The following is a 144,179-nucleotide window of genomic DNA, read 5'->3' on the forward strand; positions in this document are numbered from 1 at the left end:
ACATTTAAAACTACTGATGTGTATTATTATACTACAGTGCTGTTGAATTCTCCAATATAGTTGGTAAGAAGCCGATCATTTTCTATATACATAGAGAAATTGAAAATCGAGCGCCAGTCTCCTAGGTACTGGCTCGTCTTTGCCGAATTTCTAACACTCAGCATGTGCAGTTGTATCCACATGTACAGTACAGATGCAGTAAATATAGTAGATAATAGGTTAAATAAATGCTACAGTATTCCTTTATCTGTATCCTAAAATGAACTAGAAGGACAAAATTGGAGTGTTATGAGCTGTTTTTTTTTTAGTGCTAATCTCTATTTTGGTGTACTTGTAGATACAAAATGACAGCAACATTTGGATTGTAGGACTAGTTATAGTAATCTAAAAGGGACACTTTTTCAAAACATTGCAAACTTTCTCTCTTTCTCACAAAAAGAGAGAAATGATTTTTTTATGCATGTATATCTTGTGTTATTACAGTACATATCCCAAAGCTTCATGCTGACAAATATGTAGATGTTTTTCTCTGTCACTGTCTTCCCGTAGATATGACAACATATCTACTGGCCGCGTTTCCTTGGGTGTATGATTTGCCAATTCGATAATCTCCTTATTTCTAATCCTTGATTCTGGGGATCAGAAAAATGGAAAAGAAACCAGATCTCAGGGTTTTGCATAAGCCTTCTTAAGCATATGTCTGACTCAGGTTACCATTAATAGTCGTCATCAGAAGACATTTTTTTCGATGTGAGGTGTAAAAAGGCAAATAGCTTCTTTGAGTATTGAGAAAATACACGATTTGGTCCATTTAGGATGTTTTTACACTCTTGCCCTAAATACTTGAGTGTGTACCAAGTATGATTCGGGGGGAGTTTTGAGAAGAGGTTCATGATCATTGATTTGCTTTTTCCAGGTTTACAAAGTGGAAGTCAAGGTTCATTCATTTACTGTTTTTTTAAAAAATTCTTTTTGTTTGGTACCAAGCCTCAAACACGTGCAAACAAAGAGCTGTTGGATTTTTTTAGCCATGCAGGCCAGCACAAGACGTGCATTTTTCACAATCCTGTCACTACAAGCAGTCACTTGACAAAGGTGAGCTAATTATAGTGCTCCAGTGCTATGAAAGTCTGGTTTTAGCCAATATATTAATAAGGCATTCTGTCTCTTCCGCTCGTCATGATGACCCTTTCAACCGGAGGTCATGTGACGAGTAAGTCTGGTGCAGCTCTGAGAGCAGATAACTTCCACACCTGATGCAGACAGCACCATTTTGGTGGAAGTGAGCCCACTGTATCCATGAGGACCTGGAATCATTCTCTACACTCGAAAATAGCTTTCACACTTGGTCCTGAGTCTTGGAAAAAAAAATGCAATCATGAAAACAAGCCAAGGGAAAAATGTCCAGAAGCTTGCATGCCCCATGTTCCAGAGTCCAATTTCAATAAGCTGCTACCTCTTTGTACAATCCAGGAGCAGAGCTAACCAAAGCAATTTAAATCATAGCCAACTAAAAGCCTTGTAAAGCCTGAAAGGACCGTCTTTTCTAAATGATTGGCTGTCTAAAGCTAAACGATTGTGCCGAGAGAGAAGGGCGGATCTGATGGAGAATTTACAGTAGAGGCAGGAGCTGCGTCATCGTGTTCAGGCACTGAGAAACCCATTCCCCATTTCAATCTCAATAGAGTCTCTCTCGGGCACCGTTGGTGTCAATGGAGAGAGCATGCCCTTCCCAGGCCTGTAAATAAGTCTCTCTTTAGCGCTCCCTTTTCTTTCAGTCTCGCTTAGTCTTTATTTATCTCCCTGTCTCTTTCTCTTTTCACTGTCTACCCTTCAGTCTGTCCTAGCTGCTTGTACATTAGCCATTAAATTTTGGCTGCTGTCCCAAGCCATGATTTGACATTTTCTCACACCAAGTCCTCCTTCTTCTTCTTTTTCTTCTCTCTCTCTCTCTCTCTCTCTCTTTCACTCACTCCCCTTAGTGCCTGCCTTCTCTCTGTCTCTCTCTCTCTCTATCTCTACCCAGCCCCCTCCCAGTTAGGACTGTACAATGATAGCATATTGTGATTACAAACATACATACATACACCATAATCACAATATTCCTCATAATGTCACAGGAAAAGAACAAACATGTGTATGTAAATATTTCAGGAACTATTGCCCATATCCCAATACCAACAGCTCCTGGAACCCATGTTCAGTCCTGTCCTGAGGTTTGCATGTTCACCCCAAATTCGGTCCGATTCCTCCAGGTTCTCCAGTTTCCTCCCAACTCCAAAGAAAACTTTTGCTGGTAGGTGGACCTGAAATTGCATCTTGGTGTGAGTATGTGTGGGCATTAGATACTATATATGGGCATGTAATACATCTTTTTAGTGATTCGAATAACTGTATACTGAATTTCCACCATGGGGGACCAATAAAGGTACATCTTATCTCATCAGATCTTATCTTAACTTATCTGTCTTCGGATTGAAAGCTGAAGTGGGCGTGGCCTAAAGTGGAAGATTGTTTTGTTTTGTATTGTTTTTTGAATTAAATATGAACTCTGCCACTATGACTCCAGAAACAAAACCCAAGTGGTCTGACAGTTCTTCAATCTCAGCTACATCACTCGAAAACATAACTGGTTTTAACTAGATATGTGCTTTTTTTTTTAATCCTGCTCATAAGTTATTATTTGTGTTTGAACATATCTATAATATTTATAACAAATTTAGCTGGTTCCATTTCACAAAATATGAACAAACTCCTAGCCCAATTTAAACCACCACAACCCTAAGCACGCTACCAAGCATGTTAAAGTCCCCAAGAAATCAAAATTGAAGTTTTGTGGCTTTTAGTATGAAAATGTTAGCCTCAAGGTTATCTAGTGTGCTCCAAATCAATGATAAACTTCGCATTTAGAAGATATACGCGTTCAAAATTTACAGTCTCTCTCTAACACCGATATGGATCAACAATTTTGATGACATCATTCTGCACCTCAGCTTCTCATCAGATTTTCTGTCCAGTCAAATGCTCTCTAGAATCTGAACTGTCCCGCCCCCAACATTACAAAAATCACCTTGCCGAAGTTGCCATTGTTGAGTCAGAGAGTCATAAATGTGTCCTTAGCTGTTCGATCTAGAGGTTGACCGACTGATCGGACTTATTTGTTGGCACCAATACCGATTGTTGGAACTATCGGTTATCAGCAATAATCAACACCTATAGCTTTTACCGGTTGCGTCCGTTGTGGGAGCGGTTGAGAAGGGTCCGCTGTCATTATACAGTACGAGAGCGGCCTCTAGAGGCGAAATAAAAACTATCGATGACCAAGTTTGTCGTGTTATTTGAAGTGTTTTTTTTTTTTTTTAAATTCATTTTGGATGTCTCTATTTTTATTTGTTATTTGGCGTGTTAGTTTTTGGTTCAGTTTGGATGTATATATTTTATTTACTTTAAGATTTATTAATAGGTGATATATATTAATATTTTTTTATATTTTTATAAAATGTATTTATTTCATTTAAAAAAAGTACAGTACATTTTCATGCTACATTTCTTGCTACAATTTTTGTAATAAAGTTCAGCAATATTGTACTTTGAGTGTTATGTTTTCATTCAGGATCGGTTTAAAAAACTATCGGCAGATTAATCGGTTATCGGCAGGTAGGTACTGTCCAACTCGGTTATCGGTATCGGTAAAATCCACTATCGGACAACCTGTAGTTCGAACGCGCGCGTTTTATTCCATTTCCCAACTGTAACTTGGTTAAGAAGGAAATGTCTTGAGTTTAATCACGTTAAATTTTTTTCAATTTCGATTTTTTGTCAAGTAAATTTTTGTCAAGTTTCGATTTTTTGTCAATTTTTTGTCAAGTTTAGCCTGGGCTGTGAGGTAAGCTAAACACTATTAGCTTTTTTAAAAGGGGGGGAGCCATTCAATATGTCCCGCCCTGACTTTACGTCAACACACTGAATAATGCTGCATATTACAAGGCAGTTCACAGGGACTTTTACGAACATGGCCAGGAGCTTCATATCTGACCGCTCACTTGATTTGAGGTAAAAACCTGGCAAGCTTTCTAAAAACAACAACAATGATGCACCTCCTATTCGTATCCATATTTGTATCCATTTAGGACACATTATCTGCGAATGAACGAATGAATGAGTAGAAACTTTTTTGGTCAATAATATAACTTCAACACCCACCGAACTTTTATCTGAAGCCTTTGTGACAGAACAAAACTGTGGCGCATTAGAGGACTCAGCTGAGGTCTGCCATATGCAGTTTGCAAAAACCAATATAGAGATACAGATTAACAATCAATATATCATGCAACTGTTCATCTGTGTTTTTCTCTCTCTTTTCCCTGGATGCTTTTTTTGGCGGCTCATCTGTGCTTTATGAGGCTCATGCCCTGCTCTCTGGCAGAATATTCTCTCCCTCCGTCTTTTTCTTTGGCATCTGGTTACTGTGCCCACATGATGCCCGTGTGATGTCCGTTCAGTGGCACTGGGCCCTCTCCACATGCATAATGGATGGGCTACATAAGCTCTCTTCACACTTGCCTTCTCCCTGCCAAGAGTTGGGCTGGCGAAACGCAAACAGGCAAGCAATGTGTTCAGAAAGCCAATCATAAACCACACACACACACACACACACACACACTGTCATTGCTCCCATGTATCTTTTTAACAAGCTATGCCCTGGCTGTCGTCTGTCCTGCAGCTTATTCATGCTGTCATATACAGTAAGAAGAACTTAAAGGAGCAATATGTAATTTTTAGAGCATGCAGTTCTGTTTTATGAGGTGGTGGAGGACCTGAAATGTAAATCAGAGCTTGATATGAAGAAACTAGGGAGTTCCATTACATTGAAATTTTGAAAATTCAGTGATTACTACAGGTCTAGGAACACCTTTAAACTTTATAAATGGCACCTTTAAAGCTGCAGGCTATGGTTTTTTTTGTTGTTGTTGTTGATTTGGGGTTTGTTTGCTTTTTGGCTGCAGGGCTTGTGTGATGAGACAAAAAAATTATACGTTTAAAAAGAACCTGTAAAAGGCAGCATGACCACCCACAAAGAGAGAGAGAGGGAGAGAGAGAGTTTTTTTTTTTTTTTTTCTTGAGCAGAGGCGAAGAAGGAAAATGCAGAAAAACTGTGTGTGAAGTGTGTGAGTGCCAGATAGAAGGAAAACGGGAAAGACAAAGAGAGAGGGAAGGAAAGGGACGCAAAGCTCATTAACATTCAGCATGTGCCACTACCCGGGCCACCTGATTGCTATTCTATATTTGATTAAAAAAGTGAAACTTTTTGTACTTTCAACACACATTTACATTCATCTTTCCCCTTCCTCCTGGTCATAAAGGACATGCAGGAAGTCTAATAAACCCTGGTGTTTTTCATTTTTCATCAGGACTCTGAGTGTGCCTCATCAGTTAAGTGTGTGTGTTTGTGTGTGTGTGTGTGTGTGTGGGAAGGCACTCGCGTTTCATAATGCCCTTACTACTGACGAATGTCACAGGTCGCCTCTGCTGAAAGAGGCTCTCGCTTTTCAGTCTTATCTGCCCGGGTGAGTGTGTGTGTGAGCGTGTAATGATATGCTTGTGGAGATGGCAGCGAAAGAAGGTTGGCTGTGTTCACGCTGATGATGAGAGATTGGTGGAAGGTCAGGGTGCTAGTTTATAAATTATCAACACAGGCTTAGATGGGGAAAGCAAACGAGAGAGAAAGAGAGAGAGAGAGAGAATCTTTTGGTGGAATCTTTTTTTAATGAATGTCTTTTGTGTGACCCTCAAACAGCCAATAAAGCTTCATTTCGGATTCAGATCACAGCGGTGTTTCCAGTATCTTACAGTATACTCTCTCTTTTTTTTTTCCCTCAGGATGGGGTGTGTGTGTGGTCCCAGTGGGCTGCAGGCTCTCGTAGTGCTCCTGTATCTCTCCACTGGATGTGGTAAGTTAAAGATGTGTCTCGCTTCATGCTGCATTTGAGGAAAAGTCCTGAACTTGTGTAAATTCACATATAAAGATGCTCACTAATATGAATCTCAAATGATTGATTGAGTGATTGATTGATTGATAGAATTTGAAGCTATATATGCCTGCGTTGTCAAGTTATTTATTTAAATTGCAACCACAAATTTCATGAACTCGGTTGTTTCATATCATTGCCTAGAACAAAAGCAATATAAAGACATTCTATACGATTGTGTGCTTCTAACATTGTGGAAGAACCATATATGGGAGTTGGGCAGTTGTCCACAAACTTTTGGCCTTATATATTGTACCTCAGAAGTGCTCGGAATGAAGTCTCTTTTGACCTCAAAGGGATCGATCTAAAGCAAATACTTGTGTATATACAGGGTAACTCATTAAAAGTGTTAAGTGTTCGTTTGCGTCTCGTTCATGCACATTTATTTGATGGTATTTGCTGAACTTCAAGGAACTCGGAGTTCACCCATCACCCATCATTTTCTCCCTAATTTGTTCTCCCCTATCACATGACCACTACCTAACTAATACGGTAAGGGCTAATGCTATCACATTCTTCTTCCGAGGCACGTTAAGCCAAACCCACCATCTTTTCGAACTGCTGCTCATGCGACGTCAGGGGGCGGCGTAAAACCCTAGGAGGACAGCGCTATCCGACTACTCCCGCATGCATGAGCTCCCAGACTCGGCTAGCGTTCCCGTGATTGACGGGGAGAGAGCGTATCCCATCCACGCTTTACTGTTGCGCCACTCCGGCGCCCCCTGAGCAGGCTTTCTGAGTCGAGAGGGCGTTTTTTTATTCTTTTCCCCTGAACTGTCCGTTCCGACCTCTAGAATGCAGCAACGGAATGACCTACTAGTGCCACCTGATTGGCTTGGCTTGCTCACGTCGGTGGTCTCGAATCGTTTTGCATTTCACGTATTGAGGTCACTGAAACGTCGGTAATGAGATGAAACCACTTTAGCTGAGGCTCTGCAATGCCTGAGCTGCGTTACTGGAAGATTTAGCCCACGTCCCGATTGGGAGACCATTTAGTCATCGTTTTTTGTTTTGTTTTTTCTCGCAGCTCACCGTAAACTTTGCCTTTTACAGAGTTTTGCGGTGAATAAATGTTATTCGCAGGTAGCTGATCAACGTATGGACCTGACCATGAAGAATTAGCCTTTAGCAGTTATCGTGTGAATCTGACCGGACGTTTTAGTTTGGTTTTGTCTATGAAATGATTTTACAGACATGATAAATGAGGCCCATAGTTAGTGATTAAAGGATCGTCGGCGCATTTCAACAGCTTCCTGTTGAAGTGTCGTAAATCGCTGTACAATCCGTGTGTGCTTCGAATAACCTGTAAGCAGTCCAGTATTGTACTTACATGCGTGAGGAGTCGTATAGATGAGCCGAATCTTTCTGCTCCTCGTTTCTGAGAGATGAAGCACGCTGGACTGTAGTTAGACATCGGTGCTGGTGGATCATGCTGTGGGTTTTAGTCCACTTTCCCTTTCAGCCTCACTCAGCCAGGCATTTTATTAAATGCCCCATAGCAGTTGGTAGACTTCACAGGGGGGCTGATGGGAAAGTGAGTTCCCTGCCAGGCCACTTTTATTCTCCTGTATGTCCAGACCAGCAGAGTATAGAACATTAGGATATAGCTCACAGATGGACTAGGCGAGAGGTTTATTGTTCAGGGTTTTTCAACTGCTGTGAGGTGGCTCAGGAAATAAATGTGTGTGTGTGTGTGTGTAGATGAAGCAAACCACCGTGCGAGCTTTCTGAAACGCTGCTCAACCATTCGCGATTCAGCCACGTAAAACTGTTGCTCTTTGTGTTGTTGTTTTTTTTTTTGTGCTCTTAAAACGTCCTGCGATTGACGTCGGCACGCAAACGTCTCTGTATATCCGTTAAAGTATTGGCACCCTCGACCGTGTCGGGGCCTCTTGTCGATATTCAAACACACTCGCTGTGTATCGTGCGCAACGATTTACCCCGTAGTGACGATTTTAACGCCAATTGAGACTCGTGCGTTTTATATATCCGTGAGCTGTACGGAAACTCTTCCTGTCTGGATGAGTCGCGTTATACAAAACCCACACACACACACACACACACACACAGAGCCAGGATAGGTTTGGATTTGTTACCAAGTCATGGCTGCTTTTTGATGGAAAAGCACTATAAGATTGTGTGTGTGTGTGTGTGTGTGTGTGTGTGTGTGCATGCTCATGAAGTCTGCGGAAATCAGAACACTAGGGGAAATAAACTCGTTGCGTATTTCCTTTGTGCTCAGCAGTCATAATCTGACACATCTGTTCACACACATGCACAAACACACATAAACACACACACAGACACACACACACCTTTGAAGTAGGTTTGAAAAGCACTTCAGTCTCACCACTGGCTGAAACAGTAGAAGTGGCATTTTAATTATTCACACAGGGATTGATGGCTGGGTGCTGTCTACATGTTTTCCTACCATATGTCTCCCTATCTGCGTTTCTGTCTCCCTCTCTCTCTCTCTGTGTATTACTGTCTCTCTCTTACTGTCACTCGCTGTCTCTGTCTTCCTCTCTCTCTCTCTCTCTCTCTCTGTGTATTACTATCTCTCTATCTTACTGTCACTCGCTGTCTCTGTCTTCCTGTCTCCCTCTCTCTCTCTCTCTCTGTGTGTATTACTGTCTCTCTATCTTACTGTCACTCGCTGTCTCTGTCTTCCTGTCTCCCTCTCTCTCTCTCTCTCTGTGTGTGTATTACTGTCTCTCTATCTTACTGTCACTCGCTGTCTCTGTCTTTCTGTCTCTCTCTCTCTCTCTCTCTCTCTGTGTATTACTGTCTCTCTATGTTACTGTCACTCGCTGTCTCTGTCTTTCTGTCTCTCTCTCTCTCTCTCTCTCTCTCTGTGTATTACTGTCTCTCTATGTTACTGTCACTCGCTGTCTCTGTCTTTCTGTCTCTCTCTCTCTCTCTCTCTCTCTCTCTGTGTATTACTGTCTCTCTATGTTACTGTCACTCGCTGTCTCTGTCTTTCTGTCTCTCTCTCTCTCTCTCTCTCTCTGTGTATTACTGTCTCTATGTTACTGTCACTCGCTGTCTCTGTCTTTCTGTCTCTCTCTCTCTCTCTCTCTCTCTCTGTATTACTGTCTCTCTATCTTACTGTCACTCGCTGTCTCTGTCTTTCTGTCTCCCTCTCTCTCTCTCTGTATTACTGTCTCTCTCTTACTGTCACTCCCTGTCTCTGTCTTTCTGTCTCCCTCTCTCTCTCTCTCTGTATTACTGTCTCTATCTTACTGTCACTCCCTATCTCTGTCTTTCTGTCTGTCTCTCTCTCTCTCTCCCTCTCCCTCTCCCTCTCTGTATTACTGTCTCTCTCTTACTGTCACTCCCTGTCTCTGTCTTTCTGTCTCCCTCTCTCTCTCTGTGTTTTACAGTCTCTCTCTTACTGTCACTCCCTGTCTCTGTCTTTCTGTCTCCCTCTCTCTCTCTGTGTATTACTGTCTCTCTCTTACTGTCACTCGCTGTCTCTGTCTTTCTGTCTCCCTCTCTCTCTCTGTGTATTACTGTCTCTCTCTTACTGTCACTCGCTGTCTCTGTCTTTCCCTCTCTCCTCCCTCTATAAGAGCCATATTGAGCAGTTTGACCAATTTCTCTCTCCCACTTACCAAGCAGCTGTTGCCATGGTTTTGCCTGGTGATGGCTGAGGTCTGTGTATGGGTGCAGATGTACAGCTATGTGTGTGTGTGTGTGTGTGTGTGTGTGTGTGTGTGTGTGTGTGTATGTGTGTGTCAGAGAGAGTGAGAGACATAGAAATATTAAAGGATATGGGTAGGTATGAGGACAAGCTGTGCATTCAGTGGCCTGGGAATATTAATGCATAACCCCGCTGTGTGAGTGAGACAACTTGGGGGAAAGAAAAGAAGAAGACGCGGGGTAGACACTCGAAACGCTCTGTTTGTGACTGTTCTAGTGAAATGATGGAACTGACAGTACATGATGTGAGAAATGAGTGATGTATACGAGATGTGAGAACAGCATGGGCTCTCACCTGCGTGTGTGTTACACTCCATCCGGAGGAAAAAATGAGTGGATTTTTGAACAATAGCAAGGCTTGGGGGGAGGGGGAGGGGGGAGGTGGATTGTGGGAAGTGTATGGGGGGGGGGCGTATCTGCGCACTGAAAGCCGTTCTATCTAAATGCAGATTTGAGACAGATTTTTTTTTTTTCATCTTTACATGGTTAACATATCCGCTGTTCAAACACTCTGAAATATTTTCTGTCCCCTCATTTTGCTTGAGCCTGCTTGTTTTAAATATCAGCAGTTTAGTTTGCTCTCACAGTCACAATTGGATTCACGGCACAGGTGGATGTCGACACGCAGCCGGCTGAGTCTACTTGCAGTTCCTTATCCTGGATGATTAAAGTTTGCCTGAGAGAGAGAAAGTGAGAGAGAGAGAGCGAGAGAGAGAGAGAGGAACAGTCTTTCGTCTAAATGTGACTTTTGTAACTTTTAAGAAAGGTGCTGTTGTTGTTTTTGCTTCTTCGTATTCCGAGCTGGCAACTTCAGTCCAAATATTTACACAGGGAAAGTTATACCTATTCAGAGTTGTGGTACATGTCTGCTTAAGTAGATTTCTTTGGACTCTTTATTCAGATGATTCAAATCATATGTCGTACGTGCCTCGGGTGTTATCACTGTTTCCAGGACCGATAAAATATCAAACTTTCTGGCCGTCTAACATGAGACTAGGCTAGTTTGGTGTCGCCAGCCAAGAGGAGGCACAACTAAGTCATCATTGTATGGGTTTAGCTGCTACAGTGCCATGCAAACTACATTAGCCGTCCTTATGCTCTGCTCATATCATGTACACGTAACTTGGAACTCATATAGACATTTAGTGTACGTTTACACGACAACGATGTACTAAAAACGTTTGCGTTTTTGAAATGTTTCGCCTTACAGACGACAACGTTGTCAAAACGATCCCCGTTCACACGGATCTACGAAAACGACTAGAAACGCTGTATTATACACGCCGGGTCAGTAGCTGGCGATGTCAGTTTGTAAAGAAACACTACACGCCTGTGCACATAAGCGTTCACGTCAACGTGTCCGCCTTATCGATCCGGGTAAGACTGCTCTATGAACAAATAGAAGTAAACGGAGGGGCCGCAGTTTTTCTGGATAAAAAGCAAAATAACGTTTATATTTCTCAAACGATTTCAATGGTTTATGATGTATGTGGAGTACAAAAAAAAGTTCTGTCTCCAGTTACTTAGAATCTCGATAGTTAGACTAGGAAAATGATTCATTGTCGTAAGGAATTGTGAAAACTCACGCTTGTCAAACATAGATTCTGCGTATTTTTCTTGGTTAAGAAACGCTGAGACGTCCCTAATGTCATATAACGGAATGTACATGAAATGTGCATAAAGGTTTTTTTCATTGTGGAAATGGATTTTTCTGTCTTCAACCTCATCTTTGAGCTTTTCTTGTGCTCCAAGTCAGAATTCTGTTAATAAAGCTCGTTCACTCTTAAATACTGAATAAAAAATCCTAATAGTGCATCTTTAAGTACAAATAATTGACCATCGCTGCATCAAAATGGAACCCAGTAGGCAAATACAAATAAAGCAGTGAGACACTGGCAGTCGATCTGCTTTCTATATATTATTAGCAGTGAAAGGATACAGATACACTCCAAAACAGACAATTACAAAGATAATTATAAGATTTTGAATAACCTTCGTGGGCGTAGATGTGGGTTAATAATTTGCCGTTTGTAACGGATGCGTCTCCGCTGGTCGTAGTGGTGATGGAGTAAATCTACACTTTGTGGGAGAAGCGTCAATAAACTCTCGCACGTTGTTTTGAAGTACTCGCGCGCATGCCTAAAGACACGGAAGAACACGTAATACGCATGACGTCATCGTTTTCACAAATTCTCGTTTTTGAATGTTTACACGGAGACGATAACGGCATCGTTTTCAAAAGCTTGCATTTTCAGGTATATCTTGTGTATACCCATTTTCCCCCTCACGCTAACTGACTGTAAACTAGCGTTTGGAAGATTTGAGAGCTGTCAGCCAATAAGAATATTTTCCTGTAAACCCTGTCTGATCGGTCTCGCCTTCTTGATCTTGTCTTCTTTTATTGGCATTAAGTTACGTAGTGAAAAACCGTTCCAAGTGGAGAATGATTCAGAAATCATAAAGATAAACTCTTTGGGGCTACATCCCCCGATCCCCAGGCCAGGTTACACCCCTGGTATAGAAGTATCTGAGACAGAATTTTTCCATTGACCTTTAGACACAAGCACAATTTTTTTTTCGAATTTCAACTTCATTAATTTAACAACATGTCGTCCATCTTCATTATTCAACAGCCTGTAAAATAGCACTTGATCCAGAACGTCATATTATTTTACATTTTATCTTTTCATATCGTGTGCCACCAGTTAATTCATTATGCACACAGTGTAATGAAGCCACGAGATATTAAATCGAGGTCATGAAATCATAATGTGTACATGGATGAAAGCTATTTAATCACACTTTTTTTTAATTTGCTAGTTTGAGTTGTCAAATGAATAATATACTGCCAACGTTGGCATTATTTTATCTGGTGTGCTCTCACGTGACCATGAGTTTGAAGGATAAGCTGAATGAGTACTCGTCTGCTACACTTACAATTTACTTTCATTTCATTCATGACTTTATATGGAAAAAAAAAAAAGAATTATTATTACTTTCCCAGGCAGTGTCTCTGATTAAGATGCTTCTCCTCCAATGGCTGATGTGTGGGAAAAAAATCGTTTGATTGACTATAAATGATGCAACGCTATTAATGAATTACTAGTGTCATATTTATGTATATAATACCATCCTTAACTAGAATCATTCCTCACTTCAGAGTTCTACCTTTTCAGATTTGCTTATTTTAAATTCTGACTCAATGATGACACCATGTTTCACAGCATGGTGGAGTTCGTGAAGTTCAGTTACAGTACTGGTCAATTCTACGATTAAGTGCCGTGTATATGGATATAAAAAGTCTACACACCCCAAGAACAGAACATCCCTCCAAAATTTAAGAAAAGGACAAGACAAAAACTTACCAGGGAGGCTGCCAAGAGACCTACAGCACCATTAAAGGAGCTGTAGGAATATCTGACTGATCACTCTCATGTTGCTTGTGACAACAACCGCTCGTATTCTTCACATTCGCCTGGGCTGTGAAGTAGGGTGGCTAGACCCCAAACCATGTGGCAAAATATGTTACGGTGTGATGAGATCAATTCGAAAAAGGAACAATAATTCTATAATTCCAAAAGGTGTGTTGGTGCAGAAAAAGCACCAGCAAAAGAACACCATACCCACGGTGAAGCATGGTGGTGGCAGCAGTATGCTTTAGGGCTGCTTTTCTTCAGTTCTTCAGACAGAACTGGAGTTTTTAACAAGGTGGAGGGAATCTTGAATAGCTACATACAACATACCAGTCAATTTTAGTGCAAAACCTTCAGGAGGTTGCTAGTACGCTGAAGATGAAAAGGAATTTGACCTTTCAGCAGGACAACCCAAGGCATACATCCAAATCAACAAAGGAATGGCTTAACCAAAAGAAGATCAATGGCCTAGCCAGAGCCTGGACCTGAATTTAGCTAAAAATCTTTGGGGTGACCTGGAGCAGACTGTGCACGGGAGATGCCAGCACAATTCGATGGCTCTGGAATATTTTTGAAAGAAAGAGTGGGAAAATATTCCCAAGTCAAGATGTGCCACTCTGATAGACTCATACCCCAAAAAGACTGAGTGGTGTAATAAAATGAAAAGTGTTAACAAAGTATGAACAAAGTATTAGTTTAGGGGTGTGCACACTTATGCAACTTGGTTATTTTAAGGGGTTTTTTTAATTATTATTCTAAAAGTTTCTGATTGTTTTTCATTTTATTTGTATATTTTTCAATTGCACATTTAAAGTTGAGAAAAGATCTGACACCATGTATCTAAGTGTCATTCTTTTACTTCACAAAAACCTGCCATTTTAACAAGGGTGTGTCGGCTTTGAATATCCTTTGTAATTTTACTCATTCAATCTTTTTATTAGGTCTTTACCAACATCTCTGAGAGAAATGTTGACCGTCCCGAACACTTTTGACCCCTTTCTACTGTTTCTACTCATTTCTCTGTATTCAAAACACACACTAGCTAAATTGCTAGCCTCTATGATAAGGTAGTCTCGGTTTGATGTCCTTGTTTCCTAGTTGCCTAGCAACAGTGTTCTTATGACTACTGTATACTCACTTCTCACTTCAGCGATTGTTGCCTTGCTATTTTAAAAGCACAAATTCACAGATACCCCATCGTCAGTTATTGTAAGATAGCCAGCTCTGGTTACGCTGAGAGCTCTAATTATGGCCTAAGCATCTTACAGAAAGAAGTAAACAAAAGTCACATGGTTCCGAATCTCTTTATTAAGCTTTATCACACACAAACACACAGTCCACAGAAAAACTCTGATTAATGTGACCGTGAACAAAGTGTTGACCTTTCCACTGACTCCTTTCTCTCTCACCATGATCAGGCCATCGGTCTCCTGTCGAGTGTGTATAATGTTGTTGACATCAATCAGTAACCCCACTTTCATTACCACACACAACACACACACACACACACTGTTATTTAGTTAATTATAATATCTCTCAAAAGCAGTGACAGGAACGAACACATCACTAGAAGCACAGTCATCATTCTCGGTTGCCAATACATCCTTACTGTAGATAGACACTGGTACAGACCTTGGAAATCTACATTTTTCTGTTTACCTCATTAAGCATTTTCGCTAACGACTTCCTTAGGTCAATGCCACTGCCACTTTAGCGGGCATGAAAACTGCTCATACGGCCTTGCATGTCTATGGGACTCCACCGTACCCTGATTAAACCAGCTGTAACTCTCTTTATGTTCCACCGATTTTCAGTAAATTTTCTTTCTTATGGACGTCTTACATTTCTGTCTATCACTGGTGACATAAATATACATGCTAATTACCTTATTACATGACAATCTAACCAACTGCTGAGTATAATTTCTGAAAACTTGCCCAAGTCGAATTCAAGATATAAATACACATGTGTAGCAAGCACTAGCACCGATTTGAATTCAAATTTTTGAGTTGAACTGAAAAAATGACACGCAAGATATTAACATTGCACTAACAATGTTTATTGAAGAAGAAAAATCTAGAACGGACAGTTCTAGTGTTTCAAATAATCCAGTCGTAGTCAGTAATGTGGGAGATCGAGACGCTTAAGCTGCGTAAGCTGAAACTGAACAGTGGTAAACTGAAGGTCTTTACTAGCGGGTTAATTAACTCGCCCCAAACACATTTACATTTACATTTACGGCATTTGGCATACGCCCTTATGCAGAGCGACTTACATTTCATCTCATTTATACAACTGAGCAATGGAGGGCTAAGGGCCTTGCCCAAGGGCCCAATAGTGGTAGTTTGGCAGTGCTGGGGCTTGAAATCCTGACCTTCTGATCAGTAACCGAGAGAGTTTAACCACTGAGCCACCACTGCCTAACACATCCTCTCTCTCTCTCTCTCTCTCTCTATATATATATATATATATAGAGAGAGAGAGAGAGAGAAAGAGAGAGAGAGAATGCGTTATATCAGAGGCACAAAATGGTCTTAAAAGGACAATAATATCATTTATCGCGATTATTTCTCGAACAAGACATCGTCCAACAAAAGTAGATAATGTGACAGGCCTAGTCTTGAGCAAGAGTTTTGCTGCTGTTGATAACATCACGCTAGCTAAAGCCAACAGGTCTGACAATTGAAGCTAACTTAGTTACTTTATGATGACCATAACCTACCTGATGAACTAATTCAGAGTTAGAAATTTTGAGTTCAAAAGCTACGTCTGTCAATATTTATATGTGGAAAGTTACGCGTATTTTGAATTCAGTTGCGTAGGTGCACGAGTCGATTTTCTGGGTGCGCTGTTAACATTATGCAAATCATTTGCATGCAGTACAGCACACCTAAGAAGCTGCCTCAGTTCTCGAGACTGGGTTTTCCGATAGCGTCCACTATAGACCACTGCCTTTGCTTTTCAGCCCTATGAAAATCAAGGGATAGAAAATACGGACTAAAGAAGAACGAATAACAAATACGAACAGCGTTTCACAATGAGGACGTCCCTCGCATCACCGTATCAATTTTCTTCTCATTTATAGAAAATCCACTCAACTTTTTCCTCATTGCTCATTCCGCTCGCTTCACAAGTCATTTGAAAATGAATAAGTTCCATCCACTTTGTCGTGGCGTGTTGCGATGCTGCCAGTGGGAACACCAGGTAATAAGTATGATTATTCTAAAACACTTTCTTCAGAACAACCAGAATGCTTCTGTATATTATGATTGTAAAAACAGCTTATATAAGGAGCAAGTGAATGGATCTCTATGGAGCTTATGCTTGACTCATGCATGCAAGTGGTACAAATATCCTCAGCGTAGAAAGAAAATGGCGTGAGTGCATGTGACGGATCCGAGTCACTCGTCTTATGGAGCTGGTATGGATTAAAATGTTGGTGGAAACATATCACTGTGACATAGGCATCAAATAGGGGTTCAGTGGAAAGTACAAATGATCACAGTCTATTTTATTTGTTGAAGTAATGTTTATTCTCTTCTGAGGTAAGGTGAGTAATCATCAGTACCAAATATGGCGACCGCGACAAAAAAATCCCGTCTGAGAAATCTACTTGTTATTTAATATACGTTTATACGCAAATCTGACCGGTCAGAAAGTGTCGATTCGTTTTCCATAACAATGGAGATCAAATTTGAACAGTAGTTCAAATAACAGATTTATTGTAATGTGCTTCTTCGAATACTGTAATGTTATTGCTTCTATAAAAACATCTCCTACACAGGGTCTTAAGCCGAATAACAAGCTAATTAAAATACATGTTGTTATTTATTTTAGATGGAATGAAAAGTTTTATGACTATATTTTTCTGAAATATTGATTTATTTTACTCAAGCAAAAAATGTGGACACCTTGCCCCAGATTTAATTATTCTGTGGTGTTAAAGGATGCAAAGTGTTTGAGTGAGTGAGTGTGTGTGTGTGTTTAATTATTTCAAATGCATATTTCAATTTATTAAAAAAAAAACATTTCAGTCTATAATGTCTGTGTTCTGCCTTTCTATCTATACCTATTGCTCTCTCTTGCTCTCTCTCTCTCTCTCTCTCTCTCTCTCTCTCTCTCTCTCTCTCTCCATCCTTGTATTTAGTGTTGCATGTTTAATAATACTTTTTTCACTCTGTCTGTGTCACTCTGTCTTTTTCCTAAATTCTTGATCAACTTTCAAACACCTTCGCGCTACTCACATGTTAAATAGTCTAATTTTAGGTCTTCTTTTTCCTTTCATGGCAGGTCTGATTGAAGCAGAAACTCTCGTTACTGTGCGCAAAGTAACGCACCTCGCAGTGCAAGAGCCTCTCGCAGGCTCCGCCCTCCTTCCCTGCGTCCACACCCTGCCACTCGGCTCCTCCCACCAAGGTGGGACTCCGCATGTGCGATGGAGCCGTCTTCAGGGTGACACAGAGACCACTGTGCTCACACTCGAGAACAGGGAAGTTCGCGTACAGCGGGCGTATGAAGGACGGGTCAGTCTGCCCGGGTACCACTCGAACAGTCTAAATGTCTCGCTGGCTCTCTCCCAGCTCCGCACCAACGACTCTGGGACCTTTGTCTGCCACGTGACTCTTGGGGATACTTACGAGCAGGACACCGTCACACTGGAGGTTACAGGTGAGAGTAAAAAAAACAACAAAACAGTGAATGGAGTGTCTGAGTCCAGTAACAAGACCCATTTTATTTGTTATTGAAGTGTGCCAGTTACCTAAAAGTAATACAAACTCATACAAAAAGTTTTGCCAGTTTATTAGGTATAGCCTCTAATTAAATGTGGTATACAGCAGGTATACCAGCATGTCTAGCCTCAGCTCTTTGTTTGTTTGAGCATTGCATTGGGTAAATGGGTGGATTTAATGACTTTGAGCTTAGTTCTAGCATCTCCCAAACAGCTGTTAACAAATCAACAGCTTGTAGATCGGGGAGGTCAGTGCACAATACATGGAAAAAAATCATGAAAGCAGACACACAGGCAAATCACATCCCAATTCAAGCTTAGAAAGCATCACTTATTGGACTCTGGGTCTTGAATTGGCTACAACAGACAGTGTCGGATGCTGCTATCAACAAAGAACAGGAAAGAGACTCTCCAGTGGAGCAGTGGAATGAGTGTAAAAATGCTGGCTGGTTGATGAATCCATGTTCCTCCTGCATCACGATGATGGAAGGATGCGGAGCCAGACGGAATGACATGGCATAACCAAGCTCATGTTTTCATGGTTATGTGGTTATGACTGATCATTCAGACTATTAAAATGGAAGAAACACCCATGAAGGACAGGAAAGGAGGGGAAAAATGAGACAGACTTCCTGAGACCCTGACTGTTTGTCACAGGAAAGGTCCACCCCTAACCCAAGGATCATGATCAATGAAATGACCCTTTCCTGAATTTCTAAAGAAGGAGGAGGAGGAGCTCTGGTCAGCGTGATACAGCATAGGGAATGTGAACGCAGACCTGCATTGCAAAACCAGGGAAATTCGCTGTTCAAAGCCCTTTAAATCTTATCATTAATAATACTGTGATTAGCAGTGAGTGGTAGTACATTACTAAAATCTACTCCATTCAACCATGCACCAAAGCTCAGAGGGGGCCTTTTGTTGCCCCGTCCCAGCTTTTTTGAGACGTGTTGCGACCAACAAATTCAAAATTACCTTATTGTTTTCTTAAAATGGTACATTTCCTCAGTTTAAACATTTGATATGTTTTCTATGTTCTATTATGAATAACATAATTTCTTTAAATAAAACTGGGCGTTCACTCACCTGATTGTCATCCCACTGATTGAAAACACCCGACTCTAATTTCACCTTGAAATGAACTGCTAATCCTACAGGTTCACATACTTCTGCCACTCACAGATAGGAAATATTGGATCAATAAATAAACGACCAAGTATAATATTTTTATCTCATTTGTTTAATTGGGTTCTCTTTGTCTACTTTTAGGACTTGTGTGAAAACCTGATGATGTTTTAGGTCATATTCATACAGATATCTAGAAATTTCTAAAGGAGTCACATCCTTTCAAGTACCACTGTTGTACAATCCAATATTATACCGATTATTATAAACAACACTGTCAATTCAGTGAACCTATTACAATGTGATTAAATTTGACTTCTTACTCCAGCCATCCTTACTAAGAACTTTGACCGATTTTAACTAGCTATCTGCCAGGAGCTCACTGAGTGGGCCATCAATTACGAAACTCCAGAGAAACGGGAGTCGATAAGCGACCCCAAAGGTCTGTCTTTAATTTAGGATTCTGAAGTGTGCCAGGGAGATGCTGCCTCATTAATGAATCCTCAAAGCTGTGGTGAATTAATGACTTACTAATCATGTTCGATTTTATTCCGTCGATATAATATAATATTTTACCCCCTCAGGGCGAAGTTCAGTGTAGCTTCATTCTCATTTTACATCCAAGTCTGTCATTAACTGGTTAATCACCCATGACTCGTTAATTAGAATATTCCCATTGATTACCTATAATTCTGCAAAGTTCATTATATATGACAGGATACAATATTCCGTAGTAATCTTCTGTGTTTGATCAAATTAGGCTAAGATTTTATTCATTTTCTGACTGTGTGTGTGTGTGTGTGTATGATTGATCTGTTTAGGGGTCGTGTTTCATTACCGCACACTGGCCGAACCCTACTCTCTATCGTTTGTGGACGCTGAGCGTGCGTGTGAGCAGAACTCTGCTCAGGTAGCGTCTGCAGAACAACTCTGGGCCGCTTTCCACTCAGGCATGGACGAGTGCTCGGCCGGGTGGCTCAGCGATCAGACCGTCAGGTTAGTCACGTTTACACCTGCTTTAAGCATCATCCGTATTAAATTCAACTTTTTAACAACGTGCCCAACTTGTTATGACTTCACGCATACGAACGTTCACGGCTTCTAGCTTCAGCGTGCCAGCTTATTTGACTCGACTTGTAATAGAAGTAAATTAGGCCAAGATTTAATTCGTGCATGTGCATGGAAAAGTTCATCCAAATGTCTTGCCTCCTGAGATTCAAAGGGGAAGAAACCAATAACCTTTAACCCTTTTATTCACTGCTTAGCCAAAGGCATCTCTTTTGAGACTGTATCATCGCAGCACATTTGAATTGAGGCTCTCAGGGTATCGTTCAGTCTTAAAGCGTATTGTTCAGTAACTATTCTAAATTATTTATACATAAACATACAAGAGTGAGGAATGCAAACCTGGACCTGGACTTTATTCTCTGAGGAAGAAAAAAATCTGGAAATATACTCCCACTTTTATTTTAGAAAAGCTGTACGATCACTGATATGAGGAATTAACGCATACCTGTTAGCCAATAAGAAACAAGTATTTTCTAAGGGTGTAATATAAATAAATACGATATAAACAATACACCCAAGCGCCCTTTCCGTCTCTGACGATCCTCTTCATGGCAGGTGTGCACTGATTTCTGCGTCATCGCCTGATCGTGTGCATGACGTTTGCAAATTAGAGCTACTATTATTTGTGCTCAAGCCATTTTGAACTGTTCATTAGCAACCTCAAGAATATGACATGTGGCCTGTACGCACCGCCGCTCTCCTCTCCGGAGCCCAGGCAGCCGTACAGGATCCTCTGTTAATGGATCAAAGCAATTATTCAGTAATGACACCGATGTTGGCGCTGCATCGTTTGCATAATAATACCGGGGAAAGCATCCTGGGGAATGCTGGGAGGATTTCACGCTTAGCTCAGCTCTTCACAGGTACCCGATTCAGAAACCAGAGCTGGGCTGCTACGGACACAGCGAAAACGTGCGAGGGGTGAGGAATTATGGGAAGCGAGACGCCTCCGAGCTGTTTGACGTGTACTGCTTCGCCAGCGTCATGCAAGGTGAAATGACAGACACGGGAAGCTGTATGATGATGTTTAATCCTCTTATTATATAGATGTTTATTGTGCTAGAAGTAGTCGGGATTCTGCGACTAAATTTATTTGAGCCTTCAGGAAGATTCCGGGAGTGTATGGCATATCAAATACAGAAGGTGGATCTTTATGGTCTTTCTACAATGCAAGCTACAAAATGTCATTTTAGTAGTGTAATAAAAACATAAAAAGGTAAAAATCACACTATTCTGCTTTGCACAGTGAGGATGTGTCAGTAAGCATTTGCGATTCCTCTCCAGGTGAAGTGTTCCTGCTCTCGGCTCCAGGGAATCTCACTCTGGCCGACGCCGTGGCTCAGTGCGCTGTTCTGGGCGCTCGGCTGGCCACAGTGGGTCAGCTCCATCTGGCATGGCGCTCCGGCCTGGAGCACTGTGAACCCGGGTGGCTTGCAGATGGCAGTGTGAGGTACTTGGTGATTAAACCCCGTCCTGAGTGTAGGAGCAGCGACCCAGGGGTCCACACTGACTCATCCACAGAGCTCACCAATGGGACTGCTACGTTCCATGCATACTGCTACAAAGGTATGTTCTCTGTTATATACTGGGGAGTCCACTGTCAAAAACTGGCTCTCACTCTCAGCATGCGGACACAACATTGTACTACCTTGATACTATATATTAAGTTTATATAAGTCCCAAAAGAAGTTTTGCAGACACAGGATGGTTAAGTGGGAAAGAGCATGCAGACAGTATGAGCACTATGTAAGCATTACACCTAGATGAATCTAATTATATTTCGTGTCCCGTATCACTTCCCATCATTGCAAGCTGGCTTTTTCACCAAGTAAGTTTTATAGCCTAAGCAAGGTGTCGTGTAGAGAGGCTGAGACGGATGCAGTTGCAGGTCATTTGGTTTCAATGAAAACCAGTTCAACAAATCCAAAACGTTAGGCAGAATCAAAGTCACACAACAGGCCAGGCGATCGGCAAACAGGCTTAACTGGGAAAGACAAGATACGTGAAGAGCAGTACGCCAAAAGTATAGTATGTCCAAGTTCTCAGTATTCATAAAACAGTAGGCGAGAAATACCCTGATGGCCTACTGCTTCCGCCGAGATTCTACAGTAGGGAACCAGTGGATATAATTGGACACTTCGCTATCCCATAATGCAGCAGGACTGGCGCGGAAGAGCTGTCCGAATAAAAAATGGCGGAAGGCAGTGCATCGGCTCTTTTTAAGTTGTAGGTCACGTGACAATACCAAAAATGGCGGCTGTAGTACGTCCGGATTGTATTCATACTACACACATAGACTGATCAGTACGTACTGTATCAATGACCAGACAGTAGGTACTGAATCGAATATAGTAGGTACCGTCATAGTATGTGATTTCGGATGCAGCCGATGTCTATTTTAAAGCATCCATGTGTGTATGTGATGGAGAACAGGTGTGCTCATTCAAAAGTCTGGTAGTTGTAAACCTTGCAGGGTGTGTGAGTTCTGGGGAGTGTAGATCGGGATCGACCATGATTGTAACCCGTGGTGTATGTAGGGAAGTGAAGTTCACTGACTGGGTTGACCTGACACAAGTAACCTAGGGTTGCAAATTAAAAACTGTATATGTGTAACATGAGGTGTGAGGCAGGACACGAGTGTGTAACATCAACTGCTTTATTTATGGCAAACCAAGAATTATAGTCAAAGTCCATAATAGGGGTCTAAACACAAGCAGTCAGAGTAATCACAGGCATAATCATAATTTAACACAAGTGAAAGTCAAAACTAGGGAACACTAAACATGAAACAGGAAAATAAAGCCTGGAGTTAACCACAACAGGGTATAAAGACTCAAACTAATCAGCACTAAACACAGTACAGGTGAACACAGTTGGGCAACAAACTAATGGTAATAGAATATGATTTTTTGACAATAATGAACTGTTTCTTATGTGAGCTTTGTTTCAATTTGAGCTTTAAATATGAAATATCGTGGGTGGGTAGAAACAAAAATAACTTCAGAAAATCACAGCTTTACATTGTTCTTCATGTAAAAACTGTCAAAACAGTATAGCTGTCGGAAAAATTCTGGTATGAACTATTATTATGTCTGAATATTCAGGTTGAATATCATTTACTAAATGTAAAATTCTTTTTCAAATTGTTACGATGCGAAATATTTTGTTACAACAGTAAAAGATGTTCAAATTGTAACATGTGCTTCTACCCAACTTCATTTTATGAGGAAATTGGTCTGAATTTGAAAACACAAACAAACAAACAAAAAAAAACAAGGTTGATGGGTTTGTATTTCATTCAGTTTTTTTTATGATGTCGTAATCTTATCTCTAACCTTCGTACTGTATCTTATACAACTTGTCATTAATATGGTTCGTTATGCTTTGTTAGGCCTAAATTAAAAAAAATTAAATAAGTCAGGCATTTGGAATCTATTGAACTTGATATTTACCCATTTTTCATATGTTTGTAGCTGTTATGAGTTTTTATGATGAGCCATGCTCTTGTGAAAAAGACTGATAGATGCCCTTTGTATGGCTGGAACCTATCGACTTTTTGCATGATATTTTAGAGCACGGCACAGCGGGAGTGTGACCGGTAATGTGAAACACTCTGTCAGAGTAAATAAGGAGGAAATGGATGCTTGGGAATCTGTGAATCTTTTTTTATTTAAATGATTTTAAAATCCACCTGATACATTGCCAACCAAGAACCCACAGGAGAGTTTCTCCAACATTATGAAATCCCCCCTGAGACCGCCGGTGTATTTAATAGCGGATGAACCCAGAGAAGAGCCCGAGAGATGCCTCCAGCACACAGACCTCCAGTGCTTAAGCTTTTTAAAATAGACATTTATTTACTCTTCTGTAGTTTCTATCAGTTGTAGATATTTTGTGAAAATATTTTTTACACAGTTTGTGATTCTGGTTGATTTTTTTTTTCTCATATATGCCTTGTTGATCTTGCAAAGACAGTTATTGAGACTCTTTGTTTGTTTTTGCCTAATGACTCCTTGTAACTGAGCCAAACTAAAGATCCAAACTAAAGCCATGAGCACATATTTACATCTATACTGCGTATGCAGAATCAGTGCAAGGACAATCACTTAGTCTATTAATATCGAAGTGTGCCTAAACTCACAATGGCCTAATATTGGTGTGTCATACCGCTCCCCCCCCCACCCCCCCAAACCTCCCCAGGAAATAATTCCAAGACGAGAAAGTATCTGTATGAAAGTTTCCAGTGATACAGTTGAATATTATGAACCATACACACACACATACGTTTTTCTGTAGCTACAACTGTAATGTTTTTATTAAATAGTGAGTAAATTTCTGAGGTGCTGTGAGTCACTCTTCAAAACCTGTAATAGTAATCCATACCAATTGACAGACAGACAGCGCGTCAGATTTAAACTAATAGGAAATATCACACGCACTTTTCACATGCTAGCTCAGATACATCCAACAACATCAAATGAACGATCGAAAGAAGTATGCGCAGAAACACGCCGAAATTTCTGCTTTTGGAAGCGTTTTAGCATGAAAAACCTTTCCTCTTCAACAAGTCTTTTTCTAGCTTGAGCAAGATATTAATATTAGTAAGATAGCTCGGTACACTCGAACAGTGTTGGATCATAACAGAGAGGTCTTTTCCCTTTCATCCTCTACTACATGAATTATTACATTTACATAAAAAATTAAGTTTTATGGATTTTTATTACTTGAATTGGTTCAATTGCGAAAAGTATCATATAAGTCGAAAGTAACACAAAATGGATGAGATTACAATTACTACATTTTCTAGACTATAAGTTGCAGAGTTTCCTTCCCCCCCCCCCCCCCCCCCCCCCCACCTAGTGAGCATGTAAAAGCTGTATCTTCTATAAAGGAAAAACAGCTGCAAAAAGTATGTGGATTGATTTATGCACTCGAAATACATACAGAAATTAGATCCAGACATGGTTTGGGTGAGGTATCTTTTTAATTCTTTCTCTTGAATTCGTAATTCGTAATTCTTTCTCTTGAAAGATAAAATTTCGAAAATAAGGTGCAGTTGCGAAATGTCTGAAATTACATGTCTGAAACAGTTTTTCTTAAAAAAATGTAAAAGAAAAATACTGTAAGAGAAGCCTAATGTCTTTTTTTGCTATAGTATGTAGGCCTGTTTCAGTTCATAAATGCACACACCACACCATTATCGCATGTTGTTGCCATATGGCAACAATTACATTTTACCATTTAATAGAATACTCAAAATATATAAACTTGTTCAAATAACAAGAATATAAATATATATTAACTTAGCTCAGATCATTAAAAAAATTCCTGTAAGTAATTTTGCCTAAATATCGAAAAAGTATCAAATTTTGAGAGCCCTCCAATGGTGACCTTGCAGGAAAAGGAAGTGCAAACAGCACATCCTGGTCATGTGACCTCGCATTTTTTGTTATGTCAGTGTTAAAAGACCCCATTGTCCAGTTACATAGGAAAAAAGTCATTTTGTATTACTGCCTATCAAAAAAGTTTCGATTTTTTGTTGTTGTTGTTGCCATATGGCAATACCATGCAGTAAAGTGTTAACAAGGCCTTGTGTTTGAGCATAGCTGGTCTAGCTCAATATTGTTGTCTTTGTGCTGTGGATCTGCAGCATCGTAATGAAATACAAACCATTAACCACTCTAGCTGAGAAGATGCTCTTGTTAAAAGAAAGAGGATTTGCTTGTTAATGTAGTATTCATCATTTTTGTTGTTGTCATAGCACTGGAATACAGCAGCAGATCATCATCTCCTTTGGTTTATGTTGCATCCCAAACCATATTCTACTGTACTAAACATTATGTCAGTAAACCATTGGTGTATTGGTATTTATGCGTTATATTTGGTATGTGGTTTGTGAAGAAAGCAATGAATTCTAATTTAGTTTATATCACTTGCCTGTCAAAGCCGTTCCCAAACCATATGTCCAGCAGCTTTAAAAGTGCTTGAGTATGATTTTGGCCATTATCATTGAGCCAATTCTAATGAAATCTAACATCTCTCTCTCATACTGCATTCCAGAAACACAGCGTTCCTCTACTGAGCCACCTGCCCCCCAGCCATCAAACTGGACCGGTCAAGTGGATCTGGACACTAAGCCCATTATGGTCAGCGAATCCGTCTCTGATGATTATATTATGGCGCGTCTCTGCGTACAGGATGGCTCCCTGGACTGGGCTGATGATGAAGATTCCCCCCAAAATACCTGGCAGGATGTCTCTACCCAACAATCTGTCATCACAACTGAGAGGCCCAGAGAGGAAAATAATGGCGAAGAAGTTACAACAGTGCCCTTGCCAACACCAACTACAGCTCAGATTAAAGACTCCTTCAGAAACGTCATGAGCTCCTGGTGGAAACCCTGGAACTATCTGACAGGAAACAATGAGGAGAAGAAGGACACCACTCCAAGTCCTCTTACCACAGTGCCAGGTGTGATAAGCACTACAGTCCTCGAAGTGTCTTCGAGCACAAAGTCTACCGCTTCTCCAGTATCAGGTAAGAAGTATTGACACTTTTATGAGTTGAAAATCAGCTTTCATTTATTTCTAAATAAAAAAAAGTTTTGTATTTAGCTTGTTGAGACTAGAGTCTTTCAGTGGGACCGCGATCTCGTGGATTCAACCAAAAAAAGGCGATGCGAATCATACGTTATTAAATTTATTCAGGCAAGCAGGGAGATATGAAGCTCATGTGCATGAGCGAGTGGTCAGATATGACGAGTGTGGTACAAAGAAAGACCATGTTCATTAACGTGAATGATGCATTTACAGAAATGCATTAATAGCGTTCATTCATTCATCCTTAGTAATTGCCTGGTCAGGGTCACGGTGGTTTAAATGAGGCTCCCGGTTTGTTTATATTTGGGGAAATCAAAACAATTCAATTGGTTAGAAAATGCTGCAGTCAGGTACAAACAAAAATAATGCTGTCATTGTGCAAGTGGGATTTCAAGAAACAAGAACAACAACGGTTTAGGCCACGCCCACTTTAGGTTTAAATCTGAATACAGATACGAATAGTTGAAGCATTAAACAGATACAGATATGCACTGCAATTGCATTATACCATTAAGTTGGAGAGTGGAAGCAAGCAGCTAATGTGGCTGACCCTGGGGTTGATTTATGGCAGTGGTATGTAAATCCCTTGGTGTAAGAGCCTCGGTCTTAACCTGATCCATACTGTGAATCAATGCTAATTAATTCCTCAGTTTGAATCACCAGGTGGTCATTGTGTCAACATGTGCAATATATTCCAGCTCCTAATTTACAGTCCTTTGAGGACTGTGAGTCAAGCATCATTGAGGTAGAGCTGTAGAGTTTCAAAATGCAGCATTGTGAGTGGTCCTGGTTGTTATTAGCAGTGATCCAATTGTAAGAAAAAAATAATAATAATAATGAAAAAAGATCTCAATCTTAAGGAGATGCTGGGTTCAAACACTAGCAGTCCTTCATAACCAGGATCAAAATTTTAGTGGATTTAGGATTAAAAGAAAGTCCACATTTCCGGAAAAATATCAGTTAATATACACAACGCTGAATGTGTATTACATCGGGTGCTAATGTCTAATCTCTTTTATGTTATCCTTCTGTTCTTCCATAATTTTATTGAGTTGCTGAAGTTACATACCTAAGTTATGTGTTGATTTCTGAATTCCATTGGTACTGTGCCATCAATACGATAGTTAATAATAGTTAATAATGCACTTCATAATGCTTGTAGTATGGTATTAATGAATAACTTTACACAGTTCTAAGATGATGTGATTGTTTTTAGCCTAAACCGATCAGCTAACATTATTGCATAGTAATGTATAGCTGATTTGACAAGTAATCTGTTAGTGTAGCATGTGTGAGCTAAACATGATGGGTGACGAAGTCTACGGGCAAACCTGATGTGTCTGCATAGACGTCGCCGTTTCCTGGAGAAATCAGGTGTAAAACGAAACCTTAAGTATTGGGCCATAATTGCTGCGATATTTTTCATAAATGTTCACCAACCCACACCAATAGATTTGAAAGAATTCATGATATTTTAGTGCTTTTTTAAACATAAACTGTTCCTATCCATTCTGGCGTTAATATTTTTTATACACAGCTGTATGACTATCCTGTGCGAGTGCATACTTATGATTAAAACCCATTACCTTCACACTCAGTTTTTTTTTCAGTGTAAGTTCAGACTAATCAGTTTGCATTACTAAGAGGTGTAAGTGTATTGACATTAAGAGTGTTCATTTGTTTGTTTTTTTGTCACTCATCATCAGTGATTACAATCCGACCAGTTTTATCTGATAGATTGCAGGGGTTCTTGAGAAAGAATTGTTGTGCAGGATAAATATGAGTTTGTGCCTCAGGGACAAATAAAAAATAGAGAAATGGTGGGGCATGTAGTTTGAGCCAGCCTAGGTTATTGTAATGGATGTTGCCCTGTCAGTACTGCTACTTCAAATTAAACCCAGTGCCTGAGCTCTGTTCTCTAGAGCAAACTAAGCAAAGTCAGTGCTCCCTGCAAGCCTGTTCCACTTCCAGGCCAGATCCAGGCCGTAAAAGGAAGACCTCTTATCCTGAAGTTAGATGCGTATATAGGTTTGTTTTGATTTGTGACAAACAGACTTCTTTAGTGAGTCCTAATGGGAGTTGGGGACTTGAGGTCAAAAGATACTTCAATATTTACTGTATGCTGGGGAAAGTTACGCATATTAAGAGATGAGTTCCTCAGCTGCTTTAGTAGATTTTCTCGGCTCTTCGTTCAGATTATACACATTACCTGCGTGTAGTTAACGCTTCGGAGGTTGCCAGATTTTCTTGCATCTGAGACAAGGTTTTTCAACAGTACAAAAATAAACACCTGCCTTTAAACACGAAAAAAAAAAATCAGGGAAAGAAAACGCAGACTGAAGGTTCAAAGAAATCCTAATAGAATGATATATAAACATGGCAATGGCAAGCGTTCAAATAAAGCTAATTGGAGTCTAGTATATTGCCAATATAATGCTGCATGAATAGTCCCAGTTGTAATTATCACATTAATCACTGCAAATTTGGTTGATTTAACAATAATATGGATTCCACCCTCATTATTCAGTAGCTTATAAAATAGCACTTGATCCAGCACATATTATTTTGCATTTGATTGTTTGTTTGTTGCATGTAGTCTGTTTTAATTATATTTTATCTGCAGTTTCCTTCAGGATTCTGCAATTTCCCTTGGGATCAATAAAGTATCTATCTGTCTATCCATCCATCCATCCAAATTGAATTAATACAATAAAGCCAATGTTTTGTTCATTTTAAGTGCTCTATTGTATAAATAAATAAATAAATAAATCGTGCCTGTGGTTTGAAGGATAAGCTGACCAAGGACTCCTCTGTTAAAGTGACCCCCTCAGTTCAGAAGTGTTGTTCCTAATTTCACTCATGAATAATCAATAGTTAATTAATAGTCTCCTATTTAATATTGCCCTCAAATGACAGTCCAGTGCTTTTTTTCCCCTTGCATTTACTGCCCATAAATTTCAGCGTGACATATGCTTGCCACTGATGCCTGCTCTCATTAGAGATCTAAATCTACATCCAGATTTCTGTAAAGATGTTTTGTGTCAATGTGTACTGTTAAAATCCGTCCATCCATCCATTTTCTGTACTGCTTATCCTGCACAGGGTTGCAGGGAGCCTTGAGCCTCTCCCAAGGGCCTCTGGGCATGAGAAACCCTGCACAGGATGCCAATCCATCACAGGGCACAATAACACACAAACATTCACAGACTACGGACAATTTGGAAATGCCAATCAGCCTACAACACATGTCTTTGGACTGGGGTTAGGAAACATGCAAACTCTGCACACACAGGCCGGAGGTGGGAATCGAACCTCCAGCCCTGGAGCTGCAAGGTTCTAATCACTAAGCCACCTTGCCATACTGTTAAATCACTATACAAATAAAAATTGTATGGAATTGAATAGTGAGTTTCAGTTTCAGTTTCAGACGAGGTCAGTAGATTGGATTGGTGTCCTCTATTCTCCGCTGACTTATTATGACTTATACATTATACAGCCAGACTTTGGTGTTAGATGAGACCGCTAGAGCTTTCCAAGTTCTAGTTTAGTATCTAGGCTTGGATTTCTTTTCTCTCAGTTAATTAGTACATGTACCCGACTTGGCCCAAACTTCAACCATCAATGTTTAACAGCCAGTGGAAAGCCAGCCATCGCATGTACATTACTGAAGTCAGTTTCAATAATGGATGTGAGTGCTTGCTCTCTCTGCCTTGGTGAGATCAAAACGTTGGCTAAGCAAAAAAAAAAAAAAAAAACATACCCTCCAGTTATCTCATAAACAGTTGGTCGGTGAGTTTACAGACACTGCTATTCGTAGTGGTTTGTTTGGTCACATAAAAGGCCATTCATATCGAAAAATTAATATTTCAGTTCAAAGCATTCATTTTACTTAAGGCAGTCAATTGAATAGTCAATTAGTGCCATTGTTGAAATATTGACCTGCCTGGTGAATTGATAGCAATTAGATTTAATTGGTTTGAATTAGCAGCACAAGGGAGCTTGCAAACAAATTCTGCTCTGCATGCTGGCAAGGACGTCTCCTCGTGTAATGCAAGTTTAATTTATAAACTCGCTAACTGAAGGCATGGCGCTGCAATGATTAGTCACAAATGGGAGTAATAATTGAATGATTTAAGTGGTTGGAAAGGCTGAAGTTGGTTGCTAATGTGTTCCAGTCATTTGGAACAAGAAGTAGTGTGGTCGAAATAATTACATTTTCCAACTACTCTTTCGGCAGATACGGCTTTATTACAGTTTCTTAGTCTCGCAAGGCAGATTTTTAGCTGTAACTAGACGGTAGGTAAATGGTCAAGAACCAGCTGTTTTCATAGGAAGAGGCCATTTCACCGGCATTGCAGGCGACTCCTTATAGAACAGAAATATATTGTGATGTACATATTGATATGCATTAGGCTTGAGAAGATAAAATGCAAACCCAGAGACAGGTCAAGTGATGCGTACAGTTGAGCTATTGTAAGTTGATTTAGATAGAAGTGAAAACGATTAGGTAAAAGTTGAATTGTTTAGAACTGTTATTGAACTGTTGTAATCACAGCCGTTTAATTACTTTTGCGTCATTTAGCGTTAACTGAATTCAATTATTTCATATTTTATTGACTTCTTATGAATACTCTTATGAAACACATGCACCACCACCCACACGGACATAGTTATTAGATATATGCACACCCATGGAGACAAAACTCAAACAGCCCGCAGTGCCTGATGTCTCGGCCTGTATAAATAAAGGATATGACAAGCGATTACATGATGAAACCGTCTGGCACACATTTATCAAGTCAGTCTCCCCCCTGCAACTCCTCTGAGAGACATTGGAGAGAAAAGTCAGTGCACAAACACGCATGCTAATTACCGAACCAGCTAACATCGATGACTTATTAATGCGTCTATCGATGCCTTAGATGCACACATAATGATATCTTACTCACTTTCATTCTCGAGTATAAAGACCGCAATGAAAGTATTTTGGAGAAACAGTTTTTTTTACGTTTGATGAATTGCTGCCCATGTACATGCCTAATGGTAGACAAGCGTCTCCGTATCTGGCTAATGTTAATCTTTGTTTGCATGTTTTTCTGCAGGACCGATGTCATGGTGGTCACGTTCATGGTTCAACCAGTTTTCCTCAACTGGAGATAAAATGACTGTTTCTCCTCAGCTCGAGAACACAGAAGCCTCAACGGCAGTCCCAGTCAAGACCACCAGAGAAGACCTGGACCAAAGCATGAACACAGCCACAGGACATTGGGCAGTGGTGACCGAGATAATCCAGCTTGGAAGCATGACACCTGACATGGAGAAGGAGGCTGTGCCCTCTGTAGTTTCGCTCAAGGAAGAACAACAAGAACAAGAACAAGAAGAAGACAAGGAGAAAAGCATTGGGGTATCGCAAGAGGAATTTGGAGAAAGGAGGACAGAGGCAGAGGGTAGCTCCTGGGGGGATGTGGAGCTATCAGAAAGTACCACCAAAGCCCTAACACCAGGGCAAGTCCTAACTAGTACGTTTCCTAGCATTAAAGAGACTGTAGCTGGCGTGGGGTCTGGTGGGAGTAATGAAGAGAGTGCTACAACTACACAGCAAGTGGAAGAGATAACAGCCGCTGAGGCTCGAGGAGAGATCCAGTATGAGCCCAGGACCATAGCAAGCCAACCTGACCAAAAAATAAGCACCGTGTTTGTCTCTACGACCTCGGCTGGTTCTGAAACGGATGAAGGAGCCCAGACCACCTTGATTCCTGATCTTCCCACTTCGACTTCTCAAAGCCTGACAGAAAGAGGAGTCATCTCTCCCACGGCTTCCGATGAGTACCATCTGTCAATCTTTGGTACCCTGTTGCCTGGCAACCCAGAGAGCGGCCTTGGCAACTCCGATTCCAGCAGGAACAATGGATCTGAAGGTATGTCTGACTATCTTTCTGTCTCCTCTCCTTTTGCTTTCAATTGGACCTTGATTGGCCCAAATTGGCTGAGTTAATGGGGCAACTCGAGCAGTTGAGTGTTAGATCTCAACAAAATACTGATAGCCGGAACACATCTGCTGAATAAATTCTTGGCAGTATCATTATGCTTGACAGCTGAAAAGCCACATTTCATGTTTCCTCCACACTCGCTTTTTCAGAACATCTGCCTGCTTTTAGGAGGAAAAAAGGCATTAAAAGCCAGCGGCATTGATGGGGTGTTGGCAGCTATTAGCTGACAAACACTTGTGCACAGTTGGGCAAAAAAAAAATGCACTAAAACCCCAAAGGGATAAATATCTCATTAGACCCAGAGTAATTACTGTTGATAAGGCAGCTCTTATGAAGCACTCCATACTACAGCTTGAATACTGGATATTATATTAACATAACACAGTGGCATGCTAAATATGCGTATGCAGACAAGAAACACTTACTGGGCCAAATTAGCAGTGCTCAGAGCCTGAGAGCTACTCAGAACTCAGAAGTTTCCGAGCAAACAGAACTCTCTTCGTTACTCCCACCAAAGCCCACACCAGCAACATTCAGCGCTAATAGTCATCCTTCAAGGCCGAATTCGAAATCTCTAAATCTCCTAGCCCGGGTTGGATTACAGAAACAAAAGGCATGAGGTGTTAAAAGGCTCAAAAGCTATCAATGCTCCCAGAATATAGTGAGTGTATTAACTCATTAGCCTGAAAGTGTAACAGCCTTGTATGGATCTGTCTTACATCTGAGGAATATCATATTACCATTGTTATTGCATAAATCCGTTCAGGTATGGCTTATAGACAACGAAAATAGACAAAATGAAATACATTTGTCTTAAAGACAAACACACACGATTACACAAGCTCAGATTCGAGAACTCATCAGTGCTGTCATAAACTTTTGTCTGCTTTACTCCTTATCCGGATTATATCCACTCATATACAAACATACATGTGGATACATCCAGACCCAGTTTAATTTAAAGCACACTGCATTATGGACACAATGGTTCATTTTTTATTATTATTTTAAAAAAATAATAATTATTATTGCTCTCGATATACTGTAAGTGTAAAATCTTAGTACTTACATGGGTTTGGCTCATTAATAATAGCACTTCTCAAAGGCTAAGAGACGAACAACTTGGCGAGAAATCATTCCTTTCATTCTTTTTTACCAACTGATGAATAATTAGTGCGTAAAGCTGAGTTTTGCTAAGGCCATTAGTGAAAACCAAATTGGAGATATTGGAGATATCCAACATTTTCCTCATTCAGCAGAAAGACAGAGTACAGGCACCACACACACCCACACACACACAACTGATTCTGTCCTCTGTGTCAAAGTCACGAGCTGAATACGAATGAGGCTTTGCTGGCAAATCCAGAGTCACACAAAAACATCCATTAAGGAAAAATAGTGCTCTAAATACTTCATAGTGCTGCCATCCAACTGTATCTTTTCATTCCAACCCCCTTAGTCTCTCTTCCTTTCATACACACACACACTTTCTTCACTTCCCTAATACCATCCCTCTCAGCTCTCATCTCTCTTGAGCTCCTCTGTCCATCTCTATAAGCTCTATGCACACATGCATAAGCCTCACACTCCTTAATGTCCTCCAAGTGGGAATCTTCCTCTCATAAAAATCCCAAAGGTCGGCCCTGACATAAAACAATGGCTGGAGGCTACAATAACAAATCCTACATATCATCATCATTTTCAGCCATCCATGGCAGCTCCTGTCATGACCTCCCCTGGCTACTTTGTGCTGAAACGTATCGTGAGGATGTTCTGGCCAGGAATGTGGGCTGATTGATTCCCTCAGTCGGTTCGGCTTAGAGAAAGTCAGGCCGAATGAGGTCGAGCCACTCTCTAGCAACTGTCAGCTCTGTTTATAGAGCCTGCTTTGACCTTGTGTGTTACATCACACTTCAGTCAGTGCGCTCTGGCGGATGGCGTGTCCGTCAGATCCTGAAAAGGGGGACGGAGCTCATACACACACACACACACACACACACACACACACACACACTGTCCATTGTTGTTCTGTCTCATCCACCTCTCTGTGTATTGTCTCTAAAAGCCATGTGGTGACATCAGCGCCAGGGAAGTCCATAAATCTATCATCGCCATCCACTTCACTTCTCCCCGCCCTGTGATTGAGCGGATTGTCGAGGTTTTGATTGAAAGTGCGTCTGCGTGATGTGTTGTGCCAATTCCAATACAATTTCAGAGCCTGGAATTACTCGATCGATGATAGCAGAACTGCATTTGTATGTGCCTCGATAAATATAATAAAGGATGTCGAAAACGCAAGTACGTCGGAGGCGTAGGCGGGAATTCATTTCAGAGCATGCGAGGGAACGTAATAAATAAAGTCACCACGTGATCTGTACAATTACATTGATAAGTGCGACACGCTCGTGCGTTTTGCCAGAGCAAAGGAGAAGCGGTGATGGAATGAAGTTGTTATTTAAGGTACAATGTACCGTCAAGCCATCTCAGCATATTAATAACATTGCTTTTCAAATCAAATGACTGTATCATTTCGAAAGGATTCAAATAACATCCGAGTAGTAGGCGAGAAATCACGTTTTATCTTAAAATACCAGATTTGCACCTCTTTATTTTTTCTTTCTTTCTGCGGTAAACCTCGAGTACTTCACAGGTTGTCACCTCGACATCCCTGAACTCAGAGTCTAGCGTGCTGGCTTTTAAACAGAAAAGGAAAAAAAAATGCATGATTACATTTGGTTAATCCTGTTTCTCACCATAGCAGCTGGTAGCAAATAAAATGGGATTAAACGAAATTACGGGATGCGTTCATTTGGCGTTTAGGGCGGTTAAATGTGGATGACTTTTGTTCAACTTTTATGAATATTATTATAGCATAATTACTGCATTAAATGTTATTTAACAGGTATTGTATATTCTGTAATCAACTGCACTGCAATCATATAAACATTTGAATCTGTAATAAATTGTTTCAGGGGGGCTCAAACCTGAAATCCCCCAATATCTATACCTTTGCTGTCCATTAATGAGCCAGGCCTAAAAAAAATAAAATAAAAAAGTTATTAGTCATAAATCAGTCCTGGTTAGAGTGTCAAATGACTTTTTTTTTTTTTTTAAATTGCTTTAAAATTATAACGCCATAAAATGTTCATTTTCAAATGCAGTGGCCTGTTAATGAACCTCTAACTTTATGCTCCCATAGACAAAACATTAGAAGTAGTACTACACTATGAGCTTTGTGTTGTGTTGCTTTCTTAGGCAAAGAAAATCACAATTTACCCCGGTAATGTTTTCTTTTCATGGATATTTAGGGCAATTTTCCATTACATATGAATGACTGAATAATAAAAATTAGTTGCAGTGGGGCAGTTGCGGTGGGGCAGTTGCAGTGGTGCAGTGGTGGCTTGACGGTTAAGGCTCTTGGTTACTGATTGGAAGGTCGGGGGTGCAAGCCCCAGCACTGCCAAGCTGCCTCTGTTGGGCCCTTGAGCAAGGCCCTTAACCCTCTCTGCTCCAGGGGTGCCGTATCATGGCTGACCCTGCACTCTGACCCCGACCTCCTAACATGCTGGGGTATGCGGAGAAAAGAATTTCATTGTGCATATATATATATATATGACCAATGAAGACTCATTATCATTATTTAAGCAGAATCCCAAATGGCTTCGTTTTCATTACAGTTGATCAGCACATACCGTAGAACCTTGCTAGTTCACTATACCCTATTCACAGTTCAACATCGATTTGGATTCGGTCCGAGAAAATACTTGACTCGGATAATACCTGTTGGACAGGTCCTTTATGTAAAATTAGAAATCGTATATTCTTGGCTAATTTAATAACTAAATATCAGCATTGTTAAATAATTTTAGCTTTATTATTCAAATATGCAAACAGTACATACATTCATAAATCGTTTTTTCTTGACACACAGTCATTCTGGCATCTTGTATGTGACAATAGTAATGTTCTCCTCCAAAAACGTCCACGTTACTTTGGTGGAAAAAAAGTAGACATTCATTAGAATGTCATAAATCAGTCATTCATTTTCAATCTTTTTTTTTTTCCTGTTCTGGAATGATTATCGTTCACTGCATATTTTTCTCTCCATTTGCATTTTCGGATGATGAACGCTGTGGTATCAGATGACACGTCAGATGTATTTACCGTTAAGTCTTACCCAGGGTATATTCCGACAAAGAGCATTTTGGGTAAGGGTATCAAACAAACTCCGCAATATTCAGAGGAGCGTGCACTTTTTCAAAATGACCGCTGATTTTCCGCAGATTTGGGCCGAGATGTGACGTCATGTGACGTCGTCACAACGTGCATTCAGCCAGAGCTTCGATTCACGTGTGTCGAACATGAGTACAGCTAAAAGGTCTCATTTCCCAACAAACATCACTGTGAAAGACCGTGCAGAACAATTGCGTGCGATTGTAATTTCTCCAATTCAAGTCATTTCAATTCAAGTAAATCAAGCATTTTTGGCTGCAACAATTACAAAAAAAAAAACACTCTCAGAAATCCTGACCAGTTAGAATCGAGAATATCCAACAGTGCTGTGGTATTACTTAAAGCGCCCATATTATGGTTTTGAAACGTGCCTAATTTTGTTTTAGTGGTCTCATTTGAAAATCAAGCATTTTTGGCCGGAACAATCATAAAAAAAACTCTGTGCAGTGGTAAAACCAGTCGAAAATCTTACTAGCTAAGTGCGATTTCCTCACGCAGTGAATACCTTGTTTTGATCAAGTCGCCAGATCGCCACGGGATGCATAATCAGATCAGGTTGTAATCAGATACTGACTATCAAAATGGTTGACGCTCCTGTGCTACACTTGGTACGGAGTCTTTAAATGTCATTTTCTCCCTTTGCACTTTTGAAAGAAACAACATTCGAAAATGTCAGAAGTATACATTTAAAAAAATGGCCATGATTTCGCCATCTGAAGGTTTTTCCCAGGCCACCACACACCTCTTTCTGTATCGACTGCTGAATTTACTGGTGTCAGTCATAATGCCTGCTTGACTCACTATTAAGCATGTTGACAAAAAAAACACCTCTAACCCCCGCTAGACTTAATTGATTTCTAGCATTGTGTGGGTGTCTGGTGTTTCTGACAGCGTCTGTCCCTCTCAAAAGAAAAACAAAGCCGATCACTGGGATTATGTAAATCCTTTAGTGGGCGAATAATTATGTCCAGTACCAGTGATGTTTGAATGTGTGTGTATTAAAGCCACCGTTCTCATGGGAAGTGGCAAGAGTACCTAACGAGCCAATTAAGTCTCAGGGCGCCGCTTGCCACTTAAAGCAATGAGGGGCTTCTAATTAACGCCGGGAGGTGACCAGCTGAGAGAAAAAAGTGGGGGGGGGACAGAGGGGGGGACAGGGGAGTCAAGGCTCTTACGCAGCCACTTTCAGTGCGGTTTCTATGGCGATGGTGCCACAGAGCATTGAATGTGGTCTGGAGAGTTTGTAAAGCACAGCAAGAGAATGAGAAACAGATGAGGGGAGAGAAACAGAAAAAATCGTCAGGTTCAAATATATCATGTACAAAACTCAAAATTTTGAAGCAAAATGATTTAAAATAACAGCGATAAATTGCAATGGAAATGCATTTTCATGAATAAATAATGCTACGGCAGATAAGATCGAGTCATTTGACTGATCACATTTGACTCAACTGACAAAAAGTCTGGCACATACAAGTCTGTCTTTTCAGCTACAAGCTCTCTATAAAACATCTCTCTTCGTCACGTCCCAGAATTTTAACGCGCGCTGTTGCTTTAAAATGGCCGTTTCCAGCGCTAATATATTTGCGTTCACAGAAATCTGCCTCCACAGAAACGTGACCATTAGCTTAAACAACTTTCCCAGCACTATGGATCGAAACTATCGCACATCCTTTTGTCAAACTTTATTGTCGAGGCTCAATAAAACCTGCTAGCACGGCTAAGCTAACAGCAGCTAATTACTGTAGCATGACGTCATTTGGCTAATGCTAATTACCTTCTCTTTGCTTTCTCTTCCTCCATCATTAACAACATTAGCATTTTAAACCAGACTATTCCTCTGATATTTTATTCAATATTTAGAAGGAAGTAAGGATAGTGATTTTAAACGGGGGGGGCACACAGACTAATTCAGAGAAATAGATGAACAGATAGAAAGAGAAAGGCAATTAAGCATTGGGCTATCATCTTTAATAGAGTCTCTGAAGAGAACAGGGGTCGAGGTGTTCATTAAAGTGAATCGCCAGGACCCAGCTGAGCTCAGCGTGCGGCATTACATCACCGATTCACAGCACGTAGCCCTTCCACATCATCTTTTCAGACCTCTGAGCTTTCACCTGGTACATCAGTTACAGTACAGAGCACGACGTGAAGAAGCTGCTAATCTAGGGGTTCAATATGGACCGGATACAGTGATTTCAGTAAGAACCAACGGACCTGAGACCATTATTTAAACCCAGTGACCCATAAAAATACCCTGTTCATCATCCATGTTACTGTAAGTAAGTCCTCCTTGATCATGTCCCTATTAATATTGTTTTGTATACGACCACATTAGTTTATGCACAAATGTGTGGCAAAAAAAAAAACACTTTCCCCACATCATCACACCATCACTACCAGCCTGAACTGTTAGCACAAGGCAATTTGGATCCATGGAATCATGAGATGTTTTTCCAGTCTATGGTGAACTTGTGCCCACTGTAGTGTCAGATTCCTGTTCTTGGCTGACAGGAGAGGAGCCTTACTACAACATTTACAACTATATATATATATATCTATATATATATATATATATATATCTATCTATCTCTCTCTCTATATATATATATATATATATATATATATATATATATATATATATATATATATTTAAATCACAGTATACGGTATTGTCATATGGCAACAATTACTTTCTCTCCAATTTTTTGATAGGCAATAATACAATTACTATTGTATTGTATTGTACAATTACTAATAATAAAAAATACAAAAAAACAACTACTATTGTCCTGTGGAACTGGAAAAGGGGGGCTTTAAATTTAACATAACAAAAAATTCCATGTCAGATAACCAGGAAGTGCTGTTTGCACTTCCTTTTTCTGCAATCACATGGCATGGTCAAGGTCATCATCAGAGGATTCTCAAAATTTGATACATTTTTTCAAAATTCAGACAACACTACATACATATATATATATATATATATATATATATATATATATATATATATATATATATATTTTAATAAAATAATGATTTAAACAAGTTGATATATTTAGAGTATTCTGTTAAATGTAATTGTTGCCACATGGCAACAACGTGCGATAATGGAACTGTGGTGTGTGCATTCATGAACTGAAGCATTGTCTGTTTTATTTGGCATATTGTACTCCCTCTGTTTCTGACGGGATAATTAAACTCGTCTGATACAGCAAGTCTAATTTCTGATCAATCAGCTGACATGCAGCATCCACTGAATGCGAAGAGAAGATCTGATGGCGTATGTGGGTGATGATGATGATGATCTTTCCTCCTCTGTGAGGGAATGAGTTGCACATTTGAGGATTGGAGCTCGATGTAGTGTTTGTTACTGAGCAATTTTCCGTCCACTTCAGCACGGGGTTGCTGACACACACAAACACATTTGATGATATTGAGTGATTGAGTGGGAATTGAGCGCCAGACTTTTGAGTGCGTTTTTGTGTTAAAGCCTGGTCGTTTGTGTTAGCTGGAAAAGTGGACTATGTTTTTGTAGTCATAAAAATCTGTAAATGTGTTTTGGCACAATTTAGCCAGAATGCGCTGCTGGATATGAGTGTGTCTCAAATTACCATTTATCTACCAGCAGGGGAGAGGGCTGTCTCATTCATACGTGTGTGTGTGTGTGTGTGTGTGTGTGTGTGTGTGTGTGTGTGTGACCACAGTAACCCTCCCAGAGACAGTGGAATAGATCTCTGGTTCAGTGGCTCACAGGCCAAAGAAGGAGGATTTGAAACAAGCTCCAACTCTCAATTTCTCTCTCTCTCTCTCTTCTCCCTCACCCTCTTCTCTCTTTCATTCTCTCTCTCTTCTCTCTCTCTCTCTCTCTTCTCCCTCACCCTCTTCTCTCTTTCATTCTCTCTCTCTTCTCTCTCTCTTCTCTCTTCTCCCTCACCCTCTTCTCTCTTTCATTCTCTCTCTCTTCTCTCTCTCTCTCTCTCTTCTCCCTCAACCTCTTCTCTCTTTCATTCTCTCTCTCTTCTCTCTTCTCTCTCTCTTCTCCCTCGCCCTCTTCTCTCTTTCATTCTCTCTCTCTTCTCTCTCTCTCTCTCTCTTCTCCCTCACCCTCTTCTCTCTTTCATTCTCTCTCTCTTCTCTCTCTCTCTCTCTCTTCTCCCTCAACCTCTTCTCTCTTTCATTCTCTCTCTCTTCTCTCTTCTCTCTCTCTTCTCCCTCGCCCTCTTCTCTCTTTCATTCTCTCTCTCTTCTCTCTCTCTTCTCTCTTTTCTCTCTATTCTCTCTCTTCTCTCTCTCTCTTCTCCCTCACTCTCTTCTCTCTTTCATTCTCTCTCTCTTCTCTCTTTTCTCTCTATTCTCTCTCTTCTCTCTCTCTCTTCTCCCTCACTCTCTTCTCTCTTTCATTCTCTCTCTCTTCTCTCTCTCTTCTCTCTTCTCCCTCGCCCTCTTCTCTCTTTCATTCTCTCTCTCTTCTCTCTCTCTTCTCTCTTCTCCCTCGCCCTCTTCTCTCTTTCATTCTCTCTCTCTTCTCTCTCTCTTCTCTCTTCTCCCTCGCCCTCTTCTCTCTTTCATTCTCTCTCTCTTCTCTCTTCTCCCTCGCCCTCTTCTCTCTTTCATTCTCTCTCTCTTCTCTCTCTCTTCTCTCTTTTCTCTCTATTCTCTCTCTTCTCTCTCTCTCTTCTCCCTCACTCTCTTCTCTCTTTCATTCTCTCTCTCTTTTCTCTCTCTATTCTCTCTCTTCTCTCTCTCTCTCGTTCTTTTCTCTCTCTTCTCTCTTTTCTCTCTCCTCTCTCTCCTCTTTTCTCTTCTCTCTCTCTCTTTTCTCTCTCTTCTCTCTCTTCTCTCTCTCTTTTCTCTCTCTCCTCTCTTTTCTCTCTTCTCTCTCTCTTTTCTCTCTCCTCTCTTTTCTCTCTCCTCTCTCTCCTCTTTTCTCTCCTCTCCTCTCTCTCTCTCTCTCTCTCTCTTCTCTCTTCTCCTCTCTTTTCTCTCTCTCTCTCTCTCTCTCTCTCTCTCTCTCTCTTCTCTCTTCTCCTCTCTTTTCTCTCTCTCTCTCTCTCTCTCTCTCTCTCTCTCATGTGAGTACCTGCGTAGTTGCACTTCAAGTTGTTTAGACAGGTTTGTCACAACACAGGTCAAAGGCAGAGCACATCCAACACGCACAGGTACATTAGAGGGTGCAGAGCACTAAACCTCTGGAAAGCCATTACAAGCCCCAGTAAGCACTGCTGCCAGAACTGGAGCTGATGTGTGTTTGTTTGTGAAAGGGAGAGAGAGAGAGAGAGAGAGAGAGAGAGACGCTGAAGCACAGAACAGTAATGTTCTTACTGTGACAGTGACACAGAAAGTGCTCTGGTTTTCTCTAGAAATCATCTCGTTTTGACTTTAAAACACTTTCAGTTTTTCTTGGCGTTGGCTGCTGGGATCACAGCACCACAGTCACGTAATTCCTTCTTTCCAAACACACAGACGGATAGTCAAACAGTGTGTCAGATGCAATTTACTTCTTTATTTTAGCTTGGCAGTGGGACTTTGCCAAAAATTCATACCTACAACCTCTGCCTTCGTGCTGAGGCGCTCCTCAATCCAGGGAAATTTCTATTCTCTCTAAACAAGAGGAAATGAACGTACATTGACATTGGCAAGACTTCGCCAAGAGACGAGAACACAGCAGGCGACATTATAAAGACAGACATATGGAGGACTAAACACAGAACACCTGGACACAATCACGAAACAAAGCAATGACAGGAGACGAGACTCAAAGTCACGGCAAAATACATGTCAATATAAAGAAAGAAGCACGTGGAGGAAGTGAAAAGAAAACATGAGAATATCTTTGACATTTAGACAGAGATGGTGGCCTGTTTTACATGCCGATTAAGGATGAAGGTAGTTACTTGTCAACGTAACTGTGTGCGGACGCAGCCCCCAAATCATATTTTTTATCAATGAAAAATGATATGTAAGGAATTAAACACTTGGAGGTGTGCTGTTTTAGGAAAATAATCATGTGGTGTCGCCTGACACGAAGCGGAGTTACTGTTAAATGATTAAAGTCTTTTATTCCTCTTCTACCCCAACAATTTTTGATTCATTCAAGAATAAAGAAACACGTCATGCTTTCTATCTATTTAAAGGTACGTTTACTGTTATAAAATGTCCGTGAAACAGGTTAGCTCGTGTTATCGCTTATGTTATGTTATAGTAGCTCATTCCCTCACCAGTCTCTCCTTTTACTTTCTCGTGAAGTTATGTAGACAAAAGAATAATAAATGCAGCTTCTCAGAGAAATCACAGAGAAAGTTGTAAAGCACAAATTCCTTTGTCGTGAAGACTTGTACAGGTTTACCCCTGACAGCTCGAACGCACTGATCCTGGAGACTCCTTCCAAAAATGCGGAATAAAGCTCCTCGCGGAAAACCTCACCATAGCGAAGATGATATGGGTTTTTTTTTTTTTCTTCGTTTTTTCGTTTTAAATCTGTTCATGTGGAGCGTGCGACGTGTACGTAGCCGTTGTAACCAGTAACGTATTAGAACGTACTGTCTGAGCTGTGGTTATGAATAAAAAAAAAATTAATCAATACCGTCTGACTGTCACGTCACAGCAAACCAGTGACTACCTTTCCCATCCTGCACTGCGGCCTACAAACATGGCCGCCATGGACCGCAATTCCCAGAACACTCATAGGCCACAGTATAAAGACACTGTTTGAACACAATGACTTTGCGTAGTATTGAGTGTTATCACCGTACCGAGCGTTTGTACCTTGTTTGTATCTTGATCTAGTTTCTTGTCACTCGTTCTCGTTTCTTGCCTTGCCTCGCCTCGTTTATGCCTGTTTGTAGATCGCCTGACCCACTGCCTGTTTTTTCGACCACGCTATTGTCCCTTGATTTGGATTTGTCTGCCTGCCTCTCTTTATTAAAAGCTCCGTCCTTACCTTCATTGTGTGGAAAACGTGACGGAACGGGAAAAAAAAAAATCGCTCCAGCATTTTTGAAGGTGTTGATTTGGAAGCACAGTTACGGTATATGTGTTTAAAAGTAAATAAATAAATAAATAAATAAGGCTTGGCTTTTAGACATACGTGCAGTCTGTAAGAAGGTGTAACGTTTTCAGCATTTTCGGTGTCTGATATCTTACCCCTTATACACATATCCACACAAAGTGAAGCTCGATATTATTAAGATGTTCCATGAGCTGAAGCCAGTGAAACATTAGCGATGTGAAAGCATCATTTGTTTTAACAGCGACCCATTTCTTCTTTATTGCTGTGAGCTGGTTCAGTAGCGCCGGGTCATGTCTGGGAGACAGTGCTCTTAATGACCAATGTGTGTGTGTGTGTGTGGGTTTTGTCTCTACAGCTCTGGACAGATGCAGTTGCTTGCATGGAGGGACGTGTCTCCCCCATGACGAGGGCTTCCAGTGTTTCTGCCCACAGGGATACACAGGCGAGAGCTGTGAGATCGGTGAGTCACAGCACACACACACACACACACACACGTTACAGCCTGTACGTCTCCTCAGGCCTCCGCATCGCCCACTGCTTCATCATCGCTCCACACTGGCCGAAAGCGTATTCATATTCTAAAAGGATAAGTGACATGGTTGTCATGTCAAGTGACATGGTTGTCATCGGTAATAAAACTGATGTTCCTGATTCAAGGTGAGCACTGCTCCTTCTTAATGTATTAAGAAATCTAACAGGCCTGTATTGAGTAATCTCAATCTGCATTTACGTTATGATGGAAGACAAGCAAACTGGATGTTCCATGCTGTTTAGTAGAGCAACTCAATTTTCCAAGCTTTGCTGTCATGCACAACTATGTGGGGGGATTTGTGGTTGCGCCACACTAGAACATCCATCCATCCATCTTCTACCGCTTACTCCTTTTCAGGGTCATGGGGGAACCTGGAGCCTATCCCAGGGAGCATCGGGCACAAGGCGGGGTACACCCTGGACAGGGTGCCAGTCCATTGCAGGGCACAATCACATACACATTCACACACCCATTCATACACTACGGACACGTTAGACACGCCAATCAGCCTACCATGCATGTCTTTGGAACCGGAGTACCCGGAGGAAACCCTGCAGCACGGGGAGAACATGCAAACTCCGCACACACATGGCCCTAGCGGGACTCGAACCCCGGAGGTGTGAGGCAAACATGCTAACCACTAAGCCACCGTGCGCCCTCCGCACTAGAACAATAAAATATAATAATAATAATAGGATTTTATTAATACAAGGACATGGTATAGATACAAATACGGCAGATAAAAGCGTTACCAGCGCTGCAGTTTACCACAGAAATTGCAGATGCTTACAATTTTTTCTTTATTTCCATTTAATGGTGTGGAAAGTCAGCGAGAAAAGCTACTTCCTGTTATCACTTATGTTATAATAGCTATGAAAAGTTGTTCCCTCACCAGGATCTCATATTTTCTGCCTTTTTGAAATTAATAAGACACACAAAGTACAAATTCCTGTAGAGATGGACGTACTGTACGGTGTAACTGAAACCAGTAACCTTGTTTCTAAGCTAGCTTTAACTTTAGACTAATTATTATATTCAACCTGGCTAATTATATACAATTAGCCAGGTTTTTAAACTAGCTATAATGTATTTGGCTCAGTGGGCAAGTTTAAGCTATTTAATAACGGGAGCTTATCTATGTTCCCAGGGTCCTATGTTCCCCAGATTTATATGGCACACAATGGGAATATGGAAATCCCAGCTGTTTCCAGCTCTGTATTCGCGTAAGTTATTGTGTGAACTCGTCGAAGGAGTTTTCTGTTCCCCAGCACTGACATACGGCGCTTAACATAATAAGTCTAGACTTGAGGGAACTAAAAAATGGTTGAAGTCATTGAATCATAAAAGGTCATAGCTTCTTTAGATGAAAACTAGCCTAGTATGTTTCTGACTCTAACTCTCATGACATCATGACTTATGTATCTAATTTAATCCAGTTTGTTTTTGCCTCCACAATATACTAGTGTATGTTTTCTGCATTTATTTTAATTAAGTTAATTTTGAACACCTTTTTTTTTTTTTTTTTTAGCTGGGACTGACATGATCTCACTGCTGAAATTTCCAAATATCCATGCAGTGATATTGTTAGGTTAGACTCCATATGAATACTGGGAACATAGGAATGACCCCGGTAATAACTATTAGATTGTGCAATGGAAACCAGCAGCCATGTTTGCTTGCAAGCAAACTTACAAGCCAAGATTTAAAATCTAGCGTAACTGAATGCTAACTGATAAATTGTAACTGTTTGTAACTGTTTAAAAAGCAGTAGCCAATTTTGTAAGCTACATAACATTAGGCAGTCTCTTGTATTGCACATTTGAAGCCAGTAGCTGTGCTGGCTAGTAAGCTATCTAGCATTATGCTAACTCTTGTGTTGTGTAATTAAGATCAGTAGCCAATTTTCTAAGCTAGCTAACATGAAATCAGCTATTATATTTTTGAATTAAAACAATAGCTGAGGTTTTACTCTCGCTAACATTAGGCTAACTATTTTATCATGTCTTTGGACCTGTAGCCAAGCCAAGGTTTATTTTGGGTCATTATAACCAGTAGCCATGTTTGGTAGTAAGCTACCTAACATTATGCTACATAATAACTTGTGTCATTAAGACCTTTAGCCAAGTTTGTAAGCTAGCATGAAATAAGTAGCCATCTTTGCTAGTAAGCTAGCTAGGGTTACGATATCTATTATATTGTGTAATTGAAACCAGTAGCCATGTTTTGAAGCTAGCTAATAACAATTATGTTAAGTAAAAGCAGGAGCCATGTTTGTAAAATTATGCTAATTTTATATTGTGTCATTAAAACCAGTAGCCATTTTTGTAAGCTAGCTAACATTATACTCATTTTTATATTGTCATTAAAACCAGTAGCTGTGTTTCTAATCTAGCTAACATTATGATAACTGTTATATTGTGTAAATTAAACCAGTAGCCATGTTTGCTAGTATGCTAACCTTTCCATTGCCCTTCACAACAATATAATAAGCTCCATCCTCTTTTAGCTCTTGCAGTTTTTAGCCTAACAGGGATGCCACGTAGGAATCGTCAGCTGTTTGTGCGCTCCTGGCGCTTATTTACGGCTCAGTCTGAGCTCCAGCAGCAGCGGGAATAACTCAGCCCTGGATCCCGAACACTTCCAGCCTTCACAAAAGCCTCTATTGAAATGAAGAGCTTTGCAGTGTGCGCTGCTCGACACCACAACATACGGCATCTGTTCGAGAAATCTGTGCATGCCTGGTCCTCGGCCTTTCAAGGAAGTAGCATATTTAAAGCCATGTTCCTCTGTAGTGGCTGCATAAATGTGTGCTGAGCAAGCTGGAAAGCGTTCCAGTCGAATCAGCCAGTGCGACGTGACCTGGGTGTCACTGATAACACATTTGTATAGAAAGCGAGGGGAATTGAAAAGGCTCAGTGTGCGATGAATCATGGAGGTCAACGGTCAAGTAGTTCATCATGAAAGAGACATAAAGATGGATGTCAAGAGGTCAGGGATGAGGATTGTAGAAGCGATCTGACCCTGATTCATTGTTGTCGGCCCAGGTGATCTGACGGGACGCCATGCTGCAAGTAGCGAGCTGTTTTATTTGTTTAGTCAGTATTTATTCGCCTCATCTTAACGAGATGAATTTGTTGCTGCGGTCGTGAAGAGACAGTGTTTCAGTTAACGGCTGGTCATTGCTGATAGTTAAAGTGCACCTATTCTGGTTTTTCAAATATTACCTTTGTTGTAGTGTGTTATGGAGCTGTATGTGAATGTAAAAACGTCTGCAAAGTTGAAAAGATCAAAGCGCACGACAAACGGAGTTATTGACTCCCAAAAGAAGGAACAGATTCTGAACAGCTGAAACGAGTCGTTAGTAATTCCAGACTTACTTCCTGTACGAACCTACGTAGGTTTGTAACAAAAAGCCCCGCCTCTGGTCTTCATCGGCTGCTCACGAACAGACAGAGCTGAAACTTGTTATGGTAGTGGGCATTTCTTTTTCGACACACGCTGACAACGGTAGACAATCACAACAGACTGGGGCATCTGACCAATCAGAGCAGAGTATGCTCCCTGAAAGGAGGAGTTTAGAATGAATCATTTAGAACGGATCATTGAACGAGTCGTTTGTGACACTGGGGGGAAAAAAGGGAATGCTGCAGTTTAAATTATGAGCACATTAAAGTGTTTTTTGACCTCAGATGCGTGTAAATCTATTGTATGAGACCTTTAAAACAAATTAGGCACGTTTCAAAACCATAATATGGGCGCTTTAAGTAATACCACAGCGCTGTTGAATATTCTCGAATCTGATTGGTCAGGTGGTGTTGAGTAATTTCCTATAACAGCAGCTTGAACAATAGAGCTTTCAAAGCTTTTTCAGATTTATTTTAATGCGCATGTTCTCATACACAATCCGTACAGGAATTCGGAGAGTTTAGTTTTTTTGCTTGATTTCGCTGCGGCTTTGTTCAAAAATTTGCGATGCAGAGTTTTTGTGCTCTTTTTTCTTGCGGAAAAGTACTTGAATTGGCGAAATTGCAATCGCATGAAATTCTCTTTCGCAGTGATGCTTGTTGGTAATTGAGACCTTTTAGCTGTACTCCTGTTCGACGCACGTGAATCGAAGGGGGCAGTGGCTGAATGCACGTCGTGATGACGTCACCTGTCGCATCGTGATGATGTCAAATGACACGTCTTGGCCCAAAGCTGCGGAAAATCTGTGGTCATTTTGAAAAAAATGCAAGCTCCTGCGAATACTGCAGCTGTTCCTTGATTTTTGCATTCATTTCTGCGATCGCAAAATCCTGGAGGGACTGAATATTTTATTGTCTCCATAGTAACAACTCGTTCATAGGGACGTGTACGGCATACGCTCCATATACTCTGAACAGATTTTTTTGTTTTTAAAAACATGGATTCATTTCGGTGTTTTGATCTGTTAACCTTCATTTCTCTTTTGGCTTATCAAGAAAATACAAGGGATTCTGGATCACTCCAAGTCTAAGGGTGCATTAAAGATTTATGTCAACGTTTTTATAATGCGAAGGTCAACAGCAGATAGAGAAAAGATCATAATCTAAACCTACTAATAAATACATTTTAAAATGTGTCGTAATTTATCAAAGAAAAACATATCATCATTGATTATGGTGACGTTTACTGCAAGGAATCATTTTAGATTCTGGGTTTTTGGAAGGAGTCTCCAGTGTCGGCGCTTTGTAACAGTCAGTGGTGATGCTGTAACTTTCCATTTTCTGAAAGCATAAGCATGGAGGATGTTGTGTTTTATGGTTTATCTGTAGCAAACTACATAACATGTGATGGAACGACTGAATATAGCCGTTATTTACTAAGCGCTAATAAGAACATTTCAAGGATGTCCAACAACATGAAATGTAACTATAAATGGATAAAAAGTATGATATCATTCATTAATAAATCAGAATTTGTAATAACTATGGTAAAAGAAGAATCAAACACTTTGTTTTATAGGGAAACATAATCAGCAGTAATTCCGGTCTGCCTCAGACCTCCTTATTTTCCTTTAACAGCATGCCTCAGTGTTTTATTCATTACTTATTGTATTCTTTCCAACAAGATACTGCCAAGATCAGCGCCATTTCTTTCATCATCAGCCATTCCAAGCTACATGCGGACTATAATCACATCATTGTCGTATATCGCACTGTAGCAAATAGGAATTAATCTTAGTTTAACGATTCACGCCATATGAAGCCGGAGAGAAACATCGAACGTAAAACAGAAACAGAGCCGGAGCTTATGGCTCCTGTCGAAGTGTTGCAGCTGTGCGGTCTCTCACTGAATCCAACCTGTTTGCATAATGCATAAGCGGATCAATATTCATGAGGAGCAAATGTACGTTGAGGCTCGCCGAGGCTGAGGGAATGGAAAATGACCTTGGCACTCTTGGCATCGGCTTCTCGAATGACCAACTCCTACGCCGCCGTCTCCTTCCGAGAAACTCGAGCGAAGTACATATGCATACGCAGCTTGTTAGGGACAGGGAAACTACGTGCCGTGAAGTGTCACACAAAGTTCTCTAGGACGCTATGGCTTAACTTTCTTAACAGATTCATAACGCTGGCCATGGTATTATTATTATTGCACAGTAGTGCCCATAAATTTACATACCTCTTGCAGAATCTGCAAAATGTTCATAATTGGGAAAAAAATAAGAGGAATCATTCAAATTGCAATCTGTTTTTTTTTAGTATTGCCCTGAATAAGCTATTAAACAGATGTTTACATACGTATAGTCCAGTTCAAAAGTTTACACCCGCTTGATTCTTAATACCGTGTGTCGTTATGTGGATGATCCACGACTGTTTTTATGTTTTGTGATAGTTGTTTGTCCTGAGCGGTTAAACTGCCCACTGTTCTTCAGAAAAATCCTCCAGGTCCTGCACATTCTTTGCTTTTCCAGCATCTTCTGCATATTTGACCCCTTTCCAACAGCAGCTATATGCTTTTGAGATCCATACACGACTTTTACTCATACAAAAGGTGCAAACATTCACTGATGCTCGAGCCCAGGGGGATGTAAACTTTTGAACAGGACGATGATCGGTGTACATTGTTATTTTGTTTAAAGATCTTCAGTTTATTTTTTTTCATTTACTACTGCCCTTCAGAAGCTACATAAGATATTTACTTATCATCCTGTTCTGCAGGGGTATGTAAATTTATGAGCACGACTATATATAGTGAGTAAAATGATGTTTGGATAATTACAATCCAAGAAAATGCCAAAGGCTAAAGTTAATGATATTCAGTTTTAAATGATTTAATTAGGACCCATGATCTAATTAAGCATAGTAGGATTATCTGGGATCTGTCGATGGATCAGTTACTTCGACCTGATACGTGAAAATAAACACTCCTCGGTAAATATTCCCAGTTTCTAGTCAATCACTCTATTTTTACACCATCACCATGGCAACAATCCAGACAAATGATGTGTGACGGTCAGTTTTGGTCAGCTGTGCCACGATGTCGTCGTTTCCAGTTTCCCTGGAGCCGTTATGTTTGGTGAATTGTGCTCCGATCGTCTCAGTTTTTCTTTTTTTCTGGTTCTGGATTACCAGAAAAAGTATGGACTCATTATGAATAAAAATTTTTTTTTTTCCACAAATGCCTGGTGGACCTTTCTCTCCTTTATCAGCTCAAAGATTTCAAACACTGTGTTATTCCCTGACCTTCGAGCATCGGCAAGCATGAACTGCCCCCTCGTTTCGCTTTTTTTTTGAGTCTTTTACTTCCATAGAGATCATATTTTTTCTATTACTGCACATAATCCTGGACATCGCTGACCACGCAATCATCGTTGAAGCTTAACTCATCATCTGAGCTACTCGCTGTCTGACGAAATGACTCGGCTGTCGCGTTAAATCGACTTGAACGAGTCATGACCGTCTCTTTTGGACGGAAGAAAGGATATCCGTGTAAAAATACAGACTTTGCCGAAGACTGAGGAATTGATCACTCAGAAATGATCATCACATAATCAGTTAGATATATGGAGCAAATATAGACCAGTGATGGAGTTCCCAGGTATCACCTTGAAGTATCCCGAAGTGTTTTATTCCTATTATACTACAGGAATTGATCGACTATCACCGTTTTATATTTACAGTATAACAGCTGTAAAACAGTTGTTCCCTCACCAGCCTCCACCAATCTCTCTTAAAGCTAATACGACAAAGAGCGCTGAGGTATAAAGAAGAATATAAACCTGAAGTAGTGTGATTAAAATCATGCTGAACCCATGCTGAGTAGACTCACCCATGCAGGCGTATAAATGAATATTTATTTGGATTGACAAAAATCCGAATGTAAACATAAGCCACTAAAAGGCCTTGTTTCTATCCACCTATCCATCACGCTCAGTTGCCTCGGGCTGTTTGTTCTGAGTCTGAAAACCCCTTAGCTTTAACGTTTCAGCCTGTGCACTCAACTATTTGCAGAGAAAAAAAAAATGCAGTGGGTTCTTTGCTCTGCTGGGGCATCAGGTCAGGTCCAACTTCCCACACTGTTCCTCTTTAGACTGTGAATGTAAGAGGAAAGTTTAGCAGAAGGCATATAGACCGATCAGCCATGACATTAAAACCACTGGAAGGTGAAGCGAATGACATTGATTATCTCGTCACAATGCCATCTGTCATGGGGGGGGATGTATTACGCAGCAAGTGAACCGTCAGTTCTCAGAGTTGATTTGTTGGACGCAGGGACAAATGGTAAAAGTTTAAGGATGTGAGCGACTTTGACAAGGGCCGAATTCTGATGGGTAGACGACTGGGTCAGAGCATGTCCAAAACAGCAGGTCTCATGGGGTGTTCCCCCACAGGTGTGAGAACACACAGCGCATCGCTGCTTGCTGCGTATGGGGCTGCGTAACCGGAGACCGGTCAGAGTGCCCATGCTGACCCCTGTCCACCTCCGAAAGCACTTACAATGGGCACGTGAGCATCAGAACTGGACCATGGAGCAACGGAAGAAGGTCTGGTCTGATGAATCACGTTTTCTTTTATATCATGTGGATGCGTGTGCGTCACTAACCTGGGGAAGAGATGGCACCAGGATGCACTATGGGAAGAAGGCAAGTCGGTGGAGGAAGTGTGATGCTCTGGGCAATGTTCTGCTGGGAAACCTCGGGTCCTGGCTTTCATGTGGATGTTACTTTGACACGTAACAACTACCTAAACACTGTTGCAGACCAAGTACACCACTTCAGGGCAACGGTATTCCCTAAAATCAGTGGCCTCTTTCAGCAGGATAATGCACCCTTCCACACTGCAAAAACTGTTCAGGAATGGTTTGAGGAACATGACACAGAGTTTAGAGTGTTGACTCGGCCTCCAAATTCCCCAGATCTCAATCTGATGGAGCGTCTGTGAGACGTGCTGGACAAACAAGTCCGATCCATGGCGGCCCCAGCTCGCTTCTTACAGGACGTACAGGATCCACTGCTAACGTTTTGGTGCCAGATACAACAGCACGCCTTCAGACGTCTTGTGGAGTCCATGCCTTGACGAATCAGCGCTGTTTTGGTGGCACAAGGGGGACCTACACAATATTAGGCAGGTGCTTTTAATATTATGATTGATCTGTGTACTTAAATGATTGGTGCATTTGTATGATAGCAGTAGCATCCATCCTGCTGTCATTACAGCCGTATTAAGTCTACACCTGCCATTGGAGAAGTTCTTGGTCCATACGATAATGTATTTTATTTGAGACCTGTTAAATTCAAGTGTGGTATCATTGTCAAACTATCCATGAATCTTTTATAGCACCATATACACAGAGGCCTTGCTCTGAGTGTTCAGACCTCGTAAAGTTTCTGTCTTATAGTCTTGCTGGCATGCGCTGACAGGTTGTGTGTGTCGTTGATGCCCTTGGCAGGGGTCCAGCACATTCTGACACTGAGCTACATGTACCACCTGGCGCTCAGGCATCCGACGATTGACAGATTGACAGGAGAACGACGGACCCCGGCGAGGCCTTCGGCACGTACACATTGTTTTGAGCATGGCACAAGGAAGTGAGTGGAAGCAAAGCTTCCTTGCTTGACAGCCTGCTAGAGAAAGGAGAGAGGTGAAGATACAGAGGGGCAAAGCCAGAGACGGGGTGCTGAAAGGTTGAGATGTTTTGACAAGCCTCACCATTAGGTTTTTTATGCCACTGTCATTTGTAGCAGCAGCGTTTGAAGGAGGAGCGGCTTCATCGGGTGTCACGAGAAAGTAGCCGACCTCAAATCGGGCCTTCCCATGAGCCCCTGTTTCGCTGACAGCGAAAAAGCTTAATCACGGTTGCTGGTGTACAATCTCTGTTGGACAATCGAGAAACATTCGTGTCTCGATAGCATAATTGGAAAGATGTCACCCACAGCATTGTTTTTTGACCTTGTGCTCTCTTTACCAACCTTACGCCAATGTTCTTTTTCTTTTCTTGGCTGTAAAATTGCGCACACCGGTAATCAGAAGTCCCCAGGAATGGGTTTCTTAGCTGTGATATGATTCTGTATTGGGACATATTTCGTTTTGAAACAGGAATTCGGAGCAACGTCATGTTGAACTGCGTGACACAGCAACTTCGAGATACGCCACATTTGCGCCCAATCTGTACAAACCTGACAGTAGTTCAGGGAGCTAGCTAAAAATGCAGAAAAGTGAAGATCTTAACGAAAGCTTTTTACTTTACGTACTTTCACACGGACGACTTCGGAGGAGGAGCATCTTAACCAGAGATATCCCGGATATCTTACGGACTGAATTATTTATAGATAAGAAAGTTATGAATTAGCTGTATATGAGCCGCAGTACATGATAGCAGATGAGTGCGAGGTCTCGGTTTGAAGCTTCTCCTTCAAACCATGGTCACGTCTTCTTTACAAGAGAGCGCATCAAAATTAAACAAAACATTAGCATTATTTGATTAGCATTATTTGAAACCAAAGCATAACCTAGATTCTATCCTCTAAACACGTTTCAAGATCTTGACGTAGTACCCCTCAGCTTCATTTAGTTTGACAACGTACCTGTTTGGGCACGAACGGTTCAAAAAAGAGCCAAAGTAATCCCAGAAATCCTTTTTCTACACTCTCCACCTTTGATTAATGGTGCCAGGTCTTTGTAGCGGAGATATCCTCTTTAAACTGCGGCGGTACTGACAGGAGCAGGTGGTTAAAAAAAAAAAAGCTGTTTACTACTGCAGACCTCCCTGTGTTGTAGCAATCCTGGTTGTACACACACACACACACACACACACCCAGGAACAAATGTGATGGAACCCGTCATCATACTTCTAAGCAAATCCAAGAAAAACATCCTTGGAGCTTTGACACAGGGTGCTAAAATGTGTATTAGGTAGGAACAGGCTCAGTTATGAATTCTGCTGATGAAATCCATCTTTTCTTTTCAGAGGGGTTTTCAGGAGGATTCCTACATACTGGTTTGGCATCTCAAATCAGATTTTTAAGCTAATTCCGACTGCTTACACACTAGGCGCTTTTGTTTACTTTCTTTGTGCTGAGATGAAAAAATACCAACTTACTATACCGAAATACCGAATATGAACTCTTTTGCCCTTTGAGTTTACAGGCAAATTAGATAGTATTATCTACCCAGCTGTTCTAACAACAAAGATTAGATCGGATCTTCGTGTTGTCCATCGAAATATCTACGTTTTGACATGCCGTGAATCTCCGTATAGTCGCTCGATAATAAGACTAACACTTTAATAATAATAATAACAATAATAAAAACAGCTCTAGATGTCAGTTGTGAACCGGTTAACAAAATGATTCTTTGTTGTTGTTGTTGTTGTTTTTAAAGCTGTTGTTTATCATAGGATAACATGCACTGGTGGTTGAGGTAAAAATACCTCATGTGTAAGCAGCTTTAAGCCTTATTTGGACAGGATTAGTTTCTGTAAAAACATTTGTAATGAACATGGGAGTGGAAACGAGCGCGTTTCCACATTTGTATTTTTTGTTCAAGGTAAGTTGTTTTAGACGCGGACGTGGATTGAATATAGAAAAAGGTTTTTGGATCGTTTACAAATATATGGATTTATTTGGCAGGAATTATAGAGCAGACGTTTGCCGTATACAACTGCTTCATTTATTCTTATATGCTGCAAGATGTGAGAATATAAAGTGGCTTTACACCAATCAGCCATAATATTAAAACCACCTGCCTAAAATTGTGTAGGTCCTCCTTGTGCCGCCAAAACAGCTCTGCGCCGTCGAGGCATGAACGCTACAGGAGCTCTGAAGGTGTGTTGTTGTATCTGGAATGAAGACATTAGCAGAAGATCCTTTAAGTCCTGTAAGTAGCGAGGTGGGGACTCCGTGGACCGGACTTGTTTGTCCAGCACGTCTCACAGATACTCGGTCGGACTGAGGTCTGAGGAATTTGGAGGCCAGGTCAACATCTTGAACCCTTTGACTATTCCTGAACAATGTTTGCAGTGTGGGAGCTGAAAGATGCCACTGACATTAAGGAATACCGCCATGAAGGGGTGTATTTGGTCTGCAACAATGTTTAGGTAGGTGGTACGTGTCAAAGTAACATCCACATGAACGCCAGGACCCAAGGTTTCCCAGCAGAACGTTGCCCAGAGCATCACACTGCCTCCTCCGACTTGCCTTCTTCCCATAGTGCATCCTGGTGCCATCTCTTCCATGCCAATTGGGCGCCCATGACCCTCTCGCCGGTTCACCGCTTGTCCTTCCTTGGACTATTTTGGTAGGTACCTCCCGTTTAGGAGATACTCTGACCCAGTCATCTAGCCATCACGGTCGCTAAGATCAACTGAAAGAACTGACAGTTCACTTGCTGCCTAACATATCCCACCCCATGACAGGTGCCATTGTAACAAGATAATGAACGTTATTCACGTCACCTGTCAGTCGTTTTAATGTTATGACTGATCGGTGTATATTTGTAGCGAAAGGTTATACAGTTTACCAGCGTCTTTATTCAGCACTCTGTTCTGGTGGATTTTATTTATTTATTTTACATTTCCCTGCTAATGCTTTTTTAAAGCATATTGTAAACATTCATCTTTTTACGATTCGAGGAGTGCTTAATAAAGCAGTAAGCCAAAAGCGGGCCTTGTGTGGCTTATTGCTATCCAGTGTTCAAGAAATAATTTATTATTAATAATATTGGCTGTGAACGATTCTTCGCCCTTGCAGTGTAGTCTCTTAACAGTAAGCTCTGGTTGCTAGGCGTCATAACGAACCAAAATGGGCATATTCTATAGACAGAACAATGTGGCGGTTTTATTGGTTTTAAACCCGGCACATTAATTCAGAATTCATTTATCGCGATGCGCTCATGGGAGGTGCGTATACCGAGGATTTAACAGCTTCACAGCTTCGAATGAGTTTTTAGAATCGAAACGATCTGTATTACTATACGGATTTATTATCAGACAACCACGGAGTTCTTTAAAAGAAGAAACAGTAGATTATTTGGTATTTAAATTTATCAGGAAAGGGAGAAGGAAGATAAACAGTGACATTCCACCTGTAAATCACGGAATTACTCCGGGTCCCGGGGGTAAGACTAATCCCGTTCAAATAAGGCTTCAGTTGATCAATCACAGCTGGTCAGTGCTTGGCCTGAATCAACAATATAATCTTTATATAGAAATTTATGATATTGAAATTGTATTTTTTTTTTTAGCGCTCTGGCAGAAGCTGAGTTCCTACTGTGTCAAGGTTCTAATATAATGTGACAGCGTTGCTTGCTTCAGTAAACATTTCGCCATGCTGCTCACACACCCTGACAGTCTAATTCCAGCAATGAGTGTACGTATTAGGAAAATCGTACCTGCTGCTCTAATCTCCTCTCTCGTAGCAGGGAACATTTCAGAGGGCCATCATATTTAGAGAGTTAATCCATAGTGGCGCTCTGAGACACACAAATAATAGGTACTAATCAACAGCGTGGTCTGGCTGACATAAAATCGCTTGCTCGGTGGACTGAGAAAGGCACTGAAGACCTCTTTGCTTAATCTAACCCTTTTTTAGAGTCGTGCTTCAGCAGATTTGCAGAAACAGTGATTGAGGCACAGCGTGAGAGATCATTGATGCCCCATTAAGAAGAGTACTGTTAGCACCGGGAGTCATTTTTGGGTTAGAACGCAGTCGAGTGCAAAAAAAAAATTGCATTCTCTGTGATTTTGGGGTGAAAAAACAAGGAAAATTTGCTTCTAATTTTACAATTTATCTACAGAAAAATATTTTAAAATGAGTCTCAGAGGTCTCTTACAAGAATACATCTGGAGACAAAACAACTCACACAAGCTTTTCCTCTAAAACTTTCCTGTATGCACTTTTAACATCTTAAAGGCGTGGTGGCTCAGTGGTTAGCATGTTTGACTCCAGGGTTGTGGGTTCGATTCCCACCTCCACATGCCCTCCCAGCCTCCCCCCCTCCTGACTTGCTTGGTCATTTCCTCCCCTACTCCAAAGACCTGCTTTGTAGTCTGGTTGTCATTTCCAAATTGTGTGAATGTGTGTGATTGTGCCCTGCGATGGGTTGGCACCCCATCCAGGGGTGTGTCCCGAGTCCCCTGGGGTAGGTTCCAGGCGCCCCGCAACCCTGTGTACGATACGCGGTACAGAAAATGGATGGATGTAATGTAAAGGTGTCTTATTTGTCTTATTCGAATACATGGCACCATATCTTTAGTGTCACATGGACAATCATGCCACGCGCACCTGTTTCCAGAATTAATACTTTGACCTTCCACCTCCGCAAGGCGTCGGATTGGCTTCGATTTTGAGTTTGTTGCCCGCCACATTCAGGGAAAGCAGTGTATGATTTATGAGGAAACTGTTATGAACCAAACGTTATTCAAAGGACACAAAAGAGGGTTGAGGCACTTATAAAGGTGCCAAAGATGAGCATGAGAGTTATTAACAGGGTCGCATTAAGATAAGACTGGGGTTGATCAGTGATGCTGATGAAGACCATCCCAACGCATGGATCACTTTTAGGATGGAACGATGAAAAAGGACTCTGGTGTATCTAATTATCAACCAACACAGTGGAAAACAGGAAACACCGTATATCAGTATATACTGATAAACCACAGGCGCTTATATTCACCACCAAATTACACACAAAGCAACAGTAAACCTGTCATTAAAGCCACGCAGGTAGATTAGTACTTCCTGAGCGTTACTTCCTTTCATGCCCACGTTTATTTAGCAGTTTTGGAAGGATTCTCCAGTGTCCGTGTTTTGTACGAGTCAGAGGTAAAGCTCTAATTTTCAGTTTTCCAACACGGTACAAAGGGCTTTGCGCTTATTATTGGTTAAAAAAAATAATAATGTAGACATGACAAGCTGCTTTTTTTTTGCCTTATTAACATCAAGAGAGGAAAAAGAGAGGCTGATGAGGATACCTGTTAAAAGGTATAAACTTATAAAGCAACTTTAACGTTTTGTGGATGTTTCACAATATTAAACGTAACTATGAATTGATCAAAAAGTCACTCTTTAATTATTGGATTTGTAAATTGTCGCGGTATAAGCGGACGGAAACATTTTGAAACGTACAGTTAATTAAAAAAATTCGACTTCTAGCAGGTTACAGTACACACCCCAGCCTGCTGTCGGTTAGTTTCCCAGTAGACACAACGCTCGGGTGTGTATTAAAACTAATAGCCATGTTCGGGCCTTCAGAGTACAAATTTTTGTCAGTGGATGGATGAATGTTCATATAAATGAACTAAAGAAGCCATCACTAAAGCTGAATGTGAACTGTCAAGACAGGAAGATTACATCAGCAAAAAAACACCTGCGCTTCAAGACATGCGATTTAAGACGTACTTAACTTTAACGTTCACACCAAAGTACATTTTAGTTATATGTCTCGTTCAAAGGTATTAGAAAATCAGTGAAAGACTGGGGATATTGCTGCTTCGGTAGGCTCTGAAGACATTTCGGTCTAGCCAAGAGCAATGTAGGGGCAATTGAAGGCCTCCTTTCAAAATAGAGAGCTGAGATCCTTTAAGGATTTGGAATATCTATACAAATTGTTCCTGCATTTTTATACACTCCGGCATTTTGTTTTGTTTGAGCACTATTTAAACTCAGATTTACTTTCATTTTAATCAATAATGCTAAGCGAAATTGCCCGAAGGTGTGTAAATGTTTGTCCTGTGGTGAACTGGCATCTCATTCAGGGTATATTCAACACCCAGTGTTCCTGGGAAAGGCTTTGGATCCAACAACCAACAACCCTGACCTACTGAAGATGAATGAATGAGTAGACCAATCAGTCCCAACTACTACTACGCCAATTATATATACAGGTGCGTCTCGAAAAATTTGAATATCGCGGAAAAGTTCATTTTTTTTTCCGTAACTTAATTCAAAAAGTTCAACTTTCATATATTCTAGATTCATTACACATAAACTGACATATTTCAAGCCTTTTTTTTTTTCCTTTTTAAAAAAAAATCTTGATGATTACACCGTACAGCTCATGGAAATTCAAAATCCAGTATCTCAAAGCATTAGAATTAAGAATTATATAGTACAGAAATGTCGCAGTGTCGCATTCCTAGTGTCAAGCCACTCCTGAACCAGAGACGACATCAGAAGCGTCTTACCTGGGTCAAGGAAAAAATAGAACTGGACCGTTGAGTCAATTACAGGGGAGAAAAACTAGCGATGTTCGAATTTTTTAGACGCACCTGTAGAATAGAAGTAGAAAAAAGTGGAAAAACTGCAACTTTCCCAGCTCGTGACTTATGACCTGTAGTGTAGAAATAGCAAACTTTAGTATACTCTTGAAGTATCGTATGTTTTCAATGCCGCAACTGAAACGTGTTCCTCATCGTTGCAATGTTGGACGGTTCTTCAGACGAATAATAATGAAAGTAATGGGTGCATTCAGGACTTCGAAATCTCCGGACTCTTTTAATAACCCTTATCTCAAACTCCTCCTCGATGAGAGCCATACTCTGCAGCCCTCGTTGCTTTTCTTATAGACAGACAGACGGGCAGCATTTAGCAGAGATTTAAACTCTCTCTGTGATTGGCAGTAGACCAATCGATGCTATAAATCTGTCTTTCTGCCCGGAGCTTCTGGGAAGTCGCTGTGTTCACTTCGCTGGTGGGCATTTCCAATGCGGCACTCTGTTAAAGTGATGGGATGCAGGAGGCTCATAAATTCCGCGTTGTGGGGTGAATTGTGTCGGTGGTGACTGTAGCATTAGTGCATTGAACCTGTAGCCTAGTCATTCTTATATCCTCCAATCATGTGATAAATTATTTGCCCCTGCAGGAGCTGCCATCATGGTAAACAACAACAACAGATTTGTGTCGAGAAGGTCTTCACCAGAATACTAAGACAACCGTGTGTGTGTGTGTGTGTGTGTGTGTGTGTGTCTCTTGTCTGCTATTTTTTGCCTTAATCCCCAACTAAACAACTAATAAATGATTGTTTTGAATGTAATAAGGCATTACTAGCATTGTTATACCTTTCAACGCCAGTGATTAAGACGTGAAGCGTAACTAAAGGAGCATTTTTACATTATGGGCTTCACAAAGGCTCACTGTCTGTGTTGGCATTCACTTCAGCTTGCTTTGTAATTAAAGTGTCTTCGGGCGAAACACTACGACAGTTTAAACAAGCTTGCAGAAGGCTATTATGCGACATATTCATGCAGCAGAAAGCGCCTTTGCCAACATAATTGCCTTGGAACTGTACTGGGGAATAATTAATTCACTGATTCAATCTGGGTACAGGTGTTAATTCTGGCTACAAGTTTAATTAAACTGGCTCTTTAGGCTAAAATGTCAATTAAAACAAAGAACCTGGTGTCATGCTTTTTTTTTTTTTTTTTTTTTTTTTTTTGCAGCTCGCATCCTCAACTAGGTTTTTTGGTGTTTTTTTCCTTCTTGAAAAGCAATATAGTTCCCCCAGGTATATTAAAGCTATAGTCGATTATTATTTGGGGTATAAGTAGTTTAATAAGTCTACAGCATGTGTTGATAATGATGGATTCATTAATGAATGAATCATTAGATGAATTCTGGGAAGAAAGAAAGGATGGTTCTGCTGATCAAAAATCTCATTCATAATCGACTGAACAAACAGGAATCAGGAGGCAAGTCGATTTTGTCGAGACTTAAATATCAAGCCTGAAGCGATGAGATTCCTCACCAAGTTATAGAATCAAATGTTATTGAAAATTGCCTCATGCAACTCTACTCGCTTTTAGGCTATATGAAGCATGGAATGCTCAACCTCCAGGGTTGGGGGTTTGAATCCTGTTTCCACCATGTTATCCCCGTGCTTCGGGGCTTCCTCGAGGTCCTCCGGTTTCCTCCCCCAGTCCAAAGACATGCATTGTAGGCTGATTGGCATTTCCAAATTGTCCGCAGTGTGTGAATGGGTGTGCAGTTATGCCCTGTGATGGGTTGGTACCCAGTCCAAAGTGTCCCAGAGTTCCCTGGGATAGGCTCCAGGCTTCCCGTCAAGACCCTGTGTAGGATAAACGGTACAGAAAATGCTGGAAATTGATGGATTGAAAATGAACTTAATCTTTGCAAATTTCCAACAAACTAGATGGTGTACTGTTCCAGTTAAACCATCCTGTGTCTGCAGCTTTTTTTGTTCTCTCCCACAGGATCCCAGTACTGATACACACACATACACACACACATTAACGTTAGTACTAACACTTCTGTTTCCTTGTAGATGTAGATGACTGTCTGTCCAACCCATGTGAGAATGGAGGAACCTGCATCGATAAGGTGGACTCCTTCATTTGCTTGTGTTTGCCCAGCTACAGTGGAGACATGTGTGAGAAAGGTAAACAGAGCTGAATACACACACACACACACACACACACACACACATACACAAAACAATGCAGTCACACTTATAAGAAAGCGCCATGAAGGTTCTATTATACGTACCCAAATCAGAAAATGTGCATGTTTTCTTGGTTAACCGAATTCTTTTATCCATCTGCTTTATACACCAGCACGGTGTGTTTTTAGGACTGTACAATGCACAGATCTCATGGTAGTTGTAGGCAATTATGTACTTTGTGAACTATTGACACTCCTTGGTGGCTTGGCGTGTGCAATATGAAACAACCTTTCCTATCTCCTCAAGCGTAGTGAGACGAAATGCCAAAAAAAAAAGAAAAAAGGTTGCATTTAGAGATTAAAATTAATGTCAGTGTCAGTGCTTGTAATGAAAACTAAACAAAATGTTCCGTAATGGCCATCCAGCCATCCGTGGTCGGGAATCAAAGAGAGCAAAACTGGTCATGCTTTCTGGGTGGGAGGGATGTCATAGTCTCGCTCCCCTGTCAATCACAGCAACACTAGCCAGTCATGGGAAACTGTGTGCTCATGTATGCAGAATTGGGCAGATAGCACTTTCCTCCAAGTATGTTATGCGTTCCAGCGTACAAGAAGAGTACATACCTTTAGTGCATAGTGTAAGTAGGCGAGTTGGGATGCAGCATTACACTAGCCTGTGACGTAGCGTGAGGGTTGTTTCACGTGTCTCGGTAGAAGCACGTGTTAGCCTTAAAGCTATGATATACATATGATATGGTCGAAGAGAACTGGTAGGGGACCAAATTAGGGAAGAAAAATGGGGCAAAAAAATTAAATAATAAGAATAATAATAATAATAATAATAATAAGCGGCTAAGGGATGCACAAAACTGAAATAATCTTCAACAGTTTGATCATCTTTTTTGATTGAACAGTAAATTCCAGTTGAACTATTTAGTGATTTTGTAAAGAAATTATTAGAAATATTTCATAGAAATTATTAGAAATTTTTATTTTATTATGGATTTTTTTTTTTATATATCTCAGTGCTAATTTAATTAAAAAAAAAGTTTGACCCCCTTTATATTTAGGGGGTCAAGCACAAAAGGTGCATAGGTTATATTTTTATTTATTCTACCTTTTCTTATTATTATTCATCTTCTTCTACTACTTCTTCTTTTGGCTAGGGTGTCTATGGAAGCCCATAGAACCGTCTGGTGAAAAGTTGTGAAATTTGGCACACTGATTGGGGAGGGGCTAAGGAACATTCGGACCAAATTTGGGCTCAGTGCTGCCAACGCTGTAGATCCACCATCGTGTCAAATTTGGGCCTAATTTGGAAGTACATTTATGGTCATAACTGTGTGTCCAAAATGTAAAAGCCAGGCTTCCCTAAGATACTTTATCCAGGCGTCCCTGGATCTAAGTAATTTACTGTAGATGCTTTGAAATTGTAAGAAGAAAAAAAAATTCAGGTCCGAATATTAGCAATCACGACCATAGGTCAAAGTAGCAACAGACAACACCACAGGTCACAACAGTAGTGCTGCCCATTTGTTCATCTAGACCTTTCCTCCTACAGTCAGAGAATTCCACCAAAACGCACACATCACGAGTGAAACTACAAATCACTCTTGAATCCCTTTTGCTTAAAGTTATGGATGGCTCTGCTTTACTGTGATTGCTTAGGCAACAATTGTCTGTTAACATGCAGCTCACCGAGTCTGGGAGCTTGGCCCCCGAAAATGCTCCTTGCAGCTTTAATGCACAGTGAAATCTCTCAGACTTGCCCATCAATATTCTAAGTCACAGTTAAAAGAATAATTTGAACATGTGTAAAAATAAAATGATTATTTTCCTCAAACGCAGCACACTCAGAAGTGTTTCATTTGGGCTAATGTTGTTTTGTGCACCTCTGGGCCACTGCACTTAACAGCACCTCGCATGAGTCAATAGGGTTGATGCACAGTAATGCATTATCCAGAATTTAATACCCTTTCTCTGCATTATGAAAACATTTCTGGGATAGTATTAATCTGAAAAGCTCGCTAGGGTCGTGGCTGTTACAGGCCTGGCTGACTCTGTGGTCTGCATGACATTCATCTCCACTCCCCGCAGCCCACACCGCCATTAATCTCAACAGCTTTACACTCTCAGAACCATTCACCCCGTTCACCCTCGAGTCCTCCGGCTGCACATATACCCACATATACATATACATATACATGCACACACATACTAATGATGATTTATGAATTCTAATAATGCAGCTGCTGCAGCACGGGATAAAGCTGATATAACGATGATAACAGGAGAGAGTCGCCGCGGCTGTTTGATGGAGATCACATACAAGGGCGCGGTCTTATGATATTAAGTTTTACAGTCTCTATAAACTGCTCTCTGTAGTGATAAAGAAGATTATAATGTATTATACCACAACTCTGTTGAATTCTTGAATCTGATTGGTCAGAAGGTGTTTAGTAATGTTCTATAACGGCAGCTCAAATAGGTTTATTTTAATGGGCTCGTTCTAACACGTTAGCGTTTCTATAGTAACAACTCATTTACGGGGACTTGTACGTACATAAATGGATTAATATCGTGTGTAATCGTCGATATGGTGATGCCTTCGGTGAGCAAACAAAAGCTTTTTTGGAAGGAGTCTCCAGTGTCAGTGCTTTAAGTGTTCTGATGCAGGAAAGTCTTCAGGAAAGTTAGATTCAACGCAACTATAAATGGATAAAAAGTACAGGTCATGTGCCGTTATTCGATAATGTGGACGTAATTGGGACGTAATGACGTGTGCCGTTAATCACTCTATGTTCTACAACATGTAAAATGGGAACATGAAAAGGAGTATTCTAAAAGCAACTCATGTAAACACCTTAATCACAATACTGTCTTATTCAGAATAAAGTCAATAATTAGATTACTGCTGTCCATGTAAACGTAGTCACTGTTAACGTTGGCGAATTGCTGCAGTACGAGAGGAACGAAACACATCAGGACATCCTGTTATTGGAAAATAATCCACTTTAGGGTTGTAACAGTAACTCTCCTTCACATTGAGCGCTTTCACACCACCTCGTGTTTTATTCCTTCGCTTATTCCAGTAGCATTCTAGGTTTTTACTCTACAAATAGCCACTAAACAAATATTATTAAATAGTGACCTGGGAGTCCAGTGGTGTGAGTTAGCCTTGTGAGAGTCTCAAACTGCATCGGGGTGGTGAAGCAAAAATCACACTGGCTTCATTAGCATTCGCAGCGTGCCTTTGTACTGATAAGGTCTTAATTAGCACCCCGTGCACTTCTAATCGCAGGTCCTGTGTTGCACTAATATAGTGTGCACCAGAAACCAGCTAGCAGGGTGTTAGCGTTTGACGCACACATCCGCAGTATTCCTCTCTCTGTCACACGCACACACACAATTTCACACAAACATTTCATCCTGTTGTTACTCTGTTAAGGCATCGTGGTCTAACTCGGTTAAGGTGATTGATTAGAAAAAGGGCAGCAAAGTAAGCGGAATGTGAGGGAACTGCATTTTTGTCAATGGCAATCGTATTAGCCCTGTTGCGTGACTGATCTATGTCAGCACATTTATAAGTAGATTTATTGCGCGGACAATACAGAACTCGGATATTAAAAACGGTTCGAGAACATGGCTCGGGCTCGTTAAAAAGTTCCTGACTTGACTGAACAATTTTAGAATGCCCTTAGGTCAGTGACATTTGGAAAAAAAAGATTCAAATGCTCTATAAATCTATAGACACGACATCCTGGATCTTTCAGCACCAGGAAAATGGAATTGTGCTTTTTGTATTTGGCAAAACTCCAATATTCAATTCAATATAGCAGGTTTAGTTTTTTTGAGGGTTTTTTTTTTTTTTTTTTTTACAGTAGGCGTGAGGAAGAAACCTCGATAGGAAAAAGACACAAAAGGGAACTCTTCCGGTTGACACCGGATCGTTAGATTATAAATCATTAGAGTAAACAAGTGTAGAACAGTAAAGACAAATAGTACGAATGGTACGAATCTACAGTATGCGGAAGAGATTATCCACTGAAGCGAGGGCGAGATTTGGAATGAACTGTTTTGGGGAAGCGAAAATGTTGAGGGTTTTCACGTGGGACCATCCACAGCAGCAGAAGTTCAGAAGCTCCAGGCAGAAGTACAGCATCAGGATGAATCAGGCAGGACCGGAAGGCAAGACGAGTCCCAGCGGTAGAAATGATCTGGCATCAAGCAGCAGGAGCATCTAATGGTTCCAAATGTTCCAGTTGTATGCTTTGGGTAGTTTTTGGACTTTTGAACAGGATGATTGGTGTAACATGATTATTTTGTTTAAAGATTTTTTTTTTTTTCATTTAATACTGCGCTTCAGAAGCTACATAAGATATTTATATGCTTTTCCAGAAGACAAAATAACAACAGACTGTATGTAAATATCTGTTGTGTGAAATAGCTTATTCAGGGTTGTACTAAATAAAAAAGCAAAATGCCATTTTCATGAATCCTCTTGTGTGTGTGTTTTTTTTTTTAATGATGAACATTTAGCAGATTCTGCAAGCCGTATATAAACTTATGACCTCAACTGTAGAACATCATGCACACGAACACTGTATTAGAAAAACAATATTAGAATCATGATGTGAGAAGCAACACCGTGACATTTTCTGCTCAGGTTGAACAAACCATTTCCCCAGAAATTAGACCAACATAAAGATCTTTACAGCACCAATGCTTGAGAATATACAGAAATACTTATCTTTTCTTTTTATATGGGAGTCTGACTCTAGAAACGTGGTCAGTGTAGTGATAATGCTGTTACAATGTTGTTGTTGTTGTTGCATATTTTCATTAAAATGGTTTAAAAATGAAAAGTCGTTCACTTTCCCAAACATACAGATTACAGAGTAAAATACTGTTATTCTTGCCATTGAGATTGTTCTAGATTGTTCTAGCGGATCAAATCTGTTCTTGTTGTTGATCATGCAGTGGAACAACACTGTGTGCTCAACAACATTATCCTGTAGGGTAAACCTCTCTCTCTGTCTGTACCTCTGGGTTTGTCTCTCCGTAGACACTGAAGGTTGTGACCACGGCTGGAAGAAGTTCCACGGTCACTGCTACAAGCTCTTCACCCGCCGGCACACCTGGGAGGATGCTGAGAAGGACTGCAGAGAGCTCAGCGGCCATCTGACCAGCGTCACCTCCAGCATGGAGCAGGACTTCCTCAACGGTGAGTCAGTGCAGAAAGCATTCTATTTACTGCTGCTTTGGTTTAATGTATGAGTTTGTGATGCTGCCTTTAGTCTAGAGAAAAATAACAAATCGAATGTAACCTTTGAAGCTAGCATCCTTTTGGTTATAGCCTGCAGATTTTTTGGATTATTGCTGTGGTTAATGGTGGCTAACATGTTGATCGCCATCTGGCAGGACTGGGCCATGATAATGTGTGGATTGGGCTGAATGACAGAACAGTGGAGGAAGATTTCCAATGGACTGACAACGTGGACCTGGTGAGTGCTGCCTGAACGAGCTAGCGCTTTTAACTTTAGCAGAATTTATTCAGTAGAATTTGATTGAACCTGAACCATGCTCACAAGTCAGTCTGATCTCTCCTGAGTTATTCTGACCAGTTAGAGTGGGATCTTTCGTAACTCATTCTGATCTATTACAGGCTGATCTCCCTTGAGCCACTCTGACTTGTATTGAGCCACTTTGACCAATCAGACTCTGAGCTTATCTGACTTGCTTTGACCAATCAGACACTGATTTTTCCGTGCACATTCTAACCAATCAGACACTGATTTTTCCGTGCACATTCTAACCAATCAGACACTGATTTTTTGGTGCACATTCTAACCAATCAGACACTGATTTGTCCATGCACATTCTAACCAATCAGACACTGATTTTTCCGTGCACATTCTAACCAATCAGAGACTGATTTTTCCGTGCACATTCTAACCACCAATCAGACACTGATTTTTCCGTGCACATTCTAACCAATCAGACACTGATTTGTCCATGCACATTCTAACCAATCAGACACTGATTTGTCCATGCACATTCTAACCAATCAGAGACTGATTTGTCCATGTACATTCTAACCGATCAGACACTGATTTGTCCATGTACATTCTAACCGATCAGGCACTGATTTGTCCATGCACATTCTAACCAATCAGAGACTGATTTGTCCATGTACATTCTAACCGATCAGACACTGATTTGTCCATGCACATTCTAACCAATGAGAGTCTGATTTTTCCATGCACATTCTAACCGATCAGACACTGATTTGTCCATGCACATTCTAACCAATCAGAGTCTGATTTTTCCATGCACATTCTAAGCAATCAGAGTCTGATTGTTCCATGCACATTCTTATCAATCAGACTCTGATTTTTCCATGCCCACGCTGATCAGAGTCTAATTTTTCCATTCTCACTCTGAGCAGTGAGAGTCTAATTTGTCTATGCTCGCTCTCACTGTCACAGTTCCCCCCTTCATGTTGCAGTTCCCATGGCGATGAAAGCCAAGTACTTTGGTTTGTTTTGGTTTTTGAACTAGTCCTGTCTCTACCCCAGTCCTGTCACTGGTTTGTTACCTGCTTGTGTTCACCTGTTCTTCGTTAAATTCTTGATTAGTTTGTCTCGGTATACGATGGTGTACTAATGTATCACCGCGAAGTCTTGCCATGCATTATTATTACCTTAAGCCCAAGCTTGGGTTTCCTAGTTTTGTTGTTTTTGCCTTTTTCGATGCTAAATATAGCTTATCCTTGACATTACCTGCCTGTGTTTCTCACCTCTCCTATATGGACCTTGATTACAATTCCTAGATTCGCCCAAATAACTTGTAGCGAGTTTACTCACTTTCATCCTCTAAGTGACTTCTCTAAACTCTTTCCAGTCATGGTGTATTCTCTGACCAGTAGATGTCTGTGTCTCTCTGCTGTAACAGGTATACGAGAACTGGCGCGAGAACCAGCCGGATAATTTCTTTGCAGGTGGAGAAGATTGCGTAGTGATGATCTCTCGTGAGGACGGCAAGTGGAACGACGTGCCTTGTAACTACAACCTGCCCTACATCTGCAAGAAGGGCACAGGTGAGACACTGTCTGATCATGCTGAACTAGTTTCTTCTTAAAAGTTCCACTGGGATTGTACTGTGTATATTTGGAACAAACATTTTGGTGATCCATTATACCTCAAGTTTCCCTGTGCTCTTACTATAATACTGTTGTCAAATGCTTCACTCTTTCTTTTTTTTTTTCTTTCTCCAAACCTACTTTTATAACATAAGAGTTCAGTTGTTGTTTCATTAGACCAGAGCACATAGTTGTTGAGTGTAAACATAACCTCCTGTAAGGTTTAAAGTGTCAGAGATTTATAAAGCTCTGGAATTTACAACAGTTGATTTAAGTCGAGGTGTGACGAGTCGGTCAACTTGTGAGACTGTTGCAACAAAGTAGTGCTAGTGGATCGACTGGAATGTCTCGGTTTTGTTTTGGGGTTTGTTTTTTTTTCCCCGGTTAAATTCGACAAATAATTGATGAACGTGCGTTAAAATTTGCAGAAATGTATTATTTTTTAAGTTCGTCTTATTTAGGAAATTCATTTGAGTACTTTTTTTTTGCCATTTTTAAATCTTTTCTCCTTCACATTACTGATTGAATGAGTCAAATACAGTTTCGCCTGCTTTCGAACGAATAGTAACGAAGCCTGATAAAGCAAAGTGACTCTTGTTTCTTTGCTTTTGATGCTCCTTAAAGTCATTCGAAGACATGTGTCACGCCAGAAAACGCCAAGGAGCAACATTACGTTTGATAAATGTCAAATCCACAATTATGTCTTCTAACATAAGCGATGACCACATATTATTATTTTTTAAATCTGTTCATTGATAAACTAAATTCAATCAATATGTTGAGAATTCGTGAATGAATAAGATATTGTAAATAATGACCAGTGATCAGAATAGAGAATTTAACAGCACTAAGGTTTAAATATACGTATATATGTGTATATATGTGTATACACAGTGCATCCGGAAAATATTCACAGCGCTTCACTTCTTCCACATTTTGTTATGTTACAGCCTTATTCCAAAATGGATTAAATTCATTATTTGGATGAATTTAAAATATTCAAAATTCTACAAACAATACCCCATAATGACAATGTGAAAGAAGTTTGTTTGTTGGACATTTATTAAAAATAAAAAACAAAAAAGCACAAAGCACATATATGATATAAAATATTTGTCACTTAATTAACTTTAATTAAGCTTGTCAATTGGTTTAAAAAGCCAAAAAAAATGTATATACATGCAAATCTTATAACCACACGTGATTATAGTGAATTAAAGTATGTTCACACTATTTGTGCGTCTGTTTGTGTGTGTGTGTGTGTGTGTATTATCAGTGATGTGCGGCACTCCTCCTGCTGTAAGAAACACGTATCTGGTGGGTCGGAGGCGGGCGCACTACGACATCCACTCAGTGGTGCGTTACCAGTGTGAAGACGGCTTCTTCCAGAGACACGTCCCAACGGTGTGCTGCCGACCCAACGGCACCTGGGAGAGACCCAAGATCGTCTGCACCAAGTGTGAGTGCCACCAGCGTGTTTTACACAGTAAAGCCGAGCGGACACGACGTGATGGCGGACGTGTTTAAGCATGTACGGTCACGATCAGATCTCACATAGGAGGCGAATGTACGTTAGCAGTTTAGAGATGCTTCCATCTGGACAAAGGATGGTAAGGTTGCAAATATTTTCAAGTAGGTTTATTAATCATCAGTGATATACAGCAGGTCCGAGAAAACAGTGCAAAGCAGCGGAGGGAGAGCGCAATATAGCTAGGTTAATATTGTTTTAAGTTTCATTTCTCATTGATTGACATTTTGAGTAACACTTTACTTAAGGGTTAAAAGATATGTGCATGAGCACTTTATGACAACTGAGATACAACTTTAAATTACTTAAAAAGACAGTCCGTACAGGATTTCAGAGGGGTTTTTTTGTGATTGTTGCGGCCAAATTGTAATTTTGCAAGATTTTGGTGCTTTATTTTTTGCGGAAAACTACTCGAATTGGCGAAATCGCAGTCGCGTGAAATTCTTGTGCACGGTCTTTCGCAGTGATGTTTGTTGGTAAATGAGAACTTTTAGCTGTACTCATGTTCGACGCACGTGAATCGAAGAACGCACGTTATGATGATGTCACACGATGCGTCTCGGCCCAGATCTACGGAAAATCTGCGGTATTTTTTTTTCTAAATTGCGAACTCGTTCAAATATTGCATATTGAGATTCCTTGATTTTGCGTTCATTTCTGCCATCGCGAAAATCAGGAAATCCTGGAGGGACTTTAAAGATTCATTCCAACAGACTGCTTTGACAAACTGCTTTTTGTTGAGAAGACATTTTTTGGAAGGAGTCTCCTCTGTCAGTGCTTCGGAACAGTCAGTAATTTTTCCCACATGGGAAAGGCTTCGCACATCTCAGTTTCTTGCTAAAACGACAAGCTGTTTTTTGTTGTTGTTGTTATTGTTGTTTTGTTTTTGTTTTGTTTTTGTCCTCTCGCTCATATTAACGTCAAAAGAAAGGCTGGTGAGGGAACGAGCTTTGTTTAGAGCTCCTTAAACGATGTCAGGGACTAACTTGTTTCCGGAACGTTCCACAATGTTACATGTAACTGTAAATGAATAAAAAGTACAACTGTTCATTAATAAATCGAATTTGTTAGCCTTGTCATGGTGTAAGAGAAATGAAAAACACTTTAAGGCTGTGCTGTTCTAGCAAAATAATCCATTTATTTTCGTGAGCAGTAACTCAGCTTGGAGTCGGGCTGCATCGCACACACCACCCCGTCGTAGATTATTACCCTGAAACAACACGCGCTGCGGAGTTTTATTCCTTACATATAGATAACGTTAGGAACTGACAGCCATAATATTCAGTAATAAATATTTACTCTGAAATCTTGTCGATTCTTAGTGTAATATTTCCTGAGCAATTCCTTTTTGTTTGTTTGTTTGTTAATATTTCGTATAAACTGTAATCAGCAGATGAGTTATAAGTGTCATAAGCACTTTGAAATACCCTGAAATTCTATTCAGTTTCTACACAGTTACACGTTAACCTCATAATACTCACCACCTTCCTCTCTCTTTCTCTCTCTCTAACCTCTCTCGCCCACCCCAGCACGGAGGTCTCACCGTTACCGCCGGCAACATCACAGATATCACCACGAGCACCGGCGACATCGCAGACACGGCTCTGGCCACAGGGGGCGGGACTAGATCCACCGGTGTCCGCCCACAGGTCCCCGTGCGATATTACTTCCTTTGACGGAAGCGAGAGGGCCTTCAAGGACAGAAATGGTCATGCCTATTTTTTTCCGCCTCACTCGTTCTCTTTCCCTAGAGTCTTTCTCTTCTCGCAAAAGAATGTGTTTCGACTCATCCTTTCTCTGTGCGCGTTTTCCTCGCTTCGGATTCAGTTACGATGTTCATTTCCGTCTCGCTAAAAAAGGAAAATGACTTCTAATATACAACCTAGTTGTGGGTCTTTACTAAAGTTCTCAGATATGATGATCGCAGGTCATGTCCTCCTAATTAAAGTCATGACCCTTGTGTGTTTGAAGCAGGTTCATACCTTCCTAGGACGTTTGTTATAATTATTGTTGTAGGGGCAGGATGTTCTTCTAGGTCTTGCTGAGTATCTGTTTGATTAGAGTTCTGTATATCCACTTTATAGTGCAATAATAAATTCTTCAATGAATGTCGTCGAAAATTCCCAAAAACGACGCATTGTCATATCACTCTATCGGTGATGCCTGGATATATATTACAGTAAACAATAATCAGTCCTTGGTATGGCACAATGAATGCTTTTCTTTTAATTCATAATTTGTAACAAGAACCAATGTGTATAAGGTTACATAAGTATAAAGTTTAAAAAAAAAAAAAAGAAACGAAAAGCACCTCCATGAAGAACTCTGAGCATTACGATGTGTCAAAGATTCCTTACTCTTTTTTTTTTCACAACAGATGAAGGAGTGTTAGATTTCAGTCAAATTTCCAAACAAAAAAAAAAAAAAAGACAGAAAGGAACCGCTATTAATAAATGATTACAAGTTACTCTTCTGCAATCAGAGTATTTAGCACCCTTCCTTTCAACTGCGGTGTTAATTAAAAAGTCGTTAGCTTAAAAAAAAAAAAAAATGACGGTTCAGATTAGCACATTACATCTAATGAATATATCTTGGTGCATATTTTATAAAGTAGCACTTTGTTTTACTGTTAAAGGCGGATAATACCGCAACGTTGGTTTATTTGGCTGATACGAGAGATCGTCCTTTGAGTTATGTAGTTAAAAAGGTGCTAAGGTGCTGGAACCGAAAGCATTGTGCGAACGTCGTTTCTTTCCTAAAAAACAGTGAGACTACTAGATGATTAAAAAACGAGGATGTTAAAGTACGTGTTTAAATTGTGCTAGAGCTGAACTCTGACACAGTGTTACAACAAGGATGGATACAGTGGAGTCCAAAAGTCCGAGACCGCATTGAAAATCTGGGATTTTTATATCATTATTTATTTAAAATTGGAAGGTTTGACAATTTTGAAAGAAGTAAACATTTAATATCTTGAAGATTTAAGATGTAAGATTTTACACAATTTCTAATCCCCTATTTAAATGTAAGCAAGTGCGTGCTATTGACCATGTTAACTTCTTTGTACAAAAGGTCTGATTTTCCTCATGTCTAATCTCTTCTACTGAAGCACGTGTTCGGACGACACTCCGACAATGGATTTGATCTCAAAATGGATCGTAAGCTTGTGCACAAACTTGTGGAGTCCGTGCCGGCTCGAGTACACACTCGAGCCGTTAAAGCAAAAAGGCCCGTATCAAATACTGAGGAGCTCTAAGGAACTGTTCACTCGGGTTATTCTCAATAATACGTCATGAAAGTTGTTGGATTAAATTAGAAAAGAATGCAAACTAGAAGCATTGTCACTAGTGCTCGCAGACTTTCGGACCCCACTGTAAATCAACTAGCCGAGGCTAACGCTCCTGTCGGTATATAGAGAAAATAAGACTCAAATAATATCTTTTACATGTTTGTTTCCCTAGGTATTAATGCATGTAACCAGCTAACTAGCTCACCATACGTTATCACATTCTAGCCTGAGCATTTCACTTGCCTTGTGCACCAGCTACTGAATTTATGATTTGTCCACCACCTGTACAATGGGAAATTGTACTGTATATATTTATCTCAAATAGTCTTGATGAGGCAAAATCTTCTTTAGTTTTTGCACTGCGACTAGTGTAGCTAACAAGTAGTGGACGCTTATGGCCACTTGTGGTTTGCATGGGGTTTTTGACACTGTATGACCTTCTGACACCACCACCATTGCGGTAAATGTGGAGGTTGTCCTGACTATCGTGCAAATGATGGCGCAGGGGATCAATTTGCCCTATTTGACAAGGTAAAATGTAGGTTTGTGCCTATTTCGGGCATCGTATATGTCCTGTGAACTGATATCAAGAACACAAATGTCATTTTCAGCCGTTTTAAGCTATGACCAGAATCATGTCATAGATTTGGGGATGAGTGGAGGTATTGGGTTGAGTAATTCTGATTTTATATTGACAAAAAATCTTTACACATAAATGGTACTACTTGTCAATACACTATCATTCAGTGGTCATATACTCCTAGTACATGTACTCATACAAAATCTGCGCACTAATCTAAAATGTCTTGGCGGATTGTTTACATCTGAGGTAAGGCACGATTTTGTGCAGCTATGTTGAGACATTTCTTACTAATTCCCTGTTGTCTGATCTGACAGTATAGACGTGATGCAAACTAACATCCGAGGTACATCAAAAGCAGATTTTCCAGAGATGTGAGACAGATTTAGGTTAAAAGAAAGCTTTCTTAGAAAAGATGTCTTCTTATTTGATCATTGCAGCACGTGCTGAATCACAGGTGGCTCCTTATTTCCTCACATTGTATCAAATAATAGCTTCTCCACGTATGTCTGTGAACAACTTTTAAAAGTCGGGGATTTTCGGGGGTTGGTCTGTGTCTGTGCAGTGTGAACTGGGCTTCAGCTGAAACCAGTCTGGCCATTCTCCTCTGACCTCTCTCATTAACACGATGTTTGCGCCTACAGAATTTCCATTAGCTGGACTGGATGGGTTTTTGTTTTGTTTCTTTGCACCATTCTATGTAAACTCTACAGACCGTCGTACATGAAAATCCCAAGAGGTTAGCCGTTTCTGAAATACTCATAACAGTCCAAAAATTTTTCGATTTTTACATTTTAAATTCCGAGTGTAGTGGCACATTTCTCATCCCATCTTACGTGGTGCACCATATGCGTATTACTGAGCCATATGGGATTCAGGCAGTGTGTAATTGGAAGTGGAGGAGTGTGTGATTCCAGACCTTGTTAAAGCAGGAAGACCCAGTGTGAAAAGGCCATGCTTACTGCAACAAAAAAATGATAATAAAACATCGTAAATATTGGTGAATTTATAGAACGTTTCTTATTATGAGATTAATATAAGTAATTATAAGGTTATTGAAGGCATTTCTAGCCATATTTACTAATCAAGCTTGAAATTGTGGTACAATGGTACAATTCCGGCAGATAAATTTGCCTCTTTCTATAAATACGTGCTAGAAATCTGCCAATAGAATTAATTTATTTTATTTGTTTCTAGGCTTTCTTAATAATTACGAATTAGTAAATGAGACGTAATGTTATTCTAATCTCATAATAAGAAATATTAGGGGGTAAAATCTCTTTTTTTCACTTTTATATCTGTTTTTTTTTTCGTATGAGATTTTAATGGTTTGCTTTTAGCATGCACCAATTTGTACGAGTGTGTGTTGTGCGTAATTTTGGGGTTCATGCTAACCTGTGTGTGTATGGGTGCATAGTCAATTATTTGTTTGCGGGTTGTTTTTTGTTGTTTTGGTTTTTTTTGCTGTTCATCACCATTTATAGACCTGCATTAACCAATTCAGACCCACACATTATAACATTAGCATTCATCCAATAGTAACTTCATAATCTAACACATTGTGGATGTTCTGTTTCCAAGAATTTGTTCATAAACTCTACGTGTGACTTATTCTCGAAAATTAGCTTGTTGTCTTTTTACTTGGATTCTGTGTGTTTCTTTATAACATGTACATGTTAGACAAAAAGAGTCCGACGCATATTATAGCTGTTATTGGTCCATGTTGCGTTTTATTCCTCTGACTGACTTTTGGTTTGTACATCGTGATCTCTTATTGTACTTTCGTTTTAAAGATACTTTGTACCGACCTCAGAGCTCGCAATCTGAAAAAAAAAAAAACTCTCCCTAATGAACTGTGTGTAGGATTTCAGACAGATGTCTCAGTACCAACCGACGGAGGTTTCGTAATGATCGTTCAGCGAGCTTGCCTTCTGGAATTTTCCTTACATGCAGTAAATTCATTTAAAACAGGTTAAATTGGGAGATATTTCTGAATGTACTGCAGAGAACCTACGTGTGGATGGCGTGTGAGACGACGGGTTGGATTTGGTCTCTGAGATATTTAATGTGTCCACTGTTTGGTGTTCTTATGACTTCTCGTTGCTGTGTTTTGTTCTTTATTAAACTGGAAACAGACAAACAATAAAACTGATTGCCTCAGTACTACCACTGTTCATGAGACCTTCTTAATGGTTAACAAGTCAAATGCAAATGTTTTCACTCCTCAGGGTTTCTAGGAGAGAAAAATGTAAATGTACTACTCTTTAACAAATCCAAATAATAATAACAATACAGAGAAGAAGAAGAGGAAGATGAAAACATACAACTGAAATGGGGTGCCTATGGTGCTTGCTGCCTTTGGTGCTTGGCCCATTAAAGCTGGGCCTGATTTGAAGAAGGAAGTGTACGATATCCAGCAGAGTTCAAATAGTTATGTCAGAAAGAATTCAAAAGCTGCCCAGAGGATATTAAAAAAGGGTTGAAGGCAGTTAGATAGCAAATCGTGGTTGTGCATATTATTAGAGAATATTTATATCACATTCAGAAAATGATACTGATATATTTTGTATAAAACATAATCATGGCCATTTTTGTTATTATGTAATATTTGTAATTATGAAGGAACATTATAACACGAATTGTTTTCTTTATTGTACATTAAGGGTGCGCAAACTTTGTAAACACATCTAGTACTGAAAAATCAAAGCGTACTGAAAAATCAGCTACAGTGGTGCTTAAACGTTTGTGAGCCCTTTCGATTTTTCTATATAGCTGCTTAAATATGACTTAAAACATCATCGGATTTTCACACAGATCCTAAAAGTAGATAAGGAGAACCCAGTTAAACAAATGAGATAAAAAAAATATTATAGTTGGTCATTTATTTACTGAGGAAAATGATCCAATATTTCCTATCTGTGAGTGGTAGAAGTATGTGAACCTGTAGGATTAGCAGTTCATCTGAAGGTGAAGTTAGAGTCGGGTGCTTTCAATCACTTAAAGAACAGGGATCTATCAGAGTCTGATCTTCACAACACATTGTGGAAGTGTATCATGGCATGAACAAAGGAGATTTCTGAGGACCTCAGAAAAAGAGTTGTTGGAATCCACCAAACCACAATCAGACAGATTGTGTACAAATGGAGGAAATTCAAGATCATTGTTACCCTCCTCAGGAGTGGTCGACCAACAAAGATCACTCCAAGACCATGATGTGTAATAGTCCACGAGGTCGCAAAGGAACCCTGGGTAACTTCTAAGCAACTAAAGGCCTCTCTCACATTGGCTAATGTTAATGTTCATGAGTCCATGATCAGGAGAACACTGAACAACAATGGTGTGCATGGTAGGGTTGCAAGGAGAAAACTACTGCTCTCCAAAAAGAACATTGCTGCCCTTCTGCAGTTTGGAAAAATATTTTGTGGATGGATGAGACCAAAATAGAATTTTTGGTTTAAATGATAAGCATTCTGTTTGGAGAAAGGAAAACACTGCATTCCAGCATAAGAACCTTATCCCATGTGTGAAACATGGTGGTGGTAGTATCATGGTTTGGGTCTGTTTTGCTGCATCTGGGACAGGACGACTTGCCATCACTGATGGAACAATGAATTCTGAATTATCCCAGCGAACTCTAAAGGAAAATGTCAGGACATCTGTCCATGATCTGAATCTCAAGAGAAATTTTATCATGCAGCAAGACAACGACCCTAATCACATAAATCGTTCTACCAGAGAGTGTTTAAAGAAGAATAAAGTGAATGTTTTGGAATGGCCGAGTCAAAGTCCTGACCTTGATCCAATAGAAATGGTGTGGAGGGACCTGAAGCAAGCAGTTCATGTGAGGAAACCCACCAACATCCCAGAGTTGAAGCTGTTCTGTACTGAGGAACGGGCTAAAATTGATCAACAGTTACCGCAAACGTTTAGTTGCAGTTAAATGGTTCTCTTTATCTACTTTTAGGACTTGTGTAAAAATCTGATGAAGTTTTAGGTTATATTTATGCAGATATACGGAAAATTCTAAAGGCTTCACAAACTTTCACGCACCACTGTAGTACCATAAAATGGTTTAGTTCTGAAAATTCATCTAGTACTGTAACTCATATAGTACTGAAAATCATCTCAATGAAAAATCATCTAGTACTGGAAATTCAACTAGTACTGTAACTCATATAGTACTGAAAATCATCTCAATGAAAAATCATCTAGTACTGGAAATTCAACTAGTACTGAAAAATAATCAAGTACTGAAATATTATATAGTACTTAAAACTCATATAGTACTGAAAATCATCTCATAATGAAAAACCATCCAGTAATCTAGTATTTAAAAATCTTCTAGTACTGGCAATTCATCTAGTACTGAAAAATAATCTAGTACTGAAAAATCATGTAGTATTGAAAATCATCTAGTAATGAAAAATCATCTACATCTGAAAATCTACTAGATGAGGTCAGTCCTGGAAATACACCTGGCAAAAAAAAAAAAAAATCACTAGTACTTAAAAATAACCTAGTTCTGAACATCAGTCATGTTAATCAGAAGGTTTATCAGACTGTGATAGGATCGCCTGCGCTGTATGTGGGTTCAATATTACTGAAATGAAAAATATAGGAATGACTCAACAAACAGTAGGCTCATAACAAGCATGAGAGACAAGGATTCCATATGAGTTTATGTAGCATAAATAAATAAGTAGTTAGAGGAATAAGGGGAACATCAGGACGTCCTTTTCTCCACAGCCTGGTTTGACATGCTAAAGTGGTTTGCTGTTCAATACTCCTCCATTAGGCTTCGTCCCTTTGGAAGGACATCTCCCTGGATTTATTATGGGATGTCTGCACTCAGCTGTGGGACCTGGACCACTGGGTTCTGCAAACACACACACACACACACACACACACACACACACACGCCTCTTGTTTCTAAGAGACTATGTAGGTTAGAAAAAAAGGTTCAATCTAAAACTCTAAAGAGTTCCTCAGTTATCCCTCTGGGAGAACCTTGAAATATTCTATGTAGATCTGTACAACGGAGGGTTTTCCTGTCAAACAGTGCTGTAAGAAAAACCTCTTTAGGAAGTAAAGAACCCTTAACTAGACAAAGATGCCTTCAGGAATCCTTTTCACTAAGAGTGGAATGTACATGTTGCATCTATATCATGTTTCTGTTACTGTCTACGTGTCTTTGCAGGTTTTCTCTGGGTTCTCCGCTTTCCTCCCATTGGATTGGCTATGCTAAATCACCCCTTAGTGTGAATAACTATGGATTTGTGTGTGCATGGTGCACTGAGATGGACAGGCATCCCAGCCAGGGTGTATTCTGCTCCAGATCCACCGCAACTCTGACCAGGATAAAGTGGTCACTAAGATGAATGAATGAATGAATGAATGAATGAAATTACAACAACTCTTTACATAGGGTTTTATTTCTTGCCTCATTGGAATTTTGGCACATGATCTATTAATTCACACTGGTTTTTTTGTTTTGTTTTGTTTTTTTTTAAAAAGGTCAAGCTAGAACCATAAAAAAAAAAAAAAGGTTTTGTTTGTGCTTCTGGTGAAACCCTTAAATGTTCTGTGTAGAATCTTACAACAGAGTGTTTTGTTATCAGGAAGGCTCCCAATTATAACTTCTTCAGGAAGCAAAGAGCCACTAGCTATCCCTGAAGAACCCTTTGAATCGTACAGTATGTCTAGTGAATGACACACACACACACACACACATTACAGACCCCATTTTCCCCACACAGCCTCCTAGGACTTCTGCCATTAATACAAAACGAATAGTTTCACCACTGAGGCCTGACGTTGACTGAGTTGAACTGTCATTTACGCTGTTTACTGTGAGCAGATTTTCTCCCAGCTTGGGCCGTCCTCCCCTGACTGCTGCCTTCACACACGCTCCACCTGCTCGCTCAGCCTCATTCTCCCCTCATTGGCTAATGGGCTGGAAAGCGCCCGTGTCACCTCTCATGAGCCGAGTGCAGAGCCAAGCTGTTTTCCTGCAGGCTGCTGCTTGCTGGGGCGATCAGGCCCAGCTGCTTATTCTCTCATGCAGAATGCAGACTTTGTCATTCTAACAACTTCACCTTCACTAGGAGTCAAATCCGACCTATGATGTGCATGTTTATGCACCGATGAGCACATACAGAACAGTATGTGTTAGAGATTTTTCTTTTCCGATACCTGTTTTTTTTTTTTACTACTACTACTAAGTGACCGGCATCAGACAGAAGCATAGAAATCAGCTGAATTAGAACAGGAAACTAAGCATGAAGATGACTGATAATATTACACTTCAATCTTGGAATGATGCATAAAGACATGCTGGAGTATGGACATAGCATTAGTTATAGCTATAAAGCAAATAGACAAAATTTTCACCTATTCCTGCCAAATGATTAACTGGAGGCCATGTAGTGGTATGACATTCCCACAACATTTTAATCTCTTTTTACCAGAGACAAAACTAATAATAATAATAATAATTTCCACCTGTTTTGGGGGGTGCCTGTATTCAGCATTGAATTTATTTCTGATGCCACGCTCCACAGTTGTGCTTAATGGCTCATATGAAAGTAGACACTGAGTTTTTCAAAAGTGTTTCTTTTTTATACCTTACCGTACCTACTAGGTTTAAATGTTATAATTTTATTGTGGGAGTTGTATACAGTGTTTTACTTTCACAAAAGTGTTTTATCTCTGTACTAATGTTATTGTGGAAAGGTGTGAATTGTTCGCCCAGCAAGGGGCTCACACCCGCCCCCTTTCCCACCACCCTGGTCACCAGCAGCTAAACACAGAGTCATGATACCCTACACACAGAAACCCAACAGTGTCCTGACTAATCGTCCAACTGACTTGCAGCAATAATAAAGTTATAAAGGAATATTTCATTTGTTTATACTGATTGAAAATGTCCAATAAGTCGATTTTCATTCCGCTGGCGTAATAGAATACCAGTGTACCGTGAGAGAGGGTTATGTTGTGTTCTCAAGTCACATAGTTTGTAGCTACAACTTTGTGCTTCACATGGCCACAATATAATAGTCCATGGCTACAGGATATTTAGCTTGTCACCTCCAAATATTACCTCGTGGCCACTCCTTATTAAAAATTATCCTCCAGATCACCTTAGCAGCTTTAAGGTCTAATCATCTGACCATATTTAAATGACCATACTTAAACTTAAACAAAAGATGGATGGATGGATGGATGGAGAGATTTGTCATGCATGATTTGTTACCGAATCGGATCAGATTTGTTCTTTTCTCCTCCGATGTCCAATATAATTTTCTCTTTAAATTCTGATTAATTATTAATTTCCAAGGAAAAAAGCACTTTTTACTGCTTACATTTTTATTTAGACCATCAAAGAAGTCATTACAAATCTTAAAGTTCTCTTCTTCTCTCATTTAGCCAACGATTGTACACATTTTATTTACATTTCAGTTTAGCATCCAATCCAAATTCATCAGTGCAGAAAATACTATCCAGGACTATACATGCCAATCCGTCATCTGTGGTGACCTTACTCAGCCTACCCTGGCCCTACATCAGTAAAATGTTCAATATGCTGGAGTAAGACTCATATAAAAGACTCAGGGGAAGAGTGCTTGGGTGGCTGTGGCTCAGGTGGTAGAACGGGTTGTCCACTAATCGTAGGGTTGGCGGTTCAATTCCCCTTGACTCCACATGCCAAAGTGTCCTTGGGCGAGACACTGAACCCCAAGTTGCTCCCAATGGCAAGCTAGCACCTTGCATGGCAGCTCTGCTACCATTGGTGTGTGTTGCGTGGGTGAATGAGAAACAGTAGCTGCGTTTACATGGACAACAATAATCCACTCTTAATCCGATTAAGACCATACTCTAATTAAGAAACTACCATGTAAACAGCAATTTTTACTTACCTTAATCTAATTAAGGTCATAATCGAAGTAAGCAATAATCGAATTAAGACAGGTGGAGTATTCCTGTTTTAGTCGCAGTATGGACGTGTAGTAGTGACATGTAAACACCTTAATCACATTATGAATGTCGTGTGAGAGTTTTCACCGCATTTTGCGACAGGACACGATCACACACGGCAGTTTTACGTTTTACGGCGAACGAGAGAGTTCGGCTGTGTCCCAAATCGCATACTTTCCTACTATAGGTCTGTAGTGGGGAAAAATACATGTATCTCGGCTACTATATAGACGGTAACAACGCGATTTGGGACACACCCACCGCCTCAAGCAGTTGTCTATTAGCACGTATAGCATGACAAATAATCAACTGCACTTAAAGCGTTCGTAAATAAAATAAAATAAAAACACGCAAAACTGTATACGGTACCATAACGAAGATGAACTGTATGTTGATACGTGAAATTCTGAAGGGACGTCGGACGGCGTGGCGCGGCGACGTAATGACGCGGGCTGTTAATCTAATTATGTTCTAAAACATGTAAAACGGGAACATGACAGGAGTATTCTAATAGCAATTCATGTAAACACCTTAATCACATTATTACCTTACTCAGATTAAGGTCAATAATTAGATTACTGCTGTCCATGTAAACGTAGTCAGTGTAAAGTGCTTTGTAGAATCGCTAAGGTTAAAAAGGTGCTATATAAGTGCAGACTATTTACTTAAAAGGCATTAACTGCCCATATTTAACTACAGTGTATTGTAGTTTTGTTTGAATATGAAACAATATAGATTCATTAAAAATAAATCAGAATGTAAACCATTATACTTTCAAATACGTTATTTGAACCAGTTAAAATGTTTCATGTAGATAATTTCGACCAATTAACATCATTCTACACGTAGATCCCGCCTTGATTGACAGGTGACAGTGGGAGAGTTTTTTTACTGCGCAGACGCACACACAGCCAAAGCGTGGAGAGAAAAGGACACAGAAAAAATAGAAAAAGCCTAAATTATAAATTATATATTATAATTAACTGTTTGAAAGAGTGAAACTAAAGGTCAAAACAGTACTGCTGCCAGTTGGAGTGCTGATGAACTTCAGTGTGTAGTTTTATCCAACGTGAAGCTTGGTGAGTTAAGTTTAGAGTTAAATAAGTGCTGAGTGCTATGCTAAGCTAATACAGCTACGACGCAGCATGTTACATTACTTGGATATTTTCTTCTCTTTCATTTAGCCATGTAAATAATGTGTCAATTCGAATTTAATTCCAAAAGTGTTTTGAGTCACATTACTTCTGAGTTATTAAATTGTTAAATTGCATTGTATAAATGTGAGCTATATTCAGTTATGTCAAGTGTTAGTTGTTAACGTGTTTCAATGCACGTAGCTTTTGCTCCATTTTGTTTGAGTTGTGTAAAAATCAGACAGATGTTCAATACAAAAGGTATTTTATACTGGCTGTAATTTATCACTTAAAATACTTAAACTGTGGTGTGTAATATGTATAGGTTTTGTACATAGATTTCATTTTGTTTTATTCTGACATTGTTTATACCGGTCAGGTTTTTTTTTATTCCATGGGAAGAAGCTTGCAAAAAATTTTCAACAGTTTGATGGCGAGCCACCCAACCAGAACCACTGTGTCTTGAAGGACGGTATTTTTTTATTTTATAATATTTTGGTTTTTCTGCAAAGGACTACAACTGAAAATACTCTAGAGGAGTGCCTTTCATTCAGAGTAAAAGAAATTGCAGAGACATTGAAAAAGACATTTTAATTCTGGATGTGATTTTATTTGATTTAAGTTTTGTTATATTCCGTGTATGTATATATTTTATCTTAGACTTAACTTAGAGGGTGCACCCTAGGGCAGTGGTTTTCAAAGTGGGGGCTGCGGCCCCCTTGGGGGCCACCAGGGGGCGCCTGGGGGGCCTCAACAATTTGGTGTGAAAAATAAATAAATGTATGTTTTCTCTTTCTCACTCTCAGACAACCACACACACACACACAATCAATTCCTAATGTAATGTAATGTAAAGATGTAAGATGTAATTATTAATTAAAAATGGGGGGGGGGGTATATTCAGAAGTCTGTATTTTTAATGTGTTTTAAAGACATCTTGCAAAAGGGGGGCCTCGGTCAAATTTTAACGCCATTTGGGGGGCCTTGCCCTGGAAAAGTGTGGGAACCCCTGCCCTAGGGTATTATATATGTATTGTACATGTTTAATTTCACTCACTCTAAATTGTATATAAATCATTCTATATTTACTTTATGAGTTGTGCTGTCACTGTTATTGTTTCAATCCACTACCTCCTATGTACCCTTTAGTCTTCTGATATCTGGTCTACGTATCATATATATATAGTACATATTTAATATATGCTACAAATAGGCTAGGCAGCAAGTCAAATTCAAGCTAATGGTAAATATCGGTTATTTACAAGATGTTTTTCTTGTGATTAATTCAGTAGTAAACTATGTCGCCTTAGTCCAAAGCACTTACAAGGACTGAATGATGTTTTCGGGCAAAACAGTGTAGTTCCTTTCAAACAAAACACATCATCTAACAGATTTAGATGTGTAATAAAAGTTACTTTTCCCATAAAAACATGACATTACTTAATTTCATCAATTAAAAACATTTACTTTTGACTTTTTAATATGTAATTACTTTACATTTTGAGTGTAACTCAAGTGTTTATTTATTTATTTATTTATTTATTTATTTTTGGAGTTTGACACATTATCTGAACTTTCACTTAAGCATATTTGGTCAGTACTTTGTCCTCCCATGTTAGTTTTTCACATCCACAGGATAGCATGTGGTCTTATCTCATCACATGATCACACATTGGTCAGGCATGCACAGTTTTAGGGCAAAACATGCTGAAATGCGCTTCTGCTTTTTTTCACTTGTGACTCTGTGAATTGGATGTTATGATGGGATTCTGTCATGGAGTCCTGTCCCATGGAGTTATATTTTCCACGTTATTTTAACACACTGTGCTCTATTAGCCTATCCATTGGCTCCAGAAAACCTTTTCAGCTCCATGGAGTGTATAAGATGAGGTTTTAAGTCAAACCCTGTGCACCAGGACTTCCCTGCAATAATATCATTTACTTCTGACCCTGAAGCCAAAGGATATTTCTCACAGCAACAGAAAGAGTTTTACAGACTGCCATCAGGCCTAATCTCCCATATAGCTCTGAGAGTGTCATGACCTTCTGTCCTGCAGTCGTCCTGCCGTATCTCAGTCCAATTTCTACGTCTTTTCCCCTCGGCTGAGAGGGAACCATTCATCTCGAACCCCTCCAGCCACAGATAAATGAGTCTGAATTGAAAGCCTTTTGTGATTTAATGGTGTTGAATTTACTCAAGTCGCCAGCCCCTTTGTTGCCTTTATTTCATTTGCTGCTCAGGAGAACACACAATTTTTCAGTGGCTTGAAAAGGCAATTTTCACATTCACCACTCCAGCTGTGGCATTGTAGGGGAAGAGTATTTTAGTCACAGCACATCGCGACACAAAAAAACTCATCTCACTACACACAGTGATTATACAGTACATGCAATAGCTTCTTTGTGTCTCTCTGCCTAAGATACTTATACAGTTAACCTTTCTTTTGGTCTAGATTTATTAATTTTCAACTTGTGTTCTCCTGTTTTCCATTTCCTTAATTATTCTGTTCATCATGTAATGCAAATTTCAATCTTACTTTCTCTTATTATGGTTGCATAATCTCTAATTACATATTGTTCTTATATAAGGTGTAGCCTATATCATATAGAAATGGTTTGAAACCATAGATATATATACAGTATCACACAAAAGTGAGTACACCCCTCAAATTTTTGTAAATATTTGATTATATCTTTTCATGTGACAACACTGAAGAAATGACACTTGCTACAATATAAAGTAGTGAGTGTACAGCTTGTGTAACAGTGTAAATTTGCTGTCCCCTCAAAATAACTCAACACACAGCCATTAATGTCTAAACCGCTGGCAACAAAAGTGAGTACACCCCTAAGTGAAAATGTCCAAATTGGGCCCAATTAGCCATTTTCGCTCTCCGGTGTCATGTGACTTGTTAGTGTTATAAGGTCTCAGGTGTGAATGGGGAGCAGGTGTGTTAAATTTGGTCATATCGCTCTCACTCTCCCTCATACTGATCACTGGAAGTTCAACATGGCACCTCATGGCAAAGAACTCTCTGAGGATCTGAATAAAAGAATTGTTGCTCTACATAAAGATGGCCTAGGCTATAAGAAGATTGCCAAGACCCTGACACTGAGCTGCAGCACCGTGGCCAAGCCCATACAGCGGTTTAACAGGACCGGTTACACTCAGAACAGGCCTCGCCATGGTCGACCAAAGAAGTTGAGTGCACGTGCTCAGCGTCATATCCAGAGGTTGTCTTTGGGAAATAGACGTATGAGTGCTGCCAGCATTGCTGCAGAGGTTGAAGGGGTGGGGGGTCAGCCTGTCAGTGCTCAGACCATATGCCACACACTGCATCAAATTGGTCTGCATGGCTGTCGTCCCAGAAGGAAGCCTCTTCTAAAGATGATGCACAAGAAAGCCCGCAAACAGTTTGCTGAAGACAAGCAGACTAAGGACATGGATTACTGGAACCATGTCCTGTGGTCTGATGAGACCAAGATAAACTTATTTGGTTCAGATGGTGTCAAGCGTGTGTTGCAGCAACCAGGTGAGGAGTACAAAGACAAGTGTGTCTTGCCTACAGTCAGGCATGGTGGTGGGAGTGTTATGGTCTGGGGCTGCATGAGTGCTGCCAGCACTGGGGAGCTACAGTTCATTGAGGGAACCATGAATGCCAACATGTACTGTGACATACTGAAGCAGAGCATGATCCCCCTCCCTTTGGAGACTGGGCCGCAGGGCAGTATTCCAGCATGATAATGACCCCAAACACACCTCCAAGATGACCACTGCCTTACTAAAGAAGCTGAGGGTGAAGGTGATGGACTGGCCAAGCATGTCTCCAGATCTAAACCCTATTGAGCATCTGTGGGGCATCCTCAAACGGAAGGTGGAGGAGCACAAGGTCTCGAACATCCACCAGCTCCGTGATGTCATCATGGAGGAGTGGAAGAGGACTCCAGTGGCAACCTGTGAAGCTCTGGTGAACTCCATGCCCATGAGGGTTAAGGCAGTGCTGGAAAATAATGGTGGCCACACAAAATATTGACACTTTGGGCCAAATTTGGACATTTTCACTTAGGGGTGTACTCACTTTTGTTGCCAGCGGTTTATACATTAATGGCTGTGTGTTGAGTTATTTTGAGGGGACCGCAAATTTACACTGTTACACAAGCTGTACACTCACTACTTTACATTGCAGCAAAGTGTCATTTCTTCAGTGTTGTCACATGAAAAGATATAATCAAATATTTACAAAAATATGAGGGGTGTACTCACTTTTGTGAGATACTATATATATATATATATATATATATATATATATATATATATATATATATATATATATATATATATAACTTCAGTTGTGCATTTTTATCTGCGTCCTGGACTCCCTCATGCCTCCCTCAAAAGTTAGTTTTCATTACATGGATTACCCACATCATGTGTGTGATTTGGTCTTAATGACATGCAAGTCCTCTGTACTAATCCCTTTTAGTGCTACAATCTTTTGTAAATTATTCTGACTCAGGATTATTATCATATAAAGCTATTTTATAGCGTTTCTCATTAACAGGCCAGCTAGGAGCTATTTAAGGGTCTTTTTTTTTTAATAGTGGTGGCCTGGCTGGTACAAAATGTTCTCTGGCTTAATTCTTTGCCTGGGTTTGAAGCCTGGCTTTGAATCGTTTCATTATGTCACTTCTTTTCATCACATGGTTGTACTTTAAAAGAAAAGACATTTGACTTTCTCAGTGAGAGCTCAGCCTATTATCTTTAAATATAGTCACTTTTGCAGACGGACACAAAGTAATGTGGAAAAAGGAGCAGCAGAAATAATGACATGGCTCTAGATGTTATTATCCTCAGCGACAGAAAGATCTGGAATCGCGCCCACATATAGATGGACAGGGCTTATACCGTGTTGTCCCATACTAAAAGCAATATATCACTGGCATAATTTGGGCTGAGACGTGATTTCAGATTCCACGTTTTAGTGTTTCCCCACACCTCTACGTCTAAAACTCATCTCAAGAAACGGCTCATCTGAGAAACAAAGCCAAAATAAGGAATATGCTAACCTACATGACGCTGAGAAAATATTGCAGGCTTTCACAACGGCTCGATTGGACTATTGTAATGTGTTGCTGGCTGGCTGCCCTGTTGCCTCTCTAATTCTCAGCTTGTTCAGAATGCAGCAGCTTGTGTCCTTACCAGGAAATGAGCACTTTATTCTAGTCTTATTCAAGCTACATCAGCTGCCTATTAAGTGCCATGATTTTTTGACTAAAATGTCCTGCTCATGATGCTTACATTTTTCCGTATATACTTATTTAATAAATATTTGATTTTATTATTTTATGGTTTTATATATTTTATACAAGAAATATATAAGGAAAAAAGTATAAAGAAAAAAGATGATGATGATGATGATTATTATTGTAATAGGAGTGCAGGAAGGGTACTCAAGAAAAAGGGACACACTAATCCCCATAACTACATTTTTAAACACAACTGTGAGAAAAATTTGACACAATCTTAATCTGGGATACCGCTTTACTAATTAGCATGCTCTTGTTAATCCAGTCTACCTTGGCCAATTACATCTCAGCCTGCGTTGCCAAAGTAACCTCCCACACCATAGGGTGCCACTTTGATAATACAATGGGGAGGGGAGGGGAGGGGGCGCATTTTTCTTTCTTTTACTGTAACTCAGCAAATATGTGGCTTTTGATATTGTAATGAAGCGATCTGAAACACATCTTATTACTGAATGACTGGGGTTGTCCTCCAATTCAACCAAATCTGACTGGAGTATTCATAATAATAAAATATGCTTTCTTAGGGGTTGTTGAAATCAATACTTGTTTAATTATGACATTATACAAAACTCTTAATAGATCATCTCTCCGTTCATACTATTCTAAGGAATACATATAAAGGGTTAATTAAGGTTAAGGGTTTTGGGTTGTTTTTTTTTTTTTTTTTGCTCAATAAATAACCCTCACATTAAAGGTTTATTTACTATGTATTTATTCAGAACAAGATGTATTGCAGCAGTGGCACATGACCATTGATTTTATTGGGGCAGGACAACAATAATAAATATATAGCCTGAAACAAAAATTAAGGCAAGAAAGCTATGAGAGTTGGGTTAAACTATAGCCTAGTGCATTGTTAGAGTAAACCAGTAATAGGCAGTTGAGAGATGACAACATACACTCATCCATGATACAGTCTAGCAGCTCGTCTTGAGCGGATTTAGACATACAGTTGTTCAAAAGTTGTTTAGTTGTTCCCCATCGCCATGTGCAAGACACACATAAGAGAGTGTCATCGTTTCATGTTTTCAGCAACATTTCCAGCCAACAAAACCATACAAAACTCCTGAAACTAGCCCAAAAAATCCTGGCACTGGAAAAGAAGTTTTTTTTTCTTTTTCACAGTCTTTGCATGGAAAATGAAGTAACCGTGGTGCGCAGGAATTTCTGATATATAGATATATATTATCCAGTCCATAATAATGGTAAATGGTCTGCACTTATATAGCGCTTATAACCTTAGCAGGCGCTAGCATCGGGAGCAACTTAGGGTTCAGCGTATTGCGCAAGGACACTTCGGCACGTGGAGTCACGCGGGCCGGGAATCAAACAGCCAACCCTACGATTAATGGACAACCCGCTCTACCACCTGAGCCGCAACCAGAGCCCCTTTCCCTTTACAAAATATTCACACCGTCTGCACTCGTACACTTTGCCTTTGTTTGCAGAAATGTATTAGATTTTTGATTATTTGTTATAAAAGAAAATACTGGCAGTTGCAGAGTATTGGGGGGGGGGTGGGTTGGGGTGACGACTGTGACCCTAGTAACCCTGTCATTAACTGTTCATTAAATGGACATTTAGGTTATCTTATGCACAACAGTCTACTGTATATAACAAGGTTTTAATATAATGTTTATTGAGAATGATTACAACTAATAATGCAATTAGTCCTCATTTTTACATAACAGATGTCTAGTTATGTAACAAGTGTCCAATTTGAGCTTTATTAAACAAATAACAATGACCGTCATTAACCGGTTATATGTGTTCCTTAAAATAAAGCGTTCACTATTAGTCACTATGTTTGCCGCAGATCACAAACAGAGAACCGTAACGGTTTCTGATTAAAAGCTTTGTTGCGAAAACCCTTAGTCATTCCCCAGTTATCTTTGTGAAACAGTGGGGTCAGAGTTCACTAGGGCAGGTGTACTGAAGGATAACTGAAACTCTACGGCTTGCATGATGTCATTTATAAAGCGTAGTGCCAAGAGGTATGGGTTTGGCCGGATGAGCAAAATGAGCTGGCATACATGTAAAGAAAATCTAATCAATAAAACCTCATACATATTACAGTGTCTTTTGCAACCTGCACCTCCCTTCCTCCCTCCCTGAGTATAATAAACAGTGCATTTCACAAGACTTTAGATTCATATCAGGCAACATGCACTCAATAACAGCTGCTGGTGTGCTTTTTTTTTTTTTTTTTTTTTTTTTTTTTTAAAAAAAAAAGGTTCTGATTTGTTTCTTCTTCTTTCTTTTTTTTTTATTACTAAAGATCAGTTTCATCCTCATATAAATCCTCCAAAACAAAAACAAGCAACCGTGATAAAAAAAATTAAAAAAATCCTAACAAAGATAATTAGAAAGAAAACTGTCTAGAGATAACAAAACACTTTGGGAGAAGACAATTACATTCTTGTACATCACAATGGCTCATTAGGAACGGAGGATTTAAGCATTAGATCTTTGCAGATTCCTTTGCAGATAAACACTGCTTTGAAATCACGCCTGAAAGACTCACAGTATGAAGTAATTCCACACTCTGTGTTGCGTTGGCAGAAATGTATGTGTCAGAGTCCAGAGTTGCTGTCTGGATTGCATCAAATGACTAATTCTTCGAGTAGAGATAAGCTCGAGAACAGTGGAGCTGATTTTAATCCACACAGCAGAGACAAGGGTCATTCAGGAATGGAGAAGAGTTGAAGTCCACCATTGGAAGCTTCAGATTCCAGACACAATCAGGAGTCTCATTTCCCGTCTCACATACGTGTTTAAGTTTGTAGATTCGTAAGACCGTTGCTTCGCTCGGGTTTTATGCATCTACTTGTGCTTTTTGTCGTTGTCTGTTTGTCCCGGAGGCACCGGCTTCATGAAGAAGGCTGGGTCTATGTAGCAGCGTGCAGCCAGCAGGACAGGAACAGCCAAATACACAAGGTTGAGGCTCATGACTAGCCTCCACTCCTCTTTAGGGATGCGATAGGTGAAGGGTGTCCGCGAGTGCACGGACGCACCGATGTACGTCCACTGCATCTGCAGGGGCAGACCCAAACGTGACATATTTAATCATTGTATTCGCAGATATACTGAATATTAAACAATCTTGGTTTTAATATTTTAGTTATCTTTTAGCACATCTGGTATCACAGCACATGGGCTTTTGGGAATACCTCCAGTAAAAAATCAAAAATCGTTTATTTGCTCATGCTTTACTCTGCCTTTATCTCCAAGATGTACATTTTTAAAAAGCAATGTTCACCCAATTCCTACCTCTATCACATAACAGTTGCCAGTGAGTGATGCCAGACATCACATCTTTTCAAACTTGCTGCTCAGGTAATATTATAGTGCAGCTGAATACACTCGGTGGAGAGTGATAACAAATCCCTATTTTGTATCTGTAAACTAACAGATGATCTGATAGACAGTGGAGAGAAGGAAGCCATGCTTCCCACCATTCAGTGCCAATCTCTTAAACTTCTGTGCACGGATGTGGAATTGGCAAAAAACATAGCCAATGCTTAAGCCATTATTATTACATTAATGTTATTATTAATAGCGGCTGGCATGGATGAGCATCAAAACACATGATACTTATTTACCTGAGCTATAGCTCCTGCGAGGAATAAAGTCCAGTCCATCATCCAAGTGCATCCCGGAACAGTCAGCCCATAGACTAACAGCGTCAGCAGGGGCAAAGCATAGAAGAGGAACACCAACATCTACGATGGGACAGAACATTCACATTCATCTAAAACAGCTTCTTGTTGGCTGAAATACAGCCAACAGTTGTGTTTTGAATGGTCTAAAATGTTGAGCAAACAGGGCTTTAGCTTCAGCAGTAGTCCTCTTAGATCCTGACCTATTATGAGAATATGTTTTTGATGGAGATTACAATGTACTCTAGAGAATGGCGTCTACCAAATGCTGTAGAAGTAAATGTAAATCGGCTCATTAATAAATATCCTATAATAAATATCAAAATGTTGACCAGCACATACCATGACCTTAGGGAAGGCCACACTGTCCTTCATGTAGGGCTCATACTGGTAAATGTAGGTGAAACACACATCCAGCGTGCACTCGAGAACAACCTGTAGGACATTCCACAACACCGGATCAGCTACAGCTTCACTTAATGAAGGCATTAAAGGCATATTTAACCCTAAAGCCAAAACAGATTCAATAATAAGAGCGTCTGACTAAAATATAGATGATAATGACTTCCTTGTCCAAAACAAGAAAGGAAGAAAGATAGAGAGAAAGAAATGAAGGAAGGAAGGAAAGAAGGAATAAAAAAACGAGAAAAATACGCACAAATCCTCTGAATACAGTGAAGGCCATGGCTCCAAGCACAATGAGTGTGAGCAGGAGGTCTTTGGGGCGAGACAAAAGTCTTTTCTTTTGCTCTTCTGCAATCTACAGAAACATACGAACACCTTTAAACACACATGCTCCCTATACATTATATACTATACACTATATGCTATACAGTATACACTATAAACTTTACACCACACACTGTACTCTATACACAATATACTATACAGTATACACTATACACTGAACACTATACAGTATACACTATATACTATACACCACACACTATACTCTATACACTACATACTATACTCTATACACTATGCAATGTATACGCTATACACTATATACTATACACTGCACACTATACAGTATACACTATATACTATACACTGCACTCTATACACTATACAGTATACACTATATACTATACACTGCACTCTATACACTATACAGTATACACTATATACTATACACTGCACTCTATACTCTATACACTATACAGTATACACTATATACTATACACTGCACTCTATTCTCTATACAGTATACACTATATACTATACACTGCACACTATACTCTATACACTATACAGTATACACTATATACTATACACTGCACACTATACTCTATACACTATATACTATACACTACACACTAAATGCTATACAGTATACACTATGTACTATACACTATACAGTATACACTATATGCTATACAGTATATACTATGCACTACACACTATACGCTATACAGTATACACTACACACTATACAGTATACACTATATACTATACACTGCACTCTATACTCTATACACTATACAGTATACACTATATACTATACACTGCACACTATACAGTATACACTATATACTATACACTGCACACTATACTCTATACACTATATACTATACACTACACACTAAATGCTATACAGTATACACTATGTACTATACACTACACAGTATACAGTATACACTATATGCTATACAGTATATACTATGCACTACACACTATACACTATACAGTATACACTACACACTATACAGTATACACTATATGCTATACACTACACAGTATGCCCTGTATACTATACACCACAAACTATACTCTATACACTATATACTATACAGTATATACAGTAATCTAAACAGTATACAGTATATGCTGTAATGTATAGTATACAATAGACACTATACACTACACACTATACTGTATACAGTATACACTATACACTATACAGTACACATTATTTGATATGCATAAATCACCTTGTCTGCTGGAATGATTGGCAGCTCTCTCGGCCTGAGGAAAAGCTTCACTGCTGTCCACATGGGCAGGATCAGGAAAAAGAGGCTGAGCCAAAAGGCTGGATAGATGTTCTTAGCATGTTTACCTGTGGGAAAATAACTTAATCGATTGTAGATATTTTTTACCAATACATTTTAGATCCTAAAATGGCATCATAAGAATGATGTGGAGCAAACTATTAAACACACACACACACACACACACACTCACACACACACTTAATGGCAGCTGCATTCATTTAAGTGTTTCAAGTCTGTGGTTTCAATGAAATTAAGCAGCAATGCCACTATGGATCAGAAAGAGCTCATTTGTCTTACCTATAACAATGCTTGGAATAAAGACGATCTGAGTGGCTACCATGGAACCGGCCCAAAGCAGAGCCAAACTGCGATATGGCTTCCTGTAGAGAAAGTGAGAGAAACTTTTCTTGCATGTTGGAGTCATAGACATGCTAACCATTTCAATGAAAACACCGTATGCAGTGCTTTCATAGCATATATCTGAAACATTCATGACAGCTTGAAATGAAATATTTTAAATAAAGGTGCAGTATTAACCCTTTCCACATGCGGTGGATTATGGAGAGCAGCAAAACAAAGTGCACCCCTCCATTCCAGTAGTTCTTCATTATGCAATGGGCCGTGTTCAAATAGGGTTCACCCTGTACCAGAAAAAGAGTGTGTTTGAATTGTGTTTTGTTTCAAATTCTTAAGATTGTGTGTGTGTGTGTGTGTGTGTGTTTTACATTAACCTTGTTAATGTAGAAATCCATAAAGCCTTTGATATATCCATCCAGCTCAAGAGCACACGTAAGGTCAACGATGGAGGTGAAAGAAAATACAACGAATACTGAAACAAAGACAAAATACATCAGACAAAATGATCACAGTTAGCCTCCTGGCTCTATGTTTCTTTTTTTGACTCCCTCTCCATCAACCCTCTACACTGTTCTCTCTATCACTCTTTCACATTCCTTTCCACTCCAGCTATTGATTTCTCCCAGACTGTGAGTTTATGATGGCCCATGGCTATGTAGGTAAAGCTGGGTCTCTATCACTGACAAACAGACCTCCCTTTCCTTTGGCGCACAACCACAGTGCCGAAAAGGCCATCACCTGATGTTTAAGAATAGTCACATCAGACCTAGCAGCAGGGTGAGGGTGGAGGCATCGGGGTGAAAATTAGGAGTGACAGGAAAACAGAGCGAGGGAGGAGAAAACCCAAGGGAGCTGTGAGGCCCAGCTGCTGATTGATTGCTGTGTTGTTTCAGAGGTGAGTTTTCTCCTCTGAAGCATGCTCAAGGATTAAGGATAGGCTTATACCTCTTTGTCTGGCTTTTAACATGCAAACATCCACCATACATTGGAAAAGAAAAAGCCCTGTGATATTATCTAAGAAGAAATATAATGTAAACTGTTTACCTAACAATTCTGCCAATTCTGTCAATTCTTACCATAAAACAGGAAGTCCACAGATTTATCTTTTCGAACACACAGATATGCCAGGAAGAAAACTGCAGCAAGAATAGCTACTTCAACTCCCAGTATAACCAGTGGCCTAAAGGAAAACAAAGACTACAGTTAAAGTTAAAGTCCAGACCAAAAATGTGTAACTGTAGATCTAACACAGAGTTTCCAGGGAGCCATAAAGAATAACTTTATGATTGCAGCACAGATTCATTAATCAAGCAAATGCAGTACGTTTCATCATATTTATTGCGTCCACTGGGATTATTATCCATAAACTTGCCAAATCAGAACAAACCGCATAAACCACAAACCAGTTGCATTTGTACATTCTCAACTTTTCCCATTTTGATTAATATCGCAGTTGTATTTCAAGTGACATCATTTTTGTGTTTTAATATTATCAGGCTTTAGATTAAGGACTTGAAAAACAGCCTAAAAGAAAGCTACTGGTGTGATTGGCACTAATTTAAACCCATTTAATTCAAGTGACAGTGAATGACTACTTTCAGAACAGTTATAGCAGTACATACCAATCAATATATACGAAGAAATAAAAAAAAACAGGCTTTGACACAGTCATATCACATCATATCACCAGTATTCTCCCAAAAAGTTTCCAGTGGCAAAAAAAGTTTTACAAAGCAATGACACTGGAGACTCGTCCATAACAATTAAATAAACTTCTCCTTACCGGAAATGTGACCATAATCAACGATTATACATTATGCCATGTAGTGCCCCTGATATACAAGTCCCTGTGTTATCGTTACTATAGAAACGATAACGTATTGCATTAAAGTAAACCTTGCGGGTATACTTTAATGCAACTACAGTCAGACCTGCTGTTCATTCATAAAAAATGAATCAACACCTTCTGACCAATCACATTTGAGAATTCAGTGCATTACACAGATGTTTTAAAGACCATAACTTACGTTTGCAAAGCAGAAATGTGGTTTGCTGTATAAAGTACAAGTGGTGCCATCAGAGACAAAATAAACGTAAGGAACTCCTTTGGAAAAGCCATCCTCTCTCCAGTAGAAGAATAAAAACTACTGAAATGAAGTGAGTGTGTGAGAGATAAACGGAAATGTTTTTAAATGAAATTCATGCAGGCTGTTCCTAAAGGCAATATCAGGAGAAGAAATGCAGCTGTGTCTCACTGCCAGCACACTGATTTCAAACAGGCTGCAGTTGAGGGTAATATAGAGTTCTGTGTCAAAGTCCATGACCTGAGGAAGAGCAGTCAGTACGTGGTATAGATAATAAAGTGGAGTGTTTACCTTTCATTTCCATAAGGGGGAGTAAGAAAGCCTAAGAAGGACAAACCTCAGGAAGCGAGTGGTTTCCCATAGACCATGTAAAAAAGGCTGATGGTGCTACATACTGATAGATAAGCTTATAAATCAAAATAAAATGTAAATATTTAATCAGCATCACTGAAAGCATGCTGACAATAGCATTATGTCAGTGGTGTACTTGCTGTGTCAGTAGACTGCTGCTGATGCCTTTTATTTGCCAGGTACATTTGATTGCACAAAGGCCTGAATTTATTTATTTAATTATTTATATAACAAGACAGTTATTCATTCATTTGTTAATTAAGCCACAATAACCCCTTTATCCGAGGCGGATCCGGAGCCTATGCTGGGAACGGGATGGGATTCCAGCCGATTGCAGGGCATCATACACATTTATACCTATGGGCAATCCACTGATCAGCATGGGAGGTGGGAGGAAACTAAAGAACCAGGAGGAACCCCATACAGACACAGGTTGGACACGCAGAGAAACTCCACACAGACAATGATAATGAATAATAAATGAATAATAAATACTAAATGATGAATAATAAATACAAAGCACAATAACAGTCCAGAATATTGTATCTCATTTTTGAGCATGATATAGATATTCTTTAACGCCTTGATATCTTCCTTCAGTCTCTATTGTATCGTCTGAACAGCTTTTGAATTCTCTCACTTGTCATATTGCCTTGCTTTTCTTTTATAAAGTTGTTGTCGTTCTATTTCATTTTGGTGTGTCCTTTTATTTTATCCATTCATTCATTCATTCACTCATTCAATAACTGCTTTATCCTGCAATGTTTTTCCAGATGTTTTTTTCTGTTGTTGTAGTTTCAGTTTTCATTAATAATAACATCCTTAGTGCATTGGTATGTTATGTATATATATATATATATATATATATATATATATATATATATATATATATATATATATATATATATATATATATATACACACACACATATATATATACATATATACATATATATGTATATATATATATATACACATATACATACATACATATATATATATATATGTATATTATATATATTATATATTTTCATTTATTACTTATCAATTATTGATGCATTATCTTAGTGGTGGTAGTGATTATGCACAGGTAAATAACAGCTGTTTGTCTCATCATGAATTAGCTCACTGAAGTTCATCCAAAGGAAGATATAGATATAAACTGCTAGAAAGACATATGCATAGGTCTACATTGGACTAATTGGAAATATAATATTGTTATAGTGTATACAAAAACAGTTCAATAAAAACATACCACTAGACAAAGCTTCACCATTTCAAATAACAATAAATTTGAATAGTGTATAGATATATAATTTAATACACATAATAATACATAATAATAGCATGGCAGTGTATGCTACTGGAGAAGTATGGAGCTGTTTTGCATGACAAATAATCACACATTTCGGTGAAGACGTGTACATGAAGGTGTTTATGGAATGTATTTATTATATCACTTATTTGTTTGTTTGTTTGTTTGTTTGTGTCAGATAGATAGATAGATACAGAGCTGAACTTTCTACACTGAGCTGGACAGACACAGCTGGCGAACGGTGTGACGTCACGGAGGACAGCGGAAGATTCCCCCCACTCTTCCTAAAATTAAGATGGCGACGCTGACCAGGAAGTGAGATAAATAACCGTGCCGAAAGAAATATGGATTAAATACGGAATCTGACAGGGTCCAAAATAATTTTGAGGGACTGTCGCTCGTCGAGGTAGGGGGTAACCGTGGGGAAATGAGTTTTAATTGTATCCGGTAAGTATACTCTTACGTCCGTGAGAGGGAAAAAAAATGTCGCCAATAAACGCTCGAGCGCATATCGTTAGCTTAGTTAGCAAGCAGGCTAACGAGTTTGCTAGTGGCAGCCAGCTAGCTGGTCAAACAATAGGGGTTTGGCCTTGTTAATAAATTCGGAATAAAACGGGATAGCTGGTATAACGCGTGAAACCAAGCTGGTTTGAACGCTATCATTTAGGGAGTTTTTAATTATTTTTAAAAAACAAACAACAACAGTCGTTTAAACCGGTATTTATATAGCTAGTAAAGTTAACTGTGGTAACATTTCGTTAGGGATTGGACAGGATAAGTTAGCTTGTTGCGCTGACTAGCAGTAGGTTTTCGTAAAATATGTTCCTCGCACAGCCTCATATCTCTTTAGTTTGACATGCCTTAACTTTGTAGTTAAGCCAAGCAAACCTGTATTTATGGACGTCGAAAATATTTATTTCCATTAAAGGTTTAGCCTTTTTTTTGGACTCCTCCTCTATGCTCTTAGCCATTTAAACCCTGTCAGTTAATAGCAGTTATACATTGCTGACATAATGTTGTGGATTTCCTGGTGAACATCTGTCTCTGTCACATTTGTCAAGGCTTAGGAAGCCCAAAAGTCTAAAACCAAATTAAAAACAAACAAACAAAAAAAAACCACAATACCAAATAAGAAAAAAAAATCCACATTTTTCATTTACTTGATCTACTTTCACACATCGTGTTCTCACAGTTTGCTCTCGCATCAATTTTATAACCTAAATGTTGTCTTGTAAACTATTTCCACTTGTAACATGTCTGTCTTTTGCTCTCTCTTTCTCCTTAGAGATGGCTGGAATATGATGAAATGCATCGCTCCATTGGGCACACTGGCCGGCTCGGTCTCTGTGGTGCTGCGTAGAGCCTGATGCCCGTTCTCCCCACATCTGTCGCCATGGACACCGAGGACTTCCTGCACCCGGAGGGCCCTCAGCTGGAGAGCCCTAAATACAGTGCGCCCGGTCCTCCACTCCCCAATGCCATCGAGGTACCAGCGAACCATATTCCCTGTTTACGTCTTCACCAGACATCATCTCGTTTCACTTCCGATCAAAACCATGCTCAGGTGTACGGTTCTGCTTATAATGTCGAGCAGCAGTGCGAGACGACATTAAACACACACTGTTCTTAACTTTATTGAGCTTTTAGGGAGTTGTAACCAAGGTTTGGTTATTTGCTGTTCCCAGTGCTGTAGGTTTGTATTAAATAATTAAGTGCTAGCAGTCTAGGACTAATCCATGCCTGCTAAAAAGAACATTTTCCCACTGCATTTGTAGCATTGCACTTTGTGAATAACCTTGTACGTGGAATAGAAAGGAAAGTCATAAATGACCCAATAACTGCCCTTAGACAACTTCTGTACATCCTACACTTTGAGTGGGTTTTGGTTCATGGGGTTTCTATTCTTTAATCACAAAAGGAAAAAACATGTCAAAGTTATTTGTCTATGATAATCTCCAATAAGAGTTTGCTTGGGGGAAAAAAAATGCTGGAATATTCCTTTAAACGAACGTGAAACCTACAGCGTTTACAGGGACTTGTGTGTCAGACGCTCTACGTAAGCAGATTTAAAAACGCATGTAATTGTCGATCTGGAGATGTCTTCTGTAAGCAGAAGTAACTATCAGAGATAAAACTGTTTCAACATGGGAAAGTTCTTAAACCAGAGAACGGTTTATAACTCCTATAACGTAACTGATAACAGGAACTAACTTTGCAGATGTTCCATAACATTGACGTAACTATAAAAGGTTAAAAAGTATGATGTATTGTGTTTTTCCCCCCCTAAGAAATTCTATTGTAATTGTTATGAACTTGCTGTGGAATAAGGGGATTAACACACTGTAGGATCACAGCACCTCGTTGATGATTTTCCTGTAACAGAATGCCTTGTTGTATTTTTATTCCTTACTTAACGCATAGCCATCAGGGACAGCGGTTTTGTTCCTCCTCTGGCTTGTTGTTGGTGTTGTGCTCTGCTCATGAACAAGGCAATTAACCTGAAGTTGCTCATGAGAGACGCAATACGAAATCCCACCATTATGAGCTCCGGCACAATGCTGGTCGTTGTGTGCAGGAAACATAGTTTTGGACTTGTTACAAAAGAAATGTGGCTGATGAGTCTGTTATGACCATCTTCCTTTTATCTGGCCCTCACGGTTTCTCGGTTCCTCTCTATTTTATTTCCCCTCTTAAACTTTGTAACTCCATTCAGTTTAACTTCTACAGAAACCCCTGCAGTTTTCTCTGAACGGGCCATCAACACACTACTCCGATAAAAACGCTTAAGAGCCACTTCAGTGCACTTTGTGCTGTGTGCGCATGGTTATTTGGTACACCAAGTGCCTATCTCACACGCTTAAAGCGTAAATGTACATCGATCTGGGACTCGGTAGGTGTTTTTGACGCATTGTTCAGTCAGGGTTTTGTACTACAGGGTTTGTAGTTTTCTGAAATGGAACAGCTTTCCAACTTTTGCACCACATGAGGTGTTATTGTTGTTTTTCCTCAATTCCCTTACTGTGTCCTGTGAAAAATGTGATGTTTGTTTCCTTTTCGCCTCCAGAGTCAGCTGTTTTCCTCTAACCCGTGGCCATTTCCCCAGCAGACTCAGTACAACCAGTACAGCTATCCTATGCAACAATCTGGGAGGTGAGCAACTGAACATTTTCTCTCTCGCACTCAGATCCAGAAACAGATGTAAGGTGATAAATGTTTTCCAGGCAGGCTGGCTGGCCGGCCAGAGACAGAAAATAAAGATGGTAAAAGATAAAAGAATAAAAGTTTGCCATGAACACATTTTTTTTTGTTCTAGTTGCTTGAGGACTTCATATAATTCCTAAAAATTAAGCTCCGTCTATGTTCTTCATAATGAGTTCTTATGGTATAACAATGCAGTTTGTGGAGTTCAGCCTTGGCTACCGAGCGTGCTCAGACACGTATATAATTGCACACCTCCGTCTGATGAGGATCTTTTGTTCATGAGTGCAGTAGATAGCTGCCCGGTTTTCTTTTGAGACATTTCTGGGACTTATCTCCTTTTTGCGTGGGCTCATAAGAATTAAGCATGTAATTGTTTACTCAGCTACATAGTTTCTTCCCTGTGCTGTTAACAGGCATGTCTCCGTGAAACTCTTGCCACCGCAGCAAAGCAATTGTCTGCCTTTCTTTGATGGCATGTTCATCTCATTTGTGAGGCCCGTTACATTTAAGCCAGTCCTGACCCGTTCTGTTTGGCTCGTTATGACTGGTGATGATTACATGCTCTCTTAAAATAATGTTTATGGGCAATAATTAGGTTAAATCGATTAATAGGACACACAAAGTACAAAATATAAATAAGCTCAGCGGATAGGTTCTTTTGTTTTGATTTAATGTGTGAAATTTGCTGCTCTTTCAGGCAGTTCCAGGTCAACCCCTCATCTTTGGACGAGTTCAGCTCATTCCCCGACGTGGATTTCTCCGTCCTCACATCAGGGAGGAATGGAGACTTTGCACCAGTAAGTACCAGTCTGATCTCTCAGTCAGACATTGCCCATTGTTTGATCGCTCAAAAGTGGCTGTTTTTATATTGATCATTTAAAAGTAGATATTTTCAGTTTGATCGCTCGAGAGTGGCTGCCTCCAGTCTAATCACCCGAGAGTGGCGGCTTTCACTTTGATCTCTAAGAGTAGACCGTTTCAGCTCGATGGCTCGAGAGTGGCCTCGTTTACTCTGAACGCATGAGCTCCCACCTTAAGCGCAATCCGGTTGCTTTCGATTGACTGTTTTTGGTAAGACTGCTTAAGTCTTACGCAATTGCTTGAGGGTGAGTAACTTGTAACTGCAACTCGTATGAGTTCCACTTTCATTTTCATTTTGAGTATTACGTGTAGTAAAACGACTGCTTTCTACACCTTGGATTTGCCGTGGAAAACTTTGACTGCTCTTGAAAGAAACTTCGAAGAGGAAAACAAGTGGGCAAAACATTCCAACCACAACGTTCATTATTTAAAAGACGACTGTATAAAGCATAGAAATGTTTGCACCAGACCACCCAATTTTTAGGCAAGCAAAAGTATAGGAACAGAGAAGTCTTGAAGTAAGTAACACCACCTCCACCATGTTTCACAGATGAGCTTGTATGTTTTGGATCATGAGCAGATCCTTTCGTTCTCCACGCGTTGTCCTTTCCATCACTCTGCTAGAGGTTAATCTTGGTTCCAGAACTTTTGTAGCTCACGTCTGCATTTCTTTGTGAATTCCCAATCTGGCTTTCCGATCCTTACTGCTGTTGAGGGGTTTGCATCTTGTGTTTTGGCCTCTATATTTCTGTTCTAAATGGTGGATCGTGATCCCTTCACCCCTGCCCTGTGGAGGTTGTTGGTGATGTCACTGACTGATGGTTTTTTTCTTGTTCAGGACATTCCAAATTGTTGTATTGGCTATGCCCAATGTTTGTGCAGTGCTTCTGATTGATTTTCCCTCTTTTCTCAGCTTCACATTGGCTTGCTTTTCTCCCAAAAACAGCTCTCTGATCTTCATGTTGGCTTATCCTTTTTAATAAAAAAAAATAAAAAAAAAAAACAGTCTTCACATGTGAATGTGAAGGTTAAAACCAAGAGTAGATGTTCAGAGATATTTATAGTTTAAGCAATCAGTTTAACAGTGCTCACTTGGGTAAAAAGAAACACCTGGCAGTGACATTTTCCAGTATTTTTGCTCACCTACAAATTGGGTGGTCTAGCTGTGGTCACGTAGTAAAGTAAGCTGTTTTTCCATTGAAAAAGCTTTTAGGAAAATCACTAGGCATGACTGTATTTGTTTCCAGCAGTGGTCGGCATTGCAAAGCATCGTGGAGGATAATAGCGATGATTAAACCCCCAGTTTATAAAGGTATTGTGACCGTTATCAAGCGTGTCAGCAGTCTAAATCAGCTATGAGTCATCGAACACGAGCTGTTGTGACTTTGTACCAGTGCCCCAAACTTGTTTGGTAAAGCATGTAAGCAGGAGCCTTCATAAACATCAGTGCCATGCAGTTTTCTTTTCAATTAATGTTTATTTTATTGTAACAAGGTACTAGGTTAGCGGGTCATTTATCATCAGCAGGTGCGGAGTGATGAGAACCGTCTTCCTTTCTGTAAGCCCTACATGGATAATTTGGGTGTTTTGAAACATTTAAAACCACGTTAATGTGCACCAGTATATTAAATAAAGCAGCAGACAGTTAAAATTGTAGTTAATGTGCAGTTAACATTTCATACAAAATTTAGAGCTTAACAGCAGTATAGATAAAAGTCAGCACTAGCATTTGCCTGGGTTTTAAAAAAAAAATCAAATCCTAAAGTATTTTCTCCATCAAATGCTTCTTATTTCCAAAGTTTTTTTCACAGAAGCTGCCAGTTCACCAGATGTTCTCACAGTATCTTTTATAGCTGTGGCTGCTTCCTAGTAAAGTTAGGGTCTGATTTCCAGTAATCATGATGACACTCCAACAAGAGTGTCATTTCCTGAAATTAGACCACCCCACCCCTATCTCTGTGTCACTCTGACACGCAAATGCACACAAATACAGTCACACAGATATTTATCTGTGCCCTGTGGTGTAACTGTGAAACTCTTACCTGTAGTACTGGTTATGAGACAGGGATGAAATGCACTGGATATGAGGTGGATGGTTTACGTGTGTGTAGACATGTAAAGGATCGTCCTGCATGGCCAAGGCCCCTGTGGTTACTGGAAGTTACCAGATTTCTTGAATACTTGGTGGATTTTTTTGTTGTTGTTGTTGGGTAGGTTCTATGTTTATGTTGGTTTTTGTGTTATTTCTGCTTTTGAGTTAATTTCCCATTAAAACTGTGTGTCATCCCACACTATCAGAGGTACTACTGCTTACTTATGCTTACGCAGATGGTTTTTAACCAGGGTGATGTGCCAAAAATGTGGTGATTTTTTAAAAATTTATTTTAACGCTGTTTGTTCTCACTTGTTAGTAAGAGTCAAATGGTTAATTATGGTAAGAAGTAGGGTTGTTAGTGTTTCTCAGTGTATGATAGAAGGTTGGTGCACTATTGATTGATTTTTTTTGTTTGTTTGTTTTAAACCCGAACAAATTCCGTACTCCATTGGTTCCAATGTCATTTGTGTCCAGCTGTGACGTCCTAAAAATTTCCAGATTTCCCCTAAATGATACTTAGCAGCCTCTGTTTCTCCACACGTGGGACATGACTGCGCTGAAACCTGTTGGCTGTGTAATCCGCTCCGGTTTTGAACCTGTTACATCGCTGCCATATGACCTTACTGCCACTCCTAGCATGTTCCTAACGTTCTTTTACACGCTGACTATCAAACCCGCACAAGAACACGGCGTTGCTGTTTAGAACGAAACCAAACAGCTTTCTGTTTTGCACACTACTGCACTAGTTAGAATTGTTTTTGGCCCAAAAGGTGGCTTACCTTTCCCTGCAGCTTTACTTTCCTTCAGCTTATAACGACAATGCAATAAACTCTGACAGTGTAAGAAATTTTATAGAGCAGCCATTCTAAAAAAAAAAAATCTATCTACGTAAGAAGAACAACGAGGGCAGGTCAGCTTTTTGTTTCCGTTAGGTTTTTATTAAACATACAAGGATATACGAAGAGTTTTTTGTACAAAGTTTTCATAATATATTTTCCCTTTTAATTAGTTGATTTTTTTACCACCATCGTGTATGTTTTTAAATTCACGATTAACACTGATCTTTTTAGACTAAAACATATATATATATTTGATTTCAAACCATAACTCTCTTAGTTTTTGTATTCTGGATTTACCAGCCTTAATGATGTTGTCCAGTTCAACCTCTCATCACATTTTAGATGACGAATGTGTTAATAAGGCATTGTCAGGACTTTCTGTTCTGAGGTCGTCATCTTAAAATGTTGGTGTTTGTTTTTACAGAGAAAGTGCTGGGAGTTTTGTTTAGGAAGAAGGGATTTTTTTTTTTTTTTTTGGTCGGCTTTGCCATTTCACTGGTTAGTATAACAATTTTAATACTAGGCATTGTCGGAGAACACGTTTACAGAACTGGAGGTGTAGATTTAAGGGACTAATGAGCAAACTGGAAGGGACGGTGGCGTGGAAAATCTCCCTGATTGAACATGAAGGCTCAAAAGAGAATGAAACCCTTTTCTGCGTCACACCTGATCGTGAGATTATAAACCTTACCGGCGTAGACGAGCGTTTACTCGTGGGTGTTCAGGTGAGCAGATTGTGAGCAAGTCCTGAGATGAGCACAGGACAGTCTTTATGATTGCAGCAGCAGTTTTTATGTATAAATCTACTGTATCCAAGTGAGATTATCCACTGAAGCCAGGGTGAGACTTGTCTTCTGCACCATCTGTATTATGTTTTATGAATGAAGTTCTTTTGTACACTCTTTTTTTTTTTTTAGTGTATTGACATTTATATGAGCGTTAGTCATCTCTAAACCCAACCCTTTTGATTCTTTTGTTGAAATCGTTTTAGAGACCTTTTGTTTGGTGTGTTTTGTGGCTTACGTGTGGACCTCTGTGTATAATCAGCACTTTACACTTCCCTGGCATCCTGAAATGCCTGTTATGTTGCTGTCATTTAGCCCTCTTTTATTTCTGCCAAATCTGTCCATCATTCTTTTGTAACTGAGCAGGGTGCGTAACCGGAAGCTTGATTATTTTTTTGTTTCGCAGTGCAGTAGCATCATCATTTGCGTAAATCTAGAGAATGGTTTTACCTTGCGCTAGAATATATGTATTCATAAGTCAGTAACACCTGTAAATTGTAGTGATTTTAGGTCTTTACATTTACTGGAGAGCTGCTGGATTATAAGACAGTCTGTGGAGAAAAGAGAGCTGACATCATGCCAAGAGAACTCCGTATCTTCTCCGTACAGACGCGTCTCCAGTTCAGTTTGCAACACGCACACACACATGCACGCACGCGCGCTTACAGAGCAGGGTCCTGTACGTCTTCCTCCTTCCTTACAGACTTTACAGCAGGATTTATCATTTTGAGAGCATCACTGTGATTTTGATTTGCCTTTGTGCAGGTGATTATTATGCAAAGGGAATTCTTTGCCATAGCGTGCACTGTATACGTGTGGTTGAATCACGTCGACGTGTTCATCTGTGTCATATTAAACACGTTTCTTAACATTGTTGTTCAGGAAGATATTGCTGGCTACACAATTCATACTATCTAGGTCCAGTTCTAGCTAATGCGGCCCCCGCGTGGTTAACGGAGTGATGTGGAACGTGAAAGGGGATATAGGATTCCCGGAAGGAGAAACATCCAGTGAGCAGTTTACAGTAAATGTTTTGAATTACGTTCAAGTCAGCTATGTGTTGTTTTGAACGAACCAACCGGTTTCTGTTCTGTAAATAGAGGACTATGAGACATGTTCTGTAAACTATTTGTTATACATACATCATACATTTTTCTTTCTTTTCATTTTATGATTAAAACTTGCAGGTGCTTCAAAACATGATGCCTGTCTGTATTGGGGAATATCCTGTGCTTTTCTGGTTCAGTGATTTTTAAGCTGAAGTATACACAACCGTCTCATTTCTTTCAGTACAGCTTTTCCCTTCTATCTGTATTTTGCGTCTCGGTTTGTTCTCTCTCTTCGCTCTTTATCTTAATGCATCATACTAAGCCTTGTCTTTTTTTTTTCCTTTTATCTTCCCTTCCTTCTTGTTCATTTTTTTTTTTTCTTTTTTTTTTTTTTTTTCCTCTCTTCTTGCAGGATCTGTCATGTATGGATGACCTGTCCAATCCGTCTCTGTTCTCCTCTACCCCTGACTCTCTGTCTGAATATGCTGACCCTGCTGGCTTTGGCATCGATAGCCTGTCCCACATAGCCAGCGAGGGCTCTGCTGTGACACCAATGTGGGACACACCTGGACACAGCCAGGGACAGGTGAGCATTCACACACCTGCTGTGTCATCTGCATTTGAGGACACATCTGGGAAAAGTGCTTTGTCTACTGTACATTCTGTTGCCTTCTGTGGTCTCTCTCTCACACTCTCTCTCTCTCACTCTCTCTCTCACACACTCACTCAGGCATTAATTAGGATTGAAATAAACAAAAACACACCTGTAATTGTATGAAATATCAGACAGCATTATGGAGATTGATGTATAATTACAGAAATGGTCAAGTTAGAATTACAAAACCTGTCATCAGAATTTGCACCCATACAAATGTGTGTGTGTGTGTGTGTGTGTGTGTGCAGAGTTTATAAGCAAAAGAATCAGATGATGTGCACAGATCATGCATTCTCTGCCTTTCTCTGAAATTAGTACAAACAAATGTATTCATTTCAACCTGTGACCTATTATATCTGAAATTAAAGTCAGGCTTCATCCAAAAGCTCAAAATCTATTAAGTCAGTGGAGCATCAGAGATTGGACATAATTGAATAGCCGTACTTCCAACTCGAGTGCCAACTCATCGTGTTGTGTCTTGTGTCATCATTAAGTTTGTGTGTGCTTGTGTTTTCCATGTTATCCATTTCCCATCAGTCGACCAGGTTTCAAGATTTACATAATCAGGACGAAATCAATGCCCTCTTGAGCAACCAACCATTAGCAGCATATAAGGTAGCTTAGAGATCGTCATTTCATTTATGTCTTTGACTGGGTGGGATTTTAATGTCGGATTACAAGAGATCAGTATCTTTCTACTCTTACTATGATGTTGCTTTTCTTCTCTCTGTATCGCTCTCTCCCTCCCTCTCTCCCTCCTGCACTTTTTTGTCTAGCTCCCTGAAATCGGTCAGACTCCACCAGAGGAGGAAGAGGAGGCAGATGAGGAAGAGACAGAAGAACTCGGACACGTAGACACCTACGCCGAATACAAGCCATCCAAATGTATGAAAGCACTTTGACCTTGTAAAGCTTGATGTATGCTCAAAAAGTTTTGTTCTCAGTGTTGAGCTTAAGACTATTTTTGTGTGGTAACCAATATAATCACTCGTACGGATCAGAGCACGGGTCGGACATATCGTTTTGGCTATCATATGCATATTTCTCCTAAGACATAAACCTGTTCTATTCCTGTACTGTCGTTCATGTTAAATCATATCCTGATCATCATCTGGTCTTTCTCTATACGTGTGCAGCTACTATAGGAATTTCTCATCCAGACATTGTGGTAGAGACCAGCACTCTCTCCAGTGTCCCTCCCCCAGACATCACCTACACACTCTCCATCCCAGACAACACTATCCGGACCGGCATGCTCTCTGCCCTGCAGCTCGAAGCCATCATCTATGCCTGCCAGGTACGATGATGAGTCACATCCAGGAGCTTAGTTTACACAGATGAGTTAGTCTCCCTTACTCACCCTACTTGAAGACTAGCCTGCTTACATGTCTACTAGTATTCGATCCTACCAGCCTGTTTGTCTAGTGTTCTGTCTTGTTAGCTTCATTAGCTCCTTGCTCACAGTTGTCTCAATGCCTACTCGCATGCTAGTAATCTCACACTCGCTTTCCTGCCTACTTAAAGATTAGGGATCTGCCCAAGTTTTAATAATTGAATACCCGAATCGTATTGTTTAACCGATAGAATTAGAAGGGAACAAAACAGCATGGAGGACAGTGCCAGTACAAAAATAAAGCCAGGATTACTTTGTATGGTGAGGGGAAATCAACTGACTACTGCTCATACAGTATCTTTAGAAGAGACGGTGAAAATACACACAGACTGACTGTCGAAAGTTAAATGGCATTGATGCCACGAGTCATCAAATTCTGGAATAATGACCAGAAATTCAAGCAAAATCATATCTAAATCGTACCAAGTTCATAGATAAAAAAAAAAAAATACAAATATATATTTATAAACATGCCTAGATACATTTTAGCCTGCTTAAATTTTAATGTGTCCGTTGCATTGCTGCTTGCTTGCATGCTACGATCTTCACTGATCCCAAAATGGGATTTGCTAACGCAAGTCAAATCGGCTTGTACCGTTAAACACTGTTTGTAGACCGTTAAACACTGTTTGGGTGCCAAAAAGTTTCCAAAAAGAAATTGATAGATGTGCTGTTATTTTAGCTATTCTTTGTATGGTCTTCTGTGTGTTTTGCACTTGGACTCGATTCTCTATTCATCAGATGTTCCAGAAAATATCGGGACTTTCCTGTGCATTAATTACTGTTTTGTTTTGATTTTTTGGCCTATCAGCAACACGAGGTCATCCTGCAGAACGACCAGAGGGCAGGTTTTCTGATTGGGGATGGAGCCGGCGTGGGGAAGGGTCGCACCATAGCTGGCATCATACTGGAGAACTACTTAAAAGGAAGGAAGCGAGCCCTGTGGTAAGGAATTCATCCAAGATCCCATTCCAAAGAGAATAATACACTTCCCCTAGCCATTTTCGCTAGAAAGCCGTTATATTTTAATTCTCTACACTTGTTAGAACATTTATTGGGGGGGTTGGGGGAGGGAATCGTTTGTAGTGCTCCGTGCTATTAAATTGGAAATCAGCTCTGTCCCTAAATTTATGAACGAGTAACATTATAATGTAGGACTGTTGTGTGTGATGATTGATTATACATCATTCTCAAAATGTTTGTGTTAAATTGTTGTTTTTTTTTCAGGTTCAGTGTTTCTAACGATCTGAAGTATGACGCAGAACGAGACCTCAAGGACATCGACGCCCCGAATATTCCTGTGCTCGCTTTAAACAAGGTACAGTGCCGGTCTTATTAAATAGAAATTTGCCTGCCTAATTCTCTTTTGCTATTCTGACCAAGCGCTATAGCGTATCATGACTTGCTTTTATAAATAAAGAATTGTCTTACGTATGCTCCAGCGCCCTGCGACTGTCTCTGATGTAACGTTCTTGTCTCGTCAGATTAAGTATGGAGACACAGCTACCTCAGAGGGTGTCCTGTTTGCCACGTACTCAGCGCTGATCGGGGAGAGTCAGGCAGGAGGACAGCACCGCACACGACTCAAACAGATATTGGACTGGTGTAAACCTGGCTTTGATGGAGTTGTATCCTTTCCTTTAGTTCTTCTGGGTAGTAACCCTAGAGTTCAAGTTAGAGAATTAGGTTTAGAATTAGCTGTTTTGCTTACACAAGGGGGACTTACACAATATTAGGCAGGTGGTTTTTAATGTTATGGCTGATCGGTGTATATCCAGCTGCTTGTTGCTATTAGTAACAATGAATGAAAGACTTCTAGTGATCCATAAAATACGGGCTGATAGTAATGGATGAATGTCGTATGCTGTTACAAGAGTCATGGTTAATGCAGAGTTCACTGTATAATCAAACTCTGGCCATGTTTTTTTTCCTTGACATCGAAACCCTCTCAGATTGTGTTTGACGAATGCCATAAAGCCAAAAATGCGACGTCCACGAAGATGGGCAAAGCTGTCCTGGACCTACAGAACAAGCTGCCCCGGGCCAGGGTGGTGTATGCTAGTGCCACAGGTTTGTAGACTAATCCTATCTATGGTTACACGCCCGACATTGTGCTACATGCTAACTTTTAGTGCTAGTCATGGCTTAATTTAAAACATTCTGATGCTATGATCCAAAACGTATGAATATTTAATTTTTTCCTCACACATTAGCCAAAAGAAATCCCTTCTCCATTTGAGTTTATACGTGTCAAATATAAACCTAGTGTTATGATGTGCTTTTTGTCTGATTAATAAACCAGATCATAGATGCAAGACATGATTTCTTGTCCTGCCTCCTCGTACTTCTGTTACAGGAAAATAGCGCTTTATTGTATTGTTAATACAAGCACAGAAACGTTCACATTTCAAAAAACTACTTATTTAACTTTTTGCATCTCAATACCGCCTCTGCTCGCTCGTGTTCTTTAGGTGCCTCTGAGCCAAAGAACATGATCTATATGAGCCGTTTGGGGATTTGGGGAGAGGGAACACCCTTCAGGACATTTGAGGACTTCCTACATGCCATTGAGAAAAGGTTAGTCTCACTAACAGAGAAAAACAAGCTACCTGAAACATGTCATGTTTATGAAGTCGTTACTGGGAGGAAGCGCTTTGCCAAAAATGAGATCACGTACGTATGTCCTGACAAACGAAGAGCCGCCATTCTAATTTCTGCATGCCTGCTTGCTGTTCACAGGGGTGTCGGCGCCATGGAGATAGTTGCCATGGATATGAAAGTCAGCGGCATGTACATAGCCCGGCAGCTCAGCTTTTCCGGCGTGTCGTTTCGGATTGAGGAAATCGCACTGGACGAAGAGTTCAAGGTGGTCTACAACAAGGCAGCTCGACTGGTGAGAAGCTGTAGGCAGAGTGAGCGTGACTGTGCAGCAGAAAGATCACGCTCGTTCACAGTGACTAGTTTATTAGGTGCACCCGTCACTCCTTGTCCCGTTTCAAACACACCTACTATATAGATAAACAGTTACAGACCGTAGCCAATTTGTTGTCATGCATGAACTGCTAGACACCTTCTACGCCATCCATCCATCCATCCATCCATCCATCAGCATAAGCCATGATACCACTGCTGGCCAGATATCTGGATGATTTTCTCTGACATAGTGTGGCACTGTTACACGTGTATCACACAAAGCAGAGAACGAGTTGCATGTATTCGAGAACTATATTTACTGACAAAAGCCTCCCAAGCAAACTTGGTAAATTTCTATATTTGGAAAGTCGGTGCGAGGAGAAATTCTGTTATACCAAGCAGCAAACCAGCAAGTCGACCTGTCTTTGAGTTCGCTGTCTGAACGGCTACCAAATGCAAATTCAACTCCTGGAATCAACTCCAGAACATTTATCTCCTTAATATGTTATGAAATAATGAGGAAACAGGCCACACCTGGCCATGACTCTGCTTATCAGTTGTCCAATTAAGTTTAAGTCTCTGAACATGGAGGGATTCTGTAATGTCTGTAATTTCCTGAACGGTTAATGCAATATATATACACATATATGTATATATATATATATATGTGTGTATATATGTGTATATATGGATATGTATATATTTTTAAACTCCTTGAATTAAAAACGGAAGTCTACACTTCAATCACACCTTGATTGCTTCATTTAAAATCCATTATGGTGGTGTACAGAGGTGTACTATTGGACCTGAGTGTAAATATTCTATGGTACTTTTCCAGAACAAATTTCTCACTAACTGAATTGCACTCCAATTATGTAAACTATGAAGTAGCTAATGGTTACCTAAACATCTGTAATTTAAATAAATAAATAAATAAACAAATCATTTCAAGATCAGTTTTTGTACAGTATTGTGTCTATTACTTTGTTTGAAATTGAGAAGCTCCTGCTTATGTGTTCATGGATTACATTTCCTTTAAAATAAAAAAAAATTCTTAAGTGAAATGACAGTTCTGGCTCTATGTTTAATGTTTAATCTCTGCTTTTCCCCAGTGGGCTGAAGCGCTGGAAGTGTTCACCAGGGCAGCGGATATGCTGGGATTGGTCTCTCGTAAGTCCCTCTGGGGCCAGTTTTGGTCCTCCCACCAGCGCTTCTTTAAATACCTCTGCATCGCCGCCAAAGTGCGCCGCCTGGTGGAGCTCGCTAAGGCTGAGATGAATCAGGGCAAGGTGAGACACGGGAACGGTGTATAATGTGTTTATTTAAAAATAAATAAAGTGGGCAGAGTGATTGTAGAGGTAATGTGCATGTTTACTCTAGGTGTGGATGGATGAGTTGATATGATTGCCTTGCCGAGGTGCAGTGGAGGAATGATGGATTGATTGAATTTGCTAGTTCCCTTCAGCCGAGAGTTCAGCTCAGTTTTCAGTTGGTTGACTTGATAACTCTGTTCTCTGTGTGTCTGTGTGTGTCTGTGTGTGTCTGTGTGTGTCTGTGTGTGTGTGTGTAGTGCATTGTGATCGGGCTTCAGTCAACCGGCGAAGCCCGCACTCGTGAGGTTCTGGATGAGAATGATGGACATCTAGACCGATTCGTCTCTGCAGCTGAGTGAGTGTCTGGGGAACGCCGTCTGTAACCTAATCAAAGCTGCTTGTTCTTTCCTCCTGACCCTGGCTCTGTCCTTGACTCTCCACTCGCTTTTGATCGAGGGATTTGATAACTCTGTGTATTACTCACGGTCCAGGCTAGCGGTTTAAATCTCATTTCTGACAGGAGGTGGGAACAGTTCAAATGATAAGCACATTTATTGTTCCCAGTACTCAAATGCAGGAAACATGCATTTACCACATTCTTTCACATGTATAAAGATTAAGGAATCTTTCAAATGATAAGTCTAAACCCTGTTGGACACAGATAAGTAGCACACAACTAAAGAAACAAGCCATTTCGCAAGCCACCACAGTATGCAACTAGATACTGTTACATTGAGCTTGTGCTTGAAGTTTTCTGCAAGAAAAGGTTTAATTAAAGTAAAGTTTTCAGACACAGGAAAGCCTTCAGGGTGGAGGGCTTTGTGGTTTCTCAGTAACATGAAAATCTTATTAACTTCAAGAGCAAGAAGGAGAGAGGCTGGTGACAGAAAAATCTGTTTACAGCCTTTGTAAAGGAAACGATAGTTTATGGATGTTCTACAGCATTCGGTGTAACTATTAACTGACAAAAAAGTACGACATCGTGTCATCGCTGTGATAATAGTTGAATAAAACACTTTCGGACCCGCTGTTGGAAAACCGGGATGGTAGCACGTTGTTTTCCCAGAACAGCGCACACTGTCGCGTTTTAAATAATGATTATGATTAGAAAATTATTCATCTTGGGATTAAGGCAAGGCCCTGGTATCTGTTTCGACCAAGGGCTATATTAAAGCCATAATCAATATAAAATTTTGTAAAAACGAACAACGATGAAAGAGACGCTGGGGTGTGTTCTGACATTAATTAATAGCCACGTTGGTTTCGGGTAGTTCTGCTGTCTGCTTCAGGAGCTCCTGTCCCACTGTTTTTCCGTTACTGTGCCTCGGGGACAGAAGTTGGGATCATCAAAAGAGAAATGTCAGCTGAACAACCGGTGAGGAAATCAGAGGTTGTTTAAGATTTGCCCTGAGGTCTTCTCAATAGCACTTTTCAACATGAACCTTTTTTTTTAACAAAGCAGCTTAACTGGTCATTACCATGTCTTAGCAGAACAGCTGCAAAAGAAGAATTACCATTTGATAAGCACGGTGCACTCCATGTAATCAAAACGAGTGTGTGTCAACCTGCTATTTCACTGCTTTTGTTCCACCACATGATGGATAGCAGGACAATCTACCTGACGCTGGCAGCATGAGCACCAAATATCGAGACCCTTCAAATATGAAACATCCTGTGTGTTGCTATGGGAAAGATGGACGTGTCTTAGAACTTTTAACATTAGGTTAGATAAATGCTGTCGGGCATAATTTCATGCCTGTAAACTATTTTGTTCATGCAGTGAACCGAACGCAAAGAGCTGGTAGGTTTGACATGTAATGTAGAATTTTCTGAAAGATCTTAGTCTTATGATATTTAGTGACACATTATGAACATTAATTTGCCATGGTGGGAAAAAATCCACCATTAAGATGGTTATATGATTATGGTTATGTTGATTTTTTTTTTTTAGAATATATCAATATTGTGAGAATATGACAGTATGTGTCTCTGAGAGTAATCTAAATCTAATTACTGTAATATAATTGTTTTGCCACATCACCCTTTATAGTCTGAATATTCTGCAGATTATTGCGTAAGATCATGCAGTTGCCAGTTCGACTCAGACAATAATACTTTACCACAGGCTCGTTGTATAGTCGACTTACGGGGTTGTGAGCAGTGAGATTGTGTACACTGGTCCAAACTACAGTACGGGGGGGTTATTGTAAACGAATAATGCTGAGAATGTTTGGTTTGTGTGGTCTCCAGGGGTGTGTTCCAGTCTCTGGTTCAGAAGCACTTTCCATTAGAGAAACCGAAGAGAGAAAAGACTGCTGGAAATAAACGAAAACGTGAGTAGCTCTCATGACAAAGTACTCCGTTTATTCTCCTAAATGAATGTTAAAACCTTACAGTATCGTGTATTCAACTTCAGTCTGTTTACTGCATCTAGACATGTACGGAAAAGGTTACATATCTAAGGAATATATCTATTTGGGTTCTCAGGAAAACCGAGAGGTCGGCCACCCAAATTTCCGAAACACTGTGTAGAGGTAGGCGGAGTTATTAAGATCAGCGACGGCTCGGATTCAGACTCTGAGGACATGGACAGTGACTCAAACTCGTCCCCTGACTCACTGCAAGACAACGATGACGTCATCTTTGTTAACCACATCAATGGACCTACTGGTAGGTTGGTGCTCAGTAGTTACTGAGAAATTGTATTTTTAGCCTTGTATTGAAAAGAAAAAACATTGTTTAAGCTTTCACAGTGTTTCAAGTGTTTTGCCACTGTTTCAATGTGAGATTTTTTTGTTGTAGTTGCATTTTAAGCATAAAAGCCATTTTGGGCATAAACTACTCCACTACTATATAAATTTATAGGAATGTAAATCTTACTGGTGTGGGAATGTGTGCAGTAAAGCACCCTGTGTTTCAGAGTGTCTACATTACATATCTGGTGTACTTAAATTTAAGTCTAGACTGCTAAATCACATGGGAGAGGTCCGGCTCTTCCAATTTCTCTTCACCGAAACTGGTGTGTGTGTGTGTGTGTGTGTGTGTGTGTGTGTGTGTGTAATGAGGTTTTTTTTTCTTGTGCCCTCAGCAAAACTGGAGGAATTGAAGCAGAAGCTGCTGGCTAAGATAGCAGAGCTGGGAAAGGAGCTTCCTCTTAACACACTGGACGAGCTGATCGATCAATTCGGAGGCCCAGAGAAAGTGTCCGAGGTGAGGGTTTGCATGGCCGCAAAACAAACGAATCGTTTTCTGAAGTGTGCACGAACGCGTACTTACGCTGTAGTCGCGTGTATGTGTAGATGACGGGTCGTAAGGGCCGAGTGGTGCGGCGGCCCGACGGCAGGGTGCAGTATGAATCACGTGCTGAACAAGGATTCACCATCGACCACGTGAACATCAAAGAGAAAGAACGCTTTATGGACGGTGAAAAGGTAAAGATTCAGCTCGCGCCAGGGCCTCGTAGTGCCTTCGGCCATTTCCTGTAGGATTACGTATAAAATGTGGGCTGGTGGGTGACAAAAAAATAAAAGACTCTCTCCCTGTCTGTCTCTCTCTGTTTCACACAAAGCTGGTGGCGATCATCTCCGAGGCTGCAAGTTCAGGGATTTCTCTACAGGCAGATAAACGTGTGCAGAATAAAAGGAGAAGGGTGCACATGACTCTGGAGCTGCCATGGAGTGCTGACCGCGCCATACAACAATTCGGTGTGTGTGTGTGGAGAAAATGCTATAATGAGAAAAGACTCCTGTGGTGTTAAGACATTAGTTCTCGTGGAGTGTGCACAAGATTGAATAAAATGGTGTATTGCTGTTCAGTAAAGTGAGTGTGTGTGTGTGTGTGTGTGTGTGTGTGTGTGTGTGTGTGTGTTCTCCAACAGGCCGCACTCATCGCTCTAACCAGGTAACAGCTCCAGAGTACATCTTCCTGATCTCCGAGTTAGCGGGAGAGAGACGCTTTGCTTCCATCGTGGCCAAGCGCCTGGAGAGTTTGGTAATTACACAACCACAGTCATACTTTATTTTATTTTTTCCCCCTGCGATTATATTCATACCCGTATACACGGAGCGTATCGTACGTCTGCGAGAAGAGTTCACGGATCTGTCTTTCTCATCAGGGTGCGCTGACACACGGCGATAGACGAGCCACCGAGTCCAGAGATCTGAGCAAATACAACGTTGAAAACAAAGTAGGAGAGCGTGCGCACTACTGAAAATATGCTTCTGAAATATTTCGTAAACATTTAATAAAAGGATTTAGCATCGTTGTCTGTCTTACAGCACTGACGCATAATATAAAAATCCATCATTTAGACCTCATCTAGTGATACATTTATTATAGTAGATACAACAGTCAACGTATTTGCAGTCAGTTAAATGAGTTTGTTTATATCTCTGTTCTCCGAATGCTGTAATTGTAAATATATTTTAGCTATTGGTGTAAGCAAAAAGGGAACAGCTTGGTCTTTAAGATTGTTGCCTTGAATATGCATAAATATTTTATGTTTGTCTCTCCACATAGTATGGCACAAAAGCTTTGGATAAGATCACTAAAGCCATCCTGGGATACATTGAAAACAAAGTTCCACCACCAAAAGGCTATCCAGGGGGTGAATCAAGATTCTTTGCAGGTTGTAATTTAAACTTTTATAGTCTACAGTGTTGGTCATTTATATGCTGTGCTCTTGTTTTCTCTGAACATTAGGCTGACTTTCGTTCATGAGTACTAATTAATTATGATCAGTTCTTATGCTAATTATTCTTATACTGTGTGTTTGTGTGAGACAGATATGAAGAAAGGGATGATCGACGTCGGCATTTTCTGTAAGGAGCCACGCTTTGGCCTCAACACAGAGAAAGGTAAGTATTTACAACCCTGTATAAACATATTGGATGACTTCCAGAGTTATGTAATCTGATCTCAGTCTAATGCATGTGTGGGGTATTATGGGATTAGAACAGACCATAATTCTAATATGTCCCTTCAGTAAAAAAAATAAATAATAATAATAAATAAGCTGGAAAACCTGTTTACTCGAAACACATTAATGGAGTGGCAGTGGATCAATTTAGTCAATAAATGTTTCAGATGTGTAATATTTGAAAGTATATAAACTGTAATTAATCTTACAGCCATTACCACTGGAGCAATGCGGTAATCCCTCCATGACTACACTGCTATTTCTAACTAGAATATCTTTGCATATTACACTAAGGCCTAGTCCACACTGGCACAGATTAAACTGATGTGTCTTCTTCATCCGAATCTGAAAATTGTCACGTGATCTCCTGAAGTCCGAAATTTATTAGGATGCTCCACTGTATCTCTAATGAGAGGCTGTCATTGCTTCCTCATTTAGATTGTAAAATGCTCTCGGGGAAGGAAGCTCTGTGGACGAGGGCATTAAACATTTAAAGATGCCAGTGTCTGGGATTAAAACCTTAATGAAGGTCCACATTGGAGTTCAGTTTGTCATCACTGCATTCGTATTTGCCCAGGATGATGCTGTCAGAATCAGAGTTTATTCGAAGGGCTTGTCAGTCCAGCTTAAACATGAACATGAACCCCTCCTCTCCTTCCCATACCCTAGATTGCACCATCACTAAATTCCTGAATCGGATTTTGGGCCTGGAGGTGCACCAGCAGAACTTTCTCTTCCAGTACTTCACCAACAACTTTGAATACCTGATTGACAAGGACAAAAAGGAAGGCAAATATGACATGGGTATACTTGGTAAGCAGCCAATCCTTCACACAATGGTTGTGTCTGTATGTTCATTTAAATACCTTCATTCTGATAACACATCCCAAGCAGCTTGTTTTGCTTCACACTCATGTATCTGCATCTAGTCTAAATGCAGAAGCACACGAGGAGTGATATATTTATTGACTTGAATCATCTATGCAGCACATTTGAATGTTTTCCAATTTATTGTGGGTTGAATTACATAGACTAGTCTGGCAAAACCACTGAACTGTATGATGCAGGGAGAGCTAATGTGACTGGAGTGTAGAGCTGTAATTTATATCTAGTATGTGTGTGTTTGTGGGGTTTTATTGATCTGTGTGTGTTATTAGATCTGGCTCCAGGTAATGATGAGATCCATGAAGAGAAACAGGAAGTGTTCCTGACTCCTGGGAATCCCCAAGAAGGCCAGGTCATCCTGTATAAGGTACTCACATCCTATGTGTTTATTATTTAAAAAAAAAAAAAAATTCCTCTTTATTACTTAAGGGCAACACTGGGGAATTTCTGTATTTAAAATGTTAGTCGCTTAATGATGTCATTGTCTCATGATGAGACAATGACAGTGCAACAATCTTGTGCGATATGAATGTCTGCTCGGGTGCATTTATTGTAGAAAACAAAACTACACTAAAAAAAAAAACTAACTAGAAATGTGAAATATAATTAAAAAGCAGATGTGCGTTATTTTTCCTTTCCATTCATTTGTCCATGCAGCATGTGAATTACGTTTTAATTTAGCATGGAACATGTGATTGAAAATCATTAGAACTGAAACATAAATATAATAAACCCACATGTCTGTAAAAATAGAAACTATTAGAAGTTAGAAACCACACGAGAAGCTAAAACTAATTTGGATTCCACGTCAAATCTGAACTATTAAATCATTAATTAACTACCAATGAATTAATGTTTGGATGTTAACACTATGAAATAACACACGAGTTGTGCAGTGACCAAAACAAAGTGTTAAACGGTTATCTCAGTTCTACATGAAAACTATTTGGGGGAAACAATTTCATTTAAAATATTTTTAAAAAAATGAGATTTAGAAATAAATTCACACTTTTTTTTTTTTTTTTTTTTTTTTTTTTTTTTTTTTTTTTACTATTTACATTTCAACCATATGCCTTCAAGGTTTTTAAGTCAGTAAAAATGGAGCATTGAATCTAGTGTGTGCAGGCTTTTGACTGGTAGTGTATTTAGAGACTGACATGCTTTTGCCATGCCGTTTTAAGATCAGCGTGGATCGGGGGATGCCGTGGGTCGAGGCCTGCAGCAAAGCAGACAAACTGACTGGGGAAAATGAGGGCTTCTACCTTTCCCACAAGGTATTTAGAACTATTACAGTAATCATTTATAAGTAATACGTTTTTACTATCTTCTACTTGTGCTTTCTTTATTCCTGTTGGTGGCTTGGTCAGTAGTTATGGTGGTCATTTTGTCTGTCTCCAGCTGCGAGGGAGCCAGCCGTGTGTGCTGCTGGCAGAGCAAGGTCGAGGACGTAATCTCATCGTCTATAAGCCTAACATCGGCAGACAAGCCCACCCTGAAAACCTGGAGAATCTGCAACAGCGGTACCGCAAGGTCAGAAGTGAGCCAGAGGCAGGCGCACCTTCACTCATTCACTCATTCGGTCATTACTTTCCACAACCGCATCATGATGTTCATTATTCTTAACAGTTGAGTGGACGGTTTAAAACTGACACTGTGTCATCTTGGTACACTGAGTAGCCTGGTTTGGATTTAAATAAGCGATTATATTAAGAGCCTATGATTGGGTCATTATTACAGTGATTTAATATGTTTCAGCTGGCAGCAATTCTTTTAATCCTAAGTGATAGTGTGTAGCTTCGCAGTTCTTAAACATCCATGTCGGAAGATGTAGCCTGTGGTCGTGGAAAAGTTTTTCCAGAAGGGGCAGATTATTGGCCTGCATCAAGCAAAATGTGCATTAAGGAGATTGCTGAAATCACTGGAATTGGGTTAAGAACTGTCCAATACGTTATTCAAAGCTGGAAGGATAGTGGTAAACTGTCAACTTTCCTGGAAGAAATGTGGTCGGGGAAGGAATAAATCTTGAACGATCGTGATGGGAGAGCTTTAAAACTCTTGGTGATGTCATGTCGTAAAAAATTGACAGTGGAACTCAATGGCTGTGTTTAGTAGTGAAAGTAAGAGCATTTCCACACACACACACACTACGCAACAGGAACTTACAGGATCGGGACTAAACAGCTGTGTGGCCACAGGAAAGCCATTTGTTAGTGAGGCTTCTTGAATAAAACGACTTAAATTTGCTAGGGAGCTTCAAGATTGGACTGTGGAGCGATGGAAAAAGGTCATGTGGTCTGATGTGTCCAGATTTACCCTATTATACTCCACGTCTTAATTCGATTTTTGTTTACTTCGAGTATGACTTCAGTCGGATTAAGGTCATCAATAATCGCTGTTTACATGTTCGTTTCTTAATCAGAGTATCGTCTTAATCGGGTTCATCAGATTATTGTTGTCCATGTAGACGAACTGATTGGCCACCACAGAGTCCTGCCCTTAACCCCACTGAAAGTCTTTGGGATGCACCGGAGAAGACTTTTTTACGAAGTGGTTCGACTCTGGATGGAAATAAGTGTCGTAATGTTGCATAAGGTTGTCAAAACAAACGCACGCTGTAATCAGAGCTAAAGGTGGTGCAAGGAAATATTAGTGTGTGCAACTTTGTTTTGGCCGGCGAGTGTACATTCTTCATGTTAGGAAGCGCTGTAATCCCAAAGTCTGACATACTTCATGAACATTATTAAGGACAGTGTAAACCTTGGAGTGTTTCAGATCAGTGTTGCACAGTGACACCTAGTGGATATCAGGAGCCAGGTCCTCACTTCTGTTTTTGGTTTATTACGCTGCTGTAGGTGACCCCAGAAGAGGCCAAAGATTGCTGGGAGAATCAGTTTGTCTTCTCGTTCAAGAAGTGCAGCCATGCCAACTGGTGAGTAACGAAAGGTTATGAGGTGTCTTTTTTTTTTTTTTTTTTTTTTTTTTTTTTTTTTTTTTTTTGTGTGCTGAAGCATCTCAGACAGAAGAAGGGAAAAAAGATCAGATTGTTGCTTGTGTGTATATATATGGGTGTCTGCAGTATTTGATTAGATTTTTTTATTTTTTTGATCAAGGTCTGACGTATCAACTCGTCATATGTCTAAGCTGTGTGTGTGTGTGTTTATAGGAAAGGTAAGTGTAAGCAGTTGGAGCAGGGTCAGGAGTGCTGGCTGGGCATGCGTCTGCGGCAGTACCACATGCTGTGCGGAGCTTTGCTGAGAGTGTGGAAGCGAGTCGCAGATGTCGTCTCTGACATCACCAACTCCAGCATCCTGCAGATTGTGCGCCTCAAAACCAAACAGAATAGCAAGCAAGTCGGTAAGAATTACAATTTGCGCACACATACACAAGACAGACACTGCACAAACCATTCACACCGTCACCTTAGAAGCGATGGTATATAATCATTCTGGATTTTGCGTTAATCAATCAATGAATGATGGTGGTACTGTGTTTAGGTTACACAATGTTCTGTTTAAATCTCCTTCAGGTATAAAGATACCAGAGAACTGTGTTGAGCGTGTGCGTAGCGAGCTCTCTCAGATGGACTCTGAGGTGAAGCGAGCTCGGCAGCAGAAGGAGCAGCGCGCGCAGGAACAGCGCGTCCTCCAGGAGCGTCTCAGGCTCGAGCAGCAGAAGTTCCTCTACAGCCGCAAGCCCTTCAGTCGCCCTGCTATGCATCTACCAAACCCCCCTCCGTACCCAAGCCCACGGCCAGGCTGGGCTGCTCTGCCCAAGAGCCAAGCTGTGGACGAAGTGCTGGACCTCACACTCAGCCCCTGCCCGTCCCCTGAGCCCAAACCCACTCGTGCGAACGGTGTAGCAGCGAGGCTGAAGTTCCCGGAGACGTTTCACCTGGAAGAGCTGATCTCGCAGGAGCAGCAGAGGGCGAGGCGACCGCCCTTACATCCCAACAGCTTAGACACACTGCAAACCATACACACACAGAAGCAGCAGCAGCACACGGTGCTGAGCGTGTTGCAGCAAAACAGGGCGAACCCAGGACATTTGCTCACGCCGCAGCAGAACTCCGGTCAATTCAACACGCAGCTGCTGAGACACAACGGGAGCAAACCGGACATTAACACGCTAACCAACCACGGCATACGCGTGCAACAGTTTCAGCAGCATGTAAACTCTGTATCACGGCCACCTCAGTTGCTTCAGCCCTCCCCTATACAGCAGGACGCTCATCAACACTCACTGATGCACATGCACACACACAGTTTGCATACGCATGTACGGGAAAACCAAATGCCAGTCAGCGAACCTGCTCCACTTTCACTAAAACTGGCTCAGCAGGGCTCTCTCAGCAATCAGTCGGTCACGGAAAGTTCTGCGACTCCGCAGGACAACTTCAGTTTCGACCTCGACCTGCTCAGTCATCCTGCATACTCGTTAACCTCTAAAGGCCCTCCCTCCCCTTCGTTTTCTTGTCCTTCCCCTGGGACGTCATCGCTCTTCTCTTCAGACCCCCAGTCGTCTTCCCTCTCGGACTCCATCTCCCCTTCTTCTCTGTTTGCGCCTTCGTCCGACCGACCGCTTCTTCCGTTACCCAACGGCCACTGCAGCTCAGACGCCCAGGATGTCCACAAGGCCCTAATGGCTCGCGGAGGTCCTGTAGACCGCCGCCACTCCGTCATTCAGTTCAATCCTCTAGACTGGGACGCCACCTAGTGGCCAATAATGCCTGCGAGCTTATATCACCACTGTACATGCACGTGGCAGTACTGTCACTTTTCTTTACTGTGATCTCAGCAGGTCTGGCTGAGGTATTTTGCAGTCGGTGTTGTTCTTTCTGCAGTTTGTCCACCCCCATCCTAGATCATTCGTCCACTGGCTGTAGTATACAGGTGCGTCTCAAAAAATGTTAATATCCTGGGAAAGTTCATTTTGTTTCCATTATTTAATTCAAAAAATGGAACTTTCATATATTCTAGATTCATTACACATAAAGTGAAATATTTCAAGCCTTTTTTTGTTTTGTTTTAACGTGATTACGGCTTACAGCTCACGGAAATCAAAAATCCAGTATCTCAAAATATTCAAATAAAGAATTTATCATACAGAAATGTCTACCTGAGAAGCGCTCTAATAAGCTAATTAACTCAAAACACCAGCAAAGGTTTCCCGAGCCTTTAATCTCTCGGTCACAATCACGGGGAAGATGAAAGTAAACGTTGCATTTCATTTGGAAATCAAGGTTCCAGAGTCTGGCGGAAGAGTGGCAAGGAACAGAACCCAAGCTGCTTGAAGTCCAGTGTGAAGTTTCCAGTCAGTGATGATTTGAGGTGTCATGTCATCTGCTGGTGTTGGTCTGGTGTGTTTTCTCAAGTCGAGAGTCGATGCAGCGTCTACCAGGAGATTTTAAGCACTTCATGCTTCCATCTGCTGAAAGATTTATAGAGACGCTGATTTCCTTTTCCAGCAGGACTCGGCACCTGCCCACAGTGCCAAAACTACTAGTAACTGGTTTACTGACCGTGGTATTACTGTGCTTGATTGGCCAGCCGACTCACCTGACCCGAACCCCATGGAGAATCTATGAGTGACACCAGACCCAACAATACAGACGAGCTGAAGGCCACTATCAGAGCAACCTCGGCTTCCATAACACCTCAGCAGTGCCACAGGCTGATCGCCTCCATGCCACGCCGCATTGATGGAGTCATTCGTGCAAAAGGTTTAAAGCCTCAACCGAGTATTGAGCGCATAAATGAACATACTTTTCACAAGGTCGACATTTCTGTATTATGAATTCTTTATTCTAATATTTTGAGATGCTGGATTTTTTTATTTCCATGAGCTGTAAGCCATAATCATCAAAATTAAAACAAAAAGAGGCTTGAAATATTTCACTTTATGTGTATTGAATCTAGAATATATCAAAGTTCCACTTTTTGAATTAAATTACAGTGGGGGAAAAAATGAACTTTTCCACGATATCACATTTTTTGAGACGCACCTGTAGTTCCTTACAAGTGTTTTCATCAGCAGTGTTTCTTCCTTCACTGAAATTAAGGTCCATTCATTCAGGATGCTTTCAGGATACATTTGGTAGTTTTATGGCTCGTGGTTTAGGTGAGGTGGTTATTTTCCCAGTTAATAAAAAAAAAAAAAACATTTTTAGAGCGGTACACTAGTTCAGATTTCTATGGAAGTCGTATCTGAATATGGTTTAATCATCTCAAATATGTTGCAAAGCATTAACTAACCTATTTATCACTATAGATCACTATAGCTCCTGGTGCTGCTTCTGAATGATGCAGATTTCCATATATGATGATTCTTCCTGGGGTTTTTATTTAAATTTTATTTTTTTATTGTTGTTACCGACCAAATGCAAGTGTCATCACTTAAATACTGATCAGTTTGGATTATTCAGAACAACTACAGACATCCTGGAAAACTCTCATCAGTGCACCTTTTAAACGCTTTTGAAACATCAAATACATTATGTATATTTATTTATATGGTCCTTTTGGGCTTTTGTAACACCTACTCCTGCTTCCTGTTGAAAACTGAATCAAGACCTGGAAGAAAATGCCTTTAGCTCAGTCAGTGCCTTTGTATCATTTAAGATGCAGTCAACAATATTGTGTGTGTGTGTGCGTGCGCATGAGCGTGCATGTGTGTATGTTCTATAAAAGCAGATTAAATGCGTATTATTTATTATTGCGATCATCAACTTGCACCCTCTACAAAGTTATCTGCTCTACTTCATCAGAGGGGCTCACTGACTTAGAAATTTCTAATACTGCTGTTTTTAAATACTGACCCCGTGAAATTTTTTCCCCCCTATAATTCCGTGGGCCTGAGCTTGAGTAGAGGGACGGAATGTCTGGAAATATCTAGGGTATGAAAATAAAGCTAACAAACGTCATCCCTAGGATAATGAAGTACTCTATTTGCTTTACTGCTTGTGTACTTTCTCAGGTATAGTGTAAACTTATTACTGTCCAGACCAATTATTATTTAACTCAAATAATTAAAGGACCTTTTTTTTTTCTCTCTTTTCTTTTTTTAACTTTGGGGATTGAACACCAAATTATTTATTAGGCAACTCAGTTATCTTAAGAGCTTTTTTTTTTCTTTTTTTTTTTTTCTTTTCCTTGAACCAATTACATTATTAAAGACTTTTGACAGTTAAACTACTGGACCTCATGCTAACCTCAGTCTCCTTCTTGAGGGAGTAAAACATTTTAGCAATAAAGATAAATTCGCCCCTTGAACAAGTAAAAAAAAAAAAATAATAATAATAAAAAAAGAGCCTGAAACTTGATTAGGATTCTTGTTGGGCTCTCCTTTGTTTGAAATATTTTTCAAATCTATCAGAAGACTATTATATTTCAAAAAAGAAAGAGGAAAAAAAGAAAAGATTACTAAGGATACGTTTCTTATGAGGTCAAGATATTCTTGTATAGGTGGAACGGAAGCAATTTGTTGTCTTTGGTGTCGTTGCTGTTGTTCTTGATGTTTGTATTCTTGTTATAATGACTATAATTATTGTTATTTATATCCATGGGACATTTTTAGTGGTGGTTAGTCCTGGTTATAATCTTGAGTAGTTTAACACTTTTTTAAACGTCTTGTTCGGGTCTTCTCTTCCTTTCTTCATGTATTCTCTATTTACGGAAACGTCGACGCTTCTCTTTAACTCGCCACCAAATCTACTGCACTGCCTTGCACCCTGTCCAACATCGCTGTGTCATTTACATCTCGGTCGTCTTTCGCAGTAAGTGATTACAGATGTACAAATTTATCTTTATTTTATTTTTTTATTATTGGGTTTTAGTCATTGATCCCAGTCACACCAAAGTCTCCAGCATGGTCTCGCGTAATCTCAGGAAAAGTTAGGGAATCTTTTTAAGCAATGCACGGCAGTGAAACACTGTGCTGCATTTCTGACTACTGTAGTTCATAGATTTAGGCTTTTCAATATTTCAGAAAAGAAAAATCGATCAGATTATGAAACGGCTTTCCGATATCCCTGATATTGATTGATTCGTAATCCCATCCAAAAAAAAAAAAAAAAAAGAAGCTCCTCCACTGATTGGACAGTCAGTTTCCGCCGTCATTTTTTGCCATCACTGTCCTGTTTACTGTGCGTTATTGTAAATGGTTCCTTGACGTTTTCCCCCCCCAACATGTCTCTAGTCTTGAGATATATTCGCCCACTGTGTAAGAGATGAGACTGCTCTGTTATTGCTCAGAAACTCGTCCGATTTCTTTATACTCTTTCTCTACCCAGACTTTTATATTCTGTATAAAAGAAGAAATCACAAAACGAACACTTTCATAATAAAAATACAAAACATTTATTAAAAGTGCTACTGATTGTATGTATTATTATTATTATTATTATTTCCAGTAAAAATTTTATTTTAAGCACTTTTACCTTGGGCTTCTGTATTTTATCTGAATATTTATGATTTTAGTTGGAAATGTAAATATTGTAAACAACTGTGCCTTTTGATTCATTCTGAACGTTTTCTACAACATAACAGAAGGAATATATTGTACTGCAATATTAATTTTGTTAACAAACAAAATAAAAGTTTAAAGAGTTTGTTGAAATCATGTCTCGACTACCCCGTATCTGTTTGTCTTTTTATCTGTTGACGTGTCTGGGCTGCAACGTTACAGGTACGTGCGTAAATATAAACGGATTTTAAAAAGTGTCTTTCCTTGAGCAATTAAAAAGGGTTAGTGTTGGAAAATATGAGAAAAAATTTGAGACTTACCGGGTAAGTCACGTTACCCTGTCATGTTTTATAGTATCTGACCTCAGAGGAGGATATTCAGTCCTTCTAGGATTTTTGCAATCAAAGGAATGAACGCAAAATCAAGCTGACGCCGCAATATTCTGAGGAGCTTGTGATTTGTTTTTAAAAGGTCACCAGAGATTTGCCGCAGATTTGGGCCGAGACGTGTCATGTGACGTCATCACAACACACATTCAGCCGAAGCCCTTTTCGATTCACGTGCGTTTTTTATTTAGTCCTGCCCTAAAGAAGCGATTTCACATAACAGATGTTTACATATAGTCCACAAGACACAAAAATAACTGAATTTACACAAATGAACCGGTTCAAAAGTTTACACACACTGGATTCTTAATCCCATGTGTCGTTACCTGGATGATCAGCGACTGTTTTTATGTTGTGTGATAGATGTTCATGAGTCTCTTGTTTGTCCTGATCAGTTAAACTGCCCACTGTTCTTCAGAAAGAAAAAAAAACCCTGTACATTCTTTGCTTTTCCTGCATCTTCTGCATCTTTGACCCCTTTCCAACAGTGACTATATGATGTTGAGATCCATCTTTTCACACTGAGGACAACTGAGGGACTCGTACACGACTATTACAAAAGGTGCAAACATTCACTGATGCTCAAGAAGGCAATACGATATATTAAGAGCCAGGGGGGTGTAAACTTTTGAACAGGATGATCGTTATAAAAATCGTTATGAATTTGTCTTCTGGGAAATTTTATGTTTTATGTAGCTTCTGAAAGGTGGTATTAAATGGAAGAAAAAAGATCTTTAAATAAAATCATTTACACTGGTCATCCTTTTCAAAAGTTTATACCCCCCTGTTATGTGAAATAGCTTATTCGGGGCAGTACTAAATTAAGAAAAAATTTAAATGCATTTTTTATGATCCCTCTTATTTAAAAATAATATTTTTAACATTTTGCAGATTCATCAAGGAGTGTGTAAACTTATGACCTCAACAGTATGGATACTTTACAATCTTGATTTTTGTCCTCATTCAGATGTCAATACTGTTATTAATTTGTCCTCTAAACAGCCCTATTGATGATGAGGCGAATGCCATTGAAGTAGAATTACTATCAAATGCAGATGACTTAGAGTTGAGTGCAGAAGTTTGCATACCCCTTGGACAAAATGAAGGCAATGTATAAAGGATAAATCCAAAAAATGTAGAAATTTAATTTTAAAAATCCAGAAATTTTAATGGTTTCCACTACAAATTCCATTAAAACCATTAATAAATGTAGTATGTTTTGGGCCATATTCTAATAGGAATTAATGCTTTGTATTGGTTTCCACTAGACATAAACATGCCACCAACAGAACCCAACACATTACCAGTAGAGACCCACAAGGACCATTATAGTTTCCATTAAAACCATTAGAATTTCTTTACTGGCGGTCATGCCAAAAGTTTGAACTGTTTGAGTTTAATTGAATGTGAGAGAGAGAGAGAGAGAGAGTGTGTGAGAGAGAGAGAGAGAGAGAGTGTGTGAGAGAGAGAGACACAGAGAGAGTGTGTGTGTGAGAGAGTGTGTGTGTGAAAGAGAGACAGAGAGAGAGAGAGACAGAGAGAGAGAGAGAGAGAGAGAGAGAGAGAGAGAGAGAGTGTGTGAGTGAGAGAGAGAGAGAGAGAGAGAGAGAGAGAGATGTATACATGAAGGAAGTAGTAGATGAGGGCAGACTTTCAGCCCCCCCCCCCCCCCCGGAAAACGACTCGCGAGACTTGCGACATGCACGCGCAACTGTCAACGGCGCGCGACTGAAGTAGGCTACCAGAGAAACGCCGTTGTTTTTTGTTTGTTTGTTTGTGGGTTTGTGGATATGTGTATAGTCAAACACATTACACCTTGTTTGTTTCATTAAAACGGTAAAAGTTTTATTTGGAAATGTTTTCTCGGAAGAGAAAGGAGTTGACTAAAACGCCTTCGGTTTCAAAGAAGTCTCAGTCAGGAAATCCTGGAGCTCACTGCACTACGGTAAGATCACTTCAGCAGCTTCCTCTCCTTCTCTTCTCTCACTCACCCAATATTATTTATATAATAATAATAATAATAATAATAAATTATAATAATATTGGGTATATATATTTCACTAAACAAGATTTGAATAGCAAGTATGTTTGAAACACATCTAACGTCACATTCACATAACTGTCATTAGCTTGAGCTGCTAAACATAGCTGTTTTTTTAGGTTTACTATTAACACATAACTCTTACAAATTTTTATTTATTTATTTAGTTATTAGCTTTGGGGTGTTTTTTTTTCGCTTCAAACACAACAAACACCAAATGAACAGTTTAGAATATATTTATTTATTTATTTATTTTATTTATTTTCAACGCGAAGCCTATAGTTTGCGCATGAGCTCTAAACCAATCAGAATCATGCAGCTCCAGAATGCTGGATTCTCATTGGTTCTCACAGCACTACAGACTACATACAGGTGAAGAAACTAACAGCACGCATAAGTATGTTAAAGTTGCAACAGTCGAGCTTTTACATTTCTTACTTTCCAGAAATCACCTGGAAAATCATGTAGAGCATGAAGAGCAATCATTTTAAGCCATGGTCTCCAGTGTTGCCAAACTCCTCCCTCTGAAAATCTCCATACCACCCTGAAAAGTCTCCAATTTTCACAAAAAGTCGCCAAATATGAAAAGAACGTACATGGAGGTCTGCATATGTGTATATTCTAAATAAAATAAAATTAAAAAATTCCTACTCATATAGCATGTCTGTATATAGTTAAAAAGTAAATGCGTAAAGTAAAACCTTATCTAAAACAGGCCAAGCTGTTCTTCATTGGGATCATCTTTCTCCTCATATGATGCCATTGTCCCAGCTTTCTCAGTTACATCACATGGAAGACTGTCATTCCAACAGGTTTTGCCACAAGCCAAAAGTCCATATCTTAAACATTTATTTTACAATGTTTAACTGACTGAGGACTCTCTCCACATCTGCGTTACTGTATCGTAGTGTCAAACCTTGTCACAGCTGGGTTATATCGTTCTTTAAAGGGATTCTCACCTGCTGCGTATCTGTACAAATTTACTTCAGTCCACGAGTTCTCTGTACTGGCCACGTTTTTGCCAACGGACGTAGGGAAAGGTCTGCCGTTGTCTCTCGAGTTTCCCGATTTCTTCTGGAGTGGTCACAAATGCTTCGGCCAACTCAACAATCATTGGTTTTCGAGGGAGTCCGAGCAGGCTCGTAGCATGATTGAGCGCGACCATAAGATTACGGCGGTGTGTGGCCAACCAGTGCCCCAAATAAAAACATCTCCAAAAAAAATTCGCAAATTTTATTTAAATATAGCCAAAGTCTTTGCGACTCCTTGTCTCAGATCTGTTATAGAGCATGAAAACACATGAATACCTTCTGACCAGTCAGAATCGAGAATACAACAGCGTTGGGAATCACAGGTTTATATCGATACGCTTTGTTTTAATATATTATCGTGATGGTTTCTATAGTAACAGCCTGAATATGATCACCGATACAGCAAAGCTTTCTGTAAGTAGACTGCTGTTTAACATTTATGGAAGGAGTCTCCAGTGTCAGCTTCGGTAACTTCTCCAAAGACAAACACACCCTGTCACAACACCAAGTCACAGAGACATGCCTATACTTGTACTGTGTTTAAGAAATCCGTATTTATTCATAATCCATATTTATTCATATTAATCCATATGCACCCCAAACAAATCCACGCATGCCCACCTCCTCGTCTCTTTACACCAGGGTAATGTTTCATAACAAGCCTTGTCAGGTGTTCCTTTTTCAATTTTTGATTCCAGACAATGCAGGAAGAGAAGTTTTCGACAATAATAATAATTTTTCGACAATAATACTTCACACTGCATTGCTCTGGGCTGCATTTTTTTTTAACCCACTCCTGTATTTACTGCAGAAGTCTCAAAAACTTCAAAAAAAAAAAAAAAAAAAAGTCTCGACGCTTTTAGTGTTCTATAACAATATTAATGGCTATTTCTAGTGAACTGGTGAAAGGTTTTTATTATATCAGCACTCGGAGATATTTAGTAGTAATGTAGATGCTGTGGTATCAGACGAGGAAACCTGTTCTATGGAAGAAAGTTAAAGTAGGCACGTTAAATACGACCCGTATTTCAGTCTGAGAGAGTATGGAAGGTACTGTATGGTTTGAGTGGTTTTTAGACTTTTAATATTTGCTTCATGTATTTGCTCGTCATTTCATCCTGATCATCATTCATTCGATATTCATTACAAAGCGCATGCCATTCTTTTCATTCTTTAATCGAATCCGTCCATCTTGTTCTTGTAACCACTGCCCCGTTTCTTTCTGTCCATTCTCTTTCCATTTTTTAAAAGTGGAGATAATGACGAGACAACACAAGATAATACTCCATCCATCTTGTTCTTTTAATCCATTATTCCATCTCATCCCATTTATTCTCTCTCTCTCCCTCTCTCTCTCTCTCTGTCCGTTTTTTTCCTCTCTCCCCAATGTGTAAATCCAGCTCTCGGTTCTTCAGGAGCAGCCTCAGAGAGACACTATCGATGGTGTGTCCTCGCTGGCAGTGCCGGATTTGGTGGTTCTGTCCTCATGTCCCGGCACTCCCTCCATCATCCACAGTAAGCTCATGGCATCACCCACTGCCAACCTGAAGCGCTCTACAGGACTTAGCCGCCATGCCAGCGCTGCAGGGTTTCCATTTCAGACCGCCGGAGCCTGGGGCTTCAACAGGAACCAAGGGAAGTGTTTTGAGAGCACCGAGGGGACCGCCATCGACGTAGAGGACATCCCGCCTTTACTGAGGGACGTGGCACGCTTCGCAGAGGCTGTAGAGAAGCTCAAGGATGTGGTGCTGTACGAAGGTGGGCTCTTGGGTTTAAATTCTGATTTTGTTTCTTCCTGGAAGAAAGGTGTAGTTGGATTACTGTATACATACGCAGAGACTGTAAATAGATAGAAACGCGTCTGTCTGTTTAGCACACCAGGAAATATCGTGTTTTATCAGCCACTGAAAACTAATTCAGTGTTGTGAAGCTCTATTTCTCCAACAAGGTTAATATCATTTTGCATTCATGTCAAGAGAAGTTCTCATTCAGCGAATGCAACAGTAACAATAACACCCACAGAGGCTCTGTAATGAAGGCTGCATATGAATGAAATGTATGTTATAAACAATGTAAATATATCAAAAATACAAGGCAAGTTGTAAGCCGGATTTACGGCCTGGTTTTGCCCTCGCAGACAAAAGAGAGTGGGGATCGGTGTGTGCCAGATTTTGTGCCATCACAACCAAAGATGGCCACCGACAAAGTTCTGTAATTTGGAAAGTGTCAGGATATTTTATTTTATTTTATTTTTTAACTAAAGTCTCATAGCGAACGTTGCCATGACACTCGTCTAAAATCCACCGATAAGAGGATGGCATTGGGTTTACTCAAAACCCGAAACTTGTGAAATGCTTACGTTTGAACAAGTGATCATTTAAATAAAAAATATCACATATATTTTTCCCTACACGTCTGAGAGTGAGTTGCAAATCTACCACGAATGCTAACGGATAGGGGAAAAAACATTATTACCACAAATGTAATTTAAAGAATAGACGTTCCATGTACAGTCCCCTCCGAAACTATTGGAGCGGCAAGGCCAATCGATTTGTTTGTGCTATACACCAAAGACATTTGGGTTTGAAAACAAAAGATGGATATGAGACGAGAGATCAGGACTTCAGATTTTATATCCTGGTATTTACATCTATATGTGTTAAACAACACAAAACATTGAACCTTATGTATGAGGGATGGGCATGAGTACTCGATTACCCTAATGAGACCTCAATGATCGATTGTTAAAAATTCAAATTTTGGTTGTACTGTTTTTCTGTTCCGGTCTCTATAGGAACCCTTATTAAAACTGGCTAAAGAGAGCGACTGAATCACTTCAACAGAAACTTTTTGAGCGTTAGTAAGGATAAAAATGAACTCCGGGTCGAGTTGTAAACTTTATCAATTCCTTTTATAAAATAAACTTGAGAAATTCCTGGAAAATACTTGTTTTGAGCACCAGCAAACCTGAAAAGAACGTGCGTGTCTTGCATTCATTCTTGCCAAATATTGACGAGAGGAAACGAGCACGGCTTGCAACCTTGAAGTTAAAATACCCCTCCAAAAGTAGGTTTGTGTGTGCTCTTATCATTTTGTGGACAAAAAGCCCTCCGAACTTCACCCCGATCCAGAGCTGTATCTAGGATATGAACGCCCACCGGTAACCAATCTAGTTACTCAAGCTGCTAACTTTCTGACCGAGCTCTAACTCTCTGCTTTCGAAAAAAAAAAAAAGTTGCCATGTTCCCTGTACAAAACCTGGCCTTCTTTTATTTGGGCAGGTAATTATACGCTTGTGTGCTTTTGTAATTTCGGCATTCCTCGCCATCAACGCCTTCAGAGAAACCGAAGTAGATAATAGTAGCTTCTACCCAGCATATCATCTACCCAGTCACTGAACTTTGACGGGTGAGGCACTGTCAAATAACGGTCATCGCGACACTATAAAGCGTTGGCACTATGGAGCCATATGCATCTTTTAGCCATTTTCACAAGTTTTAACGCCGCGTTATCAGCAAGGAACATACGCTAATTTGACCGTAAACACCAGAGACCGGAAATGTAAAACAAGCGTCCGGTGTGAGCCTGGTGAGACTTCTGCGTTCAGGAAAAAGGTAGATATGATGCTTGTATTTTTATTATGCTAGGATTTTTTTGGTACTTTTTTTTTTGTTACAAACATTATAACAGCCTGTAATATTGAACAAGTGCGACACTGAAACAAGAAGATGCATAGCAGAAGCAAAAGACGTCCGTGTTACATACAGTATTTGAACATGGACAACAATGTAGTTCTACTGAGTACTCAAGTAGACAAATTGAACAAAATGCCCATCCCTAAAATGTATAGGAGCAGATGAGTCTTGAAGTAAATGAAAGTAAATTACACTTATATTTGGTTGATTATCCCTTGCTTGCAGTAACTGCATCAAGCCTGTGACTCACTGACATCACCGAATTGTTGGTCTCTTCTTTTGTGATGCTTTTTGGATGCATTTCGGGGGATTTCTCTCTTCAGGAGGTGAAACACATGCTCAGTCGGGTGAGGGTCTGTTGATTGACTTGGACAGTCTAAAACCTTACATTTTTTCCCTCTGGTTAAGTCCTTTGTCGAGTTGGCGGTGTGTTTTGGATCGTTGTCTTGCTGCATGAATAATTTCCATCCGATTAATTTGGATGCATTTCTCTGTAAATTGTCAGACAAAATGTTCCCGAAAAGTTCTGAATTCATTCTGCTGCTACCATCATGAGATACATCATCGATAAAGATTAGTGAGTCTGTTCCAGAAGCAGCCATCCAAGCCCAAGCCATGACACTACCTCCACAGATGAGCTTGTATGTTTTGGATCATGAGCAGATCCTTTCTTTCTCCACACTTTGGCCTTTTCATCACTTTGGTAGTGGTTAATCTCTTGTGGCTCGTCTCTGTATTTCTTTGTGAATTCCAATCTGGCTTTCCGATTTTTACTGCTGATGAGTGGTTTTCATCTTGTGTTTTGGCCTCTATATTTCTGCTCTCGAAGTCTTCTTTGAATGGTGGATTGTGATACCTTCACCCCTGCCCTGTGGAGGTTATTGGTAATGTCACTGACTGTTGTTTTTGAGTTTTTCTTCACAGCTCTCACAATGTTCGTCATCAGCTGTTGTTGTTTTCCTTGGCCGACCCATTCAGTGTCTATCTCAGTACACCAATGGTTTCTTTCTTTTTCAAGACATTCCAAATTGTTGTATTGGCTATGCCCAATGTTTGTGCGGTGCTTGATTGATTTTTCTTCGTTTTTCAGCTTCAAATTGGCTTGCTTTTCTCCCATAGACAGCTCTCTGTTCTTCATGTTTGCTTGTCCTTTTTTTTAATAACAAATGCAGACTTCACAGGTGAAACTGAAGTCTAAAACCAAGAGTAGATGTTCAGAGCTATTCATTCTTTAAACAATCAATCTAACAGGACACACCTGGGCACCAAAAAACACTTATCAGTCACATGTTCCAATATTTTTTGATGACTTGGAAAAAAAATTGGATGGGTTCAAACGAAAGCTGCCATGTTGTAAGTTGTTTAACACGTCTAGATGTAAATATGAGGAAAAGAAAGCTGAAATTCTGATCCATCATCTCACATTCATCTTTTGCTCTCAAACACAATTGTCTTTTTTTTTTTGCATAGCAAAAACAATTGATTTGGCCTTGCTGTTCCAGTAGTTTCAGAAGGGGTTGTATTACCCAGCTACAAACTCCTCCAAACTTCCCTTTGCTTTTAAAAGCGTTTCTCTAGGCAGAACGGTGCTACTGTTATACCGAGGGATTGTTTCTGTTTATTCTGCCTGAGCCCGGATCGTACTCTTTGATAAAGTAAGCAGAATTTTTTCTTTTAATCAAAGGTCCATGATTAGAGGATCTTCACTGCGTAGTCTGACTGGTCAACATGTTATCACACAGCCTGCTGTAGAATTCAGCCCAGATCATCTCATACAGTGTGACAGTGAAGTAAGAAGCTTTAAAAGATCAGAAAACAGGCTGGCATGATGTGTTCGTGAATAAAACGTACCGATTGTAAACCATTCTTTTTTTGATCAATGAGAACAGTTCTTTGAAATGGACTGGCTAGAATGTCAAGTCTAGATGCTTTTTAAAAAATAATAATTTTGATATGAACTAGGCAACATTCTGGTGCTAGAAGTCACAAGCCTATACAAACACACAAGTTCAGGCAGTTGCTGTAAAACATATTAACCCTCAACTCTGCCGTAATTCTTTTGAAAAAAGGCCATATCTGCTTTCAGATGTAGCTTTTTATTTTTTTCTCTCCGTTTCCCCGGTGATAAAGAGGAAGGAAAGGAATGGTGCGTCAAATGTTTTTGTTGTGACTTGTTGCTCGAGATTACACACGTCTGCTATGCAGGACTACCTGCTCTCTGAAGCTGAGGAGTGTCTTTAGAGTAATAATATAAGCAATATGTATACAATTCCTGTAAAAAGATCCTTTGGTACTTTAATGACTTTTAAAGTGATCTTAAGTAGGATGGTAACACAGAGTAGTGCTTTGTAAGGTTTATAAGGCAGCTACTTCCCAGCACTGATGGAGCACATTAAGGAAATATAACTCATTGTCTTCACCCTTTTCGTCTGTAATTTTTCCTGAATTATCTGGAATTCCCAAAAAAAAAAAAAAAAAGGGAGCGAGTTTCGTTTTAAAGTCTGAACAGCATTCAGTTATCGGGCCGTCAGACCTGACGCACTTCCTTTAAGCACTGCTGTTTTCACCAACGCTGCTTCCTGTTTACATTACAGGCCATAGAGACAGAGGCATGGTATCATCATGTGGGACTTTACTAGTCAAATGCCCCGTGTAGGTCCCCCTCTAACCTCACCAAACTATCAAAGAGTGACTGAAACCTAGAGACACTTATGAAGGTGAATGAAAACTGACAGCGAATTGGAGGAATTGGGTTAAACCAATGAATACTGTTTGTCCTGGGAATGTAGCATCATGGTAAATTTCACCGTTTCAGTATTGCACAGTATTGTGGGTTTCTGAGGTGATGATATTAATCATCATCATCATCTCCTCAAACACTCTGCTGTTGTTGCACTAACAAGTCTTTCATGGGAAAATCCCACCAAAGCCTCATTACAGCAATCAGAATCATGTGTTGTGGTCAGAAGAGGCCAAAACCTTACTGGCTATGAGTACTATCAATATGTCATGTTGTTAAAAGAAGGAAGAAGGAAAAAAATGGACTGAAGGAGAAGCCTCCCACAGTGGAGGTGGAGCATTGATGTTTTGGGGCGAGTGGGCTCTGTGGAGATTTCTGACTTATTGGAGGATATTATTGCCTCAGACCTGGTTAAGACTTTACTGTAGATATATCTTTTAAAAAGATAACGTCCCTAAACAATGAAAAAGATGTAAAGAAAGAAAAAAGGAAGAAAATAAGTCACTGACAAAGAAAGAAAGAAAGAAAGAAAGAAAGAAAGAAAGAAAATAAAGACAGTCAGTTTCTAGGAAAGAAAAGAAAGAATGAAAATCAGTGGCAAAGAAAGAAAGACAGTCAGTTATGAAGGAAGGAAGGAAGAAAGAAAGAAAGAGGAAAAAGTGACAGAAAGAAAGAAGTGACAAGAAAGGAGAGAGAAAGAAAGAAAGAAAGAAAGAAAGAAAACAAAAGAAAAAAGAAGGAAGGGATGAAGGAAATCGGTGACTTTGAGGAAACAGGAGGCGAGTTGGATGCAGGTGCAGATTTTAGTTTAATAAAGACCAAAACAAAACACCAATCATAAACTATCAACTTATGTCACAAAGTTAAGCCACATAATCATGAAACAACATACATTCGCCCTGGAAGCATAACGCACAAAGAACGCCAACGCAAGAAAAAGAGTGCTGTACAAACAGTGACTTAAATACCTGTGCTCATTACTCAAACTGTGAATCAGGTGTAACCAGTCATGTGACGTGATCATGTGTCTAGCAGTAGCTAATGAGGCTAGTTCCAGCATATCCATGACAGTGACAGAGAAAGAAAGAACGTGAGTTACTAGGAAAGAAAGGAAAAAATGAAAATAAGTGACAAGAAAAGAAATGAAATGCAGTCAAAAATATCGAAAGAAGAAAGTTACTGACAACGAAAGAAAGAAAGACAAAGTTAGACAGTGAACGATAGAAAGTAACTGACAATGAAAGAAAGAAAGAAAAAGTTACTGACAACAAAAGAAGGAAAAAGTTACTGACAACGAAAGAAAGGAAAAGTTACTGACAATGAAAGAAAGAAAGTTACTGACAATGAAAGAAAGAAAGAAGTCAGTGACAAAGAAAGAAAGAAAGAAACAATTAAAAAATTAAAGACAGTTACTAGGAAAGAAAAGAAATTCTGGAAGTCAGTGACAGAAAAAAAGAAATGAAAGAAAGACAGTCAGTAACAGAAAGAAAGAATTATTCATTGACAGGAATGGAAGGAAAGAAAAGACATTCACATGAACAGACATAGTCACAGGAAGATAAAATCTTCCTGCAAAAGTGCTGTTTCACCAGATATTGACTAGGGGTGCCAATAGTTTTGACATGGCTGTTTTGCAGAAATAGTTTCACTTCTTAAGATACATTTTCTAACTGAAGCAATAATGTGTTAAATTAAAACATTCACATATAAAGTGATTCCATGTGTTTAAGCTCGGAATACCACTTACTGCATGTGTCTTTAAATACATATTCAATAATTTGCTCATTTTCATAAAGAAAGCTAATAAATCTAGATTTAATTGTATGAAATCTGAAAGAAACTTTATTAAACACAAAACCGACTTATGTAGGTTAAGTGCACCTGAGGGGTTGAGAGCCTTCAGCATTAAAGTGGGACGTGGGAGGGTTTTCCTGAGGTCCGGAGAGATAAGCTCTAATCTCACTGACAGTTGCAACAGGAAATTCACTGCACTTCTGTAGGTCACACTGGATATGAACTTCTGCTGAATGCTGCAAATGGAAATTTCCTTTCACTTTATAAAAGTAGACTTGTGTATCTACAATGCATGGGGAAAAAAAGAAAAAATCACATCCCACAGATTAGCTGTGTGTGTACAAGTGTGGCTGACAGAGAGAAGCCATTAAGTGAAAAATGAAGAAGTACACAGAGAGTGTGATCATTCACTGACTCTTTGTTAGACAGATAAAGTCTGCCATTGTTTTCATCTGCTGCTATTCTCACATACACCCACGTCTCTTATGTGTGGCGTGCGTGTTTGTGTGTGTGTGTGTGTGCGCGCATGCATGGGGGGTGGTAAAGAAAGAGAAAAAACTCATTCCAAGACAAGTATGAAAAAGGTATATAAGAGAAAGCTGGAAAGAAAGATTCACTCAGTGAAAGAAAGAAAGATAGTCATAGAGAAAAAGAAAGATGCTGGTTAATATGAGAGGCAGATTAATACTGGAGACATGCAGATTAATATCAAAGGCAAATTTAGGTTAATATCAGAGGCAGATTCATAACAGGCAGATGTAGGTTAATGTCAAAGGCAGATTTAGATTCATTTCAGGGGCAGATTAATATCAGAGGCAGATGTAGATTCATATAGGAGGCAGATTAATATCAGAGGCAGATGTTGATAAATATCAGAGGCAGATGTAGATAAATGTCAGAGGCAGATTTAGATCAATATCAGAGGCAGATGTAGATAAATATCAGGGGCAGATGTAGATTAATTCAGGGGCAAATATAGATTAATATCAGGGGCAGATGTGGATTAATTTCAGATTAGTTTAGATTATTTCAGGCAGATTAATATCAGAAGCCGATAAAGAGCTGTAGATTAAGATCAGAGGCATGCTAATATTGAAGGCAGATGTGGATTAATATCAGATACAGGTGTGGATTAATATCAGATACAGGTGTGGATTAATATCAGTTACAGATGTGGATAAATATCAGAGGCAGATGTGGATAAATATCAGAGGCAGATGTGGATTAATATCTGATGTGGATAAATATCAGAGGCAGATGTGGATAAATATCAGAGGCAGATGTGGATAAATATCAGAGGCAGATGTGGATAAATATCAGAGGCAGATGTGGTTTAATATCAGAGGCAGATGTGGATTAATATCAAAGGCAGATTTGGATAAACACCAGAGGCAGATGTGGATTAATATCAGAGGCAGATGTGGATAAACATCAGAGGCAGATGTAGATTAATATCAGGGGCAGATGTGGATTAATATCTGATGTGAATAAATATCAGAGGCAGATGTGGATAAATATCAGAGGCAGATGTGGATAAATATCAAAGGCAGATGTGGTTTAATATCAGAGGCAGATGTGGATAAATATCAAAGGCAGATGTGGATAAACACCAGAGGCAGATGTGGATTAATATCAAAGGCAGATGTGGTTTAATATCACAAGCAGATGTGGATTAATATCAAAGGCAGATGTGGATTAATGTGATTAATGATGTGGAGATGTGGAGGCAGATTGCAGAAACACACAGCAGTTCTCAGTATCATGTCATACTTTATGAAAATGTCTGTTTTGTGGTAATACATTGCTGTTTGGATGTTTGTTTCTTAACCAGAACATTGTGATGACTGGCGCAGGATCTTGTGGTCAGGGATCTTCATGTTCTCTGTGTGTGCTTTGTCTACACAAACTACACATAATGTAGCGCTTTAAGAAGTTACTTGAGGTCAGACTCCGTGACTCAGAGACTCCGGAGCGTCCAGTGACGTGTGTGCAGTGTGTGCGACGAGTGGACTATAGGGGACGTTCCCTTTTAACACAGATCGGCATCGCTGTGGAAAAGATGAGGAGATGGAGCAGATACTGTGGGCTTTTGGAGTCGAGAGAAGTCGGATGTTACAGTGCACACATCTGTCTTAGTACCTGTACACATGTTTCAGTCACCACTTTTTCAGGTCATAGTTAATTGTCTGTTGTCACCAGTTTTTCAGGTCAGAGTCTGTTGTCTGACGTCTGCGTCTTTAGTTTTGTGCTCAAAGAAGAAGTAAAAGAAGCTCTTTTGCTCGATTGAAGCGGATCAGACGAGCGATTGTTTAAACGTAATGTAGCATGCTTTGTAATGTAGTTTGCTTTGCATTTTTCCAGATGCCCCCACATGAAAGATGCATTTTTGTGATTAAAGCGAACAGCACAAAGACCTTGCTGTGAAACAGAACAACTTCCTTTGTCTCCCAGGAGAGGATGAGATTTCAGTAGCCCGAGCTGAACTCTACACTTTCATAACACTGCTTTATTCGTGTGAAGTAATGTCAGGATTTCCTTTGTTCTTGACTGCTGACTACAGATGTTGGGCCTGCCGTATTCATGGAGTCACTTAGAAGTTTGTTGACTTTAACAACCATCATAATTATCATCTACCAAAAATCCTAACTCTTGCCTTTGAGTGTTTGTGTCAAAGGCTATGGGTGTGCTGTAGGTTAAATATAGTTGTGTAAACCACATGCTGAAGATTCGTGCGAAAAGGCAGACGCGGAGGGAGAGAGGCCAGTTTTTACACTGCTTCCTCATGCACGTACCCGGCAACGCAGTCTAAAGATCTACGTGCTTACCGGAGACTTTATCGTGTGTTTCCTGTGTTTGCGCATATTTGTGCCAGGTGGAGTCGTTAGATGTTTATATACTAGAATAAGTGTGTGTGTGTGTGTGTGTGTGTGTGTGTTCCACTGCCCTGTGATCCAGCATGAGCAGCAGTTTGAAAAAGATTTGGTTGTTTGCTTTCACGTGTTTCAGAGGACGCACGTGTTAACCTTCACCCTCCCCAGTTGGTGGCTGTGGTAGCACTAGGGAGAACTGGAAGGTGATTGGCAGATGACCACGGGGGTTTTCTTCGGGTACTCCAGTTTCCGCCCCCAGTCTGAAGACATGCACTGTAGGCTGTTTTGCAGTTCCACATTGACCATAGCGTGTGACTGCGTGTGCGATGGGTTGGCACCCCGTCCAGGGTGTCCCCTGCCTTGTGCCCAGGCTCCAGACTCCACCACAAACCTGTCTAGGATTAGCAGTATGGAAAATAAATGATATTTTTTTAAACGGAAGCACTTTACTTTAAAAAATAGTTAGGTAGCTATAATATAAGTTCAGTATAACTCAGCTAAAATACAATGTAAAGAACAAAACTGTTACTAGAAGACAGATCAGTAGATGACATATACATACAGAGGGTGGGTTTGAAGTACAAATGTACAGAACAAAGCACAGCTAGTTATCCACTAGATAATAACAACTTTGCAGCTGGTTAATGATATAAATTCCACAATTAATCAGATGACCATCACGCAGCTTCCTACCAAATTACAGAACAAATGTAAATATTTCAGGGAAAAAAAAAAAAGCTGAAACCCCCATCAGTCCTAAATTTTCCTCTTAGTGTTCCTCAGAATACTGGACGCTTGTCAGTCTCAGGAGAGGGAGATGTCACCGATTGGTTACTTGCTCTCGCCTGCCATTGTATCGTTTGACTTCCTTTGTCCCTAAATTTGGGGGCGTTGACATTTAGTGTATCCGAGCTGGCGTGTGACATTTGAGTACAGTTTTGCAGCTCGTTTTAAGCCAGCCCCCTCTTGACAAGGCGCTGCCATCAAATACTATTAGCAGCTCAGGAACCATCCATTAGCATCGTGGTGCAAAACCAAAGACGCTACATCGGATCACTACGTCTTGTGTGTGGAAAATTGTGTGATCTGTTTACTCTGATAAATAAACTTATGCATTTCTCTCTCTCTCTGTAGATAAGGAGTCTCGGAGGGCGGTAGCACATGAGCATTTGGGGGAGGTGTTGCGCATCCTGCGGCAGGTGATCAGCACCTATCCTTTACTCAACACCGTGGAAACACTCACCGCTGCTGGCC

At 40.0% G+C, this 144,179-nt stretch overlaps 4 protein-coding genes across 7 annotated transcripts in view; 3 read left to right on the plus strand and 1 right to left on the minus strand.

Annotated features, from left to right (window-relative positions):
* Positions 1 to 3,053: 3,053 nt before the first annotated feature.
* On the plus strand, positions 3,054 to 72,771 carry ncana (neurocan a). Its single transcript, XM_053651318.1, has 14 exons — positions 3,054 to 5,951; positions 17,435 to 17,812; positions 19,820 to 19,994; positions 20,930 to 21,057; positions 21,351 to 21,632; positions 26,127 to 26,603; positions 31,768 to 32,583; positions 44,142 to 44,360; positions 62,174 to 62,287; positions 67,355 to 67,513; positions 67,711 to 67,793; positions 69,244 to 69,388; positions 70,707 to 70,889; positions 72,488 to 72,771. Exons 1-14 carry the CDS (start codon positions 5,768 to 5,770, stop codon positions 72,583 to 72,585), a joined length of 3,441 nt encoding a protein of 1,146 aa, XP_053507293.1. The 5' UTR covers positions 3,054 to 5,767; the 3' UTR covers positions 72,586 to 72,771.
* Positions 72,772 to 89,980: 17,209 nt separating this feature from the next.
* On the minus strand, positions 89,981 to 97,532 carry tm6sf2a (transmembrane 6 superfamily member 2a). The gene is made up of 10 exons (XM_053652033.1): positions 97,279 to 97,532; positions 96,328 to 96,431; positions 95,626 to 95,723; positions 95,432 to 95,535; positions 95,192 to 95,274; positions 94,835 to 94,959; positions 93,559 to 93,660; positions 93,243 to 93,335; positions 92,844 to 92,963; positions 89,981 to 92,274 (listed from the first exon to the last, which is right to left on the minus strand). The coding sequence occupies exons 1-10, from the start codon at positions 97,368 to 97,370 to the stop codon at positions 92,065 to 92,067; spliced, it is 1,131 nt and encodes a 376-aa protein (XP_053508008.1). The 5' UTR covers positions 97,371 to 97,532; the 3' UTR covers positions 89,981 to 92,064.
* A 1,714-nt stretch (positions 97,533 to 99,246) lies between these two features.
* On the plus strand, positions 99,247 to 127,211 carry sbno2a (strawberry notch homolog 2a). Of its 3 annotated transcripts, XM_053651386.1 has the most exons (32): positions 99,247 to 99,448; positions 100,287 to 100,487; positions 102,066 to 102,151; positions 102,900 to 102,999; positions 108,244 to 108,417; positions 109,024 to 109,101; positions 109,263 to 109,371; positions 109,623 to 109,783; positions 110,691 to 110,824; positions 111,107 to 111,197; positions 111,364 to 111,507; positions 111,832 to 111,949; positions 112,351 to 112,456; positions 112,619 to 112,772; positions 113,905 to 114,081; positions 114,363 to 114,460; positions 116,356 to 116,438; positions 116,593 to 116,775; positions 117,194 to 117,315; positions 117,405 to 117,536; positions 117,674 to 117,809; positions 117,983 to 118,095; positions 118,220 to 118,291; positions 118,624 to 118,732; positions 118,890 to 118,961; positions 119,693 to 119,836; positions 120,181 to 120,275; positions 121,090 to 121,182; positions 121,307 to 121,438; positions 122,761 to 122,837; positions 123,072 to 123,262; positions 123,435 to 127,211. In XM_053651386.1, the coding sequence occupies exons 2-32, from the start codon at positions 100,368 to 100,370 to the stop codon at positions 124,619 to 124,621; spliced, it is 4,791 nt and encodes a 1,596-aa protein (XP_053507361.1). In that variant the 5' UTR covers positions 99,247 to 99,448; positions 100,287 to 100,367; the 3' UTR covers positions 124,622 to 127,211. The 3 variants fall into 3 exon arrangements, with proteins under 3 accessions (XP_053507361.1, XP_053507362.1, XP_053507363.1); XM_053651387.1 differs by lacking the exon at positions 99,247 to 99,448 and having other exon boundaries at positions 99,457 to 100,487; XM_053651388.1 differs by lacking the exons at positions 99,247 to 99,448; positions 100,287 to 100,487; positions 102,066 to 102,151; positions 102,900 to 102,999 and adding an exon at positions 103,017 to 105,273.
* Positions 127,212 to 130,436: 3,225 nt separating this feature from the next.
* The window catches only part of arhgap45a (Rho GTPase activating protein 45a), a 33,197-nt gene continuing 19,454 nt past the window's right edge, over positions 130,437 to 144,179 (plus strand). The window contains exons 1-3 of one of the 2 annotated variants that reach the window (XM_053651789.1): positions 130,437 to 130,699; positions 133,242 to 133,584; positions 144,060 to 144,179. The exon at positions 144,060 to 144,179 is cut by the window's right edge and continues 21 nt beyond it. In XM_053651789.1, the coding sequence (XP_053507764.1) occupies positions 130,610 to 130,699; positions 133,242 to 133,584; positions 144,060 to 144,179 (553 nt within the window). In that variant the 5' untranslated portion in view covers positions 130,437 to 130,609. Of the gene's footprint in view, positions 130,700 to 133,226; positions 133,585 to 144,059 lie in introns of both variants that reach the window. The other variant, XM_053651790.1, reaches the window with a different exon arrangement.

This window comes from Ictalurus furcatus, chromosome 20 (genome assembly GCF_023375685.1).
Source record: "Ictalurus furcatus strain D&B chromosome 20, Billie_1.0, whole genome shotgun sequence".
NCBI classification, from domain to species: Eukaryota; Metazoa; Chordata; class Actinopteri; order Siluriformes; family Ictaluridae; genus Ictalurus; species Ictalurus furcatus.

Excerpts from the sequence above, each read along its gene's own strand:
- ncana (XM_053651318.1), top strand. The coding sequence starts at position 5,768 with ATGAATGTCTTTTGTGTGACCCTCAAACAGCCAATAAAGCTTCATTTC. Across the intron at positions 21,633-26,126 it reads CCATGCATACTGCTACAAAG|AAACACAGCGTTCCTCTACT; the intron begins GTATGTTCTCTG and ends ACTGCATTCCAG. Across the intron at positions 32,584-44,141 it reads CAGGAACAATGGATCTGAAG|CGACCCATTTCTTCTTTATT; the intron begins GTATGTCTGACT and ends TTGTTTTAACAG.
- tm6sf2a (XM_053652033.1), bottom strand. The coding sequence starts at position 97,370 with ATGGCTTTTCCAAAGGAGTTCCTTACGTTTATTTTGTCTCTGATGGCA. Across the intron at positions 95,724-96,327 it reads TGTGGACTTCCTGTTTTATG|TATTCGTTGTATTTTCTTTC; the intron begins GTAAGAATTGAC and ends TCTTTGTTTCAG. Across the intron at positions 92,964-93,242 it reads TGGCCTTCCCTAAGGTCATG|ATGTTGGTGTTCCTCTTCTA; the intron begins GTATGTGCTGGT and ends GTCCCATCGTAG.
- sbno2a (XM_053651386.1), top strand. The coding sequence starts at position 100,368 with ATGCCCGTTCTCCCCACATCTGTCGCCATGGACACCGAGGACTTCCTG. Across the intron at positions 102,152-102,899 it reads CCTATGCAACAATCTGGGAG|GCAGTTCCAGGTCAACCCCT; the intron begins GTGAGCAACTGA and ends CTGCTCTTTCAG. Across the intron at positions 110,825-111,106 it reads GGAAGGAAGCGAGCCCTGTG|GTTCAGTGTTTCTAACGATC; the intron begins GTAAGGAATTCA and ends TTTTTTTTTCAG.